The sequence below is a fragment of the Parasteatoda tepidariorum genome, chromosome 3, assembly GCF_982258835.1.
Source record: "Parasteatoda tepidariorum strain Cologne lab strain chromosome 3, Ptep-v5.0, whole genome shotgun sequence".
Lineage (NCBI taxonomy): Eukaryota > Metazoa > Arthropoda > Arachnida > Araneae > Theridiidae > Parasteatoda > Parasteatoda tepidariorum.
Genome location: NC_141757.1, coordinates 89,757,227 through 89,901,405, shown reverse-complemented (window position 1 = coordinate 89,901,405; position 144,179 = coordinate 89,757,227). Strand labels below are relative to the sequence as shown.

The 144,179-nt window shown below is 28.5% G+C and overlaps 1 protein-coding gene across 3 annotated transcripts; it reads left to right on the top strand.

Moving 5' to 3' along the window:
- The first annotated feature begins 45,763 nt into the window (after positions 1-45,763).
- LOC107440297 (neural cell adhesion molecule 1) lies at positions 45,764-120,281 on the top strand. Of its 3 annotated transcripts, none has more exons than XM_021144995.4 (14): positions 45,764-46,058; positions 80,405-80,740; positions 84,150-84,260; positions 85,433-85,636; positions 100,173-100,472; positions 104,092-104,367; positions 109,055-109,348; positions 110,764-111,063; positions 111,174-111,302; positions 113,015-113,042; positions 114,367-114,458; positions 114,975-115,102; positions 118,340-118,444; positions 119,918-120,281. In XM_021144995.4, the coding sequence occupies exons 1-14, from the start codon at positions 45,965-45,967 to the stop codon at positions 119,966-119,968; spliced, it is 2,448 nt and encodes an 815-aa protein (XP_021000654.2). In that variant the 5' UTR covers positions 45,764-45,964; the 3' UTR covers positions 119,969-120,281. The 3 variants fall into 3 exon arrangements, with proteins under 3 accessions (XP_021000654.2, XP_071039050.1, XP_071039044.1); XM_071182949.2 differs by having other exon boundaries at positions 45,767-46,058; positions 119,921-120,281; XM_071182943.2 differs by having other exon boundaries at positions 45,767-46,058; positions 111,180-111,302; positions 119,918-120,021.
- The last annotated feature ends 23,898 nt before the right edge of the window (positions 120,282-144,179 follow it).

Sequence of the window (144,179 nt, the reverse complement as noted above, 5' to 3'; positions counted from 1 at the left end):
TTCTACAGTGATGCGAGTTTGGAAGCAGTGGACCGACGAGCACCGAACAACTCGAAAAACAGGCACTGGACGACAGAAGGTGACGTCAGAGCGCGATGATCGACACCTGCTCCGCATGGCGGTGAATGATCGCACAGCTTCCTCCAGGCAGCTGGCAGCACATTGGTCTACTGCTGCAGGTGTACAATTGTCGGCTTCGTCAATTCGTCGTCGTCTGCTGCGCCGTGGATTGCGTGCAAGGGTGCCATTATACAGGATTCCCCTCACGGCGGATCATCGACGGCTGCGTCGGCAGTGGGCTCTTGAGCACAGAGACTGGCGAGCTGATTGGCACCAAGTTGTCTTTTCAGATGAATCACGCTTCAATTTGTGGACCCATGATGGCCGTGTTCGTGTTAGACGTTATGCCGGTCAACGCTGCCTTCCTGAGTGTATTATTGAACGACATAGTGGTCGAACACCCGGAGTTATGGTCTGGGGTGCGATTTCGTATCATGGACGATCCAATTTGATACGAATTGAGGGTAATCTCAATAGCAACAGATACGTCCGTGAAGTGCTACAGCCCGAAGTCGTTCCTTTCCTTCAAGGCATCCCTGGAGCTATCTTTCAGCAGGATAATGCACGCCCACATGTTGCGCGGACTGTTAGAGACTTCTGTTCAGCACAACGCATGCAACTTCTTCCTTTCCTGCTTATTCGCCGGATATGTCGCCTATTGAGCACGTGTGGGATATGGTTGGTCGGCGTCTCACTCGTGATCCGCGTCCTGCAGTTTCCAAAGACGAACTTTGGTTGCGCATACAAGCGATATGGAATTCTCTTCCTCAAGCAGATATTCAACATCTGTTTGACTCCATGCCACGTCGTATAGCAGCACTTATTGCAGCGCGTGGTGGCTGCACCAAATACTGATTTCGGACGCTTAATTTGTTTCTTTTGTTTTGAAAATTTCATCATTTATTTGTATCAGTACAAGTCGTTTCTGCATTAAATTTCATTTGATTCTGATGATTCTTTCATGGTGTTGCATTTTCTACAAACAGCAGTTTATATAATGATGAAACAGCTAAGAACATAGCCGTAAGCGTTTAAGCCTTTTACGTATTGCGTTTACGAGAACAAATGTTTCTTAATTATGCTAATTTTTTTTGGATAATTAAGATTATAGTTTGATATTAGGTATAAATTTGATTGTTGAAAAAAATATTAAGAGGATAATTAAACCTGTGAAGGATCATGTACGTATAGTGTTGTACAAACTTTTCTATATCAACTCTTTCTAAAATATCTTGAGGTAATTTATACTGTAGAAGGGATGCTCGATTCCAATGGGATCATTCAAAGACTATTATTATAATAAATTTGCTGTATCTTCAAAGAAAAAATTGAAGATGTTTAATTCCAATGGGATCACTCAAAGACTATTATTATAATAAATTTACTGAAGCTACAGGGAAAAAATATTGTACGATTTCTGTTCGGCATGGCAATGAATTTTTTCCTTTTACATTCAACCTCATTTTTCAAAATATGAAGTCAAACCAGACTTAACTAGCTCTAATAGTTTAAGTTATAGTAAAGTGTATTAACGGAAAGGGAATCTGAGAAAGGGTATAAAATTGTTAGATTCACCGCATTACGTAAAGTGTTTTGTACATTGGAAAAGAAAATACTTACTTTTAAAATGTAATGTTAACCACCATAAACACATAATAAGCATAATTTAATATTGTTAATGTTTGCAAATAGGTAAAAAAATAATAAAAATACATCTAATAACTGCTCACTTTAAACATCTATGTAAACAAAAGCTCTTGTATAATTTATTAAGCTTCATAAACTACAAGTACAGTGAAATACTTGTGAACTATAATAAAATCTGTAGTAGGTAATCGGTAGTAGTAAAATTGATAAAAACAAAAAGCACTTTCTTTCATTTATCGAAATTAGGAAAAGTAGTTTCTTTCTACCTCTCTATTATACCATTAAGGTTAAATGGGCAAAACGGCCTCTCCATAATCATTTTTTGCAGAAATTATTGAGCTTTTCTCATATTTAATTTGAACAACAAGCTTCAAATAAACAAGAACTTCTTTTGGTCTTGATAGAAGTATGCTTTTAAAAAGTGGGTTGAGTTGGATTACGAGTTTACTAGCATACGATTTAAATGAGCATATACTGCACTAAACAGTAAGTTAATGCACTTCAAAAGGTAAAATACCCACTATAATTTCATTTTTATAAAATACATGAAGGTAATAAAATACAAATAGCTCGCAGAAATGCGAAAATTTTAGGATAATGGATTTCAACTAACAAATCTTTCATACATAAAATAGGGCCATTAAAAAAGTAATACAATGTTGGTTAAAGCAATGACAAATAGTTAAAATGTGATGAGCAGATGAAGATTGGTGAATGGAATGTGTTCAATTTAGAGACAATTCAGCTCTGCATCGACATTACGTAGACGCAATACAGAAAAGGGGTATAGATCTGGTTTGATGATATAAAGTTTGTAGGTCCTAATGTTGTTTTCAAAGGGTAGCAAAAAGCTGCAGAATATGTAGTTTAATGTCTGAAAATGGTACAGATATTGTTAAAGCAGTAGTAGCAGATTGTACTGCAGAATCAGCCAACTCATTCCTTGGTATACTGACGTGACTTGGTACCCAGCATAGGTTAAGTCTATGGGATAGTTAACCGGGGGTTTTTGGGATTCTTGCCTGGTATTCAAAATGGGAATCACAATAACCTCACGCCATTTAGTAGGGTACGTCTGTTCCGTCCACATTCTATTATAGAGGAATAGGGAATTTGACAAAGACCCAGTATTTAAATGGCGGAGCATGCGATATGTAAGGCCATCAAGACCAGGACAAGTATTTGAACCTGATGATAATGAGCATTGTAAATCTAGAAAAGTAAAATCAAGATTGTACGAAGATGATCTGCGTGTTTGAAAATTAATGAAATTTCTTTCGGCATTGCACTGAACTTTAATTATCCGGACTGAAGATATAAGCAAATGTCTCACCAAGCATATTGCATACATTGATGGGAGCCGAATAGATAGTACCGTTCTTTTCAAATATCGAGAAATAAAATTCACGGTACATGCCATTTGCATTCTTGACTCTCGACCAGACTTGCCAGGGAGATGTCTTAGATGATATAGATGAGACATACCGCTTCCAAGACTTTTTTCAACTTTTACGCTAGACCTCGCGAGCAGACACCTTGGCCGGTTTAAAGGCCAAAAGGTTTGTCGCAGAAGGAGTTCCAAAGTAGTTTCTGCTCCTTGTAAGCCGAGGAACACTCAGAATTACGCTTTTAAAGAGTGAAACTTAACCTAATACGGTTTTTCCTGTAACTGATTACAGTTTGATATGATATATATTTTTTAATATTATAATGGATACATGTGGCTTCAAAAGTATAAATATTCCTTGCAACACTAAAGTAAAAATTTAACAAAATTCAGAACTGTTTGTGATTTAAGTACCATAACTACTTTAAGATGAGTGAAGAGGTTCGTGCAAAAGAAAAGTTCTCAAAACAGTTTTTAAGACACGCACGCTCAAACGATATTGTTTTTAAATAAAGAAAAGTTTTAATTAATACAAAAAAGTAGAAAGTCAAGAATAGGACAAAACAAAACTCAGTTGCATCTCGTTCTTTCGTTGTAAAAAATGAGAACGAAATTTTAAGTTAGAAAACATGCAAAACATAAAAACATTATCGCAACATTTTGCTCTCCTAAAAATGCACCCACCTAAATGAGAGTCAGAATTAACACGTGCTACTTGCATTTCATACTATTTTAAAGAAATGAATCTTAAAGGAATGAATTTTTGGATGAATGGAAAACAAAAATAAAAGAGGAATTAAAATGCAATGAAAATTTCATCGATCATTTAACCAAAAAAATTAAAGAAAATTACAAAAGTTTTTAAATTTTTTCCCAAACAAGAAGCTGTTCATATTATTCTATTGTTAAAATGTAAATGTTTATTCATTGAAAAACTTATATTTTTCAATTGACTTGAACTATGCAACAATTACAAAATATTTTTTTTTTATTTACATTCAAAATCATATAAGCAGACAATAAATGACATAATGTAGATAATATTCAAAGAGAATTATAAGTATTTCTTTATTCATAAAGATTTTTATTCAAGTTAATTAAGATAATTCTATTTTCGAATCGTCCTCTTTTGACCCTCAAGCTTTTTATGATGAACTGAAGTAAAATTAGATATAGTTCCTTACTTACGTGGCAATTCAAAATATTTAGTCAACCTTTGAACACAGCTTCATTACTTACAAATCGCCTAAATCTTTCTTACTTTGAATACTTCTGAATTGATTGAATGTGAAGTTCAATTACACAAGATTCAAGAAAAAAAGAACAGTCTACGTCCTTAAAGGTTTTCAAACAAATAATTCAATACCTGTGTATGTATATGTATAAACGAGGATATGGGGCATTTACGTGACAAACTACAATAACGTTGTGTGATCCTAGCTGTCGGGTATGATCCTAGTTGGAAAACTAATTTTCAGAAGACAAAAAAAAAAAGAATCACGCAGGATTATGTAATAAATTATTATTTAATTTCTATTTAATTAACTTAATGGATATGATTTAGAAATTGAATTCAGATTTTTCGTATATATGTTCATATCTGATATACATATTAAATCATGGTGAATTGCCTTTTAAGGGGAAATTTATGTCTCCATTAAGAGTACAATTTTAGTGTTTGTTTAGTTAATGTTTAGGTCGGAAAACACATACATTCCAATTAAATGAAATGAATACAATACTGACATCTAATGTATAGATTAAATGACCAAAATAAATCTCAACAAAAGAACAGGAAGCCATGTTAGCTGCATTTGCCAGTGATAATCATAATATTCTTAATGTTTAAACATATATATATGTAACACAATCTCAATTTTCAGACGAGACGGGTGACTCAGCCTAATAGGACACCCACACATAGAGTAAATGAGGTATTTTGGCAATCATTCAAGTCTAGGTCATTTCTGAGAAAAGAACATCTTATCAATTGAATATACTAGGCAGAATAATATCAAAATGGATTTTTGGACTTTTACAAGGTTTTGACTTCAGAATTTATTTATTTTATCGTGTTTGATATAAAGAATGTGACACACACAGACATATATATATATATATATATATATATATATATATATATATATATATATATATATATATATATATATATATATATATATATATATATATATATATATATATATATATATATATATATATATATGAAAATGAAGAATAAAACAAAGAGAAATGAAAAATGTGGGAAATAATAAGTAATAAGTAAAAAATTAACTAACAGTTTATAAAAAATAAAAAAAAATAAAAAAAAAGGGGGGAAGATGAAATTTTATTTAAAAAACCGGAAAAAAAAGCCGGAAAAAAGATATAATCTTTTCATCAGCCCACACGATTATATCCGTAAAACAGAGTGCTTTCTGATATTGTATCTATAAAGCCAAAGCAAACTATATTAATACAATAGTGTGAGGAGCACTCAAAATTATTTTTTACAAATGTTACAACAAATAAAATAGAACACAATAAGTAAAAATAACATGTAAAAACAGAAAATAAAATAAAAGAAAAAGAAAAAACAGTAAAAATGTACTATAAAGCGAGTAGCGAAATCAGATCAACTTTACAACCGACAACGTTGATTGACTTGCTCATTTGAGTTACCCATATAATAAATCTGAGGAAATTTATTATCTGCGTCAGGCGATGGAAGAAGTGATTCTGCCCGATGATAAATTTGTCCTTGCACTTTGAATGTTAGCATGTAATTCTCGTTCACGATACGTGTAGCACCGAATGAAGTCATTTGGAAACATGAATTGTAGCTGCTTATATTTGCCAAAAATTTTTTCGATTGGTTTGTTTGACCCGGTAAGAATGTTGATAATGGCTCGGCTGGCATCATTAAATTATAGAGCACTACAAATCATACATAATTGATCCATTTTTCAGATGATGACGCTTGGGTGAAGACTATAGCTAGTTGTCGGATCATAGTGAAATGGACTAAGATTTTGGCAGTGTTGCGAAGTCGATCTTTGAATTCTACACCAATATTGGACTACGACTCACAAGAAGAAGAAACAGGTTGTTTTAGACAAGAGCACATTTATTTACAGGGCGAGGACATTTTACATAGGAAGACACATAGGAAGAATAACTATTTTTACACATCAATTTTCTTTTCACTTATCGATTGTTTTGTTCTATATTTTTTATATTTTTGTAATATGTTGCCAATTTATTAAAACTAAAATATTTCTTGCTTTCTTATCGCTTATGCAAATCCGCAACATCCTCCCACCAGTAAAATATATTTTAAACTTTTAAATTTTTTTAGACAACAATTTCTGATTATAAAGACATTTTTAACTCCTAATGTAAAAACGTTTTATAGTTCACAAGTCCAGTTTATTTGGTATTTTTATCTTTCTTCCATATCGAGTAATATTTTCCGGTACTCCTTCTTAAACGGGGACTGCTGATTTCAGTTTGTAAGAATTTGCTTCTTTAGGCGAAATTTCCAAGGGAAACAGCATTGGTAAGGGTCTTACATTTTTCTCTATGGATTGTTTTCAATTTCACAGCTTTTGATATGCCATCTTTGGAAGACGCATCAAATACGGATCTCAACTTTGTAGACTCGATTCTTTTATGACTGCTTAATGTGGTAAATAGTGACTTCCTGGCTCTTCACAATTTTCATCCATTTCAATGACGCCTTCTTGAAGCCATTTTTCCAGTACTTTATTATATTCTTTTTAATCTTTTTGTTAGCATCAAGAGTCTCCTTTCCGCTTGTTGGTGATTATTGCATAAGATATGATGAGTATCTTTCCATGGTAATCTAACCTCATATCTACCTCTCTCATCTGTGTGAACAGTTTGCTCCAGAAGTTCTAAAATTTCTCCATTCTTCATTTTTGTTGTTTTAGCTTGGGCTGGATCTCGTATTCCAAAAGTCTCCAAGCTCCAAAGGTCTTCAATCTGGGTTGGCAGAAACTTAAAATAGTGTTTGTTTTTTTGTCTCTATGTTGTTGACCCATTATTGTCCACCCAAGCCGAGTTTCAATAGTCATAATATTTTCATCCAATTTTTCAATTTTAACCGTCAGAGTTTGAGGCTATACACCCGCACCTAATAACACTTTAATTTCTAAAGCATTGTCTCCAACTCAGATAAGTTAATTTATTTTTGCTGCAGAATGGGATAAATGTTTTGATTCTTTAATCTCGGTGCGAAATTGCATATCTTTGTCTGGGCTAACATTGGACATGTAACTTCGAATTAACAATCTAGGGATTTTATATTGACATCATAGACACTGTGTTTTTCTTGACCAGTTTCTATTCCGTCAAAAAATGCATGGTTTAAAGTTTCTTCGCCAACTATTGTCAAATTTAGCTCTTTTACCCCGTCTGTTTTTGTATGGGACCTTTGGGAACCAGAATCAATCAAAACTCTTACGAGTCTGTCTGTTTTATCTATGCCCTCAACCTTTACCATCAGTGTTTGCATCAACGTTTCACCCTTTTGTTGATTGACAAAAGTTTTAGAACTACAGTTATTTTCATCATTTTTTTCCTTTAGTACTTGACTTTATTTGACCTTGGTTTTCACCATTTTTTATGTTCCAACTCATTACTGTCAAATGTCTCCTATTACAAATTAAACTTCCGGTCCTGTAAGACTCAAGTCTTTTTATGGACTTTTTGGAGGTGTTCGGATTCATGAGAGTCGTCTAGCGCTGCTAGACGATTCCGAGATTAGCAACAACAGCAACAACAACATAATTAAATATTAAAGCATATGTAATTTACTTTCATTTACTTTTTTAAATTAATAGATCTGTAAGATAAAAATATCCCTGTTTTTATCCTCAAGATATTTGAAAACTGAATCATTTATAGTAACATTTAAAATAATGACTAACATTTAACCAATCAGAAAATTCAATTTCGATTTTCGCTCATACCGATGGAACGGCTTTTCGAAGAATGTTCTAATGTTGACAGTGACCTTCCTCATGCTTTGAACTATCTGCAATGCCAAGTTTCATGGCTCTTAGTCGTTTGGTACAGGAGTCTATAAAGGACTTACATACACACATTCATTTTTATATATGGGTGATTCTCACGAAACATGACAATTCACTGTCTCTTGCTCCAAGATCTAATACCATAATATTAAAAGAACTTCTTTTTTAAAAAAATTAATACATAGCATTGTTGTTAGCATTTTAAAATGACTTTGCACTAGCATTGACTGTTTCGTACACTTTAAAATTTAATTGAATATCAAAATGTCATTTTCCTGGCTTGTCCAAACAATATTTCTAATAACAACTAGCTTCAAAACTTCCCATACATTTTTCAAAATCCAATTTTTTTATCTTATCCTATGTAAACATTTCTATAATATACGCAGAGGATATTGTTTACTAAAACTTCGTTTAAAAAAAATTTTCTGTCAATAATTTGTTTGTCCCAAGAAAATCTGTCATTTTCTTGCCTACTTTTATTCAGTGATTTATAACCAAAATAGATAGCTCCAGGAATCAATATCTAATGTTAATAGAATGATTAGATACCCTCCTATCTGAACATGTGTTGTTGCATGAATAAAGAACCAATTTTCTGGCTCAAAATCTATTTCAAAAAATTGTTCAAGGTTTTTATGCTGTCATTTTCCTGGCTTCTTGAAATCATTAATAACAAAAACTTCATAGATTTATCTGAGTTATTTTGAGAAATACTGTTGTTTTCTGCAAAATATAAGCGTCTTCGGCCAAAATATAAAATTAAAGTAAAGTTATATGCTATAAAATGACGAATTTGTCATTATCCTGGCTGTCATTTTCCTGGCTTATGAATGCCAGGACATTGAAGTTTTACCAGAAATTCTTTTTAACTGCTAATACTGTAAATAGGGAAAGCAAATATTAACCTAATACCAAGTTTATGTATGATTGTAATATGATTGGATGTAATCAGAGTTATTTATTTATTTAATGATTGATTATTATACACAATTTTATTCTCTACATATCAGCAGCAAAAATTTTTTGGTCTCTTTCTACAGTGGATAAAAAGAATTAATTCATGCAATTTATGGTCCATCTAACATAAAGGCTTAAGTTGAGTTACTTACTATTAAATTAAAATGAATGCTTTTTTAAACTTCTAAGGTAATATGTCATTTTCCTGGCATTCAAGATTTGGTGAATTTCTATTTTACTTTTTTCTCGAACAAATGTCAATAAACTACACTGCTGTCTATAAGATATTAATAAGTGTAGCTAAAGAAGTATACAAAAAAAAATTAAATTATTTTGAAGACTTTAAATTTGAAGAAATTGTTTGGTCCGAATTGTCATGTTTCGTGCGAATCACCCATATATTGATTTAGGTAATTGGGGCAAGAACCGAGAAAGACTGTTCCATTAATAACGCAAATTGATATTAAACGTTTTATTTTTATTAAGTTTTCCTTATCTTTAAAATATTAAACAAGATTTTTATGAGTTTCTATTAGAAACTCATACAAAAACTAAATGTTTGTTAAAATAAAATCCCTAAGTTAGAGAAATCGCAATTAAATTAACAACTTTTATACTTATGTTTTCATAAGCTTGGTCAAAAAAGGATTTTTTTGCGACATTTATGTTCTTTTACATACATTAATGTATTAAAATAAAATAAAAAGTAAACACTAATTATGCTCACAATAAAAGAATTCTTGAATTGCAAATATATAGAAAATAATTATCTCATTTGTCACTCAAATGTCCATTGAGTTGAAAACGTTAAATGCATTCAAAGTAAAATAACGATAGCTAATTAAGAAAATGCAGATACGTTTAAAAATAATAAAATCTTTCCTCGCTATATACCGCAATAACTGCTAAGTTTTTTCTTGAGAATTGAAAATTCTTTAAAGAATTCGTCGAAATATTTCTTAAATTTCAGTGATTTATCAAACGTATAATACTAATTTTACGTTCAATACGTCAGATGCATTTAAAATAAGATGATGACAGCTTATTATATGAAAATGCAAATTGAAAGCAATATACTTTCAAGAGTAACGCTGAGAGGCTTGGCATGTGATGTGCGGAAGTGACAGTTCTATCATTCGGGGTAATTAAGTTTAAAAGAAGATTAAATAATCCATAGTTCTGTATCAGTAAATGTCATCAACAGATCCCAAAATAGAACAATGTTTGATTATAGAACTATGTCAAACTTATTTGTACCAAGAACAATCAAATACACTACTTTTGTGAAGAATTGTATGTATCCATAAGTTACACACCTCCGCTCACGCACACATGCACGATATATATAATATATATATATATATATATATATATATATATATATATATATATATATATATATATATATATATATATATACTATAAACACATATTTTATGCCTTGTTTGAACATTTTTTGAAAAATTTTAAAATGAAATAATTATACTAAGAGATTAAGATATTTAGGGTAGACATTACTTATTGGAGACCATCTTGCAAAGATGTTTTGAAGTTTGCACACAACCATTACGTTAAAGCTGTCACCTATATTAGAAAATTTAAACATTTTAAAGCGAATTCTAATTTAGAAACATATGAAGGAATGATAGATATTTTTTTAGTTTAGTGTTTAGACTGATAATAAGTTACTGATTAGACTGAAGTGTTTAGACTGATAATAGAGTAGAGAAAATAAGGCTTTATATGCAAGAACTTTTGGGACTCATTAATTTAAATGTCGTAAAGACATTCACGGAAATTACGGAGAAAAAAATTCTTTTAAAAGTACCATACTGTTTGGGAATGACATTTCTGGTATAAAACAAAAAACAACAGAATTTTGGTTAATAAAACCAAAATATATGGTTTATAAAATATGAATTTCGTACATTTTCAATTCATATAATAAATATTTTACAAAAATTCCGGTTTTTAAAAATTATCGTTCTAATTACCCCAAATTAAGTAAAAACTGCAAAAAAGAAGAATACTTTAACCGAATTAATGATTTTCATGCGATCCATTATGATATCATCTACAGAATTTTATCACACATAATGAAAATCACATTTTATTGTTAATTTTTCCAAAATGATTACCAAAGTGTTTTGGTAAAAATTACCGAGCTTTTTGACTTTCCTTTTGAGCCAGAAATACGGTACGTTTCAACATATTCTGTTAGTTTTGACCATACTTTTCCACCAGTGTATAATTGTGACTTGGTTACCGTAATTATAATGGTTTAAAACTAAAGTGCGATTTTTTATTTATTTCGGTAGTCAAAATTATGCATTTACATGTTTTACATATAGTGTATGCTATTTGTGAGATTAAATTAAATTGACTATAATGTTTTGTATTAAAACCTTCAAAATTATACTACAGTTATAGTAACGTAAGTTAAAGCTGCTTTAAAGACAGTAGAAGATTATTTAAAAAAAGTAAACAAATGGAATTAAAAATTAACTATACTTAAAGTTCAACATACTTAGCCTACGAATACAGTGAATATTTAACTTAAATATCAAAGTATAAAAAGCAGAATGGATAGTATACCACTGATTTTTAGCAAACTATTACCCCATAATACGCTATATAGGATTATATCTATATTTACTCTATTTCACTTTACTTAAATAAATACACTTAATAAAATCCTAATTTACATTCTCTTTCAGAGCCTCTAATACTTCCTTTTAACTATATACAAAAGGGGATGAATGATTTTTCTGGAAAACTAGATACTTCGAATTAAATTAAAATGTAGCTTTATGCCTGTAGGCAATTTATAGACTTCAAATAAACTTTATTATTTCCTGAATTAATTTTTGGGATATATACGTTATTTAAAGTTTTGTTAAAATATAATAGAATTTAAATTAAAATTCTAGTTTGGGAATTCAGCAATAAATATAAATAGAAACATAAAGCCAAGCATAAAAAGAATTTAATTTAGATGAACTTACTTTACTTTTTTAAGAAAAACTACAAATTTTTAATTGTTTACTAAATGGCATAAGCTTTTACGCAATTGGGCTATACAGGTATAGTGATATTGATGATAATATATATGACTTTGAGTGGTAAATTCTAATAAAGAAAACCTTAGAAAATTAAATTTCTTTTAATTATAAATTGATTAAAGAGGTAAAAAATGAGTCATTGGTGCTAAATTTAACTAGTAATTTTTCGATTATAAATATATGAATATAAGAACTGCTTCATCTGAATAAAAATTTTGCAGAATTTATTTACAAATTTAGTAAAAATAAATTGGCCAGAATTCTTTCAAAATGGCCAGTTCTGCTTGAAAATACGCTGCTATAATATAAAATCTGATTGAAATAACTGCGTGATCATGTTCCACAAAGGATTTTGATGTAAATTACCATTTTTTCCCTTGGATGTGGAATTTTTAAGTGTTTTTCATGTGTGAACAAAGTTGTTTATTGTATTTGCTCAGTTTCTATGACAACAATCCTCAACCTAACTAGTAAATTCCAAATTTTGATGCGGAATATTAAAATGTTGTCTTGGTTTAGAATGCGTATTTGTGCCCGTGCAAAGTGTTTACAAAGTAATTGTTTACAAAGTTAAAGTTTATTGCAACGTAAAAAATCTATATAAATGAAACAGAGTTCTTAAACGTTTGTATATATTCCTTATACAAATCTGTAATTCTGATCCGATCCACACCGAATTTGATGTACCTGACTTTGGTGATGGGTTCGAAGACACGATGGATCTTTACTACATACTGTAAAACTCACTTCGGTCACCGGTTCTCCCACTGCATGCTAAAGAGTTTTCCAAAGGGTTTCATAAATATTTTATATTATGAGTAATTTACTAGCTTGCAGCTCAAAATTAGGAATATTTTTCTTTGGTTTCCTATGCTAGGATATCACTTGTATTGAATTGCATTGAATTGAATGTGGGGTTTCATAGCTCAAGGTTCAGGAGAGGACATGCTGCGCCAAACACACGGTTTTAAAAATAGATTGAAAGGTTGAGTAGAGTAAGGTTATTAAAATCAGGTAAAAATGGTAAAAACTCTAAAACAATGTAAATGCTATCATACATGGATAAGACTTGATAAAAATGGTAAGCACAATAAATCAAATATATACAGTTTAAAATACCAATAAAAACCCAAAGATGGCAAGAAGAAGGGCATCTTTAAACAAATCTCGTACGCATAAAAATGTGTTACCAAAGTTGATGCGAAGCTGGTTAAAATATGGCCAAACTACTAAACTGCAATGAATCGTGAGTAAAACGTTGCAATTGTCGTATGTGGGAGGAGGTTCCCTAAACAGAAAATAAAGGTGAGTTTGTCGGGTATGTCCTACTCGCGGGCGAGTGATCTTGACATCGTCCTTGCGCACGGGCAGTGCCATCACCTCCTACATCAAAAAGCCTCCACACGGTTTCTTATAAGTAGTTTGCGCAGACTGCTTAAGTGAACCGGTTGTGCGCATGAACCCAATTTCTGTTTTAAAAGTGTTTCAGAGAAATTTATCATATGTATTTGAGAATTGAATCTGTAGTGATAGACAAGTAAATAAAACAAATCAATCATATTCGTAAATTAAACAAATTTTTAGACATATATCTGCTACCACTTTCTTATTTTTACTAGGTTTTCTATTTAAAGGCTCATTCGTAAACTGGCTTACCTTCATAGTGGTCTGATCGTGCAACCTATAAAAAACCGTATGAAGGCTTTCAATTGTAGGAGGCGTTGGCAATGTAGGCCAAGTTTCCAAGTTAGGTCTAAAGGAATGCAATTTGTTTTCGCTTTACAGGTCCCAGTGTTACTGTCATAATCAACAAACAAACTTGTGTATGTAGTTTTTAAGGTCAGGAAAGGGGACAGATAAGTTTATTGGTATCGAGGCAGCTCGTGCAGCAGAGTTAAACTTATCATTTCCTTTGACAGGGAATCTAACAAAATAAAATTTTAAAACTCTTCTAGTAGAGAGAAATCAGTATCTGTTGAATAAAATTTAAAATTGGGTGGTCACATGTCCTAACTGTCGTAAAACGCTCTAGTCTGAGTAAATGCAAAATTTTCGCTCCAAATGTGACGAAATCAGTCGTAAAGTTAAAATGATAGCAAATGCCTCCGTGGTAAAAAAAAAACGGAAAAAAATTGCAACAATGCCATAACTGTAAGTAAGATCAGCCATATCAAAAACAACCAACGTGTCCAGGGGACTTAAATCTATCTGGGTAAACTGCTTTATATTGTACATACTGATGACGATGGGTAGTAAAGAACTGTTGTAATTGTAACTGTAAACACTGTGTAACTTGTCTAACTGTAAAATACTAGCTGTAACGTTGGATTTACTGTAAGACACGAATTAACTATCAAGATGATACGATGAAATAGTCCACGGTTGGATGAGAAAATAATGGACCGATTGGGATGGTAAATAACAAATGTCTGATTGATCGCACACGAGAGTTAAAAGGTGGTATATAAGAGGGTCGAGGCGTATATAGTAGTCATAAACTTAGTGGAATACTCTCACGCCGAAGAGGATGAGAGGAAAATGACATGAAAGTAACTCTAGAGAGGATTTATAGTACACGGCATACAAACTATCAATAGGGGAAATGCGAATTGCACCATTACATATGAATTATTGAATCTAGACGTTTGAAATTAGAAGCAGTAGCCGTGCCATAGACTGTGCAAATGTAATCCAGGTACGAAAGCATTAATGCGTGGTGCAAACGGAGTAGAATGACATGATCTACACCCCAGAAGGTACTTAAAAGTACTCGCAACACATATAAAATTTTCTCACATCATTTTCTCAAATGTAGGATATAAGGAACGGAAGTGAGTTTCGCATAAAAACTTTGTTTCTGACACAACTGGTATAAGGATGTTATTAATAGAGATCACAGGATGAAGATGCATGCTATGCAATCGACAAAAGGAATGCATGGATTTTTAGTTGACGAGAGGGTATGCCAGTTACGATCACACCACTCTAAAATCTTATTAGCAAGCAATTGTCGCTCAGTAACGCGCATATCAGATTATGCACATGTAATATTTAGATCATCAAAATAAAGGGGACCAAATGCGGTAGATGTTAAAACGTGCACGATATGGGAAACGATATCACAAGTAAAATGGACTTTAATAATTTCGCAACGTATGGTGAATCCCTCACCAAATTCGTATTTAAAAATGTGTCATAACCCTTGTATTTCTTATATAATTATTTTCATGTTTCTATAAGCGCAAATAATATAAATAAATAACTTAAATAAAGAAAACTTAACAAAAATTAATAGAATAAGTTTATCCATGTGAAATTAATAGCAAATTTTGAATATCAGTTTAACTGACACTTTTGTAGAAAAATCTTTATTCAGGTGAGTTTAACTTCAATAAATATTAGAGGAGTCGTGATGGCTCAGGGTGTAGAGCATTTACCTTCCAATGAGATGAACAGTGTTCGAATTACGGCGATGGCTAGTCAATACGAATTCCGCTCCCGACTCGCACTAACCACAGTGCTGACTCAAAATGTTCTCAGTGGTATATGGATCATGGATTAGAGCCCCTTGCCATCAAGCTAACCGTGAGTAGGTTTCGTGGTTTTCCTCTCCATGTCTCCAAGTCCTCCACGAAAGTAAAATTTCTCCCAATACTTGATACAGGAATTCCCATGTCTTCCAGATTGAGCTCAAAGTTATAAGACTGCAGAGATGAACATTAGTACGCAATACCATATAATATATGTTCCATAAATGTAGTATAATATATGTTCAGTGTAATATATGTGCTATACAAGATTAAAACCATGAATATATGTAATATCATGAAAGGTAAAAATTATAAACATTAGATTAATGGAATGATTCGATTTCCTAAAGCTATATTCTTGGTGTCTTTCATATGTATGTTTTAAAGTACTAGTGATTTTTTCATTCCATTGTAGACAAGGTTAAATTTCTCTCAGTATTAAACCTAATAATAAATAAATAGTTCTTTAACATTAAACATTTAACAATTTCATAGTTTCTTTGGGTTGTTCCAGCAGTTTTTTTAACAATATATGGACAGCTCTCAAAAGATGGTGATGAAGATGGTTTGAATTAAATAAAAATATATTGCATTAGTAGGGAATATTTAGTGAATATAACATAAATATCTGGAATTAACATTGCAGTTATTCTGCAAATTACTATTTTACTTTAAAAGATACAATGGAATCTAAATTGCTAAAGACTAATATGATCAATACTAATATACTAGCTTTCTCAAATAGAATATATTAAAATCTTTTCCCAGATGAGCTGACTGGAATATTTGTACAGGATTTCCCTGGGGACGGCTGAATATTTAAAGTGATAGCAAACATGGATTACCAGAGCTCTAGTAAATACATAGTGGCTACCAAAAAATAAATACATTTATGTCAGGTTAAGACAGTTTTCGTAAGATTTAAAACATAAATTAAAACAGTAAATTATAGTTCAGGAGCATTCATAGACTTGAAAAATATTTTATATATTTTAAGTAAATATATGAGATTGATTTTACATAAGCAAAGAGATTAAATTATTATAATCGCATCGCTGAAGTTAAATAATTGGTGCAGAAAATATTTAGTAGATATATTTTTTTCTTTTGCATTTCTATATTTCTCCTCTTTTTGCCAAAAAGTTGTAAATAAAAATTTGCTTAAAGTAAAATAGAATTTTTTTAAATATAAAATATAGTGTCAGATTAAAATGTATCGTGAATTAATTATAATACGCATAAGGTGATTAGATTTCTAAATCTGATTTGAGAACAAATCAGCGGAGCATCTCAAAAAAATTTTTTTTTCGATGTATATATTTGTAGAAAATATTAATATATATGTGAAACAAAGGTTTCTTTAAAAGAACAATAAGTAATTAAGATCAAATGCAAAACCTTCCTTATCAAACTTTACATCAGTACTAAGCAGTTTTGATGTATCATAATATTCTGCATTTGTTTAACACTTGTAAAATGAAGAAGTTCTTGATTATAAGTTTAGTTATTTTTATATTTTGCTTGAAACTATTTTCAGGCAAGTATTAAGTATCCATGAGCTAGTTTTAGCATTGTAATTTTCAATCCTGTAAAATTATATTGTTTAATAAAACATAAGCAATTCATATAAATGTGTAGCATTTCAAAAATTCTCAAATTCTACGTTCTGCAGAGAATTCGTATGGAATGTTTGGAAATTCTGACACAAAAAAAAAAAAAATCAATAATTCGAAAACTAATTTCTGAAAATGAATTTTTTCACAAATTTAAACAATATAATTTTTCAAATAAATAATGGTTCATATACTTGAAACAAGGGTAAAAAAGGAGAAAAAAAGGAAAAAAAGAGAGATTTTTTCTCTCGTGAGTTTACTTCCAGTTTCGGTTATGTAACTTCAGAAGTGTAATTAACTACACTGTTGTAAGAAGTTAAGAGAATTTGCAGACTTGGTTGATTATCTCTAGAACTACTAGACCAATTTTAATGAAATAAGATTATATACATTGATACAATACAAAACAAATAACCATTCTACTAGTGTAGTACACACGTGATTGTGCGTAACACTCGTTGGAGTTGGAAGGTATGAAAGAGTTGTTGCAGAAGATAAAAAAAAATGGGTTAATAGGGGGTATGGTCCCCTCTTACAGATATACAGGCCTTGCAGCGTGATTTTATGCTTGAAAAAAAGGCAGTTTATCATTTCCTCTGGCAATTGGCCTGAATTGTCCTGTGGTAATTTCATACTTTCCATCTCCAACGAATGTTACGAACGTTCATGCGTGTGTATTACAATTCTTGTTTAATTACTTGTTTTGTATTGTATTACCCTTATGTACATATCAGATTTCTTTAAAATTGGTCAAGTAATTCTAGATATAATCGACCAAGTCTGCAAATTCTCTTAATTTCTTACAGTAGTGTAGTTTCGGAAGTGTAACTTCAAATGCAAAATTTTAAATAATTTTTTTTAAAAAGTTAATGAACTAAAGTTTAAATAAGGAGGATAACAAAAGCGAATATTTCTTTGAAATTGCCGATTTTTTCCCAGCCGAATACCTTAAATAATACGAAAAAATTAGGACCTTCAGTATCAAATCGTAACAGTCAGTAACTTCAGGCAAAGTATTTAAAATATATTCCCCAGATTTCTCAAGAGTTTAAGCTAAGCAATTGTTTCCGGGTATTGAAATATTGCACCGTAATGTTCTGTCTGATATTAGGATTCATCTTTGATTAGAGTTTGAAACTATTTTATCTCCATTCGAACAATCCAAATCATCCCAGTTGAAATTAGCTAATTAACTCCATTCCCGCAGCACACTACAAAAGGAAATGTTTCAATTGGCGGATTTCGGTTAACATCCTTCCAACAGGATTCAATCAAACAGTTAATCATAATAATCAAGCCTCCTTTTGTCTTTACACCGCACAGAGTATTTGTCACAATGGGGAAAACTATTCCACAGTTTATGATATTTCAGCATCAAGATTTAGTCACTTATTGAACTTTTTAACAAGAATTCCCCTTTTTTCTCTAATTTTAGCAAAATAAGAATTTAATGGATTCAAACACTGCTTTGGCTACAAATTATTCAATTATTTGCTTTTAAATACATCGTAAAATGAAATACAAGCAAGTCAAAAATTCTATAAATCATTTTGAATTTTTTAGAAATTTACTCAGTAAAATAGCTTAGTAATTTAATGATGGTGGATTATATTCTTAATCTATGAAATATAAATTATGGTTCACTGTTCATGAGTGTATATTTTTGTCTTTGATTCTTGAATCAAATGTATTGTAGGCTTTTAATGGTTTAAAAAAGGACCGGCTGTGCCAAAGCCAGCCACAGTTGTAAAACAGTTTAAGAATTTAAAGTTCATACGTCCAACTTACGATCATAAAATGCATAGGTAAAATCAGATAAAAGGGAGATCACTAGCAAAATAGAGAATAGGTGAAAAAATAAGAAAGCAAAAAAATAGGTAAAATGGTAATTATAAAAAAATCACATACAATTTAAAATATCATTAATGCTTAGATGTTATTATCATTAGTGCTTATATGAGTGTATATTTTTGTCTTTGATTCTTGAATCAAATGGATTGTAGGCTTTTAATTGTTCAAAAAAGGACCGGCTGTGCCAAAGCCAGCCACAGTTGTAAAACAGTTTAAGAATTGAAAGTTCATACGTCCAACTTACGATCATAAAATGCATAGGTAAAATCAGATAAAAGGGAGATCACTTGTAAAATAGAGAATAGGTGAAAAAATAAGAAAGCAAAAAAATAGGTAAAATGGTAATTATAAAAAAATTACATACAATTTAAAATATCATTAGTGCTTATATGTTATTATCATTAGTGCTTATATGTATGAAAGTGCAAATATGTTAGAATGACGAGTTTTATTAAATATTGTATACATAAAATGAAACTACCGAATAAATGGTAAAACAATATCGGTAAAAACACGGACAATGGATTGGAATATGTTGAATAGTGTGTAAAATGTTAAAATTGTTGCACCTGAGTTTAGGGTCCCCAAACATCAAAAGAAAATAAGTCAGTCTGGTATAACCTATACGTAGATGGGTGAGCTTGACATCTGTTATGCTCAAACGCAAAGCAGGTCAATGTCTTACCGCAAACTTAATAATATGTAATTTGTTTTCACTTTGAATTTCACACTGCTGTTTCAGCAAAGATATAATTAGTCGAACGTAATTTTCCGTATCTGGAATCGGTAGTGGCAGTAATGAAGAGTAAGTGGCTATTTTTGCTACAGTATCCTCAAGGTCGTTTCCTGAGACACCGTCATGACTTGCTATCAAACAAATTAAAACGTTAAAGCTATTCTTGTGAAGAACTTTCAAGCTGTCGCAAAATCTCTGAAACTTTCAGAATAAATGCAAAATGTTGTGATATAAATATGGAGAAATAAGTCTTAAAAAAGAAAGAAGAATGGTGATTGTTTCCGAGCACAAAACAGAACAACTAGTAGGGATGATGCAAATTTAGGAGCGATTAGGTATTATAATCTCACTCCTAATATGGGTAAGGGATTTTGAACTATCAGAGGAAATTGCTATATATTGTGAATATTTAATTTGTGCATATTTATTTTAAATTTGTCAATAAATCGCTAATACATCTAGACTTTAAAAATACAGTAAACAAATACTTAAAAGTTAAAAACATTGTTCTAAAAGTTCCATGGAAAAGAATAATAACCTGATAAGGCTATGGAAAATAATATTAATCAAATTAAAAAAGCATAAGTGTAAATTCTGACTGTTGAAATAAACAAGATCTATAGGTGTGATAAATGTATACTGAATAAATCCACATAACAAAAGAACATCTTATCCAGCAAAAGAAAAAGTTAGGAAATTAAATATTAAAATATTGCTCTCTAAAATAAGTTAAGAATAGATGTTGCTTTGTTTGAATTTCATTTATTCTTCGAAAAGGTAGCAAACTAATTTTCTGAAGAATAAATATCTTCCCACCCACACACAAAAATATAGCTGTAAATAGATTAATGATTTATTTTTTGATTTCAAAACATATTCATAAATCCATGGTATTAGCTTAACAGCTTCTTATTTCAACTGACAGCAAGAAACTGATTATTCTATAAAAATGCACTCAATTATAGATGAGAATTCTCATTGTGGTCATCACGTGAACGAATTTTATTATTCAAAGTTTGAAAATTTCAAAATGAGAAATTATTTTATTATCAAAATTTGAAATTATTCTATTAAAATATCCATAAAAATCTCAAACACTATTCACGCCGATATCAACGTTTTCACAACTTTATTTTCCAAATCAGTTGTGAAAAATGTCAATTCTTATCCTTCTGACAGTTACTATTTCAAATCTATTAGAAATATTTTTTTAAATGCCTTATTTACTTTTTGGTTACTATGACAAATAGTTTTTTCGCGCCAATTTTTATTTATGAAAAATGCGAAAAGTTAGTTCTTAATTCCGAACGCTAAATATTTATTTCGTAATAATTACTTTCAATTACATACCTTAACTTAGCATAGTTTCGATAAAATTTATTATATAATTAAATATAACTATTTAAAAAGTATATACAATCGTTTAATTACGCAGAATAAAATTTTTTTGTCGCTTAATTATTTTACGCAGTAAAAGAAAATATTAATTTATTTTGCTACAGACGAAGTGTTGAACTGCAAGAATTCATGATTTTGTTATTTATAACTACATTTAAATTAGCAATTAAGTAAATTGAATCTAAAATGTTTATTAGTCAAAGAAAGCTTCATCGAATGTATACTCTATACCACTATAACCAAACCAGTACGAAATAAAAAAAATATTTTTAAAAAGATATAAAAAATATATCTAGTAAGTATTAAACTATAAGTTTCATTGATTTGAAGTGGATAACAACCCTACGATTTTTGTAACAACCCTACGATTTTTGGTTACCCATTATTAATAAATGATCCTATTATGGGCATTTTTCTGGTCATTACAAAATTTCGTTTAGAAATGGCTTAAGATAAAAATTTTTTTATGTGATATAGGGAAATAAGAGACTTTTGCCGAAAAACAATTTACGTCGTTATCTATTTCCTTTTAAGCATTCTTGAAATTATGTATGCAGCTTATAAACTATTGTAAAATAATGTGTGCAATTACTTATTCTACTCGTTTCCTTTACCCAAGGTAGTTAAAATTTATTATCTTTTTAAGTTTTGATTTTCTTAAAAATATATTTATCCCTTTTCAGTTATTTAAATCACTTATATATTTTATAGATTAAACCACTCAAACACTTATTTGCAAGGAAAAAAACATGGAACAAAATGGTATGATTTTTCTAACAAATACTATTTTATCCTTATTTCAACAATTTTTTAACAATCTTAACTTTTTCAACTTTCTATTATATGGATAGAAAACCAAACAATTGTGTTCATATGGGTATTTTTTTAAAAAAATAAATTGCGAAGTTTTATCCTATGGAGAGAGTGAGTTATTTATTAAATAAAATCAACCAGAATAAAGTAGAACGCTTTCAGAAATTTTCCTTTCAACTCTAGGACGTTTTTATCTCTTTTGGTGCTTTATAGGTCTTATTAGGACAAGGCTTCTAAAGTTGGAGCTGGGAACAGTTGTCTCGTGGGAAGCTAAAAATTTGATTGATGGTTCTTTTTCACGGACAAATACGCTCACAAAACCTGTTCCTCATCTCAACTCCTCTTGTTGTCTACTTCAATAGTATCAAGTTAAAACGAGGAAGAAAGAATTTTACAGGATAATATTAAAGGAAATGGCAAATATTCTCAAGGAAGTTAAAGTGTTAAGTACTTCTTGTTTTATTCTGTCTACCTCTAACCGAAAAAATACTGCAATGTATATTTTGTCTTAAAAATAAACATTGAAGTTTACTATTCCCTTCTTATTAATTTGAAGCAGAAAATATGAATGTATTAAATACTCATCTAGGCATAAAAAACGTAAAGCATTCCAGTAATAACTCCGTTGCTGGATGGAGGTACATTAAGGCTCTAAAATCTATTGCAGTGGCATGGTTGTGGAAATGTGGTCAACATTGGACGCAGACTGCCCTTATTTTCCAAGTCAGCTGTTGCTCATCGATCTAAACCTAGGTGGGCTTCAAGTCTCTACTTCGGTATAATCCTAAATTCGTTATCACTACAACCATTCCCTGAGCCACTGTGGCTCACTTGACGTAATTACTTCAAAACAGGGTAACACTTTTTAAAAAAAAATCATGTTTTCAGCCTGATTAGAATTTAAAAAAATTAATTGATTCCTTATTAGTTTATTTAAGATATTTTATAAAAAAAAATAATAATAACCATAATAATTTGATTTTTAATGTATTTTAAAATTTCGATATAATTTCTAAAGTCTCTTTCTGCTTGTAATATAGTTTACTGAAAATTCAACTTTTATAATAAGACTATAATACTCACAAGGTATTGAAGGGTTAATATAACCCTCTGTTAGGCATCAGATTCGAAATTTCATTTTAAATTTTAATGTCAAATTATAAGTTTAAATCCTAATTCACGGCCTTTTTAGGGATTGTATTCTTAGATTTCATGTGATTATGTTATGAAGTGAGCATTTCCCTCAATTGGTATTATGACGCTTATTAATTATAGAAAAAAATGACGTGATGTACGGGATTAGGTTCAACTTCATTTGGCATGAATTTGCAGGTGGCTGAATGTAGAATGACAAAGAGAGAAAACTTAGAAAGCAGCCAAATGTGCACTTTTTCTCCTTTTTTGAAATTCTAACTATTAAAATAAACTTCTCGCTGATAATTTTTCGGCACTCAAGAAACTGTAACAAGTTTTTGAGTTATTTGACAATGATATAGTTAAAACGTTACATCAAAAGGGGTTTTCAATGTATTTTTAATCATGGTATTGTACAGATTCTTGCTATTGATAGTTTTACTCTTCGATTCTCGTGATATATCGTACTTCTATAATAATTTTTTTGTCACAGAATAAGTTGGAGAAAAATATGTTCTTTCGCTATTTGTCTTATTTTCAAATTTTGTCTTCTCTTAGCCACATGCCAACGAGATGCGTAACAATACTACAAACAATGGCCTTGCTAAAAAAAATTTAGTATTCTACTTGCAAGTATCTAGATATTTGTCAGCTAGATCCTGATAAACCGGGAGTTTTAATTTTTATGAAAAACACAGATGAAAACAACTTAGAATTAACATGTTACTCAACCTGTTATGCAATTCTATGTCTGTAGAATATTATTTTTAAAAATAATATTATAGAAGAGGAAGTGAAATCAAATACTAGACTCTAGCGCAAATAAAAATCGAAAAATTAAGATCTCAATTTTATAATTGTTCAATTATAATTCGGTTTCAGAATCGAATAATAAAGTGAAATTTGATCAGCCTTTCAATCGAAAAAGACGAAAGCATTTTTGTAAAAATGTCATTAGCACAAGAATTGTGCCGTTCTTGACGTATTTTAATAAGCTATTCCTGGATAACATCCAAATATAATACAGCCAGTACCAATACTCAAACGCTTCCGTATAACTTCGTATTTTCTCGACAGCGATTGTTTCATTACTGGTTGTGTATCTAGCTTAAGACTTCGCAACTTGTTATTTGTCTCCTCATTCCAACTTTTTTGACATTTTGACTGAAGTGTAAGATTAATCGTGCTTCTAATATCTGAATATGATAATGGTGTAATCGAAGGTTTTTGGTCAATTAAGCAAATTCGTCAGTCTTTTCACATTACCGAGATTGTCACAGAGACCATGATTCCACATTACTGAATAACCCAAACTTGCACATTTTCATGAGTATGAACAACGTTAACTACAATCGAATGGGACTTGTGGATAATATTGTTTAATGCTGTCTGACAACTTTTAGAATCTGTATAAATGTACTATTTTTGTGTTTGGGTTAGGATAAATTGTAGAGCTAATAAGGTAGCGTGGGATTTGTATATAAAAGCAGAACAAGATGGATGAAGATTTCATTTGGCGTGACCACCGCCGATGCTGTATGACCGTCCATCTTCAAACCATCAGTGAAAATGGGGTTAAAATACATCATTCCATGGTGTGACTTGTTCAAATGCTGCTAAAATTGCCTAATCCTCTAAATCAAAAATAGATAAAAGCTTTTTTATCCTGTGTCCAAAATTCAAAGTACAAGATGCTCTATAAATAAAAAGAACTTCCTAATCGGGTGTAAAAACCTTATCAAACAAAAAATGATTAGGGTGACTCTTTAGATAATAATTTAGCAAGTCAACAAATATTTCTAAAATTGATCATTAAATAAAGAAAAAAAAATTGCTACTCCACTAAGACAGAAGCTAACAATAATTCTGTAATCTTTTGTAAAACATTCTGCATCAAACTTTTAAATAAGGAATTAAAAAATGGTAGACATTTTAAGCTTATTCATTTAAATAATAATATTATCATAAATAAATTTTAGCTTTATATAAGAGGATAAAAATAAAAATTAGCAATATACAATTTTCATACTTAGTTATGAGTCCAGAATTTCATAAAATTCCTATTAAATTTAGTATAATGACCTGTGGATCTAATACTTACCGAACTGAACCTGACGCCATTTTTTTAACTACATAAATCAAATTATTAAAAATACTAGTAAAGAAGGTTTTTCTAGGATTGTCATTAAAAATCAACCGATTTCAGAAATTATTAAATTAAAAAATAAAATTAATTCTATTGCGTACATGTAATTTTCAGGATCTCATCAATAGCAGTCCAACTAAAAGATGTTCCTTTGATCTTCTACTATGATCATAAAAATATCTTTAATTGCGATCATTATTTGGAAATTCTAATTAGTATCTGCCTTTCTAATAATTCGTTTTTTAATAAAAAAAATTTTTTTTTAATGAAATAACTAAAGGTTTAATTGATGGAATATTACAAGGATCTAATTTTGAGTCTCTCTTAGTTAACTTATTTTGACACTATTATGAAAAAAATTATACTTTGGATATTAAATTTGTTTTTTGATTTCTTGATAATTTAACTAACTTTAATTTTGAAGATTATACAATTTTGTTAATTAATATTTATCCGGATGAACTAACCTTGCTTCGAAATCATGTTGATAATATTAATTTTTGTTATTTGGATATTAAAAAAATTAAGAAAATATCTTCTTGGTTGATTTATAGGATAAAAGAAATGATTTTAATATAAATAAACTAATTACTTGGAATTCGGATGTTTCAAAAAACATTTATTTAAATGCCATTTTAATCAAATAAATAGAATTAAAAGAATCAGTAAAAATTATTTATCCAGAGAACTAATAGACAAACTCTTTCAAAGAAATTATTTATCCGGAGAACTAATAGTCAAACTCTTTCAAAGATTAATAAAAAAAAAAAACAATGGATACCCAACTAAGTTCTATAAAAAACCAATGTCTTAATTGTATGATTTTATTATTAATAAATTTACAACAAATTTCTTTATTAACAAAATTGATATTTTTACCATGTGCAAATCTGATTCTGTAAAATCCGTGAATAAAAATCTGTGCAAACCTGGCAAATCATGTTTTTTTTTAATAAATGTCAATAATTTTGTAAAATTATTAAAGTTTTATAATGAAATATCAATTTTGTTAAATATAAACTTTAAATTATCTTATATAATATTATTACTTTGAACACATCCATTTTCGTTCCAATCCAAGGTAACTAACAAATGAATCTCGCTTCAGTACTGCAATGAGAATGTACCATGAGAAGATCCTTCTATTTACGCTTCTATTTACATACTTTGTAATCTGACAAACTTATAACGAAAATATTTTAAATCACTTTCGAAAGATTCCGGAACGTGTAAGTTCCTTTGAATTCACTTTCGCCTTATAGATTACATTTTGAATTTTATTCTGTATTTTTCTTGCATTTTATTTTCTATTTTTTGCTTGATATGTTTCATTTCTTATATTTCTTATGGAATATGTTCTACTTTCGTTTAAATTGTTTTTTTGGGTCCTCGCATTATTATATTGATATAGTCAAACCTCGATATCTCGAACTTGAAGGGAAAGGAGAAAAAAATCGAGATATCGAAAATTCGAATTATCGGAAATCGCATGTTATCGATGGTAGAATAAAGGAAAATGCTCTTTTCATACCCTATTTACTATTCCACATGTATCCTAAAAACATTTTTTACGCTTTCATTTAAAAAAAAGATTCAATTGTTGTTTGCTTTTGAGAAGTGTAAGAAAGTTGGTGTATAACACTTTCAAAGTGGACTATAGCTTTAAATGTCTCCTCTGACATATTCGGCTGCCTCTCAATAAATCTCCTTACAGTCTCCACTCCAGAAAGAGCTTGTTTGTTAGTAACATTGGGCGGTAAATCTTCGATTTCCTCATCCTCTTCCTCTGATAGTTCACAAGAAGCTTTCGTTTGAGCGATGATATCATTGTCATCCCACTGACCATACACTGTTACTGCATCATCTACGTTTACAAAGTCATGAAATTCCATGTCATCAAGCTTAAGGAGTCTGATCCATCTGTTCCAATTATTTTCGGTGTAGTTTTCCGCAGAATTAACGATATTGATTGTTTGACTACTTCTGTGATCTTTAATGAATCCAGACTTCTTGAAGTCACTCATTATCGTAGAGGAAGACGCATCATTCCATGCCTTGTCAGCCATTCTTAATTTTTTTTTTATTTTTTCGGGATATTTTTTTTATTTTAGAAAAAAAAATCTGCACTATTTATGGACAAAAATTCAAGTTATCGAGGGATTAGAAAAAAAATTCGTGAAAGCAAGTTTTTTTTAACATTTAGTGTATAGGAAATTTGAAAGGAATTTTTTTTTCTTCGAGATATCGAAAAATTCGTGAAATCGAGGTTCGAGTTAGCGAGGTTCGACTTTATTTTGCTTTAGCTATAAGAATACAAAGTTAGATTGCACTTTTTATGCGCTGATGAGGAGATTATATCTTTTCATTATTTCGTTTTCCGGCTTTATAATAATTTTTTAATTTTAATTTTTTTTAAAACATTTTTAAAATTATTTTATTTTTATAATTTTTGTTCAACTCTTTTCACTAAAGAAAACTGTTTAAATAAAATAAAAAAAATATATAAAAAGAAAATATAAAAAACAGGAAAAAATATATATAATCCCTTCAGCAGCTCACTCGATTATATCCGCAAAAAGAAGTGTTTTCTAATATTGTATAAACATATTCAAAGCAAAATATATCATTTCAATTGTGTGTGGAGCACTCAAAACATTTTTTGAAGCAAAATAGAACACATTACGATAAAAATATCACATAAAAACGGAAAATAAAATGTAAAGAAAAAACTAGAACAGAGCATAAAATGAAACCTATAAAGCGAGTAGAAAATTCAAATGAACTTACATGTAAGGGAAAAACTTCAAGAATGATTTAAAATGCTTTCTTAATAAGATTGCCGGATTACAAATTATGAAAACAGAAGCGCAAATTGAAGGATTTTGTTTTATAGTGCGTTCTTACTGCAATACTAAGGCACGTTTGATTTGTTAGTTACCTGGGATCAGCCCAAAAATGGATGTGCGCAAGGTATTATTAAGCTGGATAATTTAAAAATGCTTATGATTAATGAGGCTGATATTTAATTATACAAATTTAATGATTTCAGAAAATTAACATTTATTTAAGAAAAAGAGAGAGAGAGAGAGAGAGAGAGAGAAACATGAATTCCCTGTTTTGCACATATTTTTAGCCACGGATTTGCCCGAGATTGATTTACACATCTTAAAAATTGTATAAATTAACAAAGAAGCTTTTAGTAAATATATTTATAATAACATGCAACTAATTTAAGGATTTCATATATAATTTAATTACTTTAATTGGGTATCCATTGTTTTTTTTATCAAATTTTGCTTTTTTGTCCTTTTTTTATTTTTTTTGTGCCATATACATATAAACACACAGACATATATTGTTATAAGATTTTTGTACCAAAAAAAACAACTATTTGGTTAAATTGAAATTTTTAAATTAAAAATTCTGCATGCGTTTTTTCCCATAAATTTATTATTAATACAATTATTTGCGAGAAAAGTGTTTGCCGTTTGTCACGAACCAGTTAAATCAGAATTGCAATTCGAAGAGAAAAAATATTCTCTTTAACCTTTAAATATCGAATATTTTTCGCCTTCACAGTACTTATCTTTCCATAAGTTCTTTCATCTCTTCCTGTTTTACTGATTTTATATTACATTTTATCTTCAAGTCTAGATTATTTTCTCTTTTTCTTGAAATAAACTCAATACTGAACACACTTGACTTGCCTTTTTCCTCTTCAAAACAAATAAAAAAATAAAATGATAAACAGTATATTATTTTTGTCATGCACTTTGCTGCGCGATGATTCTTGAAAATTGAAAGAATATTTTATGAAATGTTTTTAGCAGATTTTTTAATCAACTTTTTTAGTGTCAGTAGTTTTATTAAAGATAAAGGAGAGCAATTTTAAAGCAATTCATTTGGGCTTTAGATTTTAATAAATAAATTTTTTTAAAGTTTTTCTATTTGGGGAAATGGTAATATGATGTTCAGTAAGGCGGCAAAGGTGAGTAGGTCATGTTTCTGTAGAGTTGGAATTTATTAGGTTTAATGAGCCTCGAAAGATAACCTTCAGATGCTGAAAAAGTAAAAAAGGATGCTCAAAAGTTACTATTGAGTTGAAAATAGAGTTTAGTGAAGTAAGATCCAAAGGTGAGCATGCCACTCCAAGCCTTACGTTAAGACAGATCAAAAGTAAAGTGCATACCACAATTTACTTAAAAAAATACAGGAAGTTAATGAAATAGTGCACAAATGCATTAAAAAGTCATAAAAATAGGATATAAGCTTTAATGACATAAAATACATGAAATAAGAAAACGGTACTTTTTTAATAAATACATTGGTAAATTGGTAATTAGTGAATAAAATCGAGATTTACATACAGTTTAAAATTACAATTGTGGGTAAAAAACTTAAATTGCCTGAGTGAGCTTCCCTTTTTTTTTTAAATCTGGTTACTTGAAATCTTAGTATTTTTTTTTCAGTGGCATGCCTTTTTTCTTCATCCGTTCATCCTCCATACCTATGGCCATTACTACTGAAGATTTAGTATACTTTCTGAAAACTTCAGTTATAATTCCCCCCCCCCCTATTCTATGATATTCTTTTTTTATTTACATAATTTCATTTGAGGGGATATTTCTCAAAATTTTAATTATTAATTAAATTATTTATTAAATTAAAAGTATCAATGAGCTTAGTATCAGTTACAACAGTCCTAAAAACACTAGATAAGTCGCTACTACCAATTACTCTAGGAAAATTTTCTATGCGTTTCTATAAGAAAACTAAATGATTTTTGCTGCCTGGAATGCGTAATTCTATTCAAGTCTGACGTATTTCTTCTTATATTTTACAAAACCTATTTTTTCAACAAAATTATTTCATTACATTTGCAATTTAATCATTTCTCCATTTATACCGTAAGAAAACAATGTCCAATAAAATTAACTAGCAAAAATTCCTTACCACCTTTAGATTTATTCATGCATTTAATCTTTGCTGAACGATAAATAATAAATTTACCTTATGAGATACCCGCCTACGCTATAACGCATTTTTCCCTTGTGTGGGCATGAGAATTCTGCTTTACTAACCAGCATTAAATTTTACTAATATAGGAATTTATGTCTAATACATTTCTCCTCACGTATAATCATACATATTGTGCTATTATAAACGCAATTCTTTCTTCATGAAGTTAACACCTGGAATATTTATTATTATTTTCTTTTAATAATTCATTCTAAGCTCAGTTAATTTTATATCAAAGAGTAGATAATAAAATCTATGCAATTTACAGACGAACTTTTTTAGTCATAAGCAATACATTTATTTATAGAAACGTGCACCTCTTACGAGATGATGAGAATTACTAATTTTCTTTGTGTTTCTGTAACACATATTTAATCCCAAGGGCTTTAACAATGTTACTTTCCATACAAAATAGTTTCCATGCAACAAAACTCTTATATTTTTATAAATATTTGAGAGTTAATATGAAATAAGAATTTTATCAACTGAGCCCTTTTGAATATTTAGCTAAATATACATTTTATCAAAACTTCATTGATAGATAGATTGATGTTTAAATGAAGTTGCATAGAATGTATTTCTTTATTTTATTAATTATTCTATTACTTTAAAACAAACATTACTGTAAAACAAGTTTTTCTTTCTTACTTTTCAGAAACTAATTTAAATGATAGAACATTATTTAACTCTTTTCAAATCATGATCACACTTTTCTCCCTTTACGTTCCTCAATATCATATATGAAACAGGCTTTCTACTGGAGGCCAAAGATCACTCTGTCGTGATTTGAATACGTCTATGTGATTTATTTTGTGTTAAATATCGTATTAGTACAGGTACATATTTTTAATACGTACACGGCGAAAAGAATTTTAGCATAAACACCATTAATGCTTCGTTATGACATTTCACGTTAAACGAATAAATCCTGGTAATGAACAATGAAAATATAACGTATTTAAACCATTCATTTGGCAATTTTTTATATGATAACAGTTTACCAGAAATTCTGGTTTTCAAAATAGTGTGTATTACAAAAATTCAGAACTGAAAAGTAATTTAAACCAAATAAATTTTTTTTATGGCATGCTCTAAGGTATCATGATAAAGTTACCAAATTGTATCGCATATCTTAAAACCATATTTTGTTGTATATGTTACCGGCAAAGCATGAAATCCGGCATTATATATAATGCCTGAAACTAGCTGGCAAAGTAGGAAATGATTTATATTTCACACATTGCCTAGGCATTCTATATAATGACGGATGTTATTTAGGCAAAGTATGAAATAAACGCCCTGATGAGGTTATTATGTAAAGGATGTGATGACCAATGCAATGATATGCAATGGATGCAATGGTACTTGACCTTAAAAAAATATCAGTGCAGGGTATACCAGACAAATGCATACCGGGGCAATGACACTTGACCTTAAAAAGCCATTGCCCGGTATATCCTACACTGATGTTTGATGTTTCTTCTAATCTATCGTCAGTGAGTATTAGAATATCGAATAAATGTTATTATATTCACAAAAAAATAATATCAAATCGGATGTAATAAATATGTCGGACATTCACCAAAGCGCCTATGTGATTGTCAACATTCACCGGTGAAAGTCAACAACCACCGATTTCGGTCATTCTCTGTAACTTGCACATCATTTACATAATAACCTCATCAGGACGTTTATTTCATATTTTTCCTAAATAGCATCCAGCATTATATATAACACCGGCATTTCATACTTTGCCGGTCACATATATCTTATAGAAATCAATACCAAAGTATTTCGGTAAGAACTACTGAATATTTTGGTGTTTCCATAAAGTCAGAAACAAGGTAAATTTTATCATATTCTGGTACTTTTGACCATACTTATTTTCTCAGTGAATTATCTCGGAGCGTGCGGACTTAGGGAAATGCTTATTTCTCCTTTCGCCAGTTCAGAAGGGATTGAATAACTTAAAAGTCAATTTTTGTGAAACGTGCGTTTCGTTCGTTTAATGCTTCTGCATATCTTAACTTGGGAAGATCACAATATAACTAATATGAAATAATTGATTTGAAATAAATGAGATAACTAATTAAATGAAATAAAACGCTTTTGCGATATCCAACTGGTGTCAAAATGGGAAAATTTTAATTTTATGGGAATTTTATGTCTTAGTAAGGAGAGTGAGTTATGACAAGCCTGGTACTAGGTTTAAATTTATGCGGCTTTGCTAAAATTCAAACAGCTAGGCTAGAAAAGATGCAATTAAGTAAAAGACATATAAGTTAAATCTGAAGAAATTTCGCTGAAATCAAAATCATTAGGCTGGAATTCGTCAACTTGCTTGAAATTAGAATAAAACCAAATTTAAAAAAAACTCGATTTAGTTAACTTGAAACATTAAAATGAGTCGTGTCATCAAGTAAAAATAATTAAGTCGGGAAGTCACGGTTAGAATACTGCCGTCTTCATTATTTAAATTTTAACCCATTGTCGGCTAAGTGAAATTCGGAGAATGCTTCTCCTCTATGCAATTTTTCTTATCGAATTACATGGTAAAACCGGTTTTGCTCAGCGGAAAAGACTGCTGGTTAAAATACGACTTCTTACTTGCCGAAGCATCAGTGATACTGAGTCAACAATATTTCTGTGAAAGAGACAGAGATTATATATATACACTGGTTATCATAAATTAAGGAAAAATCACAAAATAGCGATAACTCTTTCAAAAGTAAGCCAAACCGTGCAAAATTTGCATATGTTGTCCACTAAGAGTAGCTGAGTAAAATTGCAATATGCAAATTAGTGGCGCTGCACTCGGCTTACGTCATCTGCCTGGAGCATAAAAGTCCAAGTTTGAGAGAAAGCACACAAATTTTACTGTGATTGCGACATTGAAAATCTGAGATAGCCAATTCGTAATAATGACCTCTAGGCATCATTTGCCTGAAGAACTACGATGGAGAGCCATCGGGAGACTAGAGGCAGGGCAGAGTCAATCAGAAGTGGCCAGATGGCTAAATGTGAGTCCATCTGTGGTTCATAGACTTTGGAGGCAATTTCAAACCACAGATTCGGCATCTAGGAGGTTCAGTCAAGGACGGCCAACTGTTACGACCAGTGCCGATGACCGATATTTGACATTAAGTGCACGCAGGAATAGAACCGCTACTCCGACACATCTTAGATCCTCTCTTGCTGCAGCCACCGGAAGGTTGGTGTCAACGTCAACTGTGCGCAGAAGGCTCCACGAAGGTGGTCTGTATGCGAGACGACCAGCCATTTGCGTGCCGCTCACATCACGCCATAGGAGAGACCGTTTGCAGTGGGCCCGACAACATGTCCACTGGACGTCAGATCAATGGAGGCCTGTTCTCTTTACGGATGAGTCCAGGTTTAGTCTAGAAAGTGACAGTTGACGTTATTTGATATGGAGAGAACCTGGGACCCGTTATCATCCATCAAACATCCGTGAAAGAGATGCATACGGAAGAGGCAGTGTCTGTGTTTGGGGAGGCATATCCTTAGGAGGGCGCACATACCTCCATGTCTTTCCAAGGGGAACCGTGAATGCTCAGGTTTATCGAGACAACATCCTTGATGCTTATGTGCGCCCATATGCCGGGGCAATTGGTGATTGCTTCCTGTTACAGGACGATAATGCAAGACCACACAGAGCTCGCATTGTTGATGATTATCTTCAACAGGAAACAATTACTCGCATGGAGTGGCCAGCTCGATCCCCGGACTTGAATCCTATCGAGCACGTTTGGGATGCTCTAGGGAGGCGTGTATCTGCCATCAATCCGCCCCCTCAGACCCTTGCCACGCTTGCAACTGCTTTACAAGAGCAATGGCTCTCACTTCCTATTGAACTGATAGACCGCATAATTGAAAGCATCACACATCGCTGTTTGTGCTGTATTGCTTCTAGAGGCAATCATATTCCATATTAAAGGTACTTTTTCTATTGCAAACCGATACTTCCAATTTGTTTATTTTATACATGTGCTAATTTCTATACTACTATTAATGTCTGATAATTTCTTTTTATGTTGTTTAATACCTTACTATGTGTTGTATATTGTGGGTAAGTTTCATAAAATTCCATGTGTAATTTCTTGAGTTATCGCGATTTTTGTGAATTTTCCTTAATTTATGATAACCAGTGTATATATATATATATATATATATATATATATATATATATATATATTATATATATTATATATATATTATATATATTATATTATATATATATTATATATATATATAATATATATATTATATATATATTATATATATATATAATATATATTATATATATATTATATATATATATATATATATATATATATATATATATATATATATATATATATATATATATATATATATATATATATATATATATATCGTTACCTTACATAATTGTCAGATAAATTTTATTTAAAAATTGTAATCTGTTAAGTGATTTTTTTTTTTCACTTCACAAAAGCTTAGGGCAAAATTTTTGTATCTTTAAATCTTCAAAATAATCCTTTTCAATTGAGATAATAAAACAATTTTATTGCTTAGTAGAAAGAGTACAAACACGATTAAGTGGTAAATAAATTTCTTCAACAATTTCAAGTAAAAAGGAAAGCGAATTATAGAAAGTTTGGCACAAAAAGAGAATAGAACATAAATCAAATTACCAAAACTAATTCAGAAATTCAAATTAACTATATTCTTCCTTTAAAATAATTTGTATTATCCTTTTCTATGTTTGCTTAAGGAAAAATTCAATTTAAAAGAAGCGAGAGATTCAATATTTAATAAATTTTATTTGAAGGATTTTCTTACCTTATCTTTAGAATCGAATTCATTGCATCTTTTATTAGATTACGCGCTTGAAAAAGATCCTCATTATATTAAATAAGAAGGTATTTCTTATAAGAAACAAAATATTTAAATAATATTTACTTAAAAATTTCAGAAGAATCCAGTTTAATTTAATCTCCCATTTAAAGCTTTTGTTGAATTTTTTGCAATAGCTCATACTTTTTTATGCAATAATGTATTGAAAAGAATAAATGAAATGGTTATCCTTGATCTTTAGAAACTACAAATAAATAAAACTAATTAAATGTAATCTCTATTTTTCCCGATTTTTTAAAATTCCACTTAGTTCGTAGAAATAATCATTTAAATAGCAAATTTTAATTTATTTCTACTATTTGCCTCATCATTGGAATTTCATTAAACGACCAAATAAAAACGACTAATTCAATTAATTTCATTAAAAATAAATAAATATGTTTTTCAAAAATATTAGGCCGCCTTTATTTAATGAGAAAAATAATTGCTAAGAAAGATTTTTGTCATAGTGAAAATATTTTTCTTTGTAGCTTTTATCCGAAATTTAAAAAAATAAAATTATGAAAAATAAATTCAATTAAATTAAAATACAGGATTATTTATAGGGAAGTGCATAGTTTCAATGCACTATGCATCAAAAACATTGTAAGATATTATATGTAACCTGAAACAGAATTAGATTTTATAAGTTTAAGCTTTGTTAAAATCTCGAAAGTTACTTCATAGTTATATGACGCACATTGGGCCAAAAACCCATAAACGCCCAAACGCATGGTAAGGTATCTGAATCAAGTGCATTGATAGCAACTGTGAAACTGTCAATTTAAAAAAATTACAAATGAATTTAACTAATTAAATGCATTGCTTAATTATTTTTCTTGATATCCTAAAATAGCACTTAAACTGTGTTCGTATATGTAGATGATACAGATACAGGTAATCTTTTTTTAATATATTCTTACTATTTAATTCAATATGGGAATTTCATTAAACTGTCTTAATTAAACTTTTGAAAATAATAAATAATTAAAATAATTTCTTAGGAAAATTAAAAATATACATTATTTTCGAAACGTCAGGTACCCAGACAAAATTGCAGAAAATAAAGTTTCCTGCCATATTAAAAAGAATATATTTCTATGCTATTTAGTATTTTTATCTAACATTTCCTCGGACTCTACATTCTTCTTTGTTTTAGCTATTTACTTTATTATTAACATTTAATTAAGCTGTTTTCTGTTAAATTAAACAGTTGCAACTGTTAATTTAAATATTTGGTAATAAAAATAATGTTTTAAATTGTTTTATTATAAGTAAAATTGTTTTACTTATAATAAAGCAATTCTTCTTCAGTGAAGAAGAAAAATATTTCGTTGCAGTTTCGAAACAAGCTTTTTTCTCAAACATTTTCTTGGATTTGATTTTCATTTATGTAACTATTTGCTTTCTTATTAGCATTTCATTTTTCTATTTTAATTTAAACGTTCTAAAAAATGATGATTAAAATAATTTCAAACAGGAAAGAAAAATATTTTATTGTTCTCAAAATATGAGGTCACCATTAAATGGTGTCAAAAGTTACTGCGAAGAAAGATTTTTGCCATAATGTGAAAAAAAACCCTATTTCTTCGTAGTTTCTATACACGCATTTTTATCAAACATTTCCTTGAACTCTGCATTCTTCATTGTTGCAGCTAGGCAATGATGCAAGAAAAAGAATGGACCGGTTCAAAAAGATTCTGATATATAAAGTCTCTTTGCCATTCTTTGTAATCGATAATCGATTTGGTAACATTAATCATGAAAGTTCTGAAAGAGTATCGAAGATGAGTAAAAAAGAAAGAAAAAAAAATCTACAATTTTTTCTTAACTTCTATGATGATATGAGTACAATCATACCGCATATGCTTGTCAAAGAAAATCTTTCTTATCATTCTTTGAAAAAAATAAGGAATCAAAAGTTGCCAAGTCTCAAAGAGGGAGGAAAAAAAGTCAGATATCTATTTTTTGTATTTTTTTATGAATGAGTTTCACTCAAATTACATAATTTTCATCTCTCTAATTTTTATTAAATATCTATTTTATAATCAAAAATTAAAAACTATTTACGAGATTGAAAAAAGGTATATTAAATTTAAAACTGTGTTTGTACTATTTATGTTTGTTATTTATAGAAAATTATTTCATATTGAAAGAAAGTATTTTTGAAAACTTCAAAAATCAATTTGCTCAACTAAGATGTCTAAAATGCTTATATTAACTTATATGCCTATTGTTTTAAAAAAAAAATCTTTGAAAATAATTTTTTTAAGAATGTCATACAGTTTCACTTTTTCTACAGCTCGTTTTTTTTTCTTTTTATTTTACTATTTTGTTATTTATTGCATGATTTGTGACTAATATTAAAATAAGAAATATGCATCTGCTAAAAAGACGTATTAACACATTGTGTATTATGCAATAATAAACTTTATCTTAAATGCGTTTTAACATTAGATAATTTATCATTTTATTCCCGGGCCCATTTATTAATTTTTTTGAACTAAAGCAAATAGTAAACGGTAGTTGTCAAATTACTTGGTAAAAGGTAATATTTCTTTATAACCGTTGTTGAACACTCGATTTAGTTTTGAGTTTGCGACTACCAGTCCAACTCCGTTGCGTTGTAATTTTGAATCCAATCCGAAAGTTAAGGTAACTCCTGGATCATGCATAGGGGAAAAATTGCCTTCGAGGAAAACTTTTTGAAGAAACTAACTCGCATTTGCGTTACAGGGAGCGGAAACCAATGAAAACCTTCCCAGTTGGCCTGTTTTCAGGAGGACTCTAATCCATGATCCGTCTAAGACTGATGATATTTTACGTCAGCACTGTGGTCGATGCGAGTCGGGGGTGGAATTCGTATTGACGAGTCATTGTTAGGATTTGAACCGGGGCCCCTCATTGGGCGACAAGAGGTCAACCCCCTGAGCCACTGTCCTAAAAAGAAAAATTTATAGAGAAAAGGTACTCCATTTATTACGAGAAACGTAAAGAAAAACAGCCATACTCATATTGACTACATTTATAATTTTATAAATGTTCAATTCACTTAAAAAGTTCTCGAGATTTAGTGAAATACCAAAAATGTAAACTTAACATTAAAAAATTCAGATTAAGAACCATTCTTTTTACCAAATTATTGGGACGGTGTTTCCAAGACTTTGGGAAACTCTTATTTTTTGAGGCTAAGGGATTCAAATCCGTTGAAAAGGTGCATTTTCTATTTTACCTTTCAGCTTCGAGAATTAGTATATTAATATATTAAATAACGTTTGTACTTTAAAGACTTATTGATTTTCTCACAACAGAATACAAACAAATTTCATAAAAAAATAATTGAAAACATTTATACACATTTACAAACATATTTCATAAACTTCTTACCAGTAAAGGTTTGAGTTAATAAATTAATATCAATAGGATACTTTTATTTAAACTTTAGCTGCCAAAACTTTCCATGTATCCAAGCCTTCTATTCATGCACATCGAATACTACTAAAAGTTTTATATGATAGACTCATTACCTAATTCTCATTTTACAGCTTATTCAAATTTAAATCTAATACACAGAAGAACAAGTCTGCATCCGGAGTTGTCAAACAACGTCGGATTAAATTTATTATAAATTCCTGAACTTTAGCTTAGTTTCCTAAGGCTTTTATGTTGATGCAAAGGTTTAATTCCTGGACTTAAATCAGCTATATCACAGTATAATTAAAGTTAATCCAGCTTTTGCATTCTGTTTAATGTATTCTAATACTGATACTGAGTAATTAAGAAAGTACACAGACATGTTTGCAAAGCTCTTCAAAATGCCGTTATTTAAAGCAATGGTTAAGAGGTCGTGATAAGTTATCCAAAATAAGATTTAAATTTATTTTTAAAGAATGAGGACTGAATTAATATTCTGTGAAGCATGTTCTTGGACCAATAACTTTATGTGTTGGACATTGATTATTCTACTCTCATTTATATCAAAAATATATCTATTTTATATAGTTAATCTTGATATTTTCTTTCTTTCTCTGTTTTTAAATATAATATAATTTAAGAGATCAGTATCAGCAAACAGTCAGTTTTATTGATTAATGGCTGTTCTTTTTAATTAGGGAATATCAAATTTTTTTTAAAAGAGGAATCTTTAAAAATTATTTGAAATATAAATTATTTTTTAAAAATATGTTGAAATGGAAACCAGTAGTGTAGCACTGACTGAATACATGAGTGAATCATGCTTTAAATGATAGAAGCATATAACTAGTACGTATATACTGCTCAGATAAAACTGTAATTTTTGATGAAGTCTATTTCAGATGTATGTAATAATGGCAGATGTTAATGGTAGATGTTCAAAAGGCTTCTAAAATTTTTTTGTGCTTTTTTAAATGTTTTTAATGACTTTCAATGATATATATATTAAGGAAATGATAAGCAGTTGTTATATTTTGTATATCAATTTCTATTTTAAGCAATGTCTGACATTTGGACCAATCAATTTCGCCTGTTCGCTTCCCTCAACTACTACCACAATTATTTCTCAAGAAATTCAATTTCTTTATGATAACCAGATTGTTACATTAATAAAAGCTGGTATTATTTTATTTTAATATTATATGCAATATTTCATTAATAAAATACTTTTTTAAAATTAAATTTTATGCAATTGTTACTTTTTGAGGTGCTTTTTATAGTATTTATTGCGCCTTTTTTTCTTCTTTTGCGATGTAAGCATAAAACTTGAAACACATATTTCACATATGAAACTTTAGTTTTGAATGAGAAGCCATCTCAAATTCAGCCAACAGCATTTATTAATGGTGGACGTTCAAAAATGAGGCTTCTAAGACCTTTTGCTGCTTGCTTTTCATTTGATTTTTGACTATTATGAATGATTTACATTGAAGAAATATAAAACGTGTTTTATTTTATACAGATTTCAATTTTAATCGACATATTCCATTGAGGAGTTTAATTACCTGCTCGCTTCTCTATCCAAAGCCCATGAAAGGATTTTAGCTTTTCATCGAAAATACTTTTTTTCCAGAATTATTTATTAGTCCAACCCAAAATTCGTGCCATTCAATCTTCATCTTTAAGAGACTGGATGCTAATTTCTCAATCTAAACAACATGTCAGGGAGAGACAACTGCTATTATAAAAGTGAATGGGATTTTCTAATAAAACATTCTTTCCATTAAACAAAAGTTTTCTCTCTTAGAAATGGAAAATAAACTTTTATTCACTTCAATAATGTTATGAACATCGAAGGGACTGTTTACTTTTGTATAGAATTGTCAGCAAAGAGTTATGTGAGTTAACCTAGTATTTAAATTATTTTCGTATCGAACCTGATGAAGAATCCATAAATAGTTAGTGTTAAAATAAATTCACGTTAATCCATATTCTACATAACGAGTTATGCCTGTATGTAGGTCTTTTATCATTGTATTCAATTTTCTTTTTAATTGATGGAATGAGAAAGAAAATAAGATTTTAAAGAATTGATTCAGTGCATAAGATGATGGATTTCTTCGATATTGGGAAATCTGAAGAATTATAAAAACCTGACTTTAACTATGGTTTTATCTGTCAAGAAGACAAGCCAGAAGTTCTTTGTTGTTCTGCAGATGGTAAATGCGTGAGACAAGGAATTGGTCATAAAGCAGGGATTTAATTATGGATTTCAGTATCGCAAAGTGTTTACCAAAGACAATAAATCTGGTATGCCTCAAAAATACAAAAAGTATCTTTTTCCTTTTTCTGTGAAAGATTTAGAAATGACTGCTTTGAACACTTTGAATACATAAGGATATATCAGCTACTTTTTGCTTATTAACAAATATATCGACTTAGACAGTGCAGCTTATGTTTAAACTAATGCAGAAGTTATTAAAGAATTTTTGCGTTATGTTTGATTTTAGTCAACATAAAATCTAATTTTAATTTCACTTCGTATCGATAATGCACATGCTCAGAAATAGCGCATTTCATTTCACAAATAACTTAGGTATGCTAAATTTAACTTAAGTATTTTAATAATGTATCAAAAGACGCCTTAGTTGGTGTAAGACAGTCGAGATATTTCTCCTCGGAAAAGTTTTAGCTTCTCTGAGAGTTAGAAAGATGCACATGAAAATGAAGTCAATGCTATTAAAAAGAAATTTTCATTGTGGAATATACGAAAACGTATAGAACTACTTCTGAAGCATTTCACTAGAGAAGACATGTCGAATTTGTCAAAGTAAGTGCTTAACGTCTTATATTTTCATAATTTTATTGAAAATTTGAAAATAAATCTTAAATGAAGCTTATAACTGCAATTTACATGTATACTATATGTAGTTCTTTATTTACTTCACTTATAATCGCCAGTTGCAATATAAGCATAGTATATGTACTGTTAAGTTTATTGTAATTGATTGCAGAATACAATAATTTTTAAAAATAGTGTAAGGGAGTGTCAATTTTAATTTATAATTAAAATACTACTACTAATTTTATTTAGTAAGAACTGATATTGGAACTAAACATAAAAGTTTGCACCATTACCGAATTCTGCTGATTTCTGCCGAAGTCAGCGATTTTTTCTTTAGTAGCAATTAGTCAGTTTAACACTGTTAATCATAACTTTGGTGTAAATAAGCTAAAACTAATGCCGAGTGTCAGGTGGTTTTGTTTACTTTCGCTATTAATTCTATCTGAACCGAGTAAAATATTATTTTTTTTATGAACTTAATATTTTCACAATTTTCCATTCCTTTTTAAAAATCATTGTATTAAGAAATTGATCAAAAGAAAACATTGGAGTACAACATATATTGCAATTAGAATAAGCATAATATTAAATTTATACTCACATTTTCAAAACAATTAAAATCCAAAGAATTAGATACTTACATTTTTATTAGTCTTGTCTTCTCTTCTAAAATGTTTTAGAAACATTTCAATAATAATATGGAGGTTTTGCATTTTAATATGTAGGTTTTTTTTATTATCAATTAGCACAAATTACGAAGTTCTATTCCAAGACAAATTAATTTTATCATTTATTTGTCCTAGTTAATAAAGTTACAAAATGAGCTAGTAAATAAAAGTAGATCTTAGCAACTTATATTTATGTTTAACTTTAGGTATATTACAATATAACATACTGCATATTAATAAGCACTTTCTTTTATACAAACGTTGGCTTCTTACTTTTAATTCTAATATTCACAGATCATGTAATAAGTTGTAAAATATTTAAATACTCTTCCGTATCAAAGCAAATCTACTCTGACCTATTTCTTCGATCTGAGTTTATTTCGTACCAAAACTGTGACACTTTCAGCAAAAGCGTTTCCTCTATTTACCCCTCTTTGGTACTAACGTATCTTTGACAATTTAAACAAATTATTTATATTGTAAAAAGCATTGAGAAAATAGAAATAAAAAATAATGAGAAAAGAAAAGTAAAGAAAAAAAAAGGCTTTCAGAAACACTAACAAACGCCACACGGCGCAATCAAATCAGTGCACACATTTAAATGTGCGACTTTTGAGAAATAGCGTTAAGGTTACCGATTTCGCAAACTTAATGCAAAAGCTTTATATTTAAAGACATACGGTATTTTTTACGTTATTTCTTGCGAATGCGCTGCGAAGTTTAACTAGCATTTGAGTTATGACTATTTTCATTTTAGTTGAATAATTAGCATCTTTTTCAAAAAAAGTTTTAATTGCACTTTTTTTGAAAACTTGTCGAATTGACTAATAACATATTCGCAGTTTCTTTACCTTTGAGTGAATGCCTTCATCACAAAGATTATCAAAGTGAACTTTATTCTTTTCATGTAAAAACTTTACGTTTGACACAATATATTGGGATTTAGATCTTGTGCCGTTAATTTTATTTCAAAATTCCATTTTCTTAGAAAAAGAAAATTTTAACTAATAATTTTTATAATTTAAATTTAATAGCTACATTGCATCAGCACATTTTTGCGTAAGTTGCTCAAAGTTATTGAAGAAACAGTTTTAAATTTGAAAATCCTACAATACAATTTATATATAATGCTTTGATTGAGCAACTGGATAAATTATTAATCTATCTGTATTTCTAGATTTACCACTTCACCCTTATAAAATAATATTTATACATACAGCAGGCATAGAATACGTAATAATTGACATTCATTGAATAATTTACATGTTGCGCGACTGGTTTACCGTTTCTCAACTACTGAACTGCAAACATTTGATCAATGGTTTGCTCATTACTCATTTATCCTATACTATTTACTTTAGATTTTCCCTTCACTTGTTAGAAATTTTCTATTTAGTTTAGAGAAGCAGTCTAAAATACATTGAAGTTTAAAATTTAATGAATTTTACGGTATGTTCACAACTATTTATTTCTTAGAAAGGACACCTTTTTCAAAAGAACGTACATATACATAATAAGCTATAATAAAAATTATATTTTTGAGTCGGGATCCTTAAAATTTAAGTTTATGCTTCAGATAGCAAGGGAAAATATTGAATTAAACTTGTGATTTAGTGGCACAAAATCCAAAAATAACAAATAAAGTTTGTAAAATGGGGCAAACGAAGTAAATAAAAAATTAAATGCTTTAAACACGTATTTTAATAATTAAATTATAAAAAAATATATTTTTATATTATAAAAATAGCATTTTATTGGGATTCCTGAAAAGAGTTATGTGAACAAGTTTTTACATTTTTTTAAACACATTAGTCTCACAGACATTTCCCAAATTTTTTAATTACTCTTTAAGCTGAAATTAGTTTATTACAATTTAAGAAAAAAGCAAGAAAATAAGCTATACATTAGTTGTTTATTTAAAAATTTAAATATTTTCTTAAAAATGTCAGTATGTATTAAAAATTAAAATATTTATTTAAAAATTTCAGTATTTATTTAAAAATTTACATATTTATTTTAATATTATCTTATTTTAAATGTATGCTATCATGCTTAGAAATCATAATATATAAAAAAAATATTTTAATAATAGCATTTCAAAAATGAATTGCTCATTTATCATTATTTCTAATAAGTAATTGATTATATATAAAAAACTATATTGATTATGCGTAATTGATTATATATAACAAATTATATTGATTATGCATAATTGATTATATACCTAAAACTTTGAAACATTTGGAGAAAAAATAGGTCAGGTATTGAGACTGTTTCTTACAAGAATACTCCCTGTATCCTTAACGTGGGCACCGAAAGGCAAACGAAAAAGAGGTGAACCAATGCTCAAATGGGGAAGAAAGGTGGAAAGACGACAGGTGGGATGGACAAGGTCGTCTGAATCGAGAATTTGTGCAACAGACAGAGTGAACAGCAGCACGAACTAGGTTAAGTAAGTAATACTATTTATCTCATTTTATAACTGTATTTTTTTTAAAAAAGGACAAAAATTTTTAAGCTTGGTAATTTTTTTTGGTTAATAAATATAAACAATACCATGGTAATATTAGGTAAATAGTTTTTACCGATTTTTGTTATATAAGCAACTAAAAGATTTAAGCAAGTCTTAAAGTTAAAAAAAGTATTTTTTTATCAAAATATTCTGGCTACTATCGGTATAACCTAAAATTTAGAAATTTACATCTAAGAATAAAATTTATTATGATAATCAAAACCGAAATATAAAAAACGTTATAGAAAAGAATACAAAACATTTGGTTATTGTTTTTTTTTAAATTGTAAAGATGAAGTATCATATTTTTTAAATAAGCAGCTAAGAGACGTAGGCATGTCTTACAGTCAAAAATTATTTTTTATTAAAGCATTTTGGCTATTATCGATAGACCCAAGAATTGAGAAATTTACTATTAAGAATAAAATTTACAATGATTTAATCAGAAACGAAATGAAAAAAGCATTTTAGATTAAATTACAAATGCTTTTATCCACCTAGGTTACTATTCTTTTAATAGTAAAATAAAATATCATATTTATGTGTTAAATAAGCAACTAACAGATATAGACATGTCTTACAATTAAAAAGTATTTTTGTTTGAAATATTTTAGCTATTATCGATGCCACCCAAGATTTAGAAATTTAAATTTAAGAATAAAATTTACAATAGTTATAATCAGAACCCTCTAAAAGATGTAAGCATATTTTACATTTAATAAGTACTTTTATGAAATTATTTTGGCTATTTTAGATAAATATCCTAAGATTTAAAAATTTGCAATGAAGAAAAAAATTCACAATGGTTATAATCAGAACTGGAAAAAATAAAAAAAATATATTAGAATTTTTTTTAATAGTAGAATGAAGCTCTATAAGTGACTTCAAAGATCACTTAGACACTAAACTCAAATGCTTAACGATGATGAAATAAGATCGATTTAAACTGTCCTCCCTTGGCATCAGTGGAACAATCCTCCCGTGCTAGTCTTAGAAAATCGCTCTCTTAGCCATCGCCACAAATACCGCGTGAACTTGCAAAGTTGGTAGAGAAGTTTCTTCCTCTCTTCGAATGTGGCTTCAACTTGATAAAACTTTTCCGTCGGACCTCTAAATTAAAAAATATCTAATAATTCGGGTAATAATTAAATAATTAAAACATTTAAGATTTTTGTCAGTAGAAGTATATTCATTTTGAAATTTATACAATTTATTTATGATGAAGGACAGATTTAAATATTATACTAAGAGGTGGATTATACTATTGTTAAAAATTTCGTTCGCTAATTATGGATATGCTCAATCATCAGGTGGGTGAATTATTTCTTATAAAAGTTTAATAGAATTTAAAAAATAAAGTAATTTTTATGTATATCATAAATTTTACTATACGCTTTGAATATTATAAGTTTTTGGAAATGTAGTAACATTTTAATAATACAAGACAAAAATTAATTTTGTAAATTATTATTAATTTTTAATTAATTTTTATATTGCGTGAACTCATAAAGTAAGCGGAGAAGTTTAATACTCTGTTTGAATGTGGCTTCAACTTCAAATTCTGCTAGAATTCACAATTAGAAATCGGGTAAATCAATGAATAATAAAAGCATTTTATTGTTTTGTTGATAGTGAAGCATTCAATTTGAAATTTATACAACTTATTTATGATGAAAAACAGATTGAAATATTATTAGAATAAGAGGATTATACTATTGTTAAAAAATTTCTTTCGCTAATCATAGATATGCACAATCATCAGGGGTGTGAATTGCTCCTAAGAAATTTTTAATAGAATTTTTTGCAATGAATTTTTTTTCAGCATATCATATATTTAACTGTACGTTTTAAATATTTATAAGTTTATGAGAATGCTGATCACATTTTCCTTACGTGAATCAAAAATTAATTTACAATAAATTAGCTGTAATATATAAATATATATATATATATATATATATATATATATATATATATATATATATATATATATATATATATATATATATATATATATATATATATATATATATATATATATATATATATATATATATATATATATATATATATATATATACTTTTCTTCACATTTTAAGTCTTCAAAATCATAATTTCTATTGTATATTCATTTAGTTACATTTATTAATATCTTGCACACAGCAGTGCAGTTTATTGACATTTGCTCAAGAAAAAAAAATAGAAATTCTCCAAATTTTGAATGCCAGGAAAATGACATATTAACTTAGATGTTAAGAGAACAGTCATTTTAAGCTAATAGTAAGTAACTCAACTTAGGAAACTCGAAAAGACAAAGTTGAAAAGTTAAATTTAACTTTTTAGGTAAATTATTGAGAACAATTTGAACACACCGTTTCCTTTTGGCTTCTTGTTTTTTTTTTCCTCAGTTTAATTTTTTTTATCGTTTTTAGGCCCCATGTTTTAAAATAACCTAGTAAAAATAATTTTATAATAATTTTCATCTGAAATTTTTTATCATATTATTTGAATTTAAAATGTTTAAAACCATTTTATTTTACAACTTATTACATTCCTTAATTTATTCACCCAAGAAGAGTTTAAAGACTATGACAGAATTTCATTTTACAGTGATGTTCTTAGCTTATCCTTTATATTTTAATTATCTGTGTAATAAAAAATTATAACCTAAAGCCTTTGCATTAGATGGACCATGAATTGTTTAAATTAAATATTTTATCCACTGCAGAAAGAATCAAAAACGTTTTTATTGTCTATTTGTATAGAATAAAATTGTGTATAATAATCAATCATTAAATAAAGAAATGACTTTGATTACATTCAAGCATATTACAATCTTACATAAACTGGGTATTAGGTTAACATTTGCTTTCCCTCTTTACATTATACTGTTTATAAAAATTTCTGGTAACTGGCATTCATAATCCAGGAAAATGATAGCCATAATGACAATTTACCATTTTACAGCATTTAACTTTACTTAATTTAACATTTCGGCCTAAGATGTTCACTTTCCGCAGAAAACAACAGGTTTTCTTGAAATAGATTTTGATCCAGAAAGTTGGTTCTTTATTCCTGAAATAAGACATGATCTGATCGGATGGTATTCTAATCATTCTCTTAACCTAAGATATTGATTGCTGGCCCTATCTATTTTGGTTATAAATTACTAAAAAAAAGTGGCCATTGAAATGACCGATTGTCATGTTACAAACTGATTATTGACAGAAAAAATTATTTTCAACAAAGTTTTCGTAAATAATACTCTCTGCATACATTCTAGAACTGCTTGCAACGGTTGAGATAAAAGAAATTAGATATTTAAAGATTTATGAATTATATATATATATATATATATATATATATATATATATATATATATATATATATATATATATATATATATATATATATATATATATATATATATATATATATATATATATATATATATATATATATATATATATATTATATTATAGGAAGTAATATCAAGGAAAGTAAGTTGTACAATATATAGTTTTATACAATGCAATACTAACGCCTCTCTATATTAAAAAATCATCGTAAGCAAAGCCTTAGCACATAGTAATTTGTTCGAGAATTATTAACTATTAAACTTGTAATAAAAGAGTAAAAAATATCATGTTGATAGCTCTGCAGCACGCAAAAACATGACTGCAGAGTTGGAATTCGACGTGTTGTAGGCAATTTTTATGCATGAATTTAGCACGAATTTTTTTTGATATTCGAAAGGTATTGCAATTATAAGTTTTTTTCGAGATTTTATTCTTATTTTATGTTTTCTATAAGGACGTGTATCCCTTGTTGTAAACTGGTGAAGAAAAATCTACTTATCTCTCGGGAATTTAATATTAGCTTACTCTTCTTTATTTTAGAAGAATGTAAAGAAATAAATGGATAGGGTCGTCATGAAATTGCCCAAAATTCTCAGCATTTTTTTTTACTTTTTAACTCATCTAATTGATAAAAATGCATTTGATAGCAATAATTTGATAAGTAATATCTGAACTGGCATAAATGTATTACGAGTATTATAAAGTCAAATAAAGGCTTTTTTGTGAAATCAACAAATTATGCATAAAAAAAAGCTATCTTAGTTGCAGAATGAAGCATTCTGTATGAAAGAGTGGCAAATTGTTGAAGTCAAATGAGCGTCCGAAATTTTTGCATTAATTTTAATATAAGTTTGTTCCATCAGAAATCCAAACATTTAACCAACCATCTGACAAAAATTATTATCAGTGGGAGACAAATCAAAGTTGAGAGTCCTGCACTTGAGTGGCAAAATGGTTGAATGTTTAATGACAAACTTTCGAGTTCTCAATTGTTCACTTCATAAATGTTGACACTTGCGTCAGTCTAATAACTTTTTATAACAAGATTCAAAATTATATAAAAATTGAGACACGTGAAGCATGAATTACATTAAAAAGTAGGAATTAAAAATATGTTATATTTTTTTTTATATAAAATGCTTATTGCTTAAAAACATATACTATTAATAAAATTACTTTTCGTTTGAATTTTTTTTTCTGAACAATATTGACCTTTGGAGGGGGGAGAGGAATGCTGACGTGGCGTGGATTGACAAGTAGAACAAACAGGAAGCAAAGCCAGCTAATTTCTTAAAAAATATTGAGTTTTAATAAATATGGAGCTTTATACTGTAAACTTGGGCTTAAATGAAATCTTATAAGCAGTTATTATATTAGTTAATCCTTCATTTATTAAAGAAATACCATTTAATTATTTTATTACTTTTCTTAAAATAAATAAACATTTTCTTGATTATCAATATTTTAATATCTAATGCGCTCAAGTTAAACTTTGGTTAAAAACAATCAAACAGTATGGAGAAAAGAGCAAACCTTAAAAATAAATATATTTCAATTCAATTCAATATGGGATGTTACAAATCTTTATCATAATTTTTTCTTCAAATTTTTATTTATAATTTCCATTTTCTTAAAGTACAAATTTTCTTCATATATAAGTATATAATAATATATATTATATAAGGGGAATGTTTAAATATATACTTTAACTATTTTATTTGACTTTTATTGAAACCTATCGAGGATCAAGAGTATTTTCCTAACGGGATAAAGTTATTATCGTAAAGTTTGAGAGCCTTTTTGAGATTTCCCTCGAGCTAAAGAGTGATAAATGCGAAGGAATATTCAACAATATACCAAAAAGAGCAATTTAAGTGAAGAACCTTAAAGTATCTGCTATAAACTTATCTTAATATAATTCGTTCCATATAAAACTTGATTTTTTTTACAACTTTATTAAGTATTTGAAGTAATTAAAATATGAAATTTCAAAACCATGTTTTTACGTCTTTTGCACAATTATCTCTTAAACAATAACTAATTAGCATTTGTTAACGACACATAAACAGTCTAATTAGGCTTTTAATAAGTAATAAGCTGTTAAATATAATTTTTTTTATAAGGATAATTTTAATGTAATAATTAATAACAGAATGAAGTCGATTAAAATTCTTTTTAATGAAATTATTTCTGAAAGAAATTAAAAAATCTATACATCGTGATGCGACATTCGACGTTGATTTTACTAACTTATTTTATTATTCATGATTTTCTTTATTATTTTTTGTGGTGACATTTATTTAATGCCTTTTTTATCATCTAAATATCTATCAATAAGACACAAAAGCTTTTGTAAGAAAATATTTGCTATACATTTTCTTTCAACAAAATCAAATATGTATCACTGACGAATAAAAGTAGATTCAATACAAAGCTTATTGTTACGGGAGAATATTTATCTTTGAAATAACTATACAGGAAATTCTTTGGTTTAAAGCCATGAAAAATGTTATTGTTGGAAAGATGGGAAATAGTCATTCTTTTCTCTGTTCAAATGAAAAATACACCACCCTCTTCAAATGTTATAGTAAATAGTTTTTAGAATAGCGTTTTATGCGTTAATAGAAAGAACGCACTTTTTTTCGCGAAGAAGAAAGAAAGTTTAATACTTTTCTTACAAGAATTGTACATTATGCATGAAGGAAATATAAAGTGACTTACATAAATATATGGGCATACAAAACAAAATCAATTCTTTGTTTATGAAGTAGCTAGATCGAGCGATGCATTTTTACTGACGAATAATATAAGGAAACACATTTACTTACTTCAAATACTGTTGCATACTGAAAAGGTATATTGTAAAAGTATTTCATTGATTTGAAAAATTATTTAAAAATAAAAATGAAGGAAAAACTAAAATGGAACAATAGTATTTCATTTTTTTAGTTAATTTTGAAAACTAAATTTAAGGTTTAGTGTCAGAAGTTCAAACAAGGTCCTCCTCATGTAGCCTCAGGCTAGCCTTACATGCCACAATCGTCTCTTCCGGTACTACTCTCGACACCCTAGTACCACTCTCGATACTCCAGGACTATTTTTTAAAGCCCAGGACTACTCCTGTCACCCCAGGATACTCTTGACACGTCAGGGCCACTTTTGACACCCCAGGGACGCTCTCGACACCCTAAGGCCACTTTTGACACGCAATGGACTAAAATGCATTGTTCACCCTATAAACGCAGGAGCAATACGGAATTCTTTGGCTGGTATGTGCTCTGGACTAGCTCATACATTCAGTTACATTAAGAGTGTCAATACCACCTTTGCCCAGGGTACCGAAACCATACCTCCTAAACCTAGCCTTTCCACATCGAAATTATAGTTGAGGAAGCTAAAAATTGCTGATGTGAAGCAAGACGATGTTGATGATCTGTTCCAACATATAGATTTCGTCTCGTGGGTGACCCCTATATATATTGCATTGCTGCCATTTTTTGGAAATGTATCGGCAGTACTTGCAGATAATTACATCTCGAAGTTAATGGTCCATGGTCATGATTACACAGCTGTTCCATTATGGTAGTGAAAAAGTGCCACGTGAAGGAAAAACACATTTCTGTTATTATGTTCATGTTTTGTCAAAAAAAAATTGTAAAAGCACTTTTCAATTCATCTTGAGGTAGAATAGAATAAAGCCTAAGTGAAAATAGAATTTAATGCGCCAAAAATAAATGCATATAAAACAGAAGGTAAAAACAGTGTAAAACGGACAATTTAAGAAAAAGTACAATGTACAAAGCAACTCGATATTACGTAAAATACCAATAAGGAAGATGTAAATGTACAATGTGTTCGTAAATTCACTGTACACTTTCGTCGTATGATAGGTCAAAAGCTGTATTATATTTCCTGAAAGTTATGTTGACAACTAATATTACTCTAACAAATATTATAGAGTAAAATGGAGCAACTAAAAAACTATGTCAAAAGTGGGTATACGTTTAAAATAAGGGACATCGTAAAATGACCTTTGCAAGCACTGTGCAGAGGAAAACGTTCCTCCTAGTTAGTTTGGAGTTTTGGGGTATTAGACCCAGGTTTGGTTGTACTAAACCATGAACTTGTTTTTGAGATTTAGGTTACTCAATTTATTGTAGTTCAATTCTTTTATTCAAAGTCTAAATTTATTTTTTGCATAATTGGTTCTATACGTATGCTACGTTATCGTTATAAGAAAATCCACGTAGATCTTTTTCATTAAGATATCCAGTTTACCCAAAAAACAAGCATTGTAAGTCAAAACAAATTATTGCAAAATATTATTCTTTTCAACCTCTTTTTTTTGTGCTGATGAAAATACTGATACATTCTTTAGTATTTTTTATCTCACAATTTCACCGTTTGCTTTCCTCACGAGATGCATGTCAGCAATTAATACATTTGACAAAAAAAACAATACTTTATAAATATCCATTTAAAATGTAACAAATGTGAATAGACAAAAAAAAAATTATAAAAAATAACACACTTTACAAATATCTATTCAAAATGTGTGAATATACAAAAAAAATATTATTATTCTTAAAGTACGTCAATCCAAGTATGAGGAGGTATCATATTTATACTGCAACTCTCTTTTCAAATTTACTTACAAAAGCAATCTACTACATGTGACCGAATTTTACCAAGAATTGGTTCTTACATATAACGCCACGTGGATTCTCAGATGGACCTTACTAAAAGTGTTTCTAATACTCATCACAGAACATTGCATTGCTTAAATTCACAGTAGCTTAAAAGGACTTTTTTTTAGGCTTGATTCATGTATTTGAAAACTTATATATAATTTAAAAAATAATCCGCATTTTATAATGTTTTTTTAGTGTGGATGTAAAGTTTTAAATAAAAGGCTTACGATTTCTAAAAGCAAAAAAAAAAAATCTTAAAGTTTCTGAAAAATATAGTTGGATAAAAAAAGAGTAAAGAAACACTTTCTATTATTTACATTTTGAATTTTTACACAAATTCTGAGAGAAATATCTAAGAAAATATCTATTTTCAAACTCAGAAGTATTACGATCAAAACGGATTTCCTTAAGAAACTCAGCTGTCCTTTTGATTCGTGCAAGGAACGGTCTGCAGCATAAAAGAGAAAAATTTTGCCAAACATTAGAAAAAAATAAAATAAAATAAAAAAAACTTTGAAATTGCAACGTCTATTTCAAGCAGTCAAGTGAGAAGAACATTTCTTGCAAGCCACAAAGAAAGTCGGAATTTTTTTTTTCTAAGCACTTTGGTTCCATTTTTTTCTAGATAAGTTTCTAATTCAAAAAAATGAACTCCGCAGGGAAATGTGTGTAACAATCAATTCTTACTCTTAAATAAAATGCGAACTATACTTAATAATTTTTAGAAATAATCTAAAGCATTATTCTTTAACTAAGCGCTGATTATTATTACTCGAAAATAAAACTTAAAACAAGATCCGTAATTTCTTTTAAGGTTATTTAAACATTAGACCACAAAATATGTGCAATTTATTTATTTGAATCTATAAGAGTTGAAAAATATTTTGTTTTTGATTATGGGGTTATTATTTCTGTTCATTTAAGCATTAGGAGGATCCACTCTTCCTTTTATTTCTATCCAAAGGGTTATTTTACCTTTGAATCACATTTTAAATCAAAATTCTATTAAGAAACGAAATCTATTTTTATGCATAGTACCTTACAATTTACATCTTTATTTTTTTTGCAATTTTGAATATAACAATTATAGACAAATGAACAAACTTACCCTAGTAGCAAACTTTGAATTAAATGGAGAAAAAGGCAACAAAGACCTCTCAAATTCAGTATAGGACTACTGGACTTATACCTTTGATTCAATCATTGAAACAATTTTGTTTCAGATTTGTAGCTATGTAGAATAGCTTATAGCCATTTTCTTAAAACTTTTACTTACTCTTCGCTCCATCACTGACCTCATTCATTGATTCATAGCAATTCTGAACTCTCATCGTAAAATATCTATTTCATCTATATTTTTTTTTCTTTTATAGTAGAATATATTACTCTTGCAATTAAAAGATATACAAATTAGTACTTAAATGAAATGGCTTTTAAGCTCACTTATAGTGTGCATAATCATGGTTTTTACTATACTTGCTTTATTTAATTTAATTTAGAGTTTCTTAACTTCGAAATTAAGCACCGCCTATTAAACACCAATAGCACCTTTAACTTAGAAACTGATAAGCAGTTTTGCATAAAATATGTTTTTATCAGGTATTTTTTTAAAATATTTAATAAATATTCTTCATATTTTGATTCTGAACGCAAGCGTCTTTGTTGGATAATATATTTGCATAATAAAAACTGTTCAATGCAAGTATATATCATATAAAAGAGTTTAAAAAAACTGTGGCAGGCACAAGATGCGTGTTTTTATGTTTACTATAGACTTCAGCAGTCTCTTAAATTAAATAAACATTTTCACTTAACAACGAATATAGAGACATTGTTTAAAGCAAAAAAATATATAATGAAGTGCAATTACATTCAGAGAATTTTATAAAAAAATCAAATGTCAAATCGGCAAGTAATAATGGTCTCCCCAAGCAAAAATAACAGTGTCCAAAACTACGACGGGGTAACTTAATTTTTTTTTCAATGATATTTGTTTATATTTTTCCATGTATATGCAACTAGTTAATGGTTTCTGTCACGCCAGCTGTACTAAAATCAATACTTCAGTAAGCTTAGTACAAAAAAATATTTCTTTTATGGGAAAATATTAGGTATTCTTTGTTTGTGGGATTTGATTTTTAAATTTGTTTCCACGAGTAATATCCCGCAAAAACGCTTGTAATGTATAAAAAAATAAAATTGCACATGTTATTCAAGTGAACATGTTAAATGTTACAATAGGTATTTGATGCATTTGAAAAATCACATAATACTAAAAAGTAAAAAAAGCTGGTTTTATTAGATAAAGTGTTTGACTAACTATTCTTATACCCATTTATGGGTAAAAATAAAATTAAATAGCGAATTACTGAAGTATATTTCTAAGCTTACCAGCGTCCTTCCTAAACTAGAAAAAAATGCTAGCACTGTTTCTAAATGGACATTCGAAAACTCACCTCTTAACCTTTCCTTCAAAAAATTTCTGTTACTGAATCCTTGGCTTGAAGCATTGCTACTATGTCATGGTAGATTACTAAACAATAATAATTTTATTCCTGTCTTTCACGTCTAGATAGCTTAATGATATTCGTATTCTCAAGCATAAATTTGAAATTTAAGAGTGCACGTTTTTAAGGACGTTATGTTTTACGACTTTCTTCATCCCTTCTTCTACATTGCTTGTATTGAATATGAAATAAGGGGAAAACTGCACCAGAATTTTAATGCTATAAGAGTAGGAGTTAAAAAAAACTGCATGCACATGAGTTACTTGAAAATTTTGAGAATGAAAAGTCAGGTTTACATGCTCAAGTTTTTCTTTTTTTAACACATATGAAAAATATACAGAATTGAATCAAAATAATGAATATGATCAAATCTATGAAAAACTATCAGAAAATTAAGTGAAACCTAGCGCAAGTAACGTAAAAACGGATAATAGTAATTAAACGATTCAAAAAGTTTCAGAAAATATAAAAAATCTCTATCTTTCTGGAAGTGAATCATTACCTTTTTTTTGGTTACGTAGTTTTAAGCTCTCTTATTACGTAAAAAAATTATTACAAAGCAGAAAATATGCAGCTAATGACTTAGATATAAAAAATAAGCAAGTGTTTATTACTCAATTATTCGGTAGTCAACTCCATTTATTCATCTAATTTTACTTTCATTTTACAATAATTGTAACCATTGGCTTCATATTGAGATTAGAAAGTAAATATAAACTTTTTAAAATAGTTCGCACATTACTATTAGACTAAGGAGAGAATCACTGGGCCACAATATCCATAATATTGATTTGTACTTCATTGTTCGACAAATAATACGTCAATATAAAGCAATACATCACTTTTATAAAATATATCAATTGCTTAGTGCAACATATTTATATTTTTCTTAAAAGTACATAATTTAAAAAATTTTCAAATATGTGCATTAGGAAACATATACCAGCCCTTTTTTTATTTGGTTAACTAGTCTAACTTGCAAAATTGTAGTATTCATTACCACCCATTTTGCAAAAATACACAACTGAAAAATAATCTTAACCGAATAAATTGTTTTTATACCATGCTCTTAGGTATCATGCTAAAACTACCCTATTTTATCACATATTTTGAAAACTGTATTTAATTGATACTTTTATTAAAATCATTAACTTCGGGAAAAATTACCAAGGTTTTTGGTGTTCTCTTAGACCCAGAAACACAGTAAATTTTACCACATTATAATAGTTTTCCCCGTACTTCTTTTCTTAGTATACCCATAAAAATATTTAACATCTTCAACACATGTTAAATTCAGTACATTCCTCAATTTTAATGCAATATATCTAATAGAAAATGCATCATACTTCTTCAGAAATCAGACGCATATGATTTATTTCAATGTGTCTAAGTTGGTTCCCTATTAACAATCGATAATGAATTTAATATAAGAGAGCGACTAGATGAATGATTTTTAAAAGTCACCATCATAATATGCAATCAATATCATTGTACCATAATTCCAGTTTTATCATAAATACTTAAACTTACACATTGTCTTTACAATATATTATAAATGAATTTATTTAAATAAGTGAGAAATGACAATCTGCCTAAACTATAGCAGCTGTTTGATCTTCGTACATTTAATTATTCCTTAGAATTTTATTTAGTCTTTTCTGTCATATTATCAATAGCTGAAGCTAATTGATTGCTTAAGAATTGCTTAACTGTCATAACTTAGCGTTACATTTTAGTATTTCCAACAAGCTTTAGATAGTTCCGGCACGCGAGACGACATACATGTGACATTTTGTCTATATGTCGGATTAAAATAAAACAGTTCTGACATTGCGTAGTTAAATATAATTCAGAGCAATCGATTGTTTTGCTTAGTTAAATAATAAACTACAATAAATAAAATAAAGTATAGTGCTCAAAATAACTCGTTTGTGTTTCATAAGCATTTTTCTAAGAACAAAAACAAAAAAAAGCACTTTATATGCCTTCAAAAAATATTTTTGTTTGTGCCATCAGTGATTGAAAGCATTGTAGTGGATTAAGAAATATTTCTTGGGAGCATTCTTTGAAATATTTCATTTTTGTTTCTAGTAGAAATATTTCAGCACTTGCTAATATTTGACTAACAATAAAAATTAAAAATAGACAAATAATTAGTTTAAGGAAATTAAAAAATATCGTTTCTATGACTCACCTAGTTTAGCAAATAATGTAAATTACGTTGTGTTAAGTAAATCAGAATCTGGATCACAAGAATAAGCGCAACAGCACAAAAATAAGATATTAATACATGCATCACTATGAAAGATTAAGAACAGTAATTGACGACTTCACTGGTAAATATAAACAATCACCTATTCGCTTTGCTATATGTTCAAGAAATATATTAGATCATCTGTGATAATATTTTATTCATCAATATTTAAGTATTCATTCGATACTTTAATAATGATTAGGATATGTTAGGAAAAATATCAGTTATGGGAATACCAGATAGGTTTAGGAATTATAGCAGATATTCTCAGCCCTAATATTTTCAAGATTAAAAATCTTTGTTCAGTATTCACTTGCACGGTATTTCCTACAATGATGTTTTTTTGAAGTTAAGAGCCATGGCTCGCAATGAAGTAGACTGATATATCTTACTTTGATACTTTATTAGGTTATATACCACTGCCCATTACACATTTGCCCGGTATTCCCAACGCATTTTTTTTTCCTAATTCGATATTAAGGTAGTGAATAAATATTAAAATGTAACTGCATAAATTAATATCAAATCAGAAATAGTAAATATTTTGGGCTTTCACTTAAGTGTCAGCATGATTGTTCGGTGGAAATTGATATTTTACAGATTTTGGTTTTCGGAAACAGATTTCAAGGTTACAGATGCATTTGTAAATTTGTGAGATGGAATTTTTCAAACTTAAGATAATTTAATTGGGGTCTTTTTATATATTTCTTGCTCATACATTTTTTGATATTTAGTAAGTAGAAAATAAGCTTTTATCTTCTTCATTACGGCTCTCAATATAATTTCAGTCATTATACTACTTGAATGAAAACTATCAAAAGCATCAAACAAACAAATTTCTTCGGACGAAAAAAACGCTTGTTGTCTGAACTTATAAGAAGTTACAATTAAAAAAAACACTTTAAAACCTATTTTTTTTCTATTAGAAGAAAAGTGAAATGAATTAGCCTGACATACAACAAAAAAATTCAAAGACATTACAAATTTTACTTTTATTTGCCACTTTCACTTAAACACACGAAAATATATTTTTTATCTTTTAAATTTTAGAAAAACAGCCGAAAAAGAATTATGCGTTCGAAATAAAGTGATATTCTTTCTGAAATAAAAAGTGATATTCCTTCTGAAATACTAGAATATAGTAAATAAATATTTTACATGCAAATAACGAAATAAATATTTCGTCTAACTAATAGGCGACAAGCTAACAGGCTGTCTAAGTTAGACTATGTATTCTAGAACAAAAACAAAATTTTACATTTAAAAAAAATTTTAAGTTAAATTTCAGAAGAAATATAGGAGCATATCCGTCATTGAAAAATGTGCTGGAAATTTTGTGTGGTATTTTGAGAGGTTATAATACAGTTATAATATTAGTTTAGATTCGGAAATGGCAACTCAAGGCAACTCAAACGTTGAAATAAAGGAGTAGTTAAATATCATAAGAAACGAAAGGGGACATGCAAATCAGTAAATTATAAATTAAAAATGTTTTTTTCTTAATTTTTAGTCGTGTTTATTCATGTAATTATATCTTAATATTGTATTTGAGATGTTGCATTGTTTCTAGACTTGCAAAAATGTATTGGTTCCCTTGAGATAAACGGCGCGGTATTAGAATTGTTTATAGATCATATAGCTTTTCTATTTATTATTTTAAAAATAGTGTGAAGTGATACTAAATTTATTTCTGGAAAAGGTGGAGGAAAAAGTTATTACTTCTGGATTATCTCGACTTATATATTTCCGCAGTTTCAATCGCTTTGTCCTGCGTAAATTATCAATCATAACTAAGTACAATCCACACTAAAACACGCGAGATACTATAGCTCTAAGGCTTTGTTAAGTTATCTGAGTAAAAGCGTATAATGTAAACACAGGAATGTAGCAGAGTGTATACATACGTATATTAGTGTCTCTCTGTATATATATATATATATATATATATATATATATATATATATATATATATATATATATATACTCTCTTAAAATGAACGAGTGAAAATAACTCAACTTGAGTGCTATTTAACTCTTTCATCTAGAAAAAACCGGCCTTCTCATCTTGAGTTAAAATCACTCAAGTGAAAGACTTATATGGAAATAGCTCAATTTGAGTGAAAAAAATTTCACTCAAACTTGAGTTATTTTCACTCGAGCTTGAGTGATTTTCAGTATTACCTGAGTGGATCGTTTTCACTCAAACTTGAGTGATTTTAACTCGTGTTTGAGTGATTTTCAGTATTTCAGTTTGTAAATTGCAGTCAAAATTTTTATTATTAATATACAAAATGTTTGTTTTTAGTGGTGCCATCTATCGTAAGCGATAGAAAATACTATAGTTATTGTTTAAAAAATTTCCTTTTGAGTGGAAAGCCTTAGACAGGAATTTTTTTTTATCATAACTTTTGTTGAATTTAAATATCGAATTAGATAGTATAGTACTTGTGAAAGTTTTCGCTGTGAGCATATCAACTCTGTGATTCGAACTCGCTTCCCGTCTGTTGTGAGATTCACCAATTAACCCTCTCGGCTACAGTACTGTGTCAAGACTGCTACAAAGAACTAATTACTTTCGTGAGCTGGGTCTTGTTGGCTAGGATAAAGCTTTTATTTGTTAAATCAAATAAGGTGAAAACACAGTTAAAAATTTTTTTCAGAATTAACAGTTTGAATAGCAGCATTTTATGGTTATCCAATTGCTTTGATTGTATACGGTAAAACAATTGAAATGAATTATTACTTAAGAGTTTGTTTTTTAGGAAAAATTCCTAACCACTGTAGATTTGAGTTTTTTTTCCCTTCTCCTGTGTTTTGTCATTTTTCTTTTAAGTTTAATTTATAAAAGTAAGGAGCTCTGAACGAATTTTTAAAGTAAGCAGTTTAATAAATATTATGCTCATTTAGGTTCAATTGAAAATACTATGAGTTATTTTTTCTCGAACAAGTTTATTCGTTTAATTTATAAAGCTTTATTTTAAAGCAATAAAAAAGATATATTGTTTTAAATTGCCTAAATTTTTTTAAGCCAAATTTCTGAAACTAAGTGAAATTAATAAATTTTTGAAAAAGACGTTTGAAGCTAAAAAATCTGGATTAAATACCCTTTTTCAAACTCAATTTTGCAAACTCTTTTGATATAAATTTGCTTAAAATCCAAACTATATATTTGTTTTGATTAGAAAAAAATAAGTATAATTTTTGTTCTGCAATATTCCTAGCTTAGTATGAATTCGAATAAAAAAATTAACTAATTAACATTAACTACTTGACTTTACTTTAATATTGTTTTTACCATAAACTTTGCTCAAACATAGTTTTCTTAAGTCAAAAAGAAATAAATAATAAATAATAAAAACGACATTTTTATTAAAATTACTAAAATACAGAAATATTTAAATACCTAATTTTAGGCATATTTTAAACTAATTAAATTGTATCGCTTCTGAATTATAAATAATTACAATTAAATCAAATATGTATTTTATGAATTTTAACTATTATGAATATAGATAGTGTATGTTATTTCCGTTATCAATATATATGTTTTGAATTTTTACCAAATTGTAACAAATTAATATATAATCAAAAAAAAGGAAAAACATTATAAAAATTTAATATACCAGCCAGGAAAGCAAGATTGAAGACATCAAACTCTTTCAATTTTACATCAATGCGAAATAGCTGCAGTTTTTCTGCAATTTCATCAGAAATATACTTCTGAAACAATGACTGCATAATTTCTTCAAATTTACTGCAGAATGACCACGGATTTAAAGTTTCAGTTTTTTCTAAATTTATGATTTTAAAGTGACCTCACTTAAGCTACAGTAATTTTGTAGACAATAGCTAAAAGTTTTTTCGAAATAAATTACTGAGAAATTACTTCGCATTAACTGCAAAATAACTGCAGTGTTTTTACGGTTAAGATTGCACTACAGAAAACTTGCAGTTAACTCTAAAAAAACTACGAAATTACTTCAATACTGTAGAAAAACTGCAATTTATTTTCAGCTGGGTATAGGTATATAAATTCAAATTAAACTATGTCTCATAATAAATATTATTTTCAATTCTGCTCATATTTTTTTACTATTAATCTATAACTGTTGTAAAATTCTAATTTATTTGCATTTTCAAGAACTTTAATTAGCATTGTACTTTTAACTAAATATTAATTCTGAATTTTCAATTTGGCCTCGAAAATTAAACTTGTAGAAAAGTGGTAAGAACTTTTATGCTAGCAACAAAGGAAAAATAGTTTGTATAAAGTGATAAATACTTTATGAGATACGAAGATAGTATTAATTCTGAATTCCAATTATATAAAAGCTATAAACAGGATAAAAACAGAAAAATTCAAAATACTGCTTAATTTTTTTTAAAATAATATATTTTACTTTTTCTTTGAATGATATATTTATAATAAAATGCATTGAACATCTGAAGATTCTGATTTGAATGAATGGATGTTGCAAATGTGAACTTTCATAAATTAAAGACAGTCAACTTTATTAATAGAAAGCAAATTAAATAACAGCAGTTATAGTCTGTATGAACAATAATTTCGTAAATATCTTTTATAAAAGAAGTATAGAATGATATGAAAATAATTATCCAGAAACGTTTTGTACCAGAATTATACATAAAAAAAAACTAAAACATGGATATAAATTTAGTATATTAAAATAAAATGTTAAAACTTTAATATGAAATCTGAAAAAATTCTAGAACTCTTATCAGATATAATATATTTCCACATGCTTTGACAAAGATTCTAGCATGGAATCCGATTTTTTTAATATTCCATAATCATCCACATTTAACTCTTTCAATTTTAAAAATTTTTTTTGACAAATAATTTAAATGAATAGTATTTCATTAAAAAACGCTGAAAAACAGCTAATTTAAATGGAATGTGTATATAACACATTCAAAATAAAAGTATTTTCAAAATTAAAGCAACAAGGTATATCTACTTACTAAAAAGTAAAATAGCGTCTTCTTCAGAAATACCGCTGTGAACTAAAAGTTATTTTAATTCTTCTTAATTCAAAATATTAAATGACATATTCTCCAGAAAAAAAAATTAAACGTAAAATAAAAACGAAGACATAATCTATTTAGATCACAGAACATAACAATTTTATTTAGATTTATTATTGTTTGCTTTTTAAAATAAAGCGATAAAAATTCCAGCTTATATTTCGCACGCAATTAAATTTTAAATAAATCACTCAAGTTTGAGCTAAAAGCACTCAAATATTGCTTAATAAATACCACTCAAGTTTGAGTAAACACAAGGTAAGAATTTCGCTCAAATAAGAATGTGTTTCACTCAAGTTGAGTTAAAAAAATTTAACTCTTTTTTGAGTAGGGGAAATAACTCTTTCATTTTAAGAGAGTATATATTAGATTACTTTTCTTTCTTATTATTGCAAAGATTCGGTAGTTTCAAAATTAATTATAAAGGGATTAAACACTTATGGAAATAAATTTATTAAGATTAAAAATGGTGCGGAGGCAATGTTCCAAATATTTAAATGACCATAAAAATATTAGTTTATTGGGAAAGTTGGATGCTATTACTAGGACAAAAATAGGACAAAATACTATAGATGGTACTGAACTGACCGTACAATAGTTCTCGCAAAAATTGTTTAGCCTCAAGCAATAATTTATATCCTTTATCGTTTTATTGACCTCAAATGTCAAGAAAAGTGGACCTAGCTATAAATATTAAACGCTTTTCTGGCTTTGTTCTCGAAGAACACCAGAAAGAGGTGATAATAATAGGTCTACCCTGAGTGGTCGCTCATATTTCTTTAATACACAGACTGTATGCCAAAATAAAATCCTCTTCCGTTAGTTTGCGCCTCGTTATTCTATTATACTAAAGATAAACATCGTCAAGTGTCCAAAATCTCATATTTTTGTTCATTGTTTCCATTGTGTTTCAGTTCACATCCAGCTGAATACATTGCGTTTGGTATTACATGAATCCGATGCTAACGTTTTAGTCATAGTTAATTATAAAAATATTTACTCAATCTATATGTATTTAAGATGTAATTCCAAATTAAAAAATTAAGACACTGAAATTAAATACAATTTGTTACAGTTTTTTGGTATGTAATTAGCGGTTAAAAAATAGGGTAATTCCTCAATTACATGAGCCTTAATTTTCCACAAATTTGCTAAACAAACCAAGATTTTTATAACAATGAAAAAATAATTCCTTATCTTCTCAAATAAGTTATAAGGATATTTCAGGAGCTAATACTTTGTTTCAAAATGCTTAGTATTTAAAATATTAATTTATTTGCTTACCTAGCCTTTAAAACTTCTAACGTTAACCAGTTATATATTATTTAATGAACTATTTAACACTGCGATATTTGCATTACAATTCGAAACAAAAAAATATATTTTCGAATCCAAGAAAACGAACTAATTTAAATATCTATATCTTATTAAAAATGATTTCAATTGCGATAAAAATTTAAAAAGGAGTCGTCACAAGTGGGAGATGTTTCTCACATGCGGGAAACATTTCCCACGATTGGAACATTTGCAAATTTTATTGAATCTCATATTTTCGAATTGGCAGAAATTCAATAAATCAGTAAAAATAGTTACTATAAAATTAAAAAAGATAGGTATCCATTTTTATTTAGCTTTATTCAAATAAATTGCTTTTTCTCCGCTTTGAAACGTGATATAAGTGTTGAAATGGTCAAATTCAGTATTTCTTTAACTATAAAATACTTTAGATATTCTCAAAATAAAGTTATGAAATAAAGACTATTATGCGGTGTGCAGGAATTTCATAAACCGATATACTGTCTGATTAAATGCTGGTTCATGGAAATGATATTTCAAATTTAAGATAAATATTTTTGCATTTTGCAATGCTTACACTTTGATAACATTCAAATTTTCATTATCTTACAACTACTTAGTTAATGTAAATTATAAAGGTTTAATTACATTGGATTGTACAATATTGAAATGAAACTAGTGTTTTAAATCGGAAAAACTTATATAGAAATATTATATAAATGAATGACATCTAAATTCACAAATCGGACAAATCAAGTCTGCAACAAATCTTTGTAACCCAAATAAGTGAATGCATTCTAAGTTAGCGAAAGATTTAGCGAATTAACAATTTAATGTTATTTTGTTATCGAATCCCATCATTTTTCTTATACATTTTTTTACGCAGGATTGCACAGCAAAACAAAAAGTAACGCAAAAAATAAAAGTGAAAAATTTGCGGAAGGAGCCATTAAAATTAAAATAACTTTCGAACTAATTAAAATTTTAAACAAAACTTGTGTTATGTTCATAAATTTGGCACGTCAAACTTATTGTCTGAAGTTGCATTTTTTGTGGCCTACATAGCGCCCCACATTGAGATTTTTTACTACAAGTTTAACAAGTTATAATTATTAAACCAACTATCAAATGTCATTTGTTTTTGTTTTATCGTATTCTCTTTTCAGTTCTCTACACACTTTCGTAATCTATGTTTAAATTACTGATTTTGATCAGAAAAACCAAATAAAGTTGACCATCCAAAACAGTGGTGGTGGTGCCTACTCTTATTTTAAAATAGAGAGATTAATAATCAAAAATACTCAAATCACATTTATTCTTGAGTAATATGAAATGCCACGTCACATGCGAGATAGTTAAATTTTATGATATTTTTCTACATACAATTGGTGACAAACTATTTTTGTTTTTTAAGCACATCAGAAGACAACGTATGCGCTACAAATTATTCGTAACACAGGAGGACAAATTATAATTTATGTGGAAATGGAACATGCTCTTTTTCCAACCGTATACGAGACTATTATTCTTAGCAAGTAGTGTTGCTTATTGTTGTTCACGCTTATCGCTGTTCATGTTATAGTGAAAGAGGTTAAATGAAATGCATACCGAATGTCAAAACCAACTTATTTCAGGATTTCAAGCATATTGATTCATTTTGTGTCTCGATATTAAAGTAAAACTTTATAATGATAACCCAGGAAAAAAATTTTGTTTTGCTCATAATTGTTACTTAAGAGATCATCTAGATTATCTTAGTTTCCAACGGTTATATATTTCGTACCTTTGGCGAAATTATTATTTTAAGAAACTTAAGCTTATTGTTGTTTATTTTTCGGTGAATGAATTGAAGGAACGTATGGCGATTGTCTATATAAACTTTTCCTCTGATCTCAAACATTTTGACTCATTTTGTGTCGCGATGTTAAAAGTTTAAGTATTTAACCCTAAAATCATTGCTGTTCTCAAAACTTCAATGCAGGAGACCATCAAAAACTTTTATGATATTTGCAGTGTCGTAGACATTCACGGAAATCCTACATCATCATGTCATGAAGAAATATTCAAAGACCTGTTATTACTTCAAAAATTTGAAATATTTTAAAATTAATTATTATTTTTTTTAAATCTTGAAGCAAGTTATATTTAAGTAATAAGTATTTTACTCATTTAAAACTGTTTTTATTAATTTGGAATTTATTTGCTCAAATAATTTTATACTTTAAAAAGGATAATAATTTAATTTGTTTTCCAATTTAAAGTTATCTGTGAAAAATAGTTGAAAAATTCTAGATGTCAAAATACTTTTTGCACCGACATTCTTTTCATTCCTTACGCTTCACAAAGAAAATTACTTCGTAAAATTAATTATCTAAGTATTTCACTCTTCCCCATTCCTTCATTCAATTATTACGGCGTATAATTGATGCGACCATTTATTTTTAAAATATCTATACGGTACATAATGTGACGGAGTATTTTTTACTGGAATAGTTAAAAATTAATTTGATAAATAAAAAAAAAACTTCACATGCTAATGTCTTATACGCAGCTGAGCACATCTCCAGTTCCTTTTTCCGTATCAAGCAATTCATTTATTTGATAAATTATTTTTGAAAAAAAAATATTTCTTCGAAATTCAAAGAAAGCTATTTTTAATAAGTAACGATATCCGTTTTTTCTGTAATTGTTGCAAAAGAAGTTCATTTTTGTTCATACAAAATAAAAAAGCTAGATTTTCTTTGTAGTTATTTTTCGAAAATATTAAACACTGGAAATGTCTAGTAGTAACTTAAACGCAACTAACTGCCTACTCTTATTAAATATCATTGGGCATACTGAAAAAAAAATAGTATTTATTAAATAATTTCTATGTACCTATTAAATGTTATAAAATTATAAATAAAATTTTTTTGCTTAAAAACTTCTTGTTATAAAATTTGAACATTTCATGCAATGGAAATTGTTACCAAATTCCATTATAGGTTAACAAAACAAATTACCTGTTAAATTTTAATCGCTTGAATATGCTTGGTATAAAAATAAAATAATGCATGTTATAGAAATTGAGCATTTTTTACAAAAGTTCAAAATTATGTTTCATTCCGTTATAGGTATGCAAAACCAATTATCGTTAAATTTTAATAACTATTAAAATTATAAATCATATTCCTCCGTGATACAAATACTTAATTATCCTGTTTCACTCATTTATAGATTAAAAAAGGGTGACAAATTTCTAGAAGTCAAAATATTTATGCTGCGTAAATATTTTATCCATTATGAATCACATTGTACAATAAATTTGAAATCTAATTATTGTGTTCGAATAGTTTATAATAAAAAAATGCAGAGAAATTTTCCTATGTCCAAATATTCTACTCTCTTTTTTTTCTTTTAATTACAATTCATATTCCATTGTAAAATAGAAACTTAGTTATTGAATTTAACAAAATGAGAAATTTCCAGAAATTGAAGTATTTATGCTCCCACATTACTTTAGTCAAGAAAATTATTTTAATTTAAATTTTTGTTTTCAAGAAAATTATTTTTAGAATGTTATATTAGAATATTTATCTTCGTAGCAAGATAGAAATTTAATTATTGTGCTTCACAAATTTATAAAAAAACATTTCCAGAAGTAAAAATATTTTACGCTACTGAATTATTGTATCCAATTTTAAATAATATTCCACTATGAAATTATAATCCATTTTGTTTTACAATTGATTTCAATTTTATCATCTATTGTGTTTTACTACTTATAATTCGACAAATTGTGAGAAATTTCCAGATGTACAAAAATTTATTTCCCCGCATTCTTTCTTGACAGATATAATTCTACTATGAAATAGAAATTTAATTATTATGCTTGACAATTTATAATTAACTCATAGGAAAGATATTTCCTGTATTTCATGCAACAACAATATTTCATTTAATCATAAATTTTTATCCACTTATGATAGAACTGTTTCACAAATTTATAATTAAAAGCTGGTGAGGGATTTCCAGTCAAAACTTTTTACATCCCCATAATTTTTTTGAATGATATCATTAATCCCAATAACTTATCCGTTCTCAATTAATCTCAATAATTTTTTTTCTCACAATTTTTCTTTCAGTAGTAATTAATATTCCACCGTAAAATTAAAAAAAAAAAATATTTATATTATGTTTCACAAACTACAATTAAAGAAATGGTTAAGAATTCCCAGAAATCAAAGTATTTTACACCTTCTCCCCAATCATTAGTTCAATTACAGATTTTATTCCACTATAATAGAACATTAATTAGTGTGTTTCACAAATTTATAATTAAAAAAAAAGCATGGTGAGGAATTTCCAGTTAAAATATTTCATGCTCCAGTATTCTTTTGGATGATTTCTTTCTTTGTACTTTGTCAAGAATATTTCTTTGTGACAATGCAACGCATATTCCTAATTTGAATAGTTTACATAGTAGTCTGAAAAATGAAACAAAAAGCCTCGCATGCCAATGTCAGATGCGTAGCCGGGCACATTTCCAGTTCTTTTTCCGGATCAAGTAATTCATTCCTACGATAAATTATTTTTGAAAGAAATGTATCCCTTTTGCATTTCAAAGAAACATCCTTATAATAAATATTGATATCCATGTTTCTTTCGGTTTTTTTCCTTTTTTTCTTTTTTTGCATTGTTAGCAAAAACTTTGAAAATTTTCAATGCGAAATAAAAATGTTTTCAAGTCATACGTTTTAATAGAAAGTTATTTCGAGAAATATAGTTGTAATAACTTTGGTGGAATTTAATTGATGTCTTTTCTATGACATTATTATGCATTAAAAAATATGTTTTAACATTTGATAAGTTTTTATGTGAGGAAAATGCATGATTTTCTTAACAAAATTTAATTTAAAGAAAACTCTTTCTATACTTATTTTGGAATAAATCGAGTAAAGTGTTTTTAATAACATTGCATTAGGCTTTAAAAAGAGCGTGCCCTTTTTTTCCATTTTGTTATAAATTAGTCTACAAATGACTGTCACATATATTAGTATAAGCTGATTTTTTTCATTAAATCTTTAAAAAAATTTAAAATTGATAATTTTAGAAAAATTACGTTTACAAAGATTTTGTTGATTTTTATTTTAATTTAAGTAAAAAAATTGAAAACAAGAAAGTAAACAACATTTTTATTAAATCTAAGTAAGATCCTAGTAGAAGCCATTCATTTCAACAGAAAAGCTAGGAAAAAAGTTAATTCTACAAATAAAAGTCAAAAAATAAAACTATTTCTCTTCTGTATGAAAATTGGCATAATGAATAAAAAAGTAATTTTTCAAGCAAACATGTAATGAATGATCTAGCTATTTCATACAGATCAAAATATTTAAACTTTTGTTACCTAACTTTTTATTTAATTCTGTGTAAAATTTAATAATCTAACATAGAGATTTGCATTTAAAGAAATAGTTTTATATAAGCTTTATTTAAAATACAAGACAAAGTCCATGCCCTCAAAATCATTTCAGGGAATATTTTTATGTAACCAGAAAAGAATAATAATTTAAGTTTATTAAATAGGAAAAACCTATAAATTATTTATAATAAATTCAAAAGTCATTTTCATGATGGAAAAAAACTTCTTCTAGCACTTCTGTATGATTAATTTTTAATAATTTATAAATATCAAAGTGTCAAAAATAAAATGTATATTTAAATGCATACCATTCATTTTACTGCATATACGGAAGAGTTCTTCAAGCTTGAAATACTATATGATGCATAAATAATGACGTTAAATACGAGCGGTGAAAAATTATATTCCTGAAAAGAAGTCTAACAATTTTTTTTCTTCATGTTTTCACGATAAATGAACAGGTTAATTCCACCCAAGTAAAATAAACATAAATCATTTTTGCAATAAATCGTGCTTTGATCTGAAAAAGGCGGTTCATAAAAGAGCTTATGTCTCAATTAAATGCATCGAAGTTGCTACGAATAATTTTTTTTAGCAGCTTGTAAGTGGATGTTGAGTGATTATTACTCACTTTACATAAGCAGAAATTGGTTTAAACAATAAAAAAAGTCGATCGTTTTTCTTTAGAAAAATAATAAAAAAGAAATAAAATAGTAAATATGAAGAGGTTATTCAGCATAATGTAGACAAAAAGGAAACATTAATTTTTCAATTTCCCCATATCAGTATATTTTAAATGTCTCTATTAACCTAAACAATTAGAAAAAAATTATGCGGATATTTTTAAACACATTTTAATCTTAAATAATTTGTAAATTTCAAGTAAAACTAAATGTGAGATAATTTGTAATAAGTTAAAAATAAATATGATCATAACAAAGTATTTTTTTTAAAACTTTATTTTTAGGTATCACAAAATTTTTCACTGTACATATTTCAGAAAATTTAGAAATATAAATTCAATTTTGTTTCAAGTTGTCAGTTGTTTTTATAAAATTCCGTGACTTATTGCTTTTAGACGATTTTTTGAAAAAATGGTTTCAAAACAAATCAAAAGTAAAATTATTTCATATATAGTGCTCGAATAGTAGTGCTCTCTACAATAGTTTGATAGATAAGATAGAGAAGATAGATGCAATAGACATGATTAAGTTATGAGTAATAAATAAAAAGCTTAAACACAGATCAAATAAATAAAAAGATTAAACACAGATCATGGCACACAAAAAATAGCATTACAATACAAAATTTACCCATAAAAATTTTTCTTTCTCAGTCGTAATCCATTTTTTTGTTTAGATCTTTCCAAGCTATTTCTTTGAGAAAAAGAAATTTCAAATCATATCTTGGGTTTTAAGTATAGTCAATTTATAACTGGAAAATTTAGATGCAAAGCATTAAAATGATCTAGATTATTATTATTCACCAGACGAAATAATTTTTCTAGAACATTTTCAGATTCAATGCCTATTATTAAGCCACATTGAGCGATTCTGTTAAAGGAATCTATTTTCCTCTAGGAGTAGAAATTTTTTCTGCCAGCTCAGCAAAGTCGTGCAAAAAGGATCAACCCGATTCCAAAACAAATTGCATCAATTAATCTTGTGTGAAAATAGATTTTATTTTGCTGATTTTAGTTTTTTTTTAAAAGATGATTGTTTTGAACTAAAGCATGAATGATATCCGATGAATTCTGAAAATTTTATATCGAATTTACGAGATAAATAATTTTTTTGAAATAGAAATTTAATTATCTATAAGTTTTAGAACACAGTTAATCGCATATCAATGCAGTGTAAAAATAAAAATGATTGTTTTGTACATTTTAAAGATATCATAAATCATCACAATTCAGAAGAAATTCACTATTTCAAATTCTTAATGATGTTTAGAAGATGTGAATTGAAGTATTTATTAAAATATCAGACATTCTCTTGCGAATTGCATACGTGCGTATTGATTTTGACTATTCTTATAAAGAATTGAAAACATTTGAGGAAAGTTTTTCCTTTTTTTAATTGTTTTAAAGATAGAAATACTCCATTTAAAATTTTACCTTCATCTATTATTCTGAAACATATTAATAAAATATCTTGAAATGAAGTTTAATATCCTATTGAAAAAAATTAACAAATTTTAAAAATTAAACTTTGATAAGCAAATTTCATACCTGAGAGAGAAATTTTTTGATTCGCTTGGTTTTTGAGATGTAGCAAAATTCATAAAAAGTGAATTTAAAACTAAAGGGTGAGTTTAAAACCTTAGACTCTATAAACTGTTGGGAACATATTTTCCAGATTGCTGCTAACATTCATAAATTGAAGATCAGGAATTCAAATACGTCAAAATAAAAGCATGTTTATTCAAAGAAAATATGTTTTTGTGTCTAATTTCGTAACTTTAAATTTCGTCTGCACTGAATAATTACCGTATATTAGGTTAAGGCTTAACAGTGAATCTCATTATGCGATAATCCAATCATTAGATCAAAAGTTTACCAGTGAGTTTGCAGTTTCCTTTACTGTAGATTTTCAATGCAGAAGGGAAAGGGATTACGATAACAATGTTATAATAGTTCGGATTTCACTTAGCAGCATATCCTTGTGAGTATAACATTCAATCAATTTTGATGTGGAATTGAATAACATGAACAGTTTAATTTCACTATCGATTTTGTTGTAAAACAAGTGCTTAATTTGCTCAGATCTTTTAATCCTCTATTAATTGGCTTCGACCAAACTTTTTAAAAAATTACAATGTTAGTATAATTTATAACAAATTGATCTTCGAGTATCCAAAACCACAATCTCTTCAAATAACGAATGTTGGTTGCGAATAAAGTTGCGAAAAATGTTCGATAAAATATATAGCAATAAAACTGTGTCCAACACAGTGGAAAATCTTCTGCTGAAAGGGAATAAGACATCAGTGTTAGGGAATTCCAAGAAAAAGATTCCCTATTTTAAGACATTGTAAAGAATTCGGATAGAAATGACGTGAATGATGGGGATTTTTCATCGCTGATTGTTTGATTTTTTAAAGTCACCTGTCTAAAAGTTTTTGAACGATGCGTGACGGTAGATTTTCTATATTTTAACGTCAAAAAATAGCATAGAAGCGGCTTTATTTTCTTTCTTTTCGTTCAGAAATGCTTAAGGGTCATTTTGAAAAGCCTAAAACTCTTGTAAGTCAGTAACTAGAATGATAGAATGAAAAATAGGTCCTACAAGGATTTCTCTGCTTGAAAGTTTTGACACGACTTTGTTCTTAAAGATGGTATTTTCTGACCAAATATGAATTGCTTTCTGCAGTCTTAATAAATTCCATACATTTCTAGGTTAAAACAAGATATATAAGAAAATAATAATATTTATAAAACATTTGCATTTATAAAGCATTTTTTTGTAATTACTATGTAGGTAAGAAAATTTTATGATAGCTTTTAAGTTATATTTTAAGTTAACAACTAATAAAGATAAAGTATTTCAAAAGTCTTTGTTTGCATTTTTATAAATGTCACGTGCTACTGAACTATTATTTTACGCTTTCAATGAATTAAATGTTAATATATCAAAAAATGAAAATTTTAACATTAATCTTCATTTGACTTCGTTTCGGTACAAAAAAATTACAAAAAAACTATAATGCGATAAGAAAATAAATTTAAACACAATTAATATAAAAATCCTGAATTTAAATTATTTTATTTTAATAAATAAATTCTTGAAAAATTCTCTTCTCGGGATATAAGTTTAAAATTTTAACGACCAGTATAAGACGTTTTTTTTACTGACAATATAAAACTATTTGTATTGAGGAAACAAGTATTTGCTATGTTTCAGTCTCTGTAGGAATTGCAAAAAGCTCGGTAATTTTTACTGAAGAGCGTTGGTAATGATTTGGGTAAAATTAACAACAAAATATGGCTTGATAAAATGTGATAAAATTTAGTAAAAGTGGTAAAATTTAATGATTTTTCCATACATTACAGCATGACATAAAAACAATTAATTCAGTTAAATGATATTTTCAGTAATATTCACTTTTAGTACATTTTAGTACATTTTACTTTGCTATAATAACTTTAATTTATATGAATGAAAGAATTGCCAAATGCATGATTGAATTACCAAATGCATGATTGAATTACCAAATGCATGCCGTATATTTTGGTTTTCTTATCCAGAATTCTACTTTTTTTTATCAGAAATGTCATAACCATGCAATAAAATCATTTTCCAAGAATTTTTCTTTTCCGCGCAAACTAAAAATGACACGAAAATTTTATATTTTTAAGCCGCAAAATCACTTTTTTACTATTGTTCTACGTCATCTTGTTAAAACATAAAAAACTTGCTTTTATTATAATGAATTAAAAAAGAGAGCCACAGGAAATATTAGTTTCTTAAACGCATGATCTAACTTAGCAACTAGAATATTATTATAAGGTTGGTTTTCTGGACTAATAAAACAATACAAATAGTAACATTAAATGTTTATTTTTGAAATCCTAATATTGAAGTTCAAAAAATTTTAAATTAGCTTACTCATACTTTTAAGTAATTTAGTGAGTTAGAATTATAATTCTTCAATCAATAAAATCCACCATGTTATTTGAAACCTTTTTTAAAATTACAATTTTATATTAAATTCACACATACATGAGTGAGTGCATTATCTTTAAGCATCAAAATTTTAAAATAAAAAAGATCGATTTTCATATCATCATTTAATGATTATAAATTTCAGAAATCATACTTTAATAAAACTGTATTAAAATTTTTTTAATAATTATAATGATGAAATTTGGTGCAGTTGGAGTTGTATGGTATAATTGACTTAATCATGACTATAATCATGAAAATGACAGTTGATAATGAAACCTGCATCACAATTAAATTTTTGTTATAGTAGAAATTTCTAGAGCTCTAGACAAAAAAAATTAAAAGTATGTTTTTTATCCAATTGAACTGAAATAATAAATTTTGCATTATATTATCAATAAGTACAGGTCATGGGAGATAAATTTCCCATGATCAGCCTAATCAAAACCTAAATTAAAAAGTGATAAAATTGCTCCCCATAGACAGTAATTAATATTTAATTTTAAAACAATTTCGTTGCAACTTGTCTAATCGTCAAAAAAAAAAGTACGTGCGAATTAATTTAGCCCTGTAATGGAAACATTTTTGTGTGGTAAGAAAAATAAAGAATAAAGAGCTACAAAAAAAAATTTTTTTACGTTCGATTTAGCCGAGACTGTGAATTAATGAGTTTTACATTTGTATTGAAAAAAGTTGGCTTAATTGATTTTAAGAAGAGAATAAAATATTGATTTGCTTTTTATAAAATGTAACAAAATTAAATAATGTATTTAATTTAATTAAAATTCGATAAGGAATGATTAAAAAAAACTACGTTTATGAATTTTTAATTTAGATTAAAAAAACTTAAAAGCTAGGAAATATGTAATGCCTATCATGGCATCACAATAATTGTAGTAATTTTTTGGTAGATGTATGACGTAATTACGGTAAAAAAAATGTGGTACTATCTAATAAAATTCATATGTCAAAACAATTCATCAATGAGAAGAACATATTCAAAGGCTCGATTTTTATTCAGAAAAACAACAACTCTTTTAGCAGATAATTATAGAGAATAAATATATTTTAGCGAAATTAGCGAAATTATGGTACAATATATCAATAGCTATAAATCGCGATTTAAAAAATATTATTTGTAAAAATGTAGAATTTTAAACTGAACACCAGAGAATTTCAAGTATCCAGACTATCTCTAAAATCAAATATTTGCATGCTGTAGGGCAAATTTATACTGTGGGCAAACTGTACTTTATTTGCTTTAAGATCAAACGAAATAGACAAGACTAATCTTTCAACTTCTAAATTTGAAGAACTTTCTAAGAAGTTTTAGAATATGGATTTTAAACCATTGGTGTATCTTCCAGAAACTCTTCTGTTTTATAAATTTTAACAATACTTTTAATACACAATTAAGAAGATAAAGTAAAAGCAGAATCAAATAATAAAAAAATATATTAAAATAAACTTTCAAAAATCACTTAATGATCCTTCTTGAGAACTTCCTATACATTATAAAATTTTAAGTTCTCTGTGTGATACGTTTGTGTTTCATCAAGACATATTTTTAGAAAAGTATTTTAACTTATTTTTTTAATTAAAATTAACTATTCAGTTAATGCATTCTACTTCTAATGGCCTAATTAGTAGTTAGATGCGTCTGAAATTCATTGTTCTAATCTTAAAACTAATCTCAAATAGTAAATTTTTGAGCATACAATCTGGATTTGAGGCAATATTTTATATCCGTCGCAGAACAGCAGACCCAATTTTTGGGTTTACGACTACTAATGTTCAACTCCACAGCCTTGTAATTTTGAACCAATCCAGAAGACAAGGAAACTCCTTGATCAGTAGCTCTAGAGGTATGGATTTGTTATGGGAACATGGAGGACTTTGCGACTCGACAGATTTAACGGGAGCATCAGTCACCATTTACTACCTGGGGAGTCTTCGACCGGCGTTGATCGAATCCACGAACTTTTGGACATGGGCCCGGTGACCTACCAACCAGGCTATCCCGGCTTCAGGCTAGATAATTGTAACTTTTTTTCATTTATAAATTAATAGGTCATTTTTGGTTCATAGCTAGAATTATAGTTTTACAGTAAGAATCTTAATCAAACGCGTTTTTTTTTTCGGAACTCGACAATAATATAATTCAATTTCAGTTATTTCTTTTATACTTTTCCTTACTTTAAAGTAATTTTGCGCATCAAAAAATATTTAATTACACGCGTTATATACTTGTTAATCTGTTGAAGTATCGATAAAACTAATTTTCATTAAACTAGTGTGAACTAAACATATCTTTTATTGACCTATCTGGAGAAACATTAAATCATTGCGTTTAAGATATCCACTAGTCTTTTGAATACATAAATTTAAGAAAAATTTAACAAATCACTTTTTAAAAATAATTCGCCCAGTGCCTTATTCGCAGAAGCAATAGCAGATTAAACAAGAAAATATCTTGTATACATAAAACTATTGTCCGAGCTAAACATTCATGTGCACAAACTGATCTTATGTCCCGCTTTATAAAACTTTTTATAAAAAAAAATGTTTAAGGTGTTGTAAATGTTTCAGTGATTATTATTTTAAGTGGCGTTCATATTTGAAAGTTAGACTACAATAGGTATACAACTTATCTTGAAAAGGGTAAAAAACGATACTAAAAAGAATATATTATTTCTATCTTTTTCTACATTGTTTTAATTTATTTTATAAATTTATTTTTTATTTATTTATTTTTTAAGGAAGTAAACTTCCTGGGATAAATTTTTTTTCGGTCATAAAATGCGTAAATATGCCGTGAAATTTCTCGAAAGCAAATGTAAATCACGCCTGCTATAAATATTTATAAATTGTTGCAGTCAAGAAAAATTTACGCCTTGTGATGAAAATTTGTTTGTGACTGAAGAATTGACTATTTGTTGAAAAAGATGTTGAGCGTTGTATTTCCAATAGTCCATATATTATTCCAGTGTAATGCAGGCCAGCAATTATATATGAAACATCGTAAACTGAAAGTAAATAAAGAATCAAAGTATGACAAAAAGTAAAAAAAAATATTTTAGAAATATATGGAGTAAAGAGGAATCTTCAATTTTATATACATATGAATAATTAAATATAAAAAATTTAAAACACCCAAAAGGGTGCAGCCCCATAGAACACCTCCGTCGACCCAGAAATCAAAAATGCGAGTGTCACCTGACACCAATATTATTTTCACCAAGCAAAGTTAAGGAATCACTGTATTGGCTATTAATTGAATTTATTCATTACCAAGGTTCTTTTTCTTAGCCGTACACATTTAAATGCGTGGGCGGATAAGAAAGTGTGAGAAATAATAAAGAATTTTAATGAATTTAAAACATCAGCAACCATATAACGGTTTTTGAATTCGACTTTAATGTGTCAGGCAGAGTTGCAGAGAGAATCTATAAAAATAGATTTTATTCTGCATTCAATTCAAGGTTGGGGTAATACAAGATTACCAAATATATCAATGAGTATTATTTGCTAATAAAAGTATCAAATAAGATATTAATTTAGTTTTTAAATGTTAGGTAATATGTTATGCATATTTCATCATGACAGACCTATATCAAAAAAGTTTAGAAAATGTTTACCTAGTAGATTTTTCTGAAAATCATTATGCAATTCTGTGAGTGATTAGGTCTAATCTCTTTTTGTGCTTGTCAAAAAAATCCAATTTATTTATTTATACATCAATACTTTGCCTATTTTAATTGTTTTTATCAATTGATTTCGTTCGTAAATTTTTCATAAAATTTCTAATTGTATAAATGCTATTTTTTAACTTTTATATAATTAATGTTGGTTTCTTAGCTCGAGAGCCAAAAAAAGCTATGAAGCGTCGTACAATTGGTCTATATACAACCACGATTTAAATTGAGAAGAAGAATCTAAGAAACTCATTATGATTTCGCAATTGACTTGAGTCAAGTAAAGTAAATCAAACTTGCAGTAAACATTGAAGTTTTTACATTGAGCTCTATGCAGTAACATTATTATTATTTTAGTAAAACATAATATTCAAAATTTCTCTACCATAGCTTTCTTATGCGCCATTTAGATATTAATTGAATTGAATTGAATGTGGGGTTTAATGGCACAAGTTTCAAAAAAGGACATGCAGCGCCAAGCAAACGGATTTTTTTTCAACAAATGTAAGTAAAAGCATATTGTTTAACCAAAATACGTTATATTGTCAAGACTATGCACGACACGCAAAACGTTCCGAAATCAATAAAATCAGATAAAGGGGTAAACTGAATAAAGGTGTAAACTAAATAAAACAGCATAAATCAGGTGAAAACGGAACGTTAAAATACAAAGCCAATAAAATGGGTAAAAGCTGTTATATACAATATAAAATACCAATCACGCGTAGAAATGCAAAGATGCTAGGATGATGCGCTTTGTTTAACAAATCTCTTAGGCATAAAATAGAAATACCGAAAAGGTTGAGATGATGACTGTTAAAAATAAAATAAAATGTTTTGGATCGTAAGTAAAACGTTGCAAGTATTGCAGTGAGAAGGAGGTTCACCAAACAGCAAGTGAGGATGGGTCAATCGAGTGTGGCCGATTCGGAGACGAGTGAGTTTGACGTCTGCCCTGCGATTACGTAGCAAAGGCAGTAGATCCAAATAAATTTTAATCCATTTATATATTAAAACATCACTTCTTCCAGGTCCTGATACTTAAATTCAGTCATAAAAAATGAAAACATGTCATACAATGACAACATGTACCTCATATATTTTGAGAACATTCATCACGCATTTTAACTGCGCGAGGGTAATTGGGGAACAAAACGTTAAATATTGCAGAACAAAACGTTAAATATTCCTAATTTCTTAAACCAAAATTTCTAACTGTATTTAGAATTTTACTTCTTGACCTTCAGAATACACTAGCACACTATAATGAGAAATTTATAAAAGGATCCATCTGTATTTTATTAAAAATGGTGTATGATATACCTCACACGCTTTTTCTTGTAAGTTTTTCCCCCGCAGAACTGGTAAGTGAATAAGTGATTTTTAGCATAAAACAGTGTGAATATTTCTGCACCAAAACATTTTTTAAGTTAAAAGGTATTTAAATCATACTTATAGCAAAATATTCAACAGAGTTTCTTGTGGTTAAATAGTTATGAGTCATTAACGCAAGAGTCAGTTGCGGCTATATTGCTCCTCGAGCTTGGTACAACAAGGTTGAGAGTTACTTATTGCTGAGAGTTGCTACAGTGCTACTCATGGAATGCTGATATTTGTCTTTGCTCTGATTGTGGCTGTAAAAAGGTTACGGGTCATCATATTTTCAATTGAAATTCTACCAATCTGTTGTAGACACAGTCATATATTTTTGGAAGAACTTAAACATTGTAGGTAATGCAAATCATGTTCAACAATTATTGGAGTGTAACACTTTACCGTGCAGCTTATGCGCTGCAAGTAAAAGGGAAGCTGTTCGGAATGATCTTATGACGTTCCCAAAGTAAAAATTCAAAGCATGTCACAAATGCCCACGAGGCAAGAACTGATAAATGCTTGAATAAAATACACAAAATGCAAAATTTTTCTTCTCCATGACCATAGGAATGTATTTTGTTCTAAGTGCATGCATACAATATTGTGCTTTAGGCTTGCATTAAAAGTAACGATACGATTATTTTATCAAAATTTTCATTTAGTCTGGTTTCAGTTATTTTTAAACTTATGTTTTTTTAAAATTAAATTAATTTTAAAACTAAGATTATCAATTCTTATCACAGTTTTCATAAATATACATGCAAGTGAAATAAATGCAAACGTTTTAAATATTGGGGTGTATAATACCACATGTGCCCGTCCGTGCAACTATTTTAGAACACACTTTCTCGGTGTTTAAAACAGCTAATATTAAGATGGTCACAAATATTCTATAAAATTTACGTAAAATCGTACTTGAAAAACAAAAATGATAGTTCAACCAAATGTAATAAATGCGGCACATTAAAAAGTATGTTTGAGGGTGATTCCACTGCAAAAGGGTTAATTAGTTTTATTTCAAGTGCAAGAGCTCATATTTGGCTATACCACGTCAGAGGGACAAGCAAAAATTATAATTAAAGCTGGTCTCTTTATGAATAGCAATTGATACCAAAATATTTAAGGCAGAGATGCATATTTAAAGATTCATTATAAAATCTGCATTTTATATATTTTGAAAAATAATTTAATTAGATGATTTTAATTAGTTGTTTTCGAATAAAGCCGTTGATTCACTCTGTATTATATATTGAAATATATCAGGATTTTAAGAAAAAGTGAACTTTCTCAGAAAGAAATGATCGTTTTCATTAAAAATTCACAATTTCTTTAAATATTCTCGTAATTCACTTCAGTAATTATATTTTAGCTTTGCCTACTTATACATTTCTTTTGGGAGAAAGAGCAGAACTGCCATGTGACTTGAATGTTAGCTCAACTGAAGATGAAGTTTCGTTAGTTCTCTGGCATAAGGATGAATCCGGAAGTCCATTATATAGTGTTGACGCCAGAGATCTTCCACTTCCTACAGCTACCCATTTTCCTGCAGTCCATATGGGAACTAGGGCATACTTCAACTCTTCAGCTTCACCTGCCTTTCTTAGAATCGAGGGAATTAAGAAGGATGAGGAAGGCGTGTATAGGTGTCGAGTGGAGTATCGTAGAGCCAGAACGGAAACAATAGATATGACGCTAGCTGTAATTGGTAAGTATATAATAAAAATTTAAGAATCAAGAAGAAATTGTTAACGTGAATATTTTTAATTGGCTTAAAAGCAAATTTTCAAATACCAGGAAAAAAATGCGTAGTAGAAGTTCATAATTTGTTTTACATGTGTGCGTTGTAAGGTAAAAATTGCTTGTTTAGATGTTTTCTATCACCCATTAACTTTTTATAACAATTTTTGAAACATTCAGTATAAACACAGCAAAATTCTTAGACTTTGTAAATAAAATTAAATTTCAAAAATTTCAACTTCAAGATTTAAAGGCTAGAGAGCTGGATGGCGCATTTTTTGCTCACCTAATTTTTTGTTGCCTTAATGATTTTTACTTAACTTATAACTTACTGAAAAGTTTGAGTGTTTCTGACGTTTTATAATTTGATTTAATATAAGTATATTTTTAATCATTCATTTGCTAGTCTTATAGGAACGTATATATATAGAACCTTATACCCAGAATGAGGGGAGGGGTCAGATTGGCCCCTAAGGTACTCTGGTAGGTATCCCATAATCATAAGTTGGTTTGGTTATAAAGTACCTTTTGGTAGGCATTGTTGCGACACCAATGGATAATATGTTTAAATAATTGTTTTAATACGACTGGCAACTCTTGTAATTGCAATAATTCTAACTCTGGCTGGTTGCTAGGCAGCCAAATAATTTTCCTTTTTTTATGTTATTAATATTTTTTTTGTTTATCGTCTGCATGTCAGTGGAAATAAAAGAATACGATCGCTGTAAAAGCTAACAGACGTAACGTGACCTATTTTTATAAAAAAAACATATACATTTATTCACCGATATAAGGAATCTCCATTGTCTTAGAAACTAATGTATAAGCATAAGTGAAATGTCAGTGTACCATTTAACCAAATAGTTCCGTTAACCAAATCGAATAAAATACAATATAACTTTGATGACAGAGTCTCTTATATATTTACATTTAATTAATTATGACAGTATTTTAGGATTCCGTATGTCTAATATATATGCACACACCTTCAGACATTGCAAATATGCAGAAATTAATTTTCAGTGTCATTAATGTAAAAGGTTGCGAATCTCTTTAAACAGGAAAAATATATAGTTTGAAATAAAGCTTACATTATTTTTCAACTGACATCTTGTTGAATCGAAACATTTCCTTTCAATCTTAAACCCCTTTTCTTGATAAAGCGTAAAACACTCAGTAAAGAAGCAATGGGAAGTTTTACGTCTTAGGCTAAATGATGCTTGCTTTATAAATGTGTTTCAAAATTCGCAAACACATTTCTGAAAGTTCGAGAAAGCATTTGCATTAAAGCCGGAGATTATACTATGATTTTTCCGAGTAATTTGATAAGAGATAAATTTTATTTCTGACATTTTTTGTTGCATGAAATCCCAATATGCATTTACTGAAAGTTTAATGATATGATTAGTCTTTGTATTCACATGCTGTGCAAACATTTCTTAAATGTTTTCAATTTTGCTGAACGTTTATTTAGAATAGAAATGCTTTTCTAGCAAACAATTGATGTAAGTAATATAGATTAAAGTTTCCATTTCAAATTTCATCTAATGCTATTAGACTTTTATGCTCTCCAAATTTCAACAGAAATAGAAATATGACGTGCAATTTAAAGCATAAATGAACCCTCAACCAAAGTTACCATTAAACATTAAGAACTTTTTCAATATTAATATTAATATATCCTCCTGAATATTAGCGTCAATTATATTTGTGCTATATTTGGTGCAATTTTATTGCTTAAAAATATTTTTTTTTCTATTTGAATACCTTTCTGAAGCAATTCTCAAAAAAATTGATTCTGCAATCATTGATAGAAATTGCAATGAAAAATTATAAGAAATTCAATTCAAGAACCTTCCGTTCAGTCTCATGGAATGCAAATTTCTTATTTCTAGAATTTAGAAGATTTTGTTTCATGACTAAAATGTGCAAAAATACACTATAAAAATACCTGCAAAATAAAATGTTCGAAATCTAAATTTTTTATTTTTCCAGTAATTAAAAATGTCTAAGAGTTTAATCATAACTAATTGAGTTTTTAAAAAAACTTGTTTCGCATAGGCTATAAAAAATCTAAATTTTGCAGGGAAAAAACATTTATTTGGCAGAAAAAAACAGTATATAGAAAAATAGATTTTTTTCCCATTTTTAACAGTTATCCACGATATGTAAAGTAATTCTATGTTTTTTCTACAAACTTCAACGACATGTGTGACGGTTTAAGGTTGTTTTGTTGACAGAATGGTTTTTCTCTGCTTTTCGATCTAATTATAAACGGATTTAAACGGTAAGTTTAAATTCTAGTTTTGCCATTCAGTTTTGCTTATAGTAGGATAACTTTATCCTTTTTCAATTCAATTTACGATAAATTTCTGTACTTGCTCTTATTTTTAACAATATATATTTTATTTCTTTGATCATCATATAAATAAAATTGCTCCTCGATTTAATGGTTAAAATGTTACTCTTCAGGATTTTTCTGTTTCTTTAGATATTATTTTCTGAAAGCTAGGTTCCCAGACATTTTTTCAAGGGTAGGAGTTTCCAATAAGGCATTTAAAAAAAAAAGACAGTTTAAGATTTTTCTTCATAATTAAATCTGCATCTTCGGTAACTTACGGTGATAGAACTCTTATCTCAAGTGAGGTGAATTAAGTTCAAATCTCAGCGTTGACTGGGTGGCGATTTTCCAATCCAGTGGCCATTTACAATCCACTCTTCAGTTTGGCATTTTCTTAAGTTAAAAGAAAAAAATTAATTCTTTACTTTTTTTTTTAGTTTAGGTAAAATAATCTTTAAAGAAATGAAAGCTTGTACTGTATAATTGTGATCATCTGCAGCCATGAGAAAAATCTCCAAAAAGCAGAGCTAGTCGTTTAAAGCAGCTGGACTATAAATTAGCGACCAGATGTTCGAATACTGCACCCAGCTGTCCTTAACCAGAATACTGACATAATTATTTTATAGAGTTTTTCATTCTTGTTTTGTTAAAATAGCGAAGTTTTGGTTAAAGAATTTGTTTCTATAATAACAGAACTTAACTGCTGAAAAAACAGGTGTCCGTTTTAATGTAATAATATTCTACAAAATAAACGGTTTTGTACTAACATGCCAGCGACAAGTTTTTTTCCCGTAAACGTAACAGATTTTTTTGCAGCGTACATGTGTTTACTTACTTCTAAGCTATATGTTTTTAAATATAAATCGCCTTTTTCTGGCTTTGTTTAAAGCATGGGTCTCATCTCATGAGGACATAATAGTAATAAATCAATATATATTTGAGTGCCACACTACATAATAGGAAAACATTCTCTATGTTAAAATCTCTATGCGTCACAAACTTTTCAAAAACCATTTTTGTCTACTCTTTTTTTCAGTTCCTCCACGTGAAGCAATCATTATGGATGACTTTGGACAGCATTTACATGGAGTAATTGGTCCATATAATGAAGGACAGCCAGTTTCACTCATATGCGAAGGGGAAGGAGGTGATAAGGGCCTTTATGTTTAGCAATAAAATCTGTATCATAGTTTATAAGTTACTGCATAAGTTACATGGGCTGCAATAGCGGCACAACTGAAAAAATCAAGTTTAGAGATAAGTGGGTTTAAAGTTTTCATTGCTAAGCAAAATGCTTAAGAAATGCTTTAGTTTGCTTAAACGTAGATTACCTTCAAGTTGAATTATGAGTTGTGCTAGTATTACTGCTCAAATAATGTGCATTTTCGTATTTACATCTGGTCTTAGTCCAAAACGCGTGTTTTTTTAGTTGTGCCACTATTGCAGCCCATGAGCGATATATAGTTAAAATAATTGTAGTAGTAATTGTACATATATTGAAATCAATAGCAGGTTTTAATTATATACTGAGATGCGTATTAATTTGTCACAAGAGGAAAATAATTCAGTATATATTTAGTAACACTTTTAATATATATTTGCTACCTAAATTCTAAGTCAATTACGAGAATTATTATTTAAAAACATTTTGTACATAATACTAGCAAAAAGTTCATAATTTGGTCTCTAACTCATACTGATTTTAAACTTTCAAAAAGCTGTACAAGCGCCTTTATAGAGTTAAAAGCACAATTCAAGTGTTTTCTTCTCTCATATTTATATAATTACTATTTTCAAGATTGCTCACTTCTTAAAAAAGAGATTCATAAGTGATTACAGTTTCATACCTGTAGGTAAAATTATTATGCCAGTTTCTGTAGTTAATTCGTAGTTAATTCTGCAGTTAATTTGAATATATTAACATCTGAATTGTAGTGGAAATACTTCGAGTAACTCTAGGAACAGAAAAGTATGGAAATATCACACTGCTAAACTTTTCTGTTTATATACATATTTACAAAATTAAACTAAGATGTAACAAATTTTAAATGTTATTAAAATTATTCTTCCATGCAACTAAACATAAGTGCATCTCAAGATGCACTCCCGTGTAACGCGTATTATGGTGAGCATAGTCCATATTAGAGTGCATCAGTATTTATACTAATTGCAGATTTTATTGTTAGTTTGAATTTCTTTTCACTTGTGTGTTACGTTATATCAGACATGATAGAAATACATAAGTACATAATTCTATTAATTAACAATATCAAAATAATTTACGTTTTATTGTTTTCATTGTTTAATTTTTTTCTCCAGGAGATCCAACTCCCACTGTCAGGTGGTTGAAAGGGAGTGATGTCATTGATGATACATATTTTGTCACAAAGCAAGGTTTTTCCAGAAATGAAGTTCAACTGCCAAATCTCCGCCGAAAAGATTTATTAACAAATTTAACGTGTGAAGTTTTCAACACCAATCTCACTGCTCCAGCAACCAGCACAGTCAGCTTAGATATGAACTGTGAGTAGCTTATAAATTCAAGCTGTTAATATGATTTTTATTTAAATATTTTACATTTTACCACGAAAAAAATAATCATATGACAGCACAGTGAAGCAATTTTGTAATGTATTTACACACATACATGATCTTGAGTAATTCGGGCATGGGGATTTGAAATCTGAAATTAGTGTTGCATCTAAAGCTACAGATTTTTTTAAAAGACGTATTTAGTCTATTTTTGGCCGAAAGTTGTAAGTTTAAAAAATTTATATGTAACAGAGAATCGTAAATGTTTCGACAAACTTCTAGTTGAGTATGGACATATCACAATGAATAAAACAGCATAAAATTCAGTTTCTGGAAATGTAAGCGTACTAATGGCGCTTCCCTACTATAGCCTGCTCAGAACAACCAAAGAAAGCAGCTTTAAATAGAGGAAGAGCCCCTATCGGTGTATGATGGCATCAGTAATAATGGATTTCAATGAAATCTTAATCTTGATGATGTGTTCCAACTCCCCTTGAAGTTAGTTGGAACGTTTTTTGGATCCCTTGCTATATATAACGTTTTTGAATTTGTAAATTTTGACAAAAATAGACTAAGGTTGTTATTCAAAAACTGTATTTTGGTAAGAGAAACAGATTGCAGATTTGAAATAAATGGCACGAAAATATCCAAAATCTTCCATCGAGAATAGATTCTTAAAAGGTATCTAATTTTTAAAACATGTTTTACAAAATTAATATTATGCTATTAAAATCAAAATTAATGCTACACAGTCAACAAATAAAAATTCTGTACAAAATAATAAGTTTAGTGACTTTAATAAATATTACATTAAAATCATTTCTATTGTGAACTTTAAAAAGCTTAGAATAAACTTTATAGAAACAGATTGAATAAATTGTCCCAATAAATTCGTCTCTTTCTTATGCTCGAATTTTTATCATATAAAATATTAAGGCAACAAGCTGCATCTATAACCTTTTTTACTTTTATTCACCCTACTTTTCGGAAGAGAAAGCATCTGTGGAGCTGAAAATTTTGAAGTTATGCGCGTGCGTGAAATTACTCTTATGATTAATGAGCTAAACGTCAAATACTCGTTGAATCGTTTAATATATTTAGAAAATATTAAAAGCATTTAATTTATGAGATATAATATGTTTAGTGAGTCGAACAAAATTCTCAACCGAAAAATGTTTACATTTTTCGAGAACTTTTATAGTTTTCCTAATAAACCGTCAAAAAGCTTATGTAAACACAGCGATCCCATTTTTCAATAATGCGAAACAAGTCAATTGTAAATTATTTATTTTTATGAAACGTATCTAAAACTGAATTATGCAACAAGTAAAAATTATAAGCTTTACACTTTTAATATTTTTTGTTTCAGACTCATTATTTTTAAATATTCTTTAATTTTTAAATCTTTGCTTACAATGAGTAAAAAAAATTACTTCAAAATGCATTTTAAATTATGATTAATTATTCAATATCGATTTTAATTTCAGTCTGTTAAGTGCTTTTAAAGTGCAAATACATTAGACCAAATCAGGAATACTGATGTACGCTTGAAGTATATACTTGCCATGTAAAATAAAAAAAATGACAATTGAGCATCAAAACTATTTTCCAATAAGTTATTATAAGAATATTAATTGGTGACAGATTTCTTTTATATTACCATTGGAACTGCTAAGGCTTTAATATTGAAGGGCTTGCGGTCCGAAACCAATTATATATGTAAACCGTGACTAGGATGACGAGAGTTAATTTACGAAAAAAGTAAGTTAATTTTGAATTGTTTTGTGCAAGAGCCAAAGGAGGTTATACGGCGCTCAACAGTTGGTTGAAATTAAAACTTTAATGGCTTAAAACATTTTGGAATGATATAGCGTCTTTAAGATATTCAATAATGTTTCTATGTAGATAGTCTCCAATTAAAGTAGATAATTCAGAACAATCACAGCTTAAGTATCATCGTCTCTTAATTTTTAAGTCAGATCACTGGGTCAAGATGTACTTTATAGTTAGTACAAACTGTTCTTTTGTTCCAATAGGCAAAGTCCTAGATATTCTTAACTTGAATACAAGAGTCTGAAGCTTTTGATCCAGGAGCTCTCTCTTCACAGCTTTTGTGACAAGGGTGAAGAACGGAAAAGAAAAAAATTATAGCAAAAACTATTTCATTTATTGCTGGTTTTTATGAGAAGTTATAAACTATTTATATGACTTTTATCTAAATAGTTGTAACTATTGCAGTTTAGTTGTAAAGTATTTTTCACTGATAACCTTATCTCAGGTATAAAAACAGCATATATATATATATATATATATATATATATATATAAAAGCAAAGTTAAATGGATTCACACTATAAAATACTATACAGATGAAAATAAGTCTCAAAATTACATACATAACCAGATTTTATAAATCTGTATCTCAACAAGAAGATCTGAAACAAATTCGATATGAGTCATATTGCTAAATTAGTTCTATTACTAATTTATTTTATTTTTAATTTTCAAAAAAAGATTGACAAAACAAAAGTAACACAAAATAGAATGTTGAATATTTTTTTTAAAAAAGATGAAAAATCCGCAATGATTTTCTGCACATCCGATTCTACATTTTCTCAAATAAAACTCTAATATTTTGACAATTTAGCAATATTGATATACATTACGTTAATTTTGATAATCCACGAAATCACGGGATATTTTTTACAAAAGCTTACTCTCACATGCACGATAAAACTGAAACTTGTTAGCATGCTAGATTTGAAAGGAAGTGTCCATAGTAAGAACAAAAATTAGGAATGTCTGGAGATAATAAAATGGTTGCATATACTCCGTTTATTTCATGTTGCATTTACTAATCAAGACTATGAACTGATAGTGAATGGATTACAACGTTTTTTACGTTAGCTAAGACACAAAAAAGTAAAGACAGTAAATTTTCTAAATTTAACAAAATTTTTATTCAGAGCAATCCACAAACAATGATTTCGTATAAAAACAGCACACGTCTCTACTTCTTAATTGGAAGAGGGAAACAAATTTAGTTCTCTGGAAAATTCTAATAAAAATACACATTTAATGGAAACACAAGCGATGATGTATTATTTTATTCCAAATATATCTTCATCTATCTTTCGCTCAGTAAATGTATTACACGAAAAATAAGTAGTCAAACAAACGTTAATAATTGGGGTAGAAGAAAGAGATTCTCCGTTGAGTGTTTCTAGAGATTCATTGATTGATATAGCAACTTAACAAACTGTATCATTAATCTTTAACTCCCCCTCTCTTACCATATAAATAATTTATTCACTATTGGTAATCCTTTTTAAATCTATTGTATAAGGGCTCGGAAAGAGATCAATTCTCGTGAATATTGCGAATTTCATTAATAGAAAAATTGAATCGATAATATCTTATAGTGTGAGAAATCTTTTGGCGTCATTTCTTTATAAATTAAGAAAAAGTAAAAGATTTCAAATTAAAGATTTTTCGCAAATTTTATTTTTTTAGTAACAAATTATAATTTTCAGTCATTTTTTAAGCTTAATATAAACAAGGCATTTATGAAAGTGTAATGTAATGAATAAAAGTAAGGTCAATGCAATCCCCAGCAGTGAAATGAAATGAAGGGATAGGAAATGAAGTAAATAGATAAGAAATGAAGGGAAGGAAATTAAATGAAGGGAAAGGAAGGAAATGAATAGAATAAAATATAAACTCAACAAAAACCACTATTATTCTTAATTTTACATCTATCGCAAAATATCGTATGTAAGTCGCAGTTTTTACTACTTGATAGGTAACTAGCTTTTACTATTTGATAAAAAAAAACTAATTTTTCACGTGATGAAAACTAGAGAACCAATTGGAATTACTCTTCTTTTCAAACTTTTAATTCGAAATATAGTTATAAGCTACACTTTTTTTATAATGATATTTTCAGTTTACCTTTGCCGAAATGAACAAGTTTAAAAACGTTATTATTATTATTATCATTATTATTATTTATTATATACGAGGCATGTTCTTCTACTGTTTTGAAATTAAAAAAGGACGTGCAAAGATATATCAATAATTTTATTTTTACATGAAGGCCTGTACCTTAATCTACTGTTCTACACAATTTTCTTCAACATTGAGGTACTTGCCATAACGTTGAATGAGTTTTTGAATACCCTCCTCCTAGAAGTCTGCCGCCACTTTTCTACATAATTTCCTTCAACATTGAGGCACTTGTCATAATGTTATACCAGTTTTTGAATACCCTCCTCATCGAAGTCTGCCGCCTGACTTCTTAACCACTGCATCACAACTGTTTTGACTTTGTCATCGTCTTGAAGACGCTGACCACCAAGGTGCTTCTTCAAGTGCAGGAACACATGGTAGTCACTGGGAGCCAGATCAGGGCCGTGCGGAGGATGATCTGGAGTTTCCCATTGAAAAGATGTGATGAGATCTTTGGTCTGATTAGCCACATGCGGACGGGCATTGTCATGCAGCAAAACGATGCCCTTCCTCAACTTTCCACGTCTTTTGTTCTGGATTGTACGGCGCAGATAGTTCAATGTCTCACAATAAGCTGCTGCATTGATTGTCTCATTACGAGGCAGAAATTCCACAAGCAATGCTCACTTTTGGTCCCAAAAAACTGTGCACTTGATTTTCCGAGCAGAAATTGTTTGCTTAAACTTTACTTTTCTGGGTGAATCTGAATGCCGCTATTCCATGGACTGTTGCTTTATTTCTGGTGTGACGTAGGCCACCCATGTTTCATTGCCCGTAACAATTTGGCTCAAGAAATCATCACCGTCGTAGTGGTACCGCTAAAGGTAAATCAATGCACTGCCTTAACCCTTTGCCATCGGCGGGCACAGCATATGTGCCGCTCAAAATATTTGCCCTACCAACGGCGTCGGCACAGCAGTTGTGCCGGCTGTTTCCTTCCCCTGAACTTGCTTGGCCACCCATTAACCTGTCATTTCATCATACTCCTCTTTTAAAAGACCCTTTTGTTGGGAAAGGAGCTATGAGTATATCAGTCTTCTTTGACTTGGCTGAAAGATATTTAGGTTTTTTTCCTTTTATTTGGCGAATTTTGAGTGCTTATAAGCTTTTCGTAGTCTTTATGATAGCTGTGCTATTATTTCATTACCTATTTTCATTTGAGATCTATTTCATAAAATTATTTAATATTTTATTTATTATTTTTTTTTCATTTATTTTGTTTTATTTTAGATTCTAAGTCTTTATTTTATAATATTATTCCCCATTTGTGTTTGGAACTTTATGAAAATTTCAATTATTTTTCAGTGAAAAATTTATATTTTCCATGCGAAATATTTCATACAAAATTTCATACAATAATATTTTATTTTAGAGCTAAAAAATTTAAGAAATATTAACTAATTTAGTTTTTGTAGTTGAAATGAGCTTCCTCTGAGATCCAAATAGTTTAAAAATTAAAACGTATTTAGCTTTTCATGCCTAAAAAAGAAGAAAACACAAATTTCTTCTAAACTAAATAGCGCTTTTTCAGATCTAAAGGGAAAAAAACTATTTTCAAAGAAATTATAATTAAAAAAAATTAGGAATCGTATGGCCAAAACTGAATCTAACTCTCTTTTTAAAATACAGATTGTTTATGAACTTGTCGGAAAATTAATTAGTTTAAGGCAGTGATTCTCAACCACTGTCCGGCGGCACTTTTGTGTGCCGCCAACTTCTTAAAATGTGCCTCCAAATATTAGAAATGATACAATAAATATTACAACGCTTTTTTTTCTATTACGAGTAAAGTTTAAAATAAAGAGTATATATATATATATGCAATAATCAGTTATAAAAACGAACTAACAAAAGATAACTAATAAAAAAATAAGCTAACAATTAATAATTAGCAAAAACACTAGTTAACAAGAAATCACAAAACAAGGAAAATTAATGTACAGAAACTAACAGATAATAACTATAGAAAACAAGCTAATAATTAATAAGTAGCAAAAAAAATAACAGTTACTAACTAATAAAACATTAATCGAAAGAAATAATTATTTCCTTAATAAACGTGCTTTTGCTTTATTATTACATTGACATATTATTTCATTTCACATTCAAAATTATTATCACAAACTATTTAACACAGTGTATTATAGGTAAGTAAACAAGTTTTAAACTAATTTTTTTCATTGTGTGCCGTCAAATTTCGAAATCGTTAAAAGTGTGCCGCCACAAAAAAAAAGGTTGAGAATCACTGGTTTAAGGATTTAAAATCCTATTATTATTACTATAAATATCCCTTTTTAGTATATTCTACCCGGGGGAGACATGATTCATTTCTTTTTTTACCACTTATCCATTTTTAGGCATAGAAATGATTCAGGAAAAAGCTATTCAAATTCATTAGAAATAATTTTATATAAATTCAAGCATAAATATGATTATGAGTTTATTTTATTCGTACAACTTCAGTAAATTGAATGAATTCCTAAGAAAAAAAGAGTGAAAGAACGAGTGTAAGTTCTTAATGGTGTATTGAAAAGGAACAGATACAGTTATAAATAACTGAAGATCAATGAATACTTAAAATGCTTGAATTCTCCTTTTAAAAATTATTAATTATCAAATTTGGTCAGGTATGATGCATTTTGAAATTATGCAGAATCCTTCGTGTCTGAGAATAAAAACGATAACGCACCAGACGAGACTTTGGAGGTCTGCAAAATTGACATATGAATGGAAAATTGAGTTCAATATAGATTTTTACTACACAAGACCACCTCCAATGATAATGGTTGAGAAGGGAATAGAGTTGCCGGTATATATAAAAAGAAGCGGCTCAATGAAAAGGATTGTAGTCTAAAGATAAATTCATTCACACTGTGTCTATTCTTGGTAGTTGTCATGTGTTTGGAACGCAGAAAAGTTATTATGTGAATCATGAGTTGTGGAAACATAGTAAATGGAACAAATTTGATTGGCTGTAAACTTTTTGCTGTTTTTTTTATTCTGTTGGTACTTTTTATTCTCCTGTGCTCTTTGAGAAGCCCAATATTTTTTGAAGTGGAAAATTTTAACGTTGTCTTCACTTTTATTTTGAGTTCATTTCAGAACTCATTATATATTTTTTTATCTTGTGAGATTGTGATTTTTTTCTTTCCATTATTGAAGTCATTTTTATTTTTATTTTTTAAATCTAGTTTATTCTTAAACATGCCTCGTAAGAGAGGATTAACAGATGCCGAAATACAAGTTTTGATGGATCAGCTTGATGCTGAATGCTACGATGATTCTGACTCAGAATGTGAAAATGAAGATGGTAATGACATTCGGGTAATGGAAGATGAAGGTTTAGAAAATGAAAAAAATGATGATATAAACGATAGCATTAATGAAATTGAAGAGGCGGAACGTCAATACGATTGGGAAATTCCTACAGCCAATGACAAAATTGTTCCTCTAAATTTCACAGGAAGGGTAGGAATAAAACCCAAATTCCAACACTTAGAAAAAGAAACTGATTTTTTTAAGCTTTTTTTTTCGGACGATTTAATCAAATTATTATGCGAGGAAACAAATCGATACGCAAACCAACTATTATCTCTGAAGTTAGAAACATCCGAGAAAAGGAAACACTACATTGAATGGATTCCAGTTTCACCCAAAGAAATTTTAAAATTTCTTGGATTGATACTATTAATGGGTCACATTGATAAAGATAATGTTTCTGATTATTGGTCCAAAGATGATCTTTTTGAATCTCCCATATTTGGGAAAACTATGCCACGAGACCGATTCCTTCAGATTTTGAAATTTCTTCATTTCTCAAATAATGAGGAAAAATTGAGCTCGAAAGACGAGAATTATGATCGATTGTGGAAAATTAGAAGTGTTTTTAACAAATTAAATGAATCATTCAAGGAAGTGTATGATCCTACAGAGGAGCTATCTATAGATGAAGTGATTATAAAATTCAAAGGTAGGGTCATTTTTCGGCAATACATACCAAAAAAAAGAAAGCAATGGGGCATTAAAGTTTACAAAGTAGCCGATAGAAGAGGCTATACCTACGATATGCAAGTATATCTTGGAAAAGATAAACAGAAAGATAAACCACATCTATCTGCTTCCTACAATGTTGTTTATAATATGGCAAACACCATCCAGGGGAAAGGTCATAAATTATATATGGACAACTTCTTTAGCTCTCCGAAGTTATTTTGCGATCTTCTTGAGAACAAAAAAATTAATTCCTGTGGAACTGTACGAGTAAACAGAAAAGATTTCCCTAAAGAATTGGGGAAAAAGAAATTAAAAGCAGGCGAAACCAATTGTTTATGGGGAAATGGCCTCGTTGCTGTATGTTGGAAGGATAAGAGAGACGTTCTTATGCTTTCCAATATACATTCTCCGATAGAAAACAAAGTTTCTAGTGAAAAACCAGAAATCGTCAAATCCTACAACAAACACATGGGATATGTTGACAAAAGTGACAGAATGGCAAACAGCTACTCATTCAATCGAAGGACACTGAAGTGGACAAAAAAACTTTTTTTTCATTTCCTGGATCTCTCGGTTCTTAATGCATATTTAGTATCAGAATTGAAAGAGTCCCACAAAGAGTTCAGGATAAATCTAATCAGAGGTCTACTTCACGAAAACGTACTGAATTGTCTTACATTATCTCCATCAACATCAAAAAAACCTCGGTTAATGCCTGAAAATAATCATTGGCCAAGAAAAGAAAACACTAGAAGAAGATGCGTTAACTGTTCTAAAAAAGGGACATATAGACGATCGACAGTAATATGCAAAGCATGTAATGTTGCTTTATGTATAGATCTAAATTGCTTCGAGGAATACCACACAACATTTTAAATGATTTTATTTATATTATTTTTTATTACTAGTATGAGTGTTATTTGATTCTTCTTATTTTAATGAAACGGGGTTCAAATATTCCTTCAAACGTTTAAAAGTGGTGTCAATATTGCAATAAAAAAAGTAACAAATTTTCTTCTATTAGCATTAACTTTAAAACAAAAATACCATATCCTTGATTTCACTATTAATTATATTTATTGGAAAATATTTTGCGTATTGGTAAATATAAATTAATTCAAACACATTTAATTTTCATACTTTTGCTACCACTTTTTAAACTTTAAGGGACCGTGTGAACCCTGTGTGTGTTTTGAATATATCATTCAGAATTGAAAAAAGGATCATTTTAAATTTGCTGATTTTTCTAAAAATTTTATTCTTGGAAACTTTTATTTTCTTATTGAAATATTTTTATTGAGAAGAATATAGCTTATGTTTTATAAATATGTTTTAGAATAAAAAATTTTGTAACAAAAATTATCAAATCTGTTTAAGTATTCAGCACTTTTTTTTCTCCAATTAACTGATACATTTTGTTTTGTAATAGTTTAAATTATTTTCTTTAAATTGTAACATTAACCCTTTCGCGACGCAAAGCGCGAAAGCGCGCTTACCGCTGAGGCCGGCAGTCTCTCTAGCGTGTGTCTCCCCAGGGCCGGAGGGTTTTTTGATGTTAAGCCTAATTCCATGAAATTACCGAAATATCAGCGCGTTGTTATATATTGTTCTATAGAGTATTTAAGTGACATATGCTTTATATATATTTCTATGGATACTTTATTTACTTAAGTTATTTCTTGTTTAAATGTAATATAAATATTAATAAATTTAAATATTTTGCATAATTTCCTCTATTTCCAGCTCAGTTAAAAATTTTCGACGCTTCGACATTCTAACGGTAAAAAGAAGAAAAAAATTCAAGCCTACAAGATTTAATTATCCACTAAAAACTAATCCGAAAATCGAAAGTAGCGAGAGATAAAAAAAACTCCCTTACTTACTGTAAATAAATATCACGTGCTAATTTAAAGAGCCCTCATAAAACATTCCCCCCTCCACTCCTTCCCCTAAAAACCACGTGAATGTACTTTTATCTTGAATAGAAGGTCAAATCTACATGTATCTGAAACAATATGGACATACAATGCCATCTTTTGGAAGAAATTTCATTTTTTAAAACGTTCCGAAACGCTGGCACAAATAAGTGACGGTCGGGGGTGAACGAGAAAACTCTCTGACACGCGGGTGTGTCGGCCGGGAAGTGAGCGCGTTTCTTGCTGTCACATATATGTGACAGTCGGCTCGAAAGGGATAAGCATATTGTAATATAAAATCAATGTGTCTGCTAATTTGAAAGGGTTATGCATTTCTGAAACTACAAAGTTTAACTGTGTCAATTTGATGGAGCAGGAATCACATTCTGAGAGCACACAGAAAAATATTTCGTTAGACAGGGAAATATTAAAAAAAAAAAAAATTGCTTATTAGATTATCAGATAACTTGTTTTACTTATCAGAAATTAGCAATGCCTCTATTTAAAATAACTTTGTTGAAAATTCGATGTTTCTTTAAATATATAAGGAAAAGTTGTTGCATTTAAGTAAGTAATAAAAAGCAAGATGACATTAAGCCATTGTGGAAATGAAAGTATTATATATTAGAATTATTTCTTTTCAAACTCTTATAGATTATAAAATCTTTTGCTTAATAGTACTTAAATGACTCAAACTATAAAAATATATTTTGAAAGTTATCTAAGCTTTCAATAAATTAGATGAATTAAAAAAATTATTTCAGTAATTTCTGTAAGTGCAGAAACTTTTTTTTATAAATTCAAAATATAAATTATAGATTACATTTAATTTTTAAGGACCATATTTAATTTTACTACTGAACCTGAAATAATAGTGTGCAAAAATACATTATTATTTCAATATTTCTAGTGATTATTGCACTTTTTTTGAAGTGATATGTTTGTCTACGCACGTTTTTGCTTAAATAATTATCTTAATCTAATTAAGATTTACAGAAGTAAATATAATGAAAATTTATTTGATTATCAAGTCCATTGAAAAGAGCTAATATAATTGCATTGCTTAGTTGCTAAAAAAGATGAACCTAAATTCATAGAACAGTCATATATTATCTTCGATTTCATTCATGTTATTGTTAAAACTCACACGCATCTTTTCAAACGAATAAAATACAGTTTCAAAGAGGTAAAGATATTATCTAATTGTAAATGTCAAACTCAGAATCTACTGTGTTAATATAGATAGGAAATTAAAACATTTTTTATCGTTTTTTATGCACGATTTTTTAATATTTATTCGGGGGAAAAATATTGCGCAAACGGAAAAAATTTTATGTTTATGGAACAAGGAGAGAACATCTATTCTCAATAAATTGTTTTTAATATGTGACCTTGAACAACAAGAATACTCTCAATGAAATAATCTCTATTTCTCGAAATGCCACCCACATGTTAACTATTGAGAATCTGCCTGTCCCCCGTTCTATTGTCTGAGAAACATCTTTTTCTTTCTAAGTTTCCAGGAAATATTTCTTCTCGTGCCTTCACAGCTTGCCACAATGTAAATTTACTTCTCACAAAATAAATTGTTTCCCTTATTTTGAAAAAGACAGGATATCGAAATCATTTCAACCTTTCACTAATGCTTCTTCCACAGTCAAAAAGGCATTTCCTGCCTCTTTATTTATCTTCAGAAATATTGATAATATATTTCGGGGTCTGTCATTTTAAAACTTTTTAACAATAGCTAATTCCCGACACCAGAGGAAAGGACCACACAATTACCAAAGTAAATGCATGCTTTGCATTCAGTATGTCAATCGAGCTTGTGTGGATGTGTCTGATAGATGACTTGAAACTTTCTATTTTTAATGTATTATTTGAAAAAGATTTCAGATCAACAGATGCTTTCTTTTGAACTGTACTTTGCAGCTTTTAACAGAAATAAAAATAAGTAAAACTTCTAATTATATTGTAAACAAATTATCAAATCTTAGAATAAGCATTATCAAATCTTAGCCATGTATAATATTGGATGCAATGAAACATTTAGCATACAATATGTACCTTTATTGAAATTTTAAGAATATCAAATCCTCGAGAATTTTGTTTAGAATTTCTTTTATTTTTTAAATTTATTTTATTATTTTTTAATGTGACATAAAATTTTTAGACAAAGAGGGGCGTGAATTTTTGTTACGAAAAATGACAAGCTCATTTTCTATTAGAGAAAGAATAAAGACGAAATTTATTAGAATTATATACACAGAAACTGTCATACGCACGTAATCTCATAAGTATTAGCTACATTGGTTTGTTCTTGTCACCAGTATTTTTTATTAAAAAAAGGAAAAAAAACTGAATATTTTAATAATTAAGTGCGAGAATGAGGAATAAATAATGTACTTAAATGAATAAATGATAAGTTCTATATACGAAATATTATTGCATATTATTATCCCGTTTATTAAAAGGGGTTAAATAATTAACATTAAACTTATTCAATTTTGTCCACAAAACAATACTTCAAAATTAATTTTATGTAATAAAAATATTAATGATGAGTATAATTTTTTATCTCTTATGATATTTGCTTTCAATTTTATAAGAGCGTACTTCATGTGATCCTAAAGGACATAAACAAGTAAAATAGTTAAATAAATGTGAATAATAAAAATTTGCATTTGGTATCACTTTTCAAACCGATAAATGAAATAAACTTTCAAAATATATATATATAAAAAAAATTCTGCCGTTAACTGCTTTATTCACATCTCATTTCAAACAGTTTTGAAAGCTTCTTTTTTTAACAATATCTAATAGGATAAATTTGTTTATAACTTTAAGACAAGAGTAAAACTTCAAGCAAGGTTCTATTTATCAAAGTATTAAGATTTTTTTTTCTTTTTTTTTTGGAGCGGTCTATTTATAATCCTTCAAGAATCAAGAACATCAAAATACACGTTTTAAAAAAACAAAAAAATTTCGAATAATATGTAGAATGTTTGCTTCTCTTATAGTGAAATTGTTAATATACTTAGAAAAAAATTATGTATAAAGGTTTCTTTTATAGAAGTTTATTAATAATCCTTCAAGAATCAAGATCGCTAATAAACACCCTGTTATTAAATTATAGAAATTTTAAATAATTTATAAAAAAAAACTTGCTTATTTTTTAGAGAAATTGTTAATATCTTTAGAAAAAACGTTTAAAAAATTATGTTTTAGATTTATTTTGTCTACATTAGAAAAAAAAGTAAGCCAAAATATGAATAACTATGCCAAAGATAACTACTGGTCTACAACCCTGCATCTTCTCCCTCCAAGAAACCTGAGGGACAAATTGCAACAAAATATTTCCTATTCATAACTGTTTAAAGTAGTTACCTCCCACTGACTAAGTGGGGGAAGAATTTCCGTAAGAAAGCGCCGTGGTAAGAGGAGAATTTTTCATCTTTGTTGCCGTAGCCAAAAGGTTAACGTTTGGTTTTGTGCACATCCGCCAGCATTTTCGGTACCCAACGTGAGCACAATTTTCGGTAATTCAAGTGCTCGGTCACAATGCTATACAAAACACTACGAGAAACATTAAGAAAGTCAAAACACAAGGAGGAAATCGTAAAGCGCCTGTTTTCTCTCACCTTACTGTCCGCTTCTTGCACCAAACTTTCATTAACGATTGAAGGACACCCACTCCGTTGTTCATCATGCACATTTGTGCAGCCTTCTTTAAATGCTAACACGCACTTTCTTACAATTCCATCACTCATAATGTTTTGTCCTTAAACTGCACAGATCTTACAATGAATATCGATCGGATTTAGGCCTTTAGCACTAAGAAATATTATAACAGCCCGTACTTCACAGTCGGTGGGACTCACGATTATCGGAGGCATCTTAAACTCTCAGTAAACAACGTAAACAAGGAAGAATCAGACTGTAATGGTGTCAGTGCGTAGGCATGAGATGTAGGTACCCAGTGTGCATGCGCAGAACGCCGACAGCAACGCTGCGGCCGCGGTATGGCAAAACGGTACTTAATTAATAAACACGCCTCGTATTACAAGAATGATGCTACCAACTTTCAGCAGAGTTTGGAAATATCAACAGAATTAAAATTACATACGGATCCATTCCCGGAAATATCATCATACGCCACAAACGGGCGCATATCTCTTATGAACTGTTTCTCCTTGTAATTATGAACAGTTCATAATAAGAAAGCGCCCTGAGCAGAGTAGGGTGACATTTCCGGGAATTTTAATCCTATACGGCAATTTTAATCCTAATGATATGCCTTAAATCTCCTAGAAGCTTGCCGCAACACTTATGCAACCCCCGTTATATGTAAAAATTTTATAAAATTTCAACAAAAATTGACTAAAAATGTCATTATAAAATCTGCAGCTTTAGAAGCGAAACTAATTTCATATTTGCCCAAATTAAACCATATATAATCCACGCCCAAATTAAACACGGTCAAATCTATTAAAAATATCCAAATATCTTAATACAAATCAATGTGCAAAATAAGCTTCTGGAATTTTATTTTAGATAGTTCAATGTCCAAAACATTTCAAAAATAATCTTTTACCAACTGATTTATTTCAGTGAGACCCACAGACGTTCGAATTACAACCCCGCATCAACCTCTATCAGCTGGTAAGGAGACAGATATTGTTTGTGTTGCCAGAGGAGCAAGGCCACCAGCTCAAATATCTTGGTGGCTGGATGGTGAAAAGTTGAAAACAGAAGTGACAGAAAGCACAGCTGAGGAAGACAATTTGACAATCAGTAGTTTAAGCATGAGACCAAGCATTCGGGATAATCTTAGAAATCTTTCGTGCCGGGGTGATAACCCTCAACTGCCAGATAGCGTATTAGAAGATGCGTGGATAATTATTGTTCATTGTAAGTCGAAATAACATGAAATACACTCTGGATATACATTATATGCATATATATATATGGGTCATTCTCACGAAAACTGTCATTTTTCAGTTCATAAAATCCCAAAAAAGTAAAGTGAATAAAAAGCTCTGAAACTTTTTATATTAATAGAAATATGTAATGGCATTATAAAAAAAGTATATATCCTATAAATTATACTTAATACTTAAATTAATAAATTTTTTAAATAATTAATTTATAATTAATTATTAATAATAATTAATAATTAATTAATTTAATAAATAAATTAATTAATTTAATTAATGCATTTATTGATTTTTTAATTTATTTTTAAAATTAATTAATAAGTAAATTAATTATTTTCACTATTTAAAAAGTGAGGGAATGACACTAATAGTGAGGGAATGATATTTTATTTTAATACATGTTTTTATCTAAGTTACATCTACCTAAAGTTTGAAAATGATAACATACTAAGTACATCTAATATTTATTATAATTTAGTCTTATATATTTAATAGTTTTTCAGGTTTGGGAAATAAAATTGGCTGGCACGATTGAACAAAAAAAAATTTAATAATATACTCATCTTGAATCATTCCCTCACTTTATACACTAGTGAGGGAATGACGAATTCAATAAAATTTAAAAATAACAGTTAGGCCTAATTACTTTCTGAAGTCAATCACATACAATTATATTCATACAAGAAAGCAACATATAATTATCCACTTTCTCGATGAAGTTGTATTTTATTTTACTCTAAAAAATGACATGAGGGAATGACAAATGTAAAAAATTTTACCTGGTTTGATTCATTCAAATTTATTCCACAGCAAAGCTTCTTTAAGTTGAAGATGGAAACATACTGCAATTTTGTTCTATGATGCCAGTTGTTAACTTCTGAAGTTTTTATTAAAATATTTTTATTCTAAGAAGATTGCAGGTGATAAGAACATTGTAGTGAGGGAATGACGCGAAACACTGGGGACAAAGTTTAAGATAGTGCTGTGTTAATATTTTTATCAGAAATTAAATTTAAAATTGATTTTCTAAATTCTATATTTCAGTACTCTGAAATAAAAAACACGAATTCGTAAAAAAAAAATATTATTTCAGAAACAATTTTTTTCTTTTTTTAAATCAGCAGTGGGGACAAGTGAGGGAATGACATATTGGTATATTTTAATTACATAAAATAAAAAAAAAATAAAAATTGATAATTTTATTTTTATTCTTTTGTTAGCTTGCATTCTGAAGGACACTTTCCCTGAATTTTTTTTTTCGTAAGCTGTAAAACAAACATAAAATATACTGGGGACATGAAAATGACTGTTTTTGTGAGAATGACCCATATATATATATATATATATATATATATATATATATATATATATATATATATATATATATATATATATATATATATATATATATATATATATATATATATATATATATATATATATATATATATATATATATATATATATATATATATATATATATTTGAGAATGTAACATTTTTTTAACTTAAGGCACTTGAAACCTTTACGCAATTAAAATTAGTAATTTGATGATGAAAAAAAATTAAATTTTATTAGTGGAGTGGTCACCAAAAATCGACTATAACAAAGCGCCTAAATTTGTCAGAAATATTCTTTTTTATTTTTTTTTTTTTTGCTTCATAGTGTTTTAAATTAAAAACTGACCAGCGTCCTCCAAAAATTATGAAAACAGGTACTAAAATTTCAGTAAAAATCTTAAAAGAAAGAACTAAAAGAAAGGCTGTAGAAAAATGAAAAACATAACTTTTTAAAAAACGCTAGCAATGAAATTTCAAATTTATGCTGGAAACAAGAATACATTCAGCTGTCTGGACGTGAAAGACAGTAAATAAAATTATTGTTTAATAATCAACCATGACATAGTTACAATGTTTTTAGAAATGGCGTTCCATATGTACATTTTGCTATTTTTTTTCTACAATTGTAAAATTTTATTATTGAAATAAGATCCGTGTTAAACTTTTTTCAATATTAAGCGCTGAACATCATCCTCCCAAAACTAAAAATGCTTTTAGCAAAGTTACTATTAAATGAAAACTTACTGTTTTACTTTTTCCATTTAATATTCTAATAAAAGTACTTCACATAAATTCTTTAACAGAAGTATTTTTTAGCAATTAGAAAGGTTAATAGGTGATCTTTTGAATGTCCTTTTACACAGAGACAATAATAAGTTCGTGACGCAATTTATAAAAATGGATCAAAATTTATAATATATATTTCATTTTACATTTGGCTGTAAATATAAAATAATAGTGTGATCAATTAGCACGTTGCATTTCTAGACACACATATTGAGACAATTATACTCAATTTCGAGTTAATTGGATAAACAGATTTTAAGAAATCACATTTGAAAATAGATGAAATAAAAAAAATGCTATACATGCAGCTCAGTGTTCTACAATGGATAAATGATTGCTTTCTAAATAACTTCTAATCTAAGATAGAAAAATGATTAATTTAATATTTCGTAAAGATCAGAAATTTGATGCATTAGTGATAATTTTCGTAATGGAAGTAATTTGTCTTCCTTACAATAATGCATTACATACTTGTGCTGAATTAGCAGAGGGACTTAATTACACAGGTTTAAAAAAAGGCTATGCCAAACAAACAATTTTAAAATAGGGCAAGGTATAAAATACTGTAAACTTTACTAAAACTCATTAAACAGACATTCATTATCTTAAGAGCTCATTAACATGGAGCTGTTAAGATAATGAATGTCATCCAATAAATTCTTTAGAGATAAAATCGAATTACCAAAAAGGGCTTAGTGATGCTAGTCTAAAAGTAAGCAGACAATAAAAGTGATGCATCATTAAGTAAAAACTACAAAATTTGTAAAGTGGAGATAGTTTCTAGAAATGGAATCTCTTACCTCGTATCGCTTAAACAAAAGCTGGTTAGCACAACATCTGTGTTACGTAAAGAGGCCAGGTGTCCAAGCCAAATTTAAAAGCCTATGCAATTTTTTAAAATATTTAGAGAGTACGTAAAGAGGCCAGGTGTCCAAGCCAAATTTAAAAGCCTATGCAATTTTTTAAAATATTTAGAGAGTTAATAAGTTAAGTTAGCATTTTGCATTTTAACACATTTTTCCAACATTTTAGCTATTCGGGTGGAATAGGTTACAAGAAAAAAGTCCCTTGAAAGAAAAATTTACAATTATTAATAAAATTTATTCAGATAGATGCTTCAAAAGTCGAATAATTTTTGCTAGCATTGAGAAACAATGTCAAAGTCCACTATAGAATTCAAAATTGCGAAAAATAAAAATATGCTATTTTTTATGATTTAACCATTTTTAACCTTTCCTTTATAGTTCAGAAGTCTTCTAAGCTTCTTATTACAAAAATTATTACGACAATCTGTGAGACTATATACTGATTTATTGTTTATCGTGACAGTTTACAGACTAGGAAATGCTGTTTTTCACCGGAAAAAAATAGAAAACCCTGTATCTATTTAAATTTTTGCACAATTGTATCTTTTTTTTTCTTCCATGGAAACGATAAATGATTTTTTATTATTATATTTTTTGGCAGATCTACCGAAAGTGACTCTTGATGCGACTCCTGATTCACTAGTCAGAGAAGGCGAAGAACTAACTTTAGTGTGTGAAATTCATGCACATCCACCTATTACAGAGCTTGAGTGGTTACAAGATGGGCGGTCTCTTGGCCCGCCAGAAAAAGCTAATTATTCGAACAGAATTATTCATATTTCACCAGTTACACCGCATCACAGAGGAGAATATCAGTGTGCAGGGACAAACACCGAAGGAAGAGCACTGAGTGAGCCAAAACAGCTGGAAATTCTTTGTAAGAAATTTTTCGCAGCACTCATAAATAATGAACTAAAATTTTATACTATGGATTAGAATGAATATATTTATGAATGAAAATATGCAAAAAATCAATACGGAAAATAATTTTATTATATTTTCAAAGAACTATACAATTTTCATTGCTTATAACACGAGATTTTTCCATTTCTTGTTTCACAAGCTCTATGTGAATTATTTGCTCATCAAAATATGATTTTCACTCTGTCTTTAACCTACAGGTACAGACTTTATTTTCAAGAAGTATATTTTATTTTTGTTATTGCGAAACTTAAAATTGAGTTAAAAGAGGAATTTAATGGGACAAGCTGCATCAAAGAATGGAGGAAAGAAAAAACAAGCTTAGCAAAGGAAATTAAGATGATTTGCAATTTGACTAAATCGGGACGTACATAATTCCGATTGAAGCGAAACGAAACTTAAATTTTAAAAAAAAATATGGTCGAAAGCAAAAGATGGGGGGGGGGATTGCTTATGTTACGTGAATAGCTTCTTAAATATTAAATAGAAAGGTTATTAGTTATTCAGAAAGGTTATTAAGTCAATCGAATCTTACCTGTGAGAAAGTCAGTTCAATCCCAGCTGATGTTAATTTTTATTTGCTGAAACTTAAACTTATGGCTGAAAAATGTGTTACATTTTTAGTTAAAGAATAGATATTTAAAAAAAATATATATCTAAATATTTAATTTAATAAAAGTTTTAAAGTTTATTGATTTTAAATGGTGTTACTTTATTTTCGTCTGAGTTAATATGTTTTGTAAGTAAAATAACTGTGAAGAAATTGCTTTTAAAGTTAAAATGTTTAGTTAAATATAAAACAAATATTATTATTTTTTCAATTTAATAAAAATATTCATAATTTACTTCAGTAAATATTTCTAAATTATTTCTTTTTCAAATTTCTTTTTCATTTAACAAAATCATATAAGCTATACATATTTTCCACAATTTTTATTTATTTTTCCTAGAAAAAAAAGTAATTTTTATTTTCGTGAGTAAACTTATTATTTAAAAAAATAGTATTGTGCATAAAAAGAAAACTAAATATCTTTTTTATAAAACATTCATGTATTCTAATTCGAAAAATAAAGTTAAGCATTGTTTAGCTACAAAAATTTAAGTTTACTCAAAAATAAATAAATGATTTATGATATGAGTTTGGAATAATCTAAAAAATAACACATTTTTCAGTATTAAGAAATAAGAATTCAAAATTGTCAAATACTGAGAAAAACTGGTGTGCTCTCAACTATAAAAAAGAGAGACGGATTATGAGCCGGATTCTTTAACCATTTGAACACAAATATAATTTCGAAACGTCATTTTTTTGGTGTCTTATTGTTAAATAAGCTAGAACTTTGAGTGTCATCTTCCTATGCTTTTCGGTCAAAAGACCACTATCATTAATTTAAGCTTGGTTTCATTTCGAGAGGGATTTTATAGATGAGTACTTTTTTTGTTAGCTGAAAAATTTAATAACATTGACAGCTATTTCAGAAGTTTTAAGTTGCCGATGAATTGAGTTTTCAAGTCCCCAACGTTCTTGACGATAGTATTAATTTGCGAGTAATATAAACAGATCCGCGAAACCACATGATCTTATTTACAAGGGCTACATTAGTTTATCACCCAAAATGAGTGAGTGACTTAGGTTTTTGGCTCAACAGGTCTGTCTTTGCTATACAGCTCCTGAAACTAGGTTGATGCTAAAATAAGTAGGCTAAGATCAATATCACTCTATTTAAATTTAAATTAAATAGATTTTGGGGACTTTAGAATTGGTAAAAAGTATAATGGTGTGCATTTAAGAGGTTTAAATCCCAGAATAAATTCCAATGTTCGACTCAAAATTAAACTATCTGGATTCAGTGTAATGTATTTTTACAGTTCATTCATAGTTCTTTTAAAAACTTTTAGTGTAGATTTATTAAAATATATGCTATATTTGTAAAAAACATTTATCAAAATGTTATGTAGTGCTCTTAAAATGCGTAAAATTTAGCGACATGCACTTAATATTAAATTTGAAATGTGAAATTACATTGGACATCATAAAATACGACTTAATTATCAACAAAAATAGATGAACTTACAAATGACACAGATATTATTTCCATATTTATTTTCAAAGCTTTATTTTAGCCCTAAATAATAATGATATTTTTTGTTGTGAATTACTTATAAAATTAGTATCCCAGAAATTTCTTTAACCCTTGTCTTTGATTGCTTTGCTGAAGTTTTAGATATTAAGTAGAAAACTAGTACAACATAATAGATATAGATGTACAATAACAGGGAAATCAAATAAAATCATTTTTTCTTATAAGCAATTCAATTTAGAAAATTTGATTTAATCGCGAAATATTTATTCTTGGATTTCACTTTTCATTCCTAAGGGAGCATTTTAAAAGCTTTTCAGAATGTCAACATTCTTAAGCACTTTCTTTAGAAAATAAATACGGAATTGAATATATTTTTGAAAGCTTAATTTAATTCAGTTTGATTTAAAACTGTTTTAAATGTAAGAAAGACATCCTGAATATAAAAATGAATCAAATAGTGTGGTGAAAAGAAATAGTTTTTGCTGAGTAACGATTCAATTCACTTCACGTGGAAAATAGAAAATGAAAAATAAGTATTGTATCCTTTTGACTTTACTAAGTAAAAAATAGGAGACATAAATGGATTGCATAATAAAACGATTTTTGTTAATATTTTTTAGAATGCATAAAATTCTTTTTTAAAAAAAAAGCTTTTAAAGATATTTTTGAAGTCTTTAATAGTAAAATACTACGAATAGGAGAAACCAGAAAAGGCTAGATAAAGCCTTTCTATCAAACATTGTAACGGGTAGTTGGTAATATGGATTATCAAACGAAATCAAGAGTTACCGAAAGTGAATTTCAAAATGAGCAAGAAGAAATCAAATTATTTCAAAGTCTTTGAAGAAAGTGAGTAGAATGTTTTTTAGAAAAATGAATTTAACAAAGAAAGCTTTTGTAAAGAGATCCAACTGCTATTTTACGTATCACTTTATAGCTTGGTCATTTATTATGTTCAGTTAAGAGAATTATTTTTCTGAAATTATTTCTAAAATGCTTTTCTAAATAGCTGAAACTTCCGTTTGTGAAACTACTACAGAATATATAATTTTGTAAATTAGCCTTTTTTCTTAGAAGATATTGAGTAATTTTTAAATATTCTAAAATTCAAGTGAAAACAAAAACTAGTGAATGTAAAAAATCAGTTTTGAAATACATTTTATCAATAAACATCACTCCCAGGATTAAGAAACTGCGTTAATCAGGACAATATTGAGTATGTACAATATTGAGTATATACACAACGAATGAGCCAAACTAAAGACAACATGCAAATCAAAAATAAATTTAAAATAATTAGTCATATTTTCCTGTATTTTAACTGCATTTTTCATCAATTATAACTTTTAAAAATCAAGTTAAAAACATAATTAGAACATTTTTAAAACCGGGGGAAATATGATAACTAACCTTAACATAACTTCTATACTGTCTTGGATTCAAAATGTCTATGCTTCATTTAAAAATGGTTAAAAATCTCCATGATTTGAAATCACAGTATGTTTCGAAAAAAAAAATAAACATATCTGTTTTTCTCCTTTTCTTCAATATTTTTTGCAGCTTTAAACCTTATTTCTCAGTAAATTTTCTTATTTATTCAAAAACAAAATAGTTTATATAACGTATAATCTGTATTTAATAAATGATACTAACTTAAATAAAATAATTCAAAAGTATCAAACATACATCTGATTCTTCATAAATGCTTTTTATAGGTGAAGATATTAATGCTTTTTTATTCATTGGCGAATAATTTTCATAAAGCGTGTCATAGATTGACCAAATAAAAGCCTAGAGATGTTTTATATCCTTCATTCTTTCTTTTCAAGATTATAAAACGCCCACCCGTCAATATATATGGAATTGACACATCCTACCGTTGCTACTGGTGAGGTAGAAATCTAGCATTTATTCTGAAATTATGTGAGAGAGTGAGAAATGTTTGTTAGTTATGTGTACGATATTGTACGAGTTAGGAAGAAAGTAATTGTATTTAAAAACAAAAATTTTTTGTAAAAGTTTTCGTTTTAAAATATTTGATTAATAATCCTTGGTTACATGTTAGAAAAGTTTTTATTTAATTAAATTTATTATAGAAGAAAATAAACTGTAATATCTTTCAACAAATCAAGGTCTTAGATTCTAGAAACGGATTCCAGATTCTTGCAAAGATGTTTGTATAGTGTATTTTCAAAAAATGAAGCGTTTGACTGCAGCCTATTGTAGGAAAGGATGGTGGCGAGCATGGAGGTTTTCTACAATTCTAATATCTAAAGTACCAAATTTATATAATTTCATGACCAACAACCTGATTGTGGCAATGTGGCCTGTATTGTACATAGACCGCTTTACTTTTCAAACAAGCTGGTACCCATCGATCTGAAACTAGGTGAGGTTCAGGCCGCCACTGGGGATTGAACCACAGCTCTTCACAATAACAGTTCATTGCCTTAACCACTGAGCCATCACGGCTTATTTCTCTATTCAACAGCGTGTGTAATAAAAAACTGTTTTTTTTTTAATATTTATACAAGTTTAAACATTTATTGCCCCTCACAGATGCTCCACGTTGTGAATCAGTTCGAAGTAGCGTCTATGGTGTTGGAAGAACTGAATCAGTGAGCGTCACTTGCGCAATTGATGCATATCCAAAAACTGTAAATTTTTCTTGGGTTCTCAGCAATTCAAATAAGAAAATGCCTCTACCTACAGCACAGTTTTACAGTAATGGAACCATTAGTGTTGCGACAGTGTCTCCTAGGGCACCTCAAGACTATGGAATATTGGAATGCTCAGCTTCTAACAGCGTTGGAACTCAAAAAGATCCGTGCTCGTTTCGTATAATACCTGCAGGTAAGCAACGGTAAGAACATGATTTTAAAGTATATTTCATCAGTTGACTAGAACTGCTTGAAGATTTTTTTCTATAGCTTTTTTGCAAAATTTAGAATTAGTTTTGCAAGAAACAGAAAAAGAATGACTTTTGTACTAAAGTGCGTAAGCAAACAGGTTATAGTCAATTTGGTACACATATATACACAAGAATAAGACAGACTGTCTCTGTAAAAATACTTTAAGCAATATGTATTACTGCATACAAGTAAAAGAATAATGAGCTTGTCTAAAATAGCATGAAAAGTACTGAGCAAAAATAATTATTTCCGAATGACTCCATGGCAAACAGATATTTTAGAGCATTTCTTTACTGGAATGAATAATACTTTCATTTTTAATAATTAAAGGAATAATGTGCATTATATTTGCAAAACATTTATTGTGTAAATTGCCACATAAAACTACCTTTGATTTACCTTTTTACACTTATTCTTTTAATCATAAAATATGTTTGATTTTTTTCAAACTTTCTTAAAATTATTTTTCCAAGTAGATACTCCAGCTTCAAAGGCAAGTTTTTCATACAACCAAGTTTGATTTCTAACTATGTTAGAATGGAAAATGCACCATTAAATATGTTAAAAACTTTATTCGAAGCATTCATTTTTTGGTTATGTACTTAAGAAATATCAATTAGTAATAAGCATTTATCATAAGGTAAATAATAAAATTGGAATATATCATAAATAAAAATTGTTGCACGAACAAAAAAAACATCTAATGCGTTGCATCTTTTTGATATAAAGAAGACGAAAAAAAGAAGCAAACGCAAAGTCTAAATTAGTTACACAAAATCAAATGTTAAAAAATATATATACATTTTACTTTTCACGTTTTTAAGCTGAATGCTTTTTTGAAATGAATTAAATGTAGGGTTTTATGGTACAAGGTCAAAATGAGGATAAACATCATGTTTTTGCAGGTCAAGGAAAGAAAGTGCAAACTACACTTTTTTTCATAAAAGAACATTAAGCATTGATAAAAATGGTTCGGAAACAATAACAAAGGTTGCTTATTTTTTGAATAACAATATATTATTGAAAGATTGGTGAATAAAAAAATATTTTTCATTTTGTAGAATTTGTACAATTTAATTTGGTCAGCTTTGCATTAGTTTCAAATACATAAATTGTGTAAAGGTAAAGGTATTTGTAATAGCTTAGTCAGAAAAGGTATTTGCTTTAGGTTTACTAATTATGAGACTTTTGAAGCTTAGATATGTTTGCTTAATGGTAAAGCTTGCTTATCGATAATTTTTTTCATTTATTCCCACCTATATATATATGCTTAGCAGGTCTTACATAAAGTAGTATTTTTGCAGAGCACATTTTATTTAAAACTTTTTAATATACAGTTTTTTTTTTAATCTTTAGGAGTTCCAGAAGAGCCTAAAAATTGTGACGTTACAAATAAGACAGCTGATTGTCTTGTTGTAGATTGTGATAGTGGAGAAGATGGTGGTCTACAGCAAATATTTCAGTTAGAAGTGATGAGTGCAAGTTCTGATAAATTTATAGCCAACCTTACTTCTAGAAAATCTCCAAAATTTTTAGTTTGCCCAGTTCCTACCGATGAAACTTTTATTCTCGTGTTATACGCTATAAACAGTAAAGGTCGAAGCAAGCAAGTTGTTGTTCATTCGAGTGCATTGCAAAAAAGTGTACCTAATAGAGGTAAATCAGAATATTCATCAACTCTATGTTTATTGTTTTGTAAGGGATATTATTTTAAGATTATAAATTTGTAAACAATATTACTAATCTCTCTTTTTTTTAACCTATAGATACAGAGGAAGATGCTGATGTTTTAACAGCGGTATTTGGGACAGTTATTGGAATTTTATTAATCATTGCTCTATTTACAATAATAATTGCTTTTTTCATCAAATTACGAGCTAGAAGATCTGTAAAAGGTATTTATTTTTCAATTTAATTTAACACATTCAACATTAAGTAAATGTTGTTCCTGAATAATGAATGTGGATAAAAATGCTATAACAATTTTTTAAAGAATTAAAATAAAAAGATGTTTTGTAAAAATTTAAAAATAGCATCCATTGATATTATTTTAAATAATTATATGAAATAAATTTTAGAGCAAATGGCATTTAAAATCTCAAATAATAAGATTTATTAAAAGCAAAATGTGTTTCAATGTCACATATGGCATGCCATTCGTAGTAGTATAAAATGTACGTGAGGGCGAAAACCGATATAATTTATTTATATAATCTTGAAGTGTATAATTATATTGGAGCAATCTCTCAAGTCAGAGCTTTTTCTTATTTGTAAAATGTTTACATGAGTTTAAAAGTTTAATCAATGTGTTAAATCTGAGCAGTTTAATTATGTTTTGTATTTCATGTTTTTTTCTGAAAATTAGATGTTTACTTATATTTCTCAATAATTTAAACAAACGGGGGATTTATAAAATTTTATTTCATCGCGGTATTTCGTATATGGAGCAAGCAAAGTGTACAATCAAATTGCATCTCAAGGAATGTCAGAAACATACTACAATGCTCTTCGTCAATTTCATCTTCCATATTCTGCAAAATACTGATGAAATGAAGGCCATTAGTTCGAGTTTTCATTAACCGATATCATTAAATGAACATTATAAGTATCAGGAATGCCTTTCACATCATAAGAAATACATTTTAATGAGCTTACTTCTGTATCTTGTTTATTAAACATTTTCAAATAACTAATTATTTAACTTTTCAACTGTCAATTTTTAACGTTTTCATTTTTTAACACAATAATTATCCTCCCAGTTACCATAATCTCTGTCGATTTGTTTTATCTCTGACATTTTATCGCACAGATTAAGTTGCAATTTTCAACATTGAAACGTGTATTGGTTTTAAAATAGCTTTCATTCTGTGCTTTTAAACGTCGCTGTTACACAAGCATAATTTTATCACATCCAAATACGAAAATTGCAAAGCAAAATGAGTTTTATTCATGATCGAACTCTAACGCAGATCAAGAACTAAAGTACATATTAAAAATACTAATTTCCTATTAAATACTTGGAGTTGATAAAATGTTAGACATAAGAAAGATTCTGTTATATCGAATTTAATGCGAACATTAATGGCACTAAACAATGGATTTAAAAGCAGAATAATTTTATTTTTTACTGTACATGTATTTTCGAATTTTCATAAAACCTCTAAAAATTAGAAGTCTTTTTAGAAATATTAAAAGCTGAAGTAAAACGTTAAATACTTTTGGATATATAAATCCTATTATTCGATACATGCAAAAAAAAAAAAAAAAAAAAAAAAACATATGTGAACATTGTGAAAAAATCATGCGTGAAGCATGTTCCAAACCAAAGTAAACAAAAACATTTACCTCACTTCCCTTTCATTGTTCATCTTTTCAATGAAAAATGTTATTTAATACCAAATACACCTATTCCGGTCTTGTAGATTCTAAGTACACTAACTTTTTAAGACTTTTGAAACATGTATTAATGAATGTCCTTGTCGATTTGTTGATGTTGATTTTATATGCAATGATATTTGTTTTTTATTTTAAGATTCTTTAAATAATTATTTTTTAAACATGTTTATCTCCGAACCATTCTCTAAAATACTATTTATTTTAATTCCAGATCGTCCGTATACGCAAGATAAAGAGAAGTAAGTACCTATATTGAAACGCAGCATAAAATCCATATTTGTAAGGAATTTTCAATATGATTAAAATATGCAGTGAACTGCAACTTAAAACAAGAATGGAGCTAACGAAAATGGTAGACATTATTATAGGTTGCTATAAAATGGCGTAATCAAAATGAAAGCTCAAAGTAGGGATATAAAAAGAATCAAAAGTTGCTCAGGAATATTTAGTATCTATATAAAACTGCTTAAGGGGTTTGAAAATTATACATTTATATTTGTAAAAATGCACGCATCAATCCATAAGCCGCCAATGTTTTCAAATGGCAGGCAAACTTTTTGAGCATTTTATGCAGAAGTATTGATTATAAGTATTTCATATGTGTATATACAGCACAAATGCCTTGATGTAGAATAAATATGGTTTATAGTATTTATACATTACATGAAACTTTCAAGCCCTACTAGTAACTTTGAATGGATTTAAGACTCATCGTTCCGACATTAATTTCAATTTTTTTTGAAGTTATACTTCTTATGCGACTTCTAACAAGGTTGCGTTAAACGTTTAACGCTAAATTTTTATTGGCCGGGAAATCACGTGGTAGGATCCAGTTTTCCCTCATTCATTTCCATATTGTTTCGGGTTCTCACTAGCATAAAATTAATAAAAGTTATAAAATTATTGTTTTTCTATAAATATTTTTTTAGTTTGTTTTGATACACATATAATTTAATAGGGTAGTATTTTTTATTTTCAAATTTAGTGGATAACAATTGTAATAAATGAGTGAAAACAATCCCACGGACAATGCGACGGATTTAAGGTTATGTCAAAGTACGTCTCTTGTGAATATCAATTGATTGTTTCTCTTCTGAAATTACATTATGACGCATTCACATACATTATTAATACAAATACATTTTCCGGGGCGAGACGATGAGGCAAGCACTGGTTCAAGAGGTCCACGAGGAAAAAATGCACGATATTACCTTGATTACAGAGCACTGAAGCGAGCGGAGCAAGAAAAAGTGTCGTTGAATAGAACTAGTGATCCTTCTACGACTGCTGATTCTTCTACAATTAACGTCGCAGGTTGCGAAGTTCAACTTTTTCCGCGCGGAGGGACACCAAGCACTATTTTTTTGTATGCTTGCACTCCCTTTTTATTTTGCCACAACATTTCAAAACTACTTGCATGCTTTACTGTTAAATACGGAGTTTAATTGCAAAGGGTAAAAATGTATACATTTGCATGAATATCATTATTTATCTCTTCTATTTTATGTCTTTATTCCGTTTCTGATAATAAAACTCACAGAAAGTTCAATTGTTTAAATTTAGGTGTGACGCTTATTTAATGAAGGACTGCAAAGAGACTTTTATATCAAACAGTCAAGGTCCAGATATAATTCCACAAAAGAGCTTTTATCAAGGTAACAATTGAAGTTTATGATACGAAATATGTAAAACAATTAAATCACAAATTAAACGAAGTTATCGTATTTTCTAAAATAAAATCGAATGTTAAAGCTTAGCCAAAATTGATCTTTTATAACTTTTACAAGATTCAAGACATATTAATATAAATTACTTTTATACTAATACCTTTTGAATATTAAAAAATGTTTTAAAAATTAAATACACAATTAAACTACTTTAACTGCAAAAAATTTAAGTTAAAATATTATTTCCTTTGAAATATAAATTACAGATACTGAGTAAAAACATTGCTCCACTGTAAGACTCTCGAATAGAAACACTGTTGGTGCTTAATCGAAAATTAAGTCAATCGAAATCAATCAAATTAAATCAATCTTAATCGAAATCAACTCAAAAATGAATTTCATTGAACTCCATTACATGATTGCCTTATATTCAATAACTTACTATTTTGTTAGTTTTAATAATAAATATTCTTGATTTTTATAATAAATATTTTTTATCACTAGAAACCAAGCTGAAAACAACAGAATTGGATGAAGAGACAATTCTTCCCACCGTTCTAAATGAAGAGAACCCAAGAAAACTTCGAGATTTTCAAAGTGCCAGCTATACTGAAGATTCTGAGCTTATTCCGGTATAATATATTAATAAATATGTTAAAAAATTTTGACCGCTTAGCTTTCCAGTTAAACATATATCGAAATAAGAGATAAAACATCAGTAAAAAAATTATTCTTAAAACCGTACAAGTAAATACATGACAAAATTAAAAGGTTTGTAGAGAGCAAAATATTTTATTTTCGCTAGTAAATATGCTTTCAATGTACTATTTTCGAATAGTTCAGATTAGTTTAAGTTAATTATAGTCAAGTTTTGTGTAATTTTTTGCCAGAATTTTTTTTTAGGAATTAATTTTAAGAATATTTAAAAATATAATTTGGTTCAACATACTTGGTCAAAAAAATTAAAAATTTGCTTGCTTGTAACTAAACTTCATATGATTTGATTAAACCAGGTGTAGAATTTTAATAATAAGGTTAATTTTGCTTTTGTAACAAATTGAGTAAAAAATAAAAATTTGTAATTCTTTTTCACTTTAATACATTATTCATGTATGTTGAAAAGAACTACTTCACTTAATTTTTGAAATTTACTTTTATTGTCACGAAAATTCACGAACCGTGAAAGCTTTTCAAGTTGTTAATTTTTCATGTTAGATATGCAGAAATATGCTTTTAATGCAAAAATTTTGTTTTCAACAAACCAGAAAAATATGCTTTTACAATATATATATATATATATATATATATATATATATATATATATATATATATATATATAAACATAAATTTGTTAACTAATCAAGCAAATAAGCAAATATTTGAACTAAAATTTTACTATTATTCAATAAAATTACTATGTTCTTTAATAAATACAGTATTAAAATACACATACAAGTGAAAAAAGCACATTTCCGTATCGTAAAAAAAATTTAAATTGTGTTCTCAAAAACTTCCTACTTCCCTAACGTGATATATTTATATTTCAGAACATTTACAGTAAGCTGAATAAATATTGTAAATGTTCTAACTCATAAATATTGAATGTATCACGGTTTGCTAATAAAATAACTTATATTTTTTGACTTTATTAACTGTTGGGCTCTCTATGTCTTTCTAAGTGAAATTGTTAGATTATTTTAAAAACATTTTCCTTCCTTTAAATTTTTAACTAATTAGATAGAAATGTTATAAAGTATCTTTATACATTATACATAGAGTTTAACAGTTGATCAAGATCAAATGGTGTAAATTTTCTAGTTTACATGACAAGCTGATGGTGGATGGTGCGTCTCAACTTAAATTAATGGGTTAGCTAATCAATATTACTTGGCCCAAACTTCATACTGATAAGGAAAAGGATTATTGATATAGATGGAAATATGTTTACTTAATCATTTAATATGATACAAATTATTCAGTAAAAATAAAAAAATATGAACCTGTCATTAAAAACACTCTCCTTCTTTGATTGTTACAATCTCTGTGCTACAATTCTAAATAAACAAATTTAATTTACAAGATTTGCCTTAAAAATACTTACAGGTGTTGAAAGTCGAATGCTTAAAAATGCTTTTATTATAGTCAAGACTTATTTTACAAAAATAAATGTCATTAATATGTTAATACAAGTTACCTTTACTGTACTGTTTTATGTATAATAGAGTAAGCTATAGATAAATCTAGGCTTTCGCAATTATTTTTTTTTCCGATAAAAAAGTTGTCAATATATTGATAAATTGTCAATATATTGCTAATCTATATGGCGAATACCCTCTTCAAAAAATCAGTAACAATTAGAATTCCATTATCTTACATAAAGAATGCTATGGCTAATAGCCACCCGGGACAACCTCACATAGGCTTCACAAATCTCACCTCTATTGCCATGTGCGGTGACAGATGCCATCCCAGTCAAGGATTCCTTTGCCACCAAATCTGACAATTTCTTTGACGCAGGTCGAATAATATCGAGCTGCATTTTTTCTCCAGATTCAGATTCGACGGCACTCTGTTTGCCAATCTCGATTTATTAATGAAAATATATCACCCTTATTTTCGCTGTCTCCAAGGCTGATATGTGCGGCTTCACGAACACATTCCTGTTGGATGAAGTCAAAGGGGCACGCGCAACTGAATGCCGAGAGTAAAAGCCTTTCTCTGTTAGATGTCTATGCATAATTCGTTTACCAGGATTTGGCATTTGGCTCCACCTTCTCGGAGGCAGAGTTCATTTCACAGCGCGAGTAAGAGGAGAAACATCTCTGCGCTTGAAAATGAGACAACCGTTAATGCGCGCCAAACTCAAACAGTGAATTCTTCGTTTTATCATTTGCTATTATACCTTTCGTTACTCTAGCTAATTAAATATATTTTAAATTTAAAAACTGCTGTTTTCCCAGCAAAATATCTCAAAAAGGACTAACTATTCACTCAAGGGAGAGAAATAACATCAAATTTATGAAATATTTAAGGCTAAGAAAAAGCACATAAAAACTGCGAAATAAATATTTTTGTTCTACGATCTCCAAATAGTAACCTTGTTCAGGATTGTTCACATCTTTCTCCCTAAACTAGCGAAATAGATCTGTCGGATACCACGTGATGGAGGCGGAGCCAAGTGCCAACTCCTGGTGAACGAAAAATACTCGGTATGAAAATTCTTATTCCAGATCCAGTTACAAAATCACAGAAAGACAGTCTATTGTTAGCGATTTTCGTTGTACCCTTAACAACAAGTAATGACCTGTGCAGATGTCGTTGCTCTGTGATGGCCTCCCTGATGAAAGTACCATTTGCTTAAGTTGATTCTGCAACCTGGATACTAATCAGCTTGAATTTATTAGCTTCAAATCTGCCAACAGTTCTCCATACCAAAGAATCATCCAAACTATCATGAAAACTTATATTCTTTTTAAAAAAGGTTATCTTGTTTGTTCCAATTTGTTCAAATGGAATTTTTAAGTATAAAAAGTACATATTTTAGTAGATAACTAGAATATAGAAACGTTCACCTGAATTACACTTGATCAAAAAAAAAGTATTTATTTTTCAGCTTTCACAATTTTAGGGCAAATTCTAATAATTTCTTTATAAGTAACTGTTATAAAATAAAAACTTGTCGACTTTAAAATTTATGAATTCACTTTTTCAAAACCTCGAAAATTGCAATTCGAGGCGACAGTACTTAAAACGTGATTCAAAATTCTTCAATTTTATATAAAATTTCATTTTACAATGCAGTTTATTTTTTACCTCTCACTTTAAACGCCGATAAGACTTACTCTTAAAAATACTAATTTTTCTTACAGACACCCAAGAAGCTTCGACAATTTAATGGAAATGAAGTTGATGTAGAAGAAAATGGTATAACCATAGAAACTCCTCTTATATCCAGTATTCCTACGGCAATGCAGGTAGTGCTCATTATATCCACAACAAATTTCACAATAATATTAAGACAACGATTTTTATCTTTTTTATAATAAAACTTTAATTCTTAATTTTTGTATAACTTTGCCGGTATGATTAAATTCAAGTGCCAATAACTTTAAGTGGTCATACTGACTGTACAACACAATTTCAAAAACAACTTTAAAAGGTTCTGTTGAATTTATACGAGAACTAGATCTTATTTTGATAGATACGGCTACTTTGACAAAGTATATATATTTTCAAGCAACAACATTTATTCTTTCTTTTTCTTATTTTTTTTTAAAAAAAAACTATGTACATTTGATAGATTTTTAATTATATTTTGCTCATGATAATCATCATAACAATGTAGAGATGAAAAAGATTATTTTGTAAATTTCCTTTGTGTGTCAGCAATTATAGCTTGCACCCCTTTGAAGATAATAAAAAAAAAGAAAATGCAGCTAATTGTATCAAACTTTACAATCACGAACTTTGTAGAGGTAACCGTAACTAGTGAGAGTTAGATAATTGTTTAATATAATTATTTGATAACTGTGATACCTTTATAGAAAGTTTTGCTTTATTCTATGGCATGGTTTCATGAAATGTTTACCAGTGGATCATATATTGTCAGAGTTTTTTTAGTTTTTTTATTTATATTTTTTTATAATAACTACGTACTTAGTCTCTTCAAAATAAATTCGGCTCTAACTTTTATCGACAATGCAAAATGAGCTTAAGTTGTTGGGATTAGAAACTATTCTTATATATAGAGTATCACACATTATCAATTTCTTTATTATCATAGCACCATTCAGATGAAGTTCCGCAATTAAAAAATTAAGCTCACGTAAATGAATCGGATTTTAATTTGGAGCAAAATGGCAGAAAAAGTTTAATATCATTAGCTTTGATATTTTCAAATGAAAATAACCATCAGAATCCACGGAAGAATTTCCATCTTGTACAAAACATTTGATGTATTATGTTCAGCAATTTCAACTATTTTGTCCCAAAATAATATTCAATGACACGTGTATGATCTTCAATGTTGTGGTGTTGACTGGGTGTTCCCATATTGAGGAAATTGAATTGTAATAATGTAACGCCTTATGGCACACAGTTCTGCCGAGCAAACGGTTTTAAAGCAAATCAAGTGGTAAATTCTCATCTCTCTCTCTGAAATCCATGAAATCAGTATAACGGTGCTATTTTCAGGAAAAAAAGGGCATTAAAAGCAATTCGCACAAGCTGGAAAGGCATAGCAATTCGCATTAGGGTATAGCAACTAATACTCACCTAACCGCAAAACCTTAGAGTTCTTTGCATTGCCAATAAAATTATGATCGAATTCTTTTCAGACAGATCTCGTAAAATCTAGAATAAGTTAAATCGATACATCTTGACAAAAAAGTTGTTGCTTTTAGATAGATTTTTCTCAACATCTTTTATGTCATATTCTTTTTCTACAGCAGTGGACCGAGCACAGAAAAGAAAGCCTTAGATTATCAACGCCCGTATGAATCTGAAGTCTTTCCACTTTTGAAAGTCAAGAATTTCCGATGAACGAACAAAATGTTGATTCCTGCAGTGCTACGATAAGCAGTCGCTGAACTGAAAGGAAAAGTCTGAGAAAATTCAATAAAGATGGCGTCCAAACAAGGAGAGAGTCAATCAGACTTAAAAGCAGATGAAAAGAGAACAAAAAAGGAAGTAAATACCCTCCAAAAGTGCCAAGTCATTCTGACAGATGAGAAAACTATTTTCCGTGAAATGAATTAATCACAATTCTCTCAACCTTTGTTGAATAAAGAAATTATTTTTTTGGCCCGAAAAGTATATTTATTTTTTAAGCCACATTTCTCACAAATTAGATGCATTTTCTTAAATTATTTTTGAAATAAGTTTTTTCGTTTTAAATTTGCAGAAAAACGTTTATTTTTCCTCAAATATGTAAATTGATATTCGAGTATCTTTTCTTACATCTATGTTTAAACATATATGAAGTAACAGGAAATAGCATTAAAAACTGACATAAAAATTTTTTTTATATGATAGTTAGAAAAATTTTAGTTACTAAATCCTATTAAATAAGAAGTATTTCAGAAACATAAATGAAATTTATCAAAATGAATTTAGAGCCACATAGTAAATTTTTAAAAACAAATTATTCGAACTAATATGCATAAAAAAATCAGCTACAATGCTTTAACTAATATAATTTTCATGTTAAGTGTAAAACGCAGAATTACTAAAAGACGCTGTTTTTTTTTACCTCTAGTGAAATGCTTAAAGTAAACACGTGGCTAGGTATTCTTATAAAAGAAGTTTTTAATTTTCTCTGAAAAACAAAACTATGCATATTTTTCTTTAATTCCTCAATTTATATCAATTTATTAGCTCATCTGTTTTATGTACCGGAGGATTTTGTTTCCAAAAAATATTTCCTATATTATTGTGCAAATGAAAAAATTTCAAACATAATTAAGTTTATGCTCAATTGAAAAACATGCATATACACTGAGAAAAAACATATACAATACAACCATCTCTACATGAGAACATCATCATGCTATTAAAATTCCAAGATGGTGAGGGGACTGCAAATCACGTATACATCAAATTCTAGGCCAGACAGAAATGATATTGAGTTGAATGTATAGTTCAATGGCACGTGATCCAAAGAAGAACATACTGCTTCAGACAGTACGTTAAATCAGATTTGAAAGTAAAATCCGCACTACAATTTTATCTTTATAAACTACACGAAAGTAATAAAATGGTGAATAACAAGACGGTTTACAACTTTTAATAATAGTATATATAGTTAAAAGTCAATAAAATCCGATTAAAAAAGACATTAAATAAATTACACAAAAATTTAAAGAAAAAGGTAGGTACATGGGAACTAAATATGAAATAATAAAATCAGATGAAGCAGTAACATACAATATGATGTACCAATATCTCGAAGAAATGCGAAAATGTTAGATGATGAATAACATCTGGCATATCGAATCCTCTACCAAATCCTTCAACTTCCACCAAATCATTCATACCTAAAATAGTGCGGTGGACACTGAAAACTTTTTTTGCACTCTGTACATTGATTAAATTTTTTGAATTAGAAAAATAAGTCAAGTTAGTGTTGAGTTATTAGTGAAAGAGTAAGAGCAAAAAGCTATTATATGGCAATCATTTTATTTAAATTGAGTCTAGTTTTAATTTTGAGAAGTACCCAATAAGACTTACATGCGGAATGTCACCAAGTAAGGTGGATAAAGAGACGAAAATCATAATAAAAAAAATTACGTTACTTAAGAGAAAAGATAATAGCTCTTAATTAATGGTTTACATTCGTTATATTTTTTTTCGTGCTCATGACATTATATTGCCAAATAAACGATCTATTAAGATCTCCCGATATACTCAAACATACGTCCCTTTTTATAATCCTTTGCTGAAAAAATTTGCACCTTTTGCATTATTTTCAGTTTTAATTGGATGAAAATGGAAAAACAAACATAACAATAATTAGTAATTTTTAATTGATGCAAGATCCAGTCACATAATGCCCACACAACTATATTTATAGATACCGATTCCATAATGAGCTCAATGCTAAATTGAAAGAATCAAAACAATGTCCTACAGATTTTTATGTTACAGTGTGAATTATCCTTAATCATTATGGATAAAGGTGAATTAGAGCCTCCAAAATCATTTGTCTCTGTGTATTAAATTTATTGCTCTCAGTCAAAATATGCTTAATATCAAGCCGTTTCTTAGGAACTCTCGAGTCCTGATTTATTTCGTAAAATATGACTGTGAGTGTGACCATACTCATGAGATTTAAAATTACTTAAAAGTTACGACAGATACCAGACATAATAAAATTTAAAAATATGACCTAAAAAATGCTTTGATATGCTGTGAATTTTTATTCTAAACCAAAAAACTGTTTATTACAGAAAAAGAAAGAAAATAAACAGTGTCCGATTCTTTTCTACTGCAAAATGACAAACGCATATGTTTTTCAATGGAACGTGAAATGATTTTTGAGATGTTTTCTCTTTAAAAATAGGTATAGCCGTGATAAAACTTATAAAACTTTCAAGGTTATCTTTATAGTAATAGAAAAGAAAATAACCTCGAAACATCTCGAGAATTTTTCCTCAATGCATCAAGTGTTTTGAAGTGCGCAACTTAAATCGTGTAATTTAAAGAGGAAAATAAATTAGTTGGGGAATGAAAGTGTTATAATAAAAATATCTAGCCCTTAGAATAAAAATGATAGAAATGCTTGTAATATTTTATTTCCTTACATTGCATCATTTAACTATAAAAGCTACATGTTGGCCCTCCAAGAAATCCAAAATATAGTAAATGCAATTATGAAAACAGCATCGATTTTTTAACACTTAATTCCTTATCATGTTTTAATACCTTATTAAACATGTGATTGTGGTGTTGCAATATCATTTCTGAAATATTATATACTGTAATGAAATTAAATTGAATTTCACCCAATTTCTTTTCTTCCGACATTTTCAAGCAAGATTTGTTATCTCTCCGACCGTTTTATCAGTAGTTGTGACCCAAATTTTTAATCTTAGGCAATACATTTAATTTCGAATTTAAAAATTTAAATTTTACCAGCAATTTTCAGAAAGAAAAAAAAAACTGGAGGGCAAATTTGCAATTTCGCTTTATTGTATTTGGCTAATTTTCAGCGTAAAATATATAACTCTGTCAGAAGCTGAAAATTGCAAGTTTTAATGTTTGAGCCGGGGTGGCTCAGGGGATAGAGCATTCGCCTTCCGATCACGTGACCTAGGTTCGAATCCCAGTTGGTCAATTTGCCCGTCTCGCAATGACCAGAGTGATGATGTAAAATATCCTCAGTGGTCGACAATTCATGGATTAAAGTATCCTTGCCGTTAAGCTGGCTGTGGAAGGGTTTCGTGGTTTTCCTCTCCATGTCACGCAAAGGTGGATTAAATCCATCAAAAAGTCCTCCACAAAGGCAAATATCTCCCAATACATTATCCAGGAGTTCCCTTGTCTTCTGGATTGAGTTCAAAATTACAAAGCTATGAAATTGAACATTTGTAGTCGCATACCCATAAATTGGATTGGCTGTCCGACGGTTATTAAATAAAATTTTATTGTTCGTAAATTTAAAAAAAAAATTCTGGTCTTGAATGGTATGTACTCTCCAAATTGGTTTTCACTTTTATCAAACGAAAAAGCAATGCTTCTTGTTAATTAATTTAGTATTTAGTATTGAACAAAAATCTCTGTTAATCGCTATTATTATTAACGAGTTTTACAAAAAAAAATTTAAAACACATTTCTAAAAAAAGAAGAATCTTGCCGATTAGCATTAAGAAAAAAAAAATTTTTGGTTATCGATTATGGTTAATGTCTACTTTTTTTGAAAGAAATATGTCAAAGCAACGGGTTTCAGAAACTGATATTTAAGTACGATTAAAGTAATTTATTCTAATACTATTTCTTAAATTTTAATAGAGAACTATTATAGTATTAAATACACGCTTTACAACGCACTCTCCAATTATGGAACTTAAACAAGCCATACTTTCACAAAATATTTCAATAAAATATTTCTACATTTAAGAGACATAAATATGTATTTACTAAAGGAAAATAAACTTAAGTACTTACAAGCATATCAAAATGTCATAGGCTCAAGTAGGGACTTATCTACCAGTAAAGTCAAATGTCAAATACGTAACTAAGATCATTTGATGCTAAAAAAATCTTATTTTCCCCATCTCATTTAATTTGATAAGATTTAATCTGTTGACGCAATTTTCTCCTCGAGGCAGCAATGCTAGTTCCAATAATGTTAGGCAAAACGCTAGTAGGTACTTTGATTTCTTACTTAAATATATTTTGAAATAGTATTTATAAATTTCACGACAAATAGTTTATTAATTATAAACAACAAAATTAGTTAAATATAGGACAGATATAAAACATGTTTCATAGGCATCCTAAATTCACTAAAATAAACTGTCATTATGAATATTTTTTTTCAGTTTTCAAATTTGCAAATTAACTAAATACATTTATGTCCATTAAATTTGCTTTTTTATAAGTAATGAACTTTTGAAATTTGAAGTTTTCGCATTAATTTATAAATTAAATAAAATGATTATGCTTTTCTTCAAATATTTAAAATATGAGACAGTGATGTTTGCTTACTTACAGCCTTTTTTAATGGAAAGAAACATTTTACTTTATTTATTATTTTTTTATCCCTAACAGCAAGCAAGCTCAGTGATCAGTGTAGTTGACATGAGATGGCAAAACCACAGAATTAAAATTTATAATTAATCTGAAACAGCTCTTTTATTTTGTTATAATTATGCTTTTAAAACTTGTTTCTATAAAATAAAATAATCTAAAATCAACGCAAATAAAATTTAAAAAAATAATAAGTTACTTATGAAATAGTAACATTAAAGGAAAATTTTTTATTAATTTAGTACAAATGTAGTCATTTAATTGATGATGCTAATAATGCCTAAAAAATTTGGATAACAGCTTGTACTATTGATATTACGTTTATTGTTTTTTTTTAAACCGATACCAAATATACCGGATAGATGGCGTTTATATCTTGGGTACTGTGGAAATAAGTTTTTTGCAGCCTCCCGGTGAAATTGATTGCAATAAATTTGAAATATTCTGTTTTGGCCTCTAGGAACAACATTGTGCCATATGACACGAAATGAAATTAATTTTTATTTTAGAGGGATGGATTAATGTTAATTTTGTTCATCCCTTAGACAGAGCAACAAATAAAATAAATTTCTAAATATGCACTTACTAATGGATAAGCATATTATCGAGTTTTCCAAAGCGTTTTACGTTTAAAAGGATCAACTTTATTTGTCGTAAAATTAATTATTTCTTGTAATTCATTAGATACATTGTATTAATAATAAAATAAGTATTTCATTGAGATAAAAGAAAATTTTAAACTCTTTTATATTTCAGAAGCCATTAAACTATTTTAATCCGTCAGATTTTTATTGGCAGTCGATTTATATACTGCTTTTGCATAATAATGAATCCTTTGCAATTTTTATTGATCATTTACAAAAAGAAAAATAGCAAAGAAATAAAACTTCCATTTACAAATATGCATGGAGCAGTAGCCCCTAAAGACAAATTCACTACATCATTTTCAAAAGACAAGTGCACACTTTTTGCACATGGGGCATAGATTTCATTCTTTCATGTCATGTGATCCATAATATCCAGACTTCCTTGTCAGGGCTAGCACAGCAAGAATTAATCATAAGACCGGATGATTATATATTTAAATTTCAAAATATTTGTTAAATAAATGGGCTTTATAAAGACATTTTACTGCGCAGCATGGATTTGTTTTATAAATAAAGTCCGTTTTATAATAAAGGATTCGTCTTATAAATATCGTTAATTGTCTAACTAACTAACGATAATATATACGCGAAGTATATTATTTGAAAGAAATTATTTCAAATTCTCATCTGTTTGAAGTGCTAGTCTACAATTTAAAAATCTAATTCTTTTCAAGACCATTTAATTTTACATAAATATTATATATATATATATATAATAAATATTAAATATATATATATATATATATATATATATATATATATATATATATATAATAAATATTAAATATATATATATATATATATATATATAAATATTAAATATATATAATATATATATAAATATTAAATACATATATATATATATATATATATATATATATATATATATATATATATATATATATATATATATATATATATATGCAGTCGGACCCCAATTTAACGAATTTCGCGATTTAACGAATTTTTTTTCAATCCCAGCAAAAACAGAGTCCAAAACCCCTAATTAACGAATAATTAACCCCGAATTAACGAATTATTTCAGAATCCGGAAAAAATATTTTTCATTAATTTTGATCAGAAAAATATTGCATTTTTTTGTAATTGGTAGATTCTAAACGGAAAAAAATGTTTCCTGGGAGGAATAAAATAGAAAAAGTGCATATTCGTCTCAAACAAAAGAAAAGCCCGCAACAGGGAAAAACAAAATTCGTCGTGGGTAGGTGGGCAGAGTCAATTAGACACTATGGACTATGAGTCAAACAGGAAATTCCTTTCTTATCTTAGACAGTCGTTTATAACTAGTAATTTTTAATAATACATATGTACAAAAAAACATTTTTTTTGAACCCCGATTTTACGAATGACCCCGTTTTAACGAATAAAATTTCCGGTCCCGATGAATTCGTTAAATCGGGGCCCGACTGTATATATATATATATATATATATATATATATACATATATATATATAATAAAATTCGACCAACGGTCACCTCTTCTATATATCACTTCCTGTTTTAATAAATTAATTCATTAAACATAACTACATATTTTTTTAATTCGCAAAATGAGAGTTTTTAATAAATAGTACTGTAAAGTATTCGTAATTAAAAAATACTTTTTAAGACATAAAGGTTTTGATCTTTTTTTTTCAAAATTAAAAAAAATATATATATGATTAAATTGGTAGGTTAGATTAAAATTGTTGGCGCAAGGGCCAAAAAATGTGAGTTTAAAGGGATGAGACATATGAAGCACGAAACAGAAGGTTTTCTAATGGAACAGAATGTAAATTACGCACTGCAAATTTGACTCCTTAAAAAAATTCAAAGAAACTTTTTCTTCAGTGTTTGCTATTATTTAAAACAAGTACAGTGGAACCCCAATTTTACGTTTTCATTGAACTAGGATAAAAAAAAAAAAAACTCATTACAGGTTAAAGCGTAATCAGGGTAAAACAAAAATCTAATCATATTTTTTCAAAATTTGACACTTATGAGATGACTATAAAAAATTTGTTATCTTTTCGTGTCTTTTTTATGCAATTTAAGTAATATCCCTCACAATACTTTATTCGTGAATTTGCTTTTTGGTTTATTTTTTTCAAATAAATATTTTTGTAATTTTTGTATTTTGAAATTCTTGATCATTTGTGGCTCTAGATCAGATATTGAAGGAATTGAAAAGCATATATTCTTGCAGTTGATATACGCGTCATCGACTTCAGAAAATATTCACTCACGCATTTTGATTTCTTTTTCGAAAGTCAATGTTCCCGTCGGATATCGATTAGAGTGCTTCATTAAACCCATTTATAATGCATATTAGTCGACACTGCTTAACGCTGTAGAATTCAAATTTAGAGCTTCTTGAAAATTAATTTTGGCTTTAGACTTATCTTGCAAGTCAACGAAGTCAAGAACAGGAAATGATTTCCCAATCAGTTGCTTAGTGCAACGTTCTCTAAATGATTGAATAGTTCCAAGATACAAATACAAGTTAGCTAATAAAAAATCCACTCTCAAATTTTAAAATTTTAGTTTAGTTTTCTTTTTCTGTTCGCCGTGATATTGGAAATCAAGAAGTTCCCCTATCAGTCAGCAATAGGGCCATATATTTCTTCTGCCGGGGATTTGGTGGCAGTTTTCTCGAAGGAAGTGTTAAAGCTCGATTGAAATAGAGACATTTTAGAATTTTAGATATTTTAAAAATCGAGACACTCTTGTATGAATAGAAGCTCCCTTGAATTAAAGATCTTTTTTAGAATTCGTAAACAAAAAAATTATCAATTTTTCAATTGCATATTTAATTACATAAATATTGGGTGAAAAATTATAATCTTAGAAGCGGCTGTGTCCCTCCATTTATGAAATTTGCTAAATTCCCCTCTGCTTCCTCTGACCCTTGAAAGCAGAGTAAGTGTCCCTTCATGTGCCTCGCCAATACTGTCACTTCTCTGATTTTGACTTAAGGGGACACTGGTAATTCACAATAATAAAATTCCTTCAAAAATCCAATAATTGATTTTTGAGATAATCAAAAACGTACACTTTACTAAATAAAAGGCAACAAACTGTTTTTAAATCAGAGTTACAGAGTTATAAGATTATGAATTCGTAAATATCCATACATCGATTAGTAGTTCTCGTTGACTAAGTTCCTTTTTCTCGTCATGGAATTTTTCAATGTTTTCACGACTTCAAAACGTTCCTTGCATACCAGTTTTTGTTTTAATGCTATAAATTTTTGCTCATGTACTCTTTTGTGTGCTTTTAGTTCTAAATACCTTTGGTTAACTCGATATTTTAATTTAAGTTTTCTAATAACTGAACAATCATAATTGAAGCGTGTTTTTTGAGGACATTATTTGTGACAAAATAAAAATGTAATGCCTAATTGCATAATATTTCATACGGTTACCGTAACCACTTAAATTTATTGAAATGCCTATAAAGAACGTATTTACATAAAAATGCAAAACAAATTAATTATCGATAATTAAAAACAATACCCTTAGTTCTGGCTTTAAAACAAATTTTTTTTCATAAAATTTTGTACACAGACTTCTATTAATACTAAAAATATCCTATAAAAAATTTAAAAATTATGGAATAAAAATTCCATTTTTTTAACGTCCTGTGTTCCCTAAAAGGAAAAATCCCTATCATAGACAGAAAGACAATGAGATAGATGAAGACAATGAGATGAAAGTCGAACGAATGCCAGAACAGCTTCAAACAGCTAAAAAGTCTTACTTTAAAAATATAAATAGTACAAGAAACGAAACAAATTGCAAAAAGTTTGTTAAATTAGTAAAGAAAAAAATGATTCTGATCTGTTAAAAAACCTATAAAGCGGAGTTTCTTAAAAGAGTAATGTAAAATCTAGGAAAATTTAACATTATCGATATAAGTAACTCCCACGGGCTAATTGAAAATGACGTAGAATGGGGGATAGTATACGAAACAGACAACGTAAAACCGTGTTCCACTGTATTTTTTACAGAAACTTCTATTGGTGAGGGAATATTATATTTACTTATTATCACCATATATATATAAAATATACAGAACTCAAAATCGTCTTAGGATTTATTGTAAAATCACTGTGTGGTTTAATGAGGTTATTGTAAATTTTGAAGGCTTTAATATCATAAATTTTAGGAATTCATTTACTCAGTTGTTATACTCGATTGTTTACTCAGTTGTTATTTATTTAACAAATATTTTTTTAAAATTAAATATGAGTACAAGATATACATAAATAGATAAAATGTTTGTTTCCACAGTTTCATTTTACCAATTTCTAAATTTTCCGGAAAGTGGCTACCCTTTAAAATGTAAGATAAATGGCAGAAAATTCTTATTTCGAAATTCATAACTAATTCTCTAATGAGCAATATTTTAAAAGTTCATGGACATTTGTTTACGTTTTAGCTTGAATCTTAACTAGTAAGAACAATTTAGTAATTAGTTGGAAGTTTTCGTTCTAGAGTCAACACGAAATTTTAAGCAATTAACTTCAGTTAAAAGATTAATTAAAAGGAATTGCTGTTATTTATAATTCTGAAAACGCACTTAAAACTACTCAATTTAAATGTCTGTAAATTTCGATTGATTATGTTTCACACATTTCCATGTATTTTAACCATAATATTATATAACCATGCATATTAGTTATAATATTATATTAACGATATACTTTCAATAAGTAAATTGATTATATCTATCTATTTTAGTTTCAAATGTCTGCATACAATTATATTTTTGTCTCGTTAAGCAAAATAAAAGTTTACTTAATAAAATACTAAATAAAATTTAGCCCAGCATTACAACTAGTTATATAAGTTACTGCTCCGATATACTTAAAAAAATTATGAATATTCAAATTTAATTATAATTTATGACTAAATTATCATGTAAAAACATACTCACACTGCAGCTTTTTTAAACATATACTTTTAAAATAAAACACCAAAGATTGGAATACGTGAAAAAATATCTTTCTTTAATTTTATTTATAGAATCTAGACTAAAACAGGGATAATATCGATAAAAAATTGGCCCTCAAACAACAAAAATATATCAATGCTTGAATAAATTGTCGGAAATCATATCTAATTAGAATTTCAAGAAACATTGATATACGCTACGAAGTTTGATGAAGGAAAACACAGAAACTCTTTCTAACGTTGTTCATAATCTTACGCGACTTGTTAGTTTTTTAAGCAGTTTTGTACTCCTATAATTACTGATGCATATAACCTAGATTTTACTGAAACAGAAATATCTTGATGGAAATTTATCGAAGCAGAAATTAACTTCGTTAATCTTTGCCTTTAGGTAATTTATGTGATTAATAAACAAATTTTCCGAATTATTTAGGTTCCTAAACATTTGTCTTTGTAATAAATAAAATTTCGCTTATTTTTGTTATTAAGGTTTGTGTTTTATTTTCTCTATATACATGAATTAGCAACGATACGTGGAAAATTTAACGTTTCATTGATAAAATATTATTTAATACACATTAACAAAAATTTTGAAATCTATCTATCTATCTATCTATCTATCTATCTATCTATCTATCTATCTATCTATCTATCTATCTATCTATCTATCTATCTATCTATCTATCTATCTATCTATCTATCTATCTATCTATCTATCTATCTATCTATCTATCTATCTATCTATCTATCTATCTATCTATCTATCTATCTATCTATCTATCTATCTATCTATCTATCTATCTATCTATCTATCTATCTATCTATCTATCTATCTATCTATCTATCTATCTATCTATCTATCTATCTATCTATCTATCTATCTATCTATCTATCTATCTATCTATCTATCTATCTATCTATCTATCTATCTATCTATCTATCTATCTATCTATCTATCTATCTATCTATCTATCTATCTATCTATCTATCTATCTATCTATCTATCTATCTATATATATATATATATATATATATATATATATATATATATATATATATATATATACATATGTAATACAAAAATAATAAATACTTTTGTATTAATAAAAGAATTAAAACTCTTTCGGTTTCATAAAATGTCTTTGTTAAAAAGTAAGCATAGAGCTATTCTAATTTGGGAATTCAAGGTTGAAAACATACCATTGAATAATAATTAGATTTATATTTGAAAGTACTTTTATATTAGAATCTTGTCCCTCTTTCACTTCCTTATTAGGAAGCATTACATGATTTGCCATAGTGCGTAGAGTTACAATAGCATGTTCGATTGTAACCTAATTACACCAATCTCTGTACTATTTAATGCGGGAGCGAAGATTTTCGCATGTCTCTTGCTGAATAACGTGTTCCACAAAACATCTGTCGGAACCATCCGGAGTTACGTCCTCTCCCCCTCCCATGGGCAGGGCGGATGTGAACTGTTATAACCACCAGCATATCTTTTAATGAACCTTTTGATAACTTATTATGGTTTCGACTGCATTTCTTAGTATGAATACCCCAATGATAACAGAGATGTAGCCCTGTTATTACATATATATATATATATATATATATATATATATATATATATATATATATATATATATATATACCTTAGTATACACGGTATTCAGTAATCACCTCCATTAATGTGTGTTTCTTATTTCTTGTCAAAAAAGTTATAAATTAAAATATATGGATCATACACTTTGTTTATAAAAAATTGTAATAAAAATTTATCATCAGTTATTCAGTAGAAATATGTTCTTGTGAAAATATGTTTAAGAACTGTGTCGATTATGTTGAAGAAATACGTTTCTCATGCTTTCGATTTGTCTCCAACTGAAATTAATTATTTTATAGGAAGCTATGTATTACATTGCTTCTCCCCACTTTCACAATTTATCCATCAGTTTACTGTGAACATGACCATTAATCATGATATCTGTTTCTTTTTTCCAAGCATGATTCTAGACTCTTTGAAACAATGAAGAGCGATTAAAACCAAATGAAAATGTCGCGAGTTAACTAAATCAAAAAAAAGTGTAGAAAATTGTCAGAAATATTTTAAGACATATCTTTTCCGATAATCGTGTGATGTTGTATTTTTGAAGCATGGTTCTTGATCATTTATTATTTCAACTAAAAAAATCGTTATAAAAATAAAGTAAGTTACTTTTGCAAGGTCTTCAGGAATTAAAATTCAACTTGAATCTTGAAAGTTTGATTTATTAAAAATAAGATTGACAAGAGAAAAAATGTATCAAATAATAGTATATATCTCAAAAAGTGTAAAGATATCTTTAATAAAAATAAACTATGTTTAGTAACATACAACATAAAGATTGAACTGATTGATTGATGTAAGTTTTTGGCAGAAGAGCCATGCTTTGGCTATACCTTGACCCAGATAAAAATCATAATGTCTAGATTAAAATTCGAGCAACTTAATTAAAATCAACTGAACTATGTTTAAACTAGATTAAAATCAGGATATCAAGGATAAAATTAGAGCTAAATTGAATTAAAATCTGTTACTGTGGTATTTTATAATTAGTCCGAATGTAATACTTAAATTTGAGAAAATATTCTGTGTCCGTGAGGTATAGCATAAGGTTTGAATAAAGTCTTGAGTACTAGAAGCTCTCCTATTAAAGTTGATAAATGTGGAAAATCAGAATTTAAGTATCGACGTCTTATGAGTTTGTTTCGAACTCTGATTTAACATATGTTTTTTTCCAACTTTCTATTACAGTTCAAAGTATTGTACGGTACTAAGGGTAGCTATATTTCATACAATTTATTGCTCTTTTCTCCAGTCAAATTAGTTTGCTTAATGTTCTTTATAGAATCGCATATCACATGTTTAACATCAGCATGATCAGATGGTCTTAGTGAAAGGTTATGAGTTTGCTATGGTATCCAATTTTTCGTTGCCGGCGATTTGAATATGACCAGGAATCCGGAAGATGAGAATTTTAAAATGTTTTGTATGTAGCTTTACATATTACTGTACTGATTGAATAAAGGTTGGTAATGGGATTTTGAAACGCATTAATAGAGCTGTTTGAGACCGAATATATTATCCAATGCTTATAGTTTTGTTCAGAAATAAAATCTAAAGCTAAAATAAGTGCTTACAATTAAGCGGTAAAAATAGATATCAAAGGGTGCAATTTCTCAAACTTGTTGCTACTGCTACAGACAACAGCTGATGCCACATGATTAATAAATTTTGACCCGTCAGTGAAAATAGCTTTAAAATTTTTATATTTGTTTCGATGAGCATGAAATATTTTTGATATATGATGGATGAAGTATTCTGGTTTGAATGTTGCTTAAAAAAGTCAACAACATATAAAGGAACATCAAATTGTAATGTAGATAAATGCATATCGAATCCTTCAAAACTTATATGGAATAAAAGCTGTTTTTTTTTATCCTCAGGCAAAAGTAGGGATGGAAGACGGTCTTTTAGTAAAGTGGATATCGTAGTCATGTTGAAAAACCTTAGAGTGAAGAGGATTAGTTGGACAACTTTTAAGATGAGAGTAGTTGTTAAAAGCTAATTTATTTCTGCACGAATAAAGTGACTGCTGATTGTGCAAAACATATAAATTTTAAGAGGTGTGATACGGAAAGGAATCAGAATCAATAAATTCAATCAGAACCAATCGGAATTCCAATTCCTTCGTGATGGACAGTGTTTATGAGTTTTAAACACTGATTTTCTTGCTGACCCATAAATGATAGTGTCATAGTAAAGTTTTGTTTTAATTACAGATTATAATTTCATCATAGAAGATGCATCTGCTTCCCAGGTAGTGCTTGTTAATACTTCAAGTAAGTTGAGTTAAGTCTGTTTTAAATATCTGATATGAGCTGAAAAACTTATTTTTGAGTCTTGTATTAAACCGAGAAAATTCATTTAGTTCCACCAAAAAGTCCTCCATGAAGGCAAATTTTCCCTAATTCTTGATCTAGGAGTTACCTTGTCTTCTGGATAGGGTTCAAAATTACAAGGGTGTGGATTTGAACATTAGTAGTCGTAAACCCAAAAAATCGTGTTGGCAGTTCAACAACGGTTATAAAATAAAATAAGATATCTTTGTCTTTTCTATAGTTATTTGTCTTGCGTCTATTACTCACTGATTGGAAAGACCTTAAATGATTCGTTGTCTGATAAAAACTGCAGACAGCTTTTTGTAATGACTCCTTTAGAGATATTCAAAGTCTTTATCATAGCTGTCATAGGAATGTTGTAAAGTTTATGATATTTTAAGTTAGTTTCGATTAGAAAATCACCTGATGGCATGTGTTTCACATTTTTTGGGCTACCTATTTGAGTTTCAAGAAATTTTTGCATGTATAGGATATGGATGAAAGTTTTTTTTCTCTTTTGAACTGAGTATTAAGAATCTGGATTTTGCGTTGTCATGGTTAGGACATGTGTTGAGGTGTTTTTGTAGGGGTTTTTGCATGGGGACTATGTGCATTCATGGTTGCTTCCATAGCACATATAGACTTGTTCCGCCGAACATTTGCATGCCCTCAATGGAAATAGAAATACCGGCTCTGAATATCACAACATCGGTGCTCTGTTCAGGGTAGCTTCAGTTATAGCACAACGCCAGGGGAGCGTGGATCCGTCAAAACTCTAAGAGCTCAGGGGCACTCTCTTAATGCAGCGCATAGTCCCATCAGGTTTCTAAGCATACTCTACCAGTCGTTTGAAAGAGAGGAGGACTTAATCTCCTTCCTCACGCCAAAAGTGAAGCACGGGGCAATGAAAACGCAGCTTGAAAACTCCGAGATAAATTTGTCCCCTTAGCCCCCACACTCGCATGAGAATACAGACGCGTAACTTTAGGATATCCTTACACACCTTTTGAGACTAAGCACACGGCAAGCATGCTGGTCAGAAATAGCCCACGTTTTTAATACGTATTGCTTTGGCGAAAAATAGGTTATTTGTAATAATAGCATAATTATTATTAGGCGCTGTGCGTGTAAAAAAAAGAATTAAAGTTTATGGTGATGAAGTAGAAAATCATTAAAGAACAAAAAGAAAATCATTAGATAAAACTTAATCAAATTAGCCGTATTAATAGAATTAGATAAAATATTGGATACAATCATCCTAAACAACCTAGCAATTAATTGATTAAATTTACTGCCACACGTGGTGGTTAACTTAACAATTTAGTGGTAGTACAAAGCTAAAAAAAGAGTCTCTGGAAAATAAATATATTAAATTTAGATATAAGTAAATTAAGCTGAAATAAAAAAGAATCATAATCCTAAGAAAACGACAAAAGATTTACTTACACAAATTTATTCCATCATTACAAAAAGAAGTCACGAGTATACGAAAATGTATATTTCTAATATTTTTTACATTAATGTAGAAATCAAAAATTAATTTAGATCATTGTATTCCACCACAAACTTTACGGATCAAGATGGATCCTGAAAATTATCACAATTTCATTTCATTGAAACTCAAACGTTGCTCCATGTTCTTGGAGAGAACAACGGCAGGCCGAAGCCTCCGCTCCTCACCAACTCACATCATCGACTGAGGTATCAAATTGCTTCAAAAGGGACTCTTCACTGTCGTTGCCACCATTCCAATACTTCCTTCCCAAAATCTCGATGTAGGTGTCTCTGCCCTCGAGTTGGAATTCGGCTCTATCTGCTCCTAGAATCTGAAGACTTGTCCAAAAACATTATTAGAATAAACCGTGGAGTGTGAAAAGTTCTTATCAATAAAGAGTGTGAAGAATTTAAAGTAGAACAAACCGTGGAGTGTGAAAAGTTCTTATCAATAAAGAGTGTGAAGAATTCAAAGTAGAACTAACCGTGGAGTGTGAAAAGTTCTTATCAATAAAGTGTGTGAAGAATTCAAAGTCTTATTAGTGTCTCAAAAATTATTGTTACAATGTGTAACATTATCCTTCCTTAAAAGGAAAAAAAATGAATAAAAAAAAATTTTTATGTACCAAATTTTTTTTTGTGATGTGACCTCTGAGGAACATGTAAAAGAAAAAAAAATATCACAAATAAACACATATCAAAAATTCCTGAATATATAATACATAAATCACAACCATTATTGTCGTTTCCTTTGGGAAATTAATGTATCTCACTCTCTCTCTCAAAACACAAACAGATTCTCTACTAGCGTAGAGTAAGGAATTATCATACTATATACAATTCAAACTTACATACCGTACACTACTGTCTTTAGTATAAATGATAAGTTTGAATACATAAATATATACTACATATGTTTATAACCAGAGTTTGCATAATTTTTTTTAACATCTATGTAGCTACATCTTTTTATAATCCTACTCTGGTACTAATTTTACAAAAAAACAAATTTTATTTTCTCAATTCTCTTTCAAATCATTTTATTCTTATGTTACTTTATTTCATTTTATAACTTTTATTTACCAATGTGATTTAGCTTAATTTATATATATTCTCCTCCTCTCACATTATGTGATTTCTAAATCGAATTTATGTATTTGTCTGACAATATGATGAGTTCAACATCAAAAGTAAAAATTTTAAATAAATGGTCAAAAATATATATATGGTAATACAAATAATTTGCTAACTTTGAACAGGATTTTTCCTATTCAATGAAATCTGGACCAGCCATCACATTGAATCAAATTTTGGCCTAAATTTGGAAAAAATGCAATTCAAAAATAGAAATGTAAAAACAAAATAATATTCATCAACTTAAACCATTTGTATTTTCACCAGAAAATCAAACTCATTATCATTATTTTCAAACACAACAATTCAAATCTTTAATTAGATTTAGTATAATCTTACTCATTAGTATTCTATACTCAAATCATGTTCCTTGACCATCTCATTCTCTAATTCCTTTCTTAAAATTCTTTTCTTAAAAAGTTTACTAACATGAAATTTTTTGTATAGGTCTCTTTGCTTATCTTTAATGTGTATTAAGTAATTATTATTCCTAAATTTTTTTGTTATTTCAAATGGACCTTCATATTTGGGATTTAGAGAATTTACATCAGTATTTATCTTTAAGTAAACAAGATCTTTACAATCATAATTAGGAGTTGGTCTACCTTTTATATATTTTCTATGCATTTCAAAATATTTGTTTTCATTTTGACTTACTATTTCCCTAGTCTCCGCAATTTGTTGTCTTAATTTTTTGATATAGTCAGATGGGTTTTCTTCACTGTTGGTATTAACACTTGTATTTAAAGGGAGATTTAAACTACGACCAAAAAATAGTTCAGCAGGAGTATAACCTGTTACCACGTTGATAGAAGAGTTATAATGTAATTTGAAAAATAAAAGCTTTTTAGTCCATTCCCAACTATTGTTACACATTGAAGCTATAGATTCTTTTAGAACTCTGTGAGATCTCTCAATTAAACCATTAGATAAAGGATAGTAAAATGAAGTTTTACGATGTTCAATGTTTAAAGCCCTAATAAAATCTTGAAACTCTTCAGAGGTAAAGTTAGTACCATTGTCAGAAATAATGGATTGAGGCAAACCAAATTTTGAAAAATGTTCATTTAAATTATTTATAATTGTTGAAGATTTAATGTTAGTTAAAGGTATCGCCTCTAAATACCGTGAATAATTGTCAATAATAGTTAAAATAAAAAATTTATTATCAATTGATCTGGGTAGTTTCCCAACAATATCTATAGATAAAATTTGTCCTACACTTAAATCACCTTTTTCAATGAATTTAGTCTCAGTTACTTTAGATTTGGGCTTATTTGCCAAACATGCATCACAAGATTCAACAAAATTTTGGGTGTCTGCCAACATCCCATACCATGCATAATTTCTTTTTAACAAATTATAGGTCTTAAAAATGCCAAAATGTGCAGCATGTGCTGCCTTTAAAATTTCACCTCTTAATGAGATGGGTATAAAAATTCTATTTAAAGTTTTATATGGATGCTTAGGTGGTCTCACCCTCATCATCAAAATACCATCATTGTTTACAAAAAATTTTTTAGAAATTAGTTTATCATTATCATTTAGTTTTTTAAAGATTTCCTTAGTTTGTGTACAATTTTGTTGAGAATTTTATATATTCTCTATTTTAAGCTTATCATTAACTTCAAAAATATTTGTGTTATTTACAACAGCATTATCATTAGCTACTCTAGATAGGTAATCGGCTGGATTTTTAAAACCAGGAATATGTTGAATTGTATAATTAAATTCCTGCATATACATTAACCATCTGCCTACTATCTCAGGTTGTTTTTGTAGGTTGATGTGAAAAGTTAAAGCCTTAGCATCCGTAAAAATAACAAAATTTTTTCCATAAAGATGTTGATGGAAATGTTTAATTGAATCTACAATTGCTAAAAGTTCCCTACGGATAGATGGGTATTTAGATTCAGAATGGGTTAACTGCCTAGAATAAAATTCTATAGGGTCAAAATTGTCCTTATTCTTTTGCATTAATATTCCACAAAGAGCACTGCTAGAATCATCAGTTACCAAATAAAATTTTTGTTCCTCATTTATATTCTTTAAAGTTGGTTTAAGTAGTAGTTGTTCAGATATATTTTCAAAAGCATCCTGACAATCTTTATTCCAATTAAAAATAACATTTTTTTTTGTTAAGTTTACAATGGGTTTGATGATCTCTGCAAAGTTGTAGATTAAATGTCTAAAATAACCAATCATACCTAAAAAAGTTTGAATTTGTTTAACATCTTTTGGAACAGGAAATTTTAAAATTTTGTCTATATTATCAGAAGCGGGTGAGAAACCATTAGAATTTACATCAAAACCTAAGTATTTAATGTTAGATTTACAGATTTGTATCTTAGCTGGATCTAGAGTTAAATTAAATTTCTTTAATCTATCAAAAACCTTAACAAGTAATTGTGACATTTCCTCAATGGAATTTGCAGCAACAACAATGTCATCAAGAAAATACTGCACATTAGGACCTTTAATGTCATCTAAACATTTAGAAATTAAGTTATGGAAAAAAGAAGTACTGTTGCGAGAACCAAAAGGAAGACGAGTAGGTTGGAAATTGCCTATCTCACAACAAAATGCTAGTTTGGATTTGTCCTTTTCTTTTAATTTTATTTGAAAAAATGCACTTTTGAGATCTAAAACACTATAATATGACTTTCCAGAAATGTTATGCAAGATATCATTAATTTTTGGAAGACAAATTTTGAAAGTCTCAGTAACTGAGTTAAGTAACCTATAATCTATAACCATTCTGAATTTTTGCAATTCAGGATCATTAACATAAGGCTTTTTTTTGACAAAAATTACAGGAAAACAATAATTGGAAGAAGATGGTTCAATTATTCCTGCATTTAATAGATCTTTAATCTCTTTTTTGGCAAAGTTTTTTGCAATATTAGGAATAGGATAAGGCTTGGTTTGGATAGAAAAGTTATGCAATAAATTAAATTCAGGTACTACTGCATCAGTCGAACCCAATGTTGTATAAGATTGAGAAAAAACTTCATAATTTTTTAACAAAACTTTAAGTATTTCATCAGCATCTACCTTATTCAAATGACTTAAATCAAAATCAGAAGCATTAAGTTCTTTTTGTCTTAGTTGATGAATTTCATTTAGATTTAAATTATTAATTTGGTAATTAGCTTTTTCTTTAGGTTTGATTATATCATCATCTTTAATATCAATAATGTTTCCTAATTTTGTACCCTTATTGATTACAATCTTATTATCTGTATTATTTTCGATTAAAGTACAGAATTTTTTATCCTTAAATTCATTAACAGATTCATGGATATTATAATTTAGTTTGTTTTTGTTTGGAGAAAAAAGCATTTGTTTACTATCTTTTATATCCTCAGATATACCTAATTGAATTAATATTTGAGAATGGGGTTCCATCACAATCTTTTTTTTTGCAAAAGCAAAATTAGTTACACTCTTTACATCATTTAAAACATTGTTTACAATACGAGGAGTATCTTCGAAAAAATCAAATGAATCGTGTCCCAAAATCAATTTCCTATTCAGTGTGTCTAAAATAATTTTGTTATTTTGGATGAAGTCGTATCCCAAGATGATTTTATATTTGTAAGGCCAAGAATTTTGAGTAACAAAGAAAGTACCATTTAACCATTTAGTATTGATTTTAAATTTTTATGAAATAGCTGACAAGTAAGGTATAGTGTTGTTATCTAAAGTATGTATTTTTACTGACCTAGATAAATAATTGACTTTTGTCTTTTCTTTTATTTCATTTACAGTTATAGGATCAATTAAACTTAAATTAGCACCAGTGTCTAATAAGGCGGGTACTAATAAATCTCCAAATTTTAACATTATGATAGGAAGAGCATCCGAATTGTCATTATCATTGCAAGTCATAACATGTTTATTACCTGCTTCTACTTCATTATTTTCTTTTAAGTTATCATTGTTTTGATTTATTCTATTTCTAATTATCTGATTACTATTGAAATTATGATTAGAGTTTGTTACTACCTGGTTTTTCTTATCATCATTATCTAAATTAAATTTTTTATGTTTGATATTACTATTAACAAATATCCTAGTTTTCAATATTTTGTCATTATGTTTTGTTTTGACATTTTGTTTATAGATTACTCTCTTCTTCAATTTTTCATTTGACCTTAACTGATTTGATTTCTCATTGGTTCTTGTAAACCCTGTATCATTCCACCTGTTACAAGAACCAGCTATCAGTTTAAATTATTCTGTCGCCTATCTCTGCTGTTGTAACCCCTATGTCTAAAGTTCCTGTTAAAACCTCGTCTGAAATTGCTACGACTCCTATCATAAGGTGTTGCTCGATTGTTGTTATTCCCACTTTTGCCCGGATAGTACCAGCAGTCGGTAGTCAAGTGATTTTTGTTGCAAATATGGCAACTAATTTTGGGTTGGACAAAGTTTCTATTAGCTGAGATATTGTTTACAGCCTTGCTTTTAGTTAAATCCTCAATTTTTTGTGTTAATTCCTCAATTTTGCGATTGCTTTCCAATTGATTTTTTAACAAAATATCTACATCTATTGTTTTAGTAATATTGGTCACGTGATTCTCACTGATTGCTAGTGCATTCTCCACATCCCTTGCAATTTTTCCTATATCCTCAAACTTTGTGGCTCCCCTTTTCATAACTTCAATTCGAATATCGGGTCTCATACTGTCTAACAATTTTTGAGCCTTCATCTTTTTAGCCAAATTTAAGGTCTCCTCACTACTATTATTACTTATTTCTAAGTACTGATTAGTGGTTTTATCAACCTCTTCTGTTAGATGTTTAATGTCCTGATTTGGACGTTGCATGAGTGTATTAAATCTGTTCTGAATTTCTGCGTAGTTTGGTTTTTTTAGAAATTTATCCCTAAGTATTTTTACCATCTTTCCAAAATCATTAGTATCGTCTGTACCAGCTTCACTTACAATTCGTAAGGCCTCTCCTGCTAAATTGAGTTTAAGAATTAGGCATTTTTTCGACTCATCCCATTTTTCTAAAATGGCAATTTGCTCTAAATTGTTAAGAAAAAAATTTAAATTTTCCTCTTTGCTACCCTTAAAAGTTTGCAGCGAATTCGCTAAGGAATATGCAGATTTAGCCATAGTGTATTATTAAATCACAGAAAAATTTACCGAATTAATATCTACCTTAAAATATCACTAAAATGTATATTAACAATCAATAAATAGCATTCAAACCCCCAAAAACAATATTCATACAATACATACAATACTCCTTATCAAAATATATAAAATGTAGTTTAAAAAAATATTATCAAAAAAAAATGTTGTCAAATATATTTTTATATTAATAAAAATCAATAATCTTATTGAAATACTATAGAAATTAGTTTCATCACTGAAATCTTGCCCTATTAAAACATCATAAATACTGAAATCAATCAATGTATTTACCAAAATTACTAAATAAATTTTCTATGTACTTATTTAAATTTAATATCATACACATAGAAATAATTAATATATTCAAAAAATATATCATGATCTGAATTAAAATGCTAATTAACAATCATTCTAACTCAATTAAAATATCAACCAAATTATTTAAAATTTAAAAAAAAACCTATTTTCAATTATATATTGAATTACATATAAAATTTTAATGTTCAAAATGTAATATTTATATTCAAATACTTCATATTCAAAAGTATATTATGAAATAGCGATTCACATATAAATCAAAAGTATATTTCTTGTGACAACATATATATCAATATTAAAATCCAATTTGATACATTATTACTTATTGTTTAAATGTCAACAATAAATTTTTTATTTGTGAGAGAGAGCGAGATAAATGTTTAAAACAAATCAATTATTTGATCATATTTTTTGTGCACAAGGCACTTAGTATTTAAAATTTAATAATATTTCAGCCATAAATTAATTTAAAAGCCAAAGTTTCCAGAGATTCTCCTAAAAAAAAATTTATTAACACCAGATTCGAAACCACGCGACGGCACCATATATTAGGCGCTGTGCGTGTAAAAAAAAAATTAAAGTTTATGGTGATGAAGTAGAAAATCATTAAAGAACAAAAAGAAAATCATTAGATAAAACTTAATCAAATTAGCCGTATTAATAGAATTAGATAAAATATTGGATACAATCATCCTAAACAACCTAGCAATTAATTGATTAAATTTACTGCCACACGTGGTGGTTAACTTAACAATTTAGTGGTAGTACAAAGCTAAAAAAAGAGTCTCTGGAAAATAAATATATTAAATTTAGATATAAGTAAATTAAGCTGAAATAAAAAAGAATCATAATCCTAAGAAAACGACAAAAGATTTACTTACACAAATTTATTCCATCATTACAAAAAGAAGTCACGAGTATACGAAAATGTATATTTCTAATATTTTTTACATTAATGTAGAAATCAAAAATTAATTTAGATCATTGTATTCCACCACAAACTTTACGGATCAAGATGGATCCTGAAAATTATCACAATTTCATTTCATTGAAACTCAAACGTTGCTCCATGTTCTTGGAGAGAACAACGGCAGGCCGAAGCCTCCGCTCCTCACCAACTCACATCATCGACTGAGGTATCAAATTGCTTCAAAAGGGACTCTTCACTGTCGTTGCCACCATTCCAATACTTCCTTCCCAAAATCTCGATGTAGGTGTCTCTGCCCTCGAGTTGGAATTCGGCTCTATCTGCTCCTAGAATCTGAAGACTTGTCCAAAAACATTATTAGAATAAACCGTGGAGTGTGAAAAGTTCTTATCAATAAAGAGTGTGAAGAATTTAAAGTAGAACAAACCGTGGAGTGTGAAAAGTTCTTATCAATAAAGAGTGTGAAGAATTCAAAGTAGAACTAACCGTGGAGTGTGAAAAGTTCTTATCAATAAAGTGTGTGAAGAATTCAAAGTCTTATTAGTGTCTCAAAAATTATTGTTACAATGTGTAACATTATCCTTCCTTAAAAGGAAAAAAAATGAATAAAAAAAAATTTTTATGTACCAAATTTTTTTTTGTGATGTGACCTCTGAGGAACATGTAAAAGAAAAAAAAATATCACAAATAAACACATATCAAAAATTCCTGAATATATAATACATAAATCACAACCATTATTGTCGTTTCCTTTGGGAAATTAATGTATCTCACTCTCTCTCTCAAAACACAAACAGATTCTCTACTAGCGTAGAGTAAGGAATTATCATACTATATACAATTCAAACTTACATACCGTACACTACTGTCTTTAGTATAAATGATAAGTTTGAATACATAAATATATACTACATAT

Excerpts from the sequence above, each read along its gene's own strand:
- LOC107440297 (XM_021144995.4), top strand. The coding sequence starts at position 45,965 with ATGATGAAGGACAGATTTAAATATTATACTAAGAGGTGGATTATACTA. Across the intron at positions 85,637-100,172 it reads AGTCAGCTTAGATATGAACT|TGAGACCCACAGACGTTCGA; the intron begins GTGAGTAGCTTA and ends GATTTATTTCAG. Across the intron at positions 114,459-114,974 it reads ACAAAAGAGCTTTTATCAAG|AAACCAAGCTGAAAACAACA; the intron begins GTAACAATTGAA and ends TTTTATCACTAG.